The 144179-nt window shown below is 34.2% G+C and overlaps 2 protein-coding genes and 1 non-coding gene across 4 annotated transcripts; 2 read left to right on the forward strand and 1 right to left on the reverse strand.

Annotated features, from left to right (window-relative positions):
* The first annotated feature begins 5268 nt into the window (after positions 1-5268).
* On the forward strand, positions 5269-35507 carry LOC127871285 (actin-related protein 10-like). Of its 2 annotated transcripts, none has more exons than XM_052414053.1 (12): positions 5269-5420; positions 13859-13931; positions 14400-14479; positions 17267-17375; positions 17795-17902; positions 20546-20613; positions 22418-22494; positions 23886-23921; positions 26678-26757; positions 30032-30187; positions 32581-32782; positions 34547-35507. In XM_052414053.1, the coding sequence occupies exons 1-12, from the start codon at positions 5347-5349 to the stop codon at positions 34672-34674; spliced, it is 1191 nt and encodes a 396-aa protein (XP_052270013.1). In that variant the 5' UTR covers positions 5269-5346; the 3' UTR covers positions 34675-35507. The 2 variants fall into 2 exon arrangements, with proteins under 2 accessions (XP_052270013.1, XP_052270012.1); XM_052414052.1 differs by lacking the exon at positions 5269-5420 and adding an exon at positions 12598-13029.
* A 2395-nt stretch (positions 35508-37902) lies between these two features.
* LOC127871286 (alpha-mannosidase 2x-like) lies at positions 37903-72605 on the reverse strand. Its single transcript, XM_052414054.1, has 2 exons — positions 71925-72605; positions 37903-44761 (listed from the first exon to the last, which is right to left on the reverse strand). The coding sequence occupies exon 2, from the start codon at positions 44711-44713 to the stop codon at positions 41492-41494; it is 3222 nt and encodes a 1073-aa protein (XP_052270014.1). The 5' UTR covers positions 44714-44761; positions 71925-72605; the 3' UTR covers positions 37903-41491.
* Positions 72606-89244: 16639 nt separating this feature from the next.
* Positions 89245-89329, forward strand: Trnas-gga (transfer RNA serine (anticodon GGA)). The gene has a single exon. It is a non-coding gene; the product is annotated as a tRNA-Ser (tRNA).
* Positions 89330-144179: the final 54850 nt, after the last annotated feature.

Consider the following 144179-nt stretch of genomic DNA (forward strand, 5'->3'; position numbering starts at 1 on the left):
ATTTGCATAAAAAAACGAATCTTATTTACAAAAAAGCTAAGCACAAAATAGTGCCAATGCTATGCAAAAAGGTGCCAAAGCTATGTATGAAAACATACCAAATCTAAGCATAAAAAGTATCAAACCTACGCACAAATAGTACCAAACCTTATAATAAAACAGTAAAAAACCTTTGCCAAAGCCTAATAATGAACAAGTACCAAACATATCCACAAAAAGTATCAAACCTAAGCATAAAAAGGTACTAAACTGACAATACAAAAAGTACTAAACCTAAGCCTGAAATAGTACCAAACCTATGAACAAAAATACCAAACCTACGCATGAAACAGTAAAAAACATATGCTCAAAAACTGCAAAACCTAAGCATAAAAACTAAACGTATGACCAATGACCAAAAACAATCAAAATCTATGCGCAAAAAGTATCAAATTTAAGCATGAAAAAGTGCTCGACCTATGTACAAAAAATACCAAAGCTTATAAGAAGAAGTACCAAAGCTATGAACAAAAAGTATCAAGCATGTTAAACAAACCTATGTAAAAAACATATACTGAAAACATTTGCCGAAGTTGTGTAACAAATATATTCATCACATGTCTATCTTCCAATTTTATGCGCACATATGTATACAAATCTATGTATAAACATGTATTTTGGACCAATGTTGTGTGCATTAATGGAAATTTACCAAAGCTATGTATAAACATGCATTTTGTAATAATATCTAATTCTTTTCCGGAATCATGTCTCCAGATTTCAGCAGAGTAGTAAAGAACGGGCGTTCTTATTTATCAAACGATCGTTGGGAAAACGGTATAATTAAGTTAATTTAAACTATTCACGAATGTTTGCTAAATATTTGAATTATAACATTACTTACTACCTTAATTGCACCATTTATATGTCAAAAAGAGCGTGAATGGTCATTGTGTATTAAATGATTTATCATGTAATGTCATGTTTTCTCTAGTTGCTTGAAATTAGTCCAACTTGTTGACGCTCTCAAATATTAAGCTACTTTTTATATTGGTAATATTTGGAGCCAAAGAATTTAGCCCATATAAAAAATATCTCTAAATTCTTTGCGCGTCTTATAAATAAGACTACTTGAAATCAGTCGGTTACAAATATTTATCATATTTATTTCGCTCGGTTGCCACTGCTGCTGGCTACGAAACGTCGGCCGAAAAGTTTCAATTTTTAACAATTTGCATTAGGGTTTGCTTGTATTGAGTAAATAAAAACATAAAGCACATACAAACAACAAACTCAAAATAGTATTGATCTTAAAAAAACTTGCGTGATTTTAATTTAATGAGCTGAAGATGTTTGTTGTGACCGATCGGCTAAGATTCATTACAATAGATTGTTGAGGATAGGCCTCAAGGTAAGGATAGGCCTCCAGTTATTGCAGCTAACAGAGTGGCGGCACAACTAAACAAAACTGTTTTAATACTCTTCCCTTGGTTCGTCATCCACGACCAACATAGTAATGGTTAGTTTGTATCAGTCATTTACTCAATTCAAGGAAAAACACCGGGCAAGATTATGGTCGTAATTAGAGGAAATAATTGGCATAATAGCCTTAGATCTCTGTGGCGAAAATATTCGATTAAAATGGAAAATAGTTATTTGTTATTCTGCGCTTTCCGCTTGCCTGTGAAAGTATCGAACTAGGAGAACAACTATTTTCATTTCACACGCACGCTTCTTAATTACCGTCGAACAACTTATCATTTTGTTGTGATGTTATCGATGTTCAGAGACAGTTTTATCTTTAGAACTGTTCTCCCAAAAGGCAGCTTTATTGCTCATGTATTCCCACAATTTTTTTTCTAAATTATCTTTAAATAGTTTGCTCTCATTATGTTTTATTTGGTATTTAATATTGTGATTTGCGAGAAATAAATCGATAAATATTAAAAATGAAAAAAACATCATTAAATAATCACAAATAAAGATTCTTAGGCTGAAACGCGTGAGGCAAATCCGAGCAGGTTAGAGTTCACTGCATTTTTCGAAGAATAGGTTGTAAAGCGAAACATGTCATATCTTTATTTTATATTTTATCATTTACCACTTATACCGAATAAAAGTATTAAAAACCCATACATATTTCGGTTGAATTCTATTTTTCGAGAACCAAACACGAATTAGTATATAATCAGAATATAATATTAGGGCCAATACCGCCCGAGATCAAACGCAGTACATGGTTGAAGTAATCAGTGGTTTTGTTTACGGGAAATTATTAGAGTATTTGTGGAGCATATTTTAACCTTATATAGTCGGTAATGGTATATCGACATTAAATTATGGCGTATACATTTTCCATTATTTTGGCAACCAGTGTCCAAAATATGCAAAATTGACAATTGGTCGATCTATGAGAAAATGCGGGAAAATGCGCTTTTGAATATTACATTATTTTTGAAAACTGGATGGGTTGAGTGAAACTATAATAAAACATTATGTAGAGACTATTTTATAAAACATGTTTGATGAACTTGTTTATGTGTATATGTGTTTAATTCACATATATAATGAATTTCCCTTCGACGGAAAAGGCAATAACAAAGCTACTATTTGCCCTATCACCGCCCCATATCGAGCTCAGGATCATGTCCAAAGATAACCAGTTGCTGATGGTGCTGTTTCTTCTGTCGAAGGTGATGCTCTATTCCAAGATTCCCTTGTTAATCGCGATCTTTACCTCAAATTGCACAACACTAATGACTATGGAATCTTTCCTTTACCATTACAAAGGCCTTTTCAAGTTTTTGGTAAGTTTACAAAATAAAAAAAGTTTTAGATTCGCAATTTTTCGTTGTATTTATGCTATTTGTGAGGGAACAGTAATACTGAACATTAACCATGCTCTAAAATATCCATTATACGCATCTTTTGACAATTTAAAAAACTGAAAATTATCAAGCGTTGCAACGCGAAACGAATGTATAATTTGTAGAGTTTTGTTGTTGACGTTATATTTTGTCAACCACGAAAAATGCTTTTATAAAGTATAAAATTCATCTCTCTTTCTATGAGCGCGGATGGCCGAGTTGTCTAAGCGATAGACTTTTACTCCAGGGATCAGTGTTTCGAGCCCAGTTGAGGGTTACTTTTTTTCTTTCATTAATTGTATTTTTGTTTTTGACTCGAGCTTTTTAAATCCAATGTTTACATTAAAGCCTATAATGACAAACTCCAATACATGTACATGCCAAAATCTGTGTAAAGGCTCCTTTGATAGTATGATGCGTGATAAGAAGTTAGCTTTTGATCCAGAGAACCCTTTGGGCAAAATTCTTTCTGTTTTAAATTTGTGTTCTGGTTAAAGACTTGAACTTGTTAGTTTCTTGCTTAAGTCTGTAACTTAAGACATTTGATGGAGCGCTTCAAAAATCAAAGTTCGAACATATATTTGATTAAATCTCTTTAATTTCCCCCGACAATAATGTAACAATTTGTATTTTATAAACCGTGTTTTCTGTAGCGAAATATTATAAATAACAGATGAATGTATCGACGACAGACAAGCGATATGACCTTTGTGCAATGGAGATCAACCCATGCATTTTAACAAAACGCATTATTGAATAAGCGGTTTTGAAATAACGTAGTGCAAAACTTTGATGGTACTATGTAGTAGGATCCGTTTCCATTTATTGCTCATGGTTCATTTATTGGTCCATTTTGCTAAGTTATTGGTTAAGAATGTTTTGCTGTTAATTCCTCTTAGCTCATGCTAAAAATACTTATTGTTGTTGAATTTGCCTTGCTGCCTTGGATATTACGTGCAGGTGAAGCGATTCTTTCACTTCTCTCTTATTGCATGCCTTAGGGCGGGTTATTTTTTTGCCATGTCAATGGACATACCTGATTCTTGTTTTTGTTAGGGCATGCTTTCTCTTATCTCTTTACTATGTGTATGTTTTAGTTGATACTTAATGATGTTTATCATGAGTGCAATATTATATATATATATATATATATATATATATATATATATATATATATATATATATATATATAGTTTTTTTAAATATAAATTTACAAGGCTGCGTTTCACAAAGATTAATCCAACTGGCAATCGCGTTGACACCTTTTTTCAATGAGTTTCATAAATGTGCAGAATAGTTGTTGTTGCATTGAGTATATTAATACTTTGCGTTGTTAAACCTCTTTAACCTTATTTTTTTTATAATTGTATATGAATACGTACTGTATGGGTTGATGGAGCTTATTTAGTAAATCGGCAGGCTGTTGAAAGTTCTTAATTTGTTACATCTAAAATAAATTATATCTACAATTTTCTCTGTCCAAGATCAACGCCAAGTAGTTGATGTTGATACATGAGCACGTTTTTTTTTACTGTCCAGCCACTTTTGTTACATCCCTGATCTCTTAGTGTCCAATTTGTATTGAAAAATAAACATGCATAGATTTGTAAATTTCTACTTCAGTGTCAAGCTTGTGTTACTGTTCATTAAAGCCATTCTGTTTAGACTGGTCTGAAATGTTTCCAATCTACACAAGAAATGCATATTTTTCATGGAATTGCTATGTCTGGTTGTTAAAAATATTTATTTGAGTTTGTTATCCCTCACATATACATTCAGATCACTATCCAAATATTTATAAATCAAAATGCTTATATTGAACGTGCTCTCATGCAGACGCTTGCCTGTGTACCGAAATCCCAGAAGTTACTATTAGCGATAAATAACACTTCTTCAGTGGTATTTATAGATATTTTTATATTTATATTTATGAAAATATGAACACATTAGTTTTTCAGTTGGCTATGACACAATATAGCGATTTATAACTGGGATTTCGTTAAGTTTAACGCTCTTTCCAAAGCCGAGTGAGTACTAAAATCCCCCATGTCAATAAATAATTATTCATAAAGGTGATATTAATCATATTGCAAATATGACATGTATCAATAATCATACCACTATAGTCATTTTCTGAAATAAATGAACGTTCTATAACGTGGATTGCGGTAATTCTGCATATTAAAGCTTCCAATCGCAGACCCTCGCGCGGGTGCTGAAATCCTCAAGGTAATTTCGTGTAAAGCTGGTATTATTTATAAGTTACACATCTACAGTGGCAATTATTTGTTTATGGAAATATTAACACAACATTGTTACACTTGTTTCTGACAAAAAATAGCGATTTAAAACCATCCATTTCTAGTATGCGGAGCCAGTAAAATAACATTTTTGTTAGAGTGGAGTGTAGCCGTAAAAGTATTTTCCCCTGAAAAAAAGAACTCTTCATTTTTGTGGTTAACATATATTTTCATTAATTTGACGTTCCAACGGCAATAAAATGCCGCTGCACGAAACACTTTACTCCAGTGACAAGAATGTTGTCGTACTTGATATTGGGACAGCTTACACAAAGTAAGATCAGCATGCCCATTAAAAAACTTTTTAATTTGGTGGTGCACATATGTAATAGTACCCGGATTAGTTCTGGCTTCCATAACTTTAAATGTCGCTTTTTATGATTTTTGACTGGCGCGACTTTATAGTTATGGACCAACCCCATTAGGAAAGTCAACCAGAAATTCCCGAAAAGTTGACAGTTAACAAAGACCGGTCCAAAACAGCTTTTAAATGCAGTTGTTGGCCCAAATCAACCACTTGATTGGAAAGATTGACATTTTTCACATTTAACTGATATATTCTTTCACAAAAAACTATCTTAAACATTTAAAATGTATCTATTCTGCTCATACATATCGAGAAAAACAGCGATGTGACAGACTTTCTTGAAATGCGAATCTCCCGAGATTTCACGGTCATATGACGTTATTTCTATTTTTAGTAACAAACCATGTGCTCAAGTGTTTTCAAATTCAGAATGACATTTCCCGGTATTTTAATTATTCTGGCTTATTTTGTAAACAAATTGTAGTGTCAATACAAAGTCAAAGTAAATATTATATAAAACTACCTGATTCACAATGAAATCAGTCTTATAATCCACCAGACGTAAGTTGTTAATCACAAATAATAGATTTCAGAAAACGAAAGTAATGTTTACAATTTCAGCATAAAATGTCACGGTTTATCCGAAAGTATCCAAATGAAAACTCGTCACGTGACAAAGCAACAATGGCGTCAAAATTGTGAATTTCAGACTGATGAGAGTTATTTTCATCTAATGTAAGATGCATTTGAAACATCTGAACCTTAAAACATTCCTCGATGCAGTAATTTATATTCATTCACTAATATATGTAGAAATGTATCCAAGAAAATGAGCTTTCTTTGATTTATAGCGTGACATAAATATGTTACGACTCTGGTTGACTTTCGATACGGGGTTAGCTTCAGCGTACAGGTCTGTCAATACTATATAAACTGTACGCTGAAGTTTCTTTAGCTATACCCGGATATGTTTTTCTTCGTGTGAATTTTACAAGAAACGAGGTATATCGTATAGTATCGATTTAAATTCTGAAACCAGGGATGAGAGGAAATATTATTATCTCGTGGTGCAGCCACGAGTGAAAATATTTATTTTGTATGATAGCTGGGTATTAAAACTCAATTATCTAAGAGCAACTTTTCCATTTTTTATAATAATTAATATTCAAAATGGTTTAAGTTTTCAATGTTGAAGGAATCACATTATGACATGAAAATAATGGCATAAAAGGTGTTTCAATTTGTCGAAAAAGTTGTCCCCAATAAAATGTTGCTGTAAATAGCTTGGACTAAGTTGTAAATAATATAAATTATATAATGACACATTTTCAGTTTTAACAAACATCAATGTCACCATGTAGAAGCAAAACTCCATTCTGGTGATTAAAATCTAAGATAACTATTGTTAACTTATAAGCATAGGATACATTTATTATACAATAACTTCATTTCTACTCATTAACTATTGTAAACATTGTTGACAGTTCTAGTTGGGTTGTACAAATGTATGACATTATAAAAAAAAAACTTAACTTGCAGAGTGCGAAATCTTCCTTCCGAACAAGATCTTCATTTGTTGAAAAAAGCAACTCTCTGTCCCTATTCATTGAAAAATTCATCTCTAATTGAGGACAGACAGTGTTTTAAAGTTCAGAAATCAAATCAGGAATAGTTAGAAGTTTCTGTGCTGTAATTCAGCCTCGTTTTGAAATAAATGGTACCCACATTTAGATATAACAAAAGATGCATTATTTTAAAATTTTCATCAACCTTTTAAATTAAAAATCAATATATTGAAAACAAAATCATTACCATATTATTTAGAAAAATTGAAAAACCCAGCAATATCACTGATTTTAATTCTAATGAGTTTGTGCCTAACCAAACGTGAAGCAGATGCTGTGATGTCAGAGATAATCGTAAACAAAAGGCTGATTAGTGATCTGAAAATGCTTGAACATGCTCCATGTATGGTCCATGTGCATTGTGTGGAACATTGTCTAACTCTGGCCTGCTCTGATGCAGCTAAAGATGTACCATATCTACATGTAACGCACTACAAAAACACACTTAAAAACTTGTATGTGCATGTCAATGGATCAGATGTAAGGCAATTCAAACTAGAAGCTTTACAGGAAATAATGAACGAGCCAACACTCCGGTTGAAAGACCCAATCAGCATCAGATGGCTGTCAATGGAGGGTGCTGTGAAGACAATCCAGCAGTGTTATGGAAGCATTGTTGCTTATCTGCAGTCCAATGAAGGCAGATATACTGTTGGGGATGATATTGCAGAAGGACTGTTGAAAGAGGTCACACACTTCAAATTTTCAGTGTTTACTGCCATCTTATCTGACATTCTAAGTGTAATTCAACTTCAGTCTGACTTGTTGGACTGAAGCCAGTTGATGCCGTTGAAAGAAGCAGCCATTGGAAAACTGAAATAACAACGTCAGGCAGCAAACATTTCTACACAGGTGTATAACTATCTCATTCTATTGAAAAGAACCAGAATGCATGGTTGAAGTCTGCATACATTGATTGTGTGGTTGACAACCTACAGAAACGTCTGTCATGTGATAAGACACCAACATTGAATGCCTTCAAGTTGTTTGAGCCCAAGAACGTCGACTTGGTAACTAAAGAAGAAGAGGATACCAGCATTCAGGTGCTGGTTTAACATTTTAATGTTGATGCAGATACTCTACGACTGGAATATGCTGGCACGAAATTGTTACTGAAGGGATCCTATAACAAGCTGACATTTCAGCAACTTATAAAGGTCCTCATCAACCTTCACAATATGGACTCTGTGCAAAACTTTGTAAAATAGGAATGTGCATTCCAGTGAGTAGTGTTGTCTGTGAGAGAGGATTTAGTCTGCATGTGTATTCCAGTGAGTAGTGTTGTCTGTGAGAGAGGATTTAGTCTGCATGTGTATTCCAGTGAGTAGTGTTGTCTGTGAGAGAGGATTTAGTCTGCATGTGTATTCCAGTGAGTAGTGTTGTCTGTGAGAGAGGATTTAGTCTGCATGTGTATTCCAGTGAGTAGTGTTGTCTGTGAGAGAGGATTTAGTCTGCATGTGTATTCCAGTGAGTAGTGTTGTCTGTGAGAGAGGATTTAGTCTGCATGTGTATTCCAGTGAGTAGTGTTGTCTGTGAGAGAGGATTTAGTCTGCATGTGTATTCCAGTGAGTAGTGTTGTCTGTGAGAGAGGATTAAGTCTGCATGTGTATTCCAGTGAGTAGTGTTGTCTGTGAGAGAGGATTTAGTCTGCATGTGTATTCCAGTGAGTAGTGTTGTCTGTGAGAGAGGATTTAGTCTGCATGTGTATTCCAGTGAGTAGTGTTGTCTGTGAGAGAGGATTTAGTCTGCATGTGTATTCCAGTGAGTAGTGTTGTCTGTGAGAGAGGATTAAGTCTGCATGTGTATTCCAGTGAGTAGTGTTGTCTGTGAGAGAGGATTTAGTCTGCATGTGTATTCCAGTGAGTAGTGTTGTCTGTGAGAGAGGATTTAGTCTGCATGTGTATTCCAGTGAGTAGTGTTGTCTGTGAGAGAGGATTTAGTCTGCATGTGTATTCCAGTGAGTAGTGTTGTCTGTGAGAGAGGATTAAGTCTGCATGTGTATTCCAGTGAGTAGTGTTGTCTGTGAGAGAGGATTTAGTCTGCATGTGTATTCCAGTGAGTAGTGTTGTCTGTGAGAGAGGATTTAGTCTGCATGTGTATTCCAGTGAGTAGTGTTGTCTGTGAGAGAGGATTTAGTCTGCATGTGTATTCCAGTGAGTAGTGTTGTCTGTGAGAGGGGATTAAGTCTGCATGTGTATTCCAGTGAGTAGTGTTGCCTGCGAGAGAGGAATAAGTCTGCATGTGTATTCCAGTGAGTAGTGTTGTCTGCAAGAGAGGAATAAGTCTGCATGTGTATTCCAGTGAGTAGTGTTGTCTGTGAGAGAGGATTAAGTCTGCATGTGTATTCCAGTGAGTAGTGTTGTCTGCAAGAGAGGATTTAGTCTGCATGTGTATTCCAGTGAGTAGTGTTGTCTGTGAGAGAGGATTTAGTCTGCATGTGTATTCCAGTGAGTAGTGTTGTCTGTGATAGAGGAATAAGTCTGCATGTGTATTCCAGTGAGTAGTGTTGTCTGTGAGAGAGGATTAAGTTTGCATGTGTATTCCAGTGAGTAGTGTTGTCTGTGAGAGAGGAATAAGTCTGCATGTGTATTCCAGTGAGTAGTGTTGTCTGTGAGAGAGGTATAAGTCTGCATGTGTATTCCAGTGAGTAGTGTTGTCTGTGAGAGAGAAATAAGTCTGCATGTGTATTCCAGTGAGTAGTGTTGTCTGTGAGAGAGGAATAAGTCTGCATGTGTATTCCAGTGAGTAGTGTTGTCTGTGAGAGAGGAATAAGTCTGCATGTGTATTCCAGTGAGTAGTGTTGTCTGCAAGAGAGGAATAAGTCTGCATGTGTATTCCAGTGAGTAGTGTTGTCTGTGAGAGAGGATTAAGTCTGCATGTGTATTCCAGTGAGTAGTGTTGTCTGCAAGAGAGGATTTAGTCTGCATGTGTATTCCAGTGAGTAGTGTTGTCTGTGAGAGAGGATTTAGTCTGCATGTGTATTCCAGTGAGTAGTGTTGTCTGTGAGAGAGGAATAAGTCTGCATGTGTATTCCAGTGAGTAGTGTTGTCTGTGAGAGAGGATTAAGTCTGCATGTGTATTCCAGTGAGTAGTGTTGTCTGTGAGAGAGGAATAAGTCTGCATGTGTATTCCAGTGAGTAGTGTTGTCTGTGAGAGAGGAATAAGTCTGCATGTGTATTCCAGTGAGTAGTGTTGTCTGTGAGAGAGGAATAAGTCTGCATGTGTATTCCAGTGAGTAGTGTTGTCTGTGAGAGAGGAATAAGTCTGCATGTGTATTCCAGTGAGTAGTCTTGTCTGTGAGAGAGGAATAAGTCTGCATGTGTATTCCAGTGAGTAGTGTTGTCTGTGAGAGAGGAATAAGTCTGCATGTGTATTCCAGTGAGTAGTGTTGCCTGCGAGAGAGGAATAAGTCTGCATGTGCATTCCAGTGAGTAGTGTTGCCTGCGAGAGAGGAATAAGTCTGCATGTGTATTCCAGTGAGTAGTGTTGTCTGTGAGAGCGGATTAAGTCTGCATGTGTATTCCAGTGAGTAGTGTTGCCTGCGAGAGAGGAATAAGTCTGCATGTGTATTCCAGTGAGTAGTGTTGTCTGCAAGAGAGGAATAAGTCTGCATGTGTATTCCAGTGAGTAGTGTTGTCTGTGAGAGAGGATTAAGTCTGCATGTGTATTCCAGTGAGTAGTGTTGTCTGCAAGAGAGGATTTAGTCTGCATGTGTATTCCAGTGAGTAGTGTTGTCTGTGAGAGAGGATTAAGTCTGCATGTGTATTCCAGTGAGTAGTGTTGTCTGTGAGAGAGGATTTAGTCTGCATGTGTATTCCAGTGAGTAGTGTTGTCTGTGAGAGAGGATTAAGTCTGTATGTGTATTCCAGTGAGTAGTGTTGTCTGTGAGAGAGGAATAAGTCTGCATGTGTATTCCAGTGAGTAGTGTTGTCTGTGAGAGAGGAATAAGTCTGCATGTGTATTCCAGTGAGTAGTGTTGTCTGTGAGAGAGGATTTAGTCTGCATGTGCATTCCAGTGAGTAGTGTTGTCTGTGAGAGAGGAATAAGTCTGCATGAGTATTCCAGTGAGTAGTGTTGTCTGTGAGAGAGGATTAAGTCTGCATGTGTATTCCAGTGAGTAGTGTTGTCTGTGAGAGAGGAATAAGTCTGCATGTGCATTCCAGTGAGTAGTGTTGTCTGTGAGAGAGGAATAAGTCTGCATGTGTATTCCAGTGAGTAGTGTTGCCTGCAAGAGAGGATTAAGTCTGCATGTGCATTCCAGTGAGTAGTGTTGTCTGTGAGAGAGGAATAAGTCTGCATGTGTATTCCAGTGAGTAGTGTTGTCTGTGAGAGAGGAATAAGTCTGCATGAGTATTCCAGTGAGTAGTGTTGTCTGTGAGAGAGGAATAAGTCTGCATGTGCATTCCAGTGAGTAGTGTTGTCTGTGAGAGAGGAATAAGTCTGCATGTGTATTCCAGTGAGTAGTGTTGTCTGTGAGAGAGGAATAAGTCTGCATGTGTATTCCAGTGAGTAGTGTTGTCTGTGAGAGAGGAATAAGTCTGCATGTGCATTCCAGTGAGTAGTGTTGTCTGTGAGAGAGGAATAAGTCTGCATGTGTATTCCAGTGAGTAGTGTTGTCTGTGAGAGAGGAATAAGTCTGCATGTGTATTCCAGTGAGTAGTGTTGCCTGTGAGAGAGGAATAAGTCTGCATGTGTATTCCAGTGAGTAGTGTTGTCTGTGAGAGAGGAATAAGTCTGCATGTGCATTCCAGTGAGTAATGTTGTCTGTGAGAGAGGAATAAGTCTGCATGTGTATTCCAGTGAGTAGTGTTGTCTGTGAGAGAGGAATAAGTCTGCATGTGTATTCCAGTGAGTAGTGTTGCCTGTGAGAGAGGAATAAGTCTGCATGTGTATTCCAGTGAGTAGTGTTGTCTGTGAGAGAGGAATAAGTCTGCATGTGCATTCCAGTGAGTAGTGTTGTCTGTGAGAGAGGATTTAGTCTGCATGTGTATTCCAGTGAGTAGTGTTGTCTGTGAGAGAGGATTTAGTCTGCATGTGTATTCCAGTGAGTAGTGTTGCCTGCAAGAGAGGATTTAGTCTGCATGTGTATTCCAGTGAGTAGTGTTGCCTGCAAGAGAGGATTTAGTCTGCATGTGTATTCCAGTGAGTAGTGTTGCCTGCAAGAGAGGATTAAGTCTGCATGTGTATTCCAGTGAGTAGTGTTGTCTGTGAGAGAGGAATAAGTCTGCATGTGTATTCCAGTGAGTAGTGTTGTCTGTGAGAGAGGAATAAGTCTGCATGTGTATTCCAGTGAGTAGTGTTGTCTGTGAGAGAGGAATAAGTCTGCATGTGTATTCCAGTGAGTAGTGTTGCCTGTGAGAGAGGAATAAGTCTGCATGTGTATTCCAGTGAGTAGTGTTGTCTGTGAGAGAGGAATAAGTCTGCATGTGCATTCCAGTGAGTAGTGTTGTCTGTGAGAGAGGATTTAGTCTGCATGTGTATTCCAGTGAGTAGTGTTGTCTGTGAGAGAGGATTTAGTCTGCATGTGTATTCCAGTGAGTAGTGTTGCCTGCAAGAGAGGATTTAGTCTGCATGTGTATTCCAGTGAGTAGTGTTGCCTGCAAGAGAGGATTTAGTCTGCATGTGTATTCCAGTGAGTAGTGTTGCCTGCAAGAGAGGATTTAGTCTGCATGTGTATTCCAGTGAGTAGTGTTGCCTGCGAGAGAGGAATAAGTCTGCATGTGTATTCCAGTGAGTAGTGTTGCCTGCAAGAGAGGATTTAGTCTGCAGAACAGGATTAAAGTGAAATCACGCACATCTCTAAACCTTGAAAACCTTCAAAACCTGATGAAAATTTCTACTGAACCTGACCTTGATAGCTTTCCCTACAATCGCGCCATCAAGCACTGGAGAACACAGAAGAAGAGGAGACTTGCCCGTCTGTACCAGCACACTGACTCAAAGGACAATAAGTAAAATGTTTAGAAGAGACTCAAAGCGTAATGTATTATTCTTTATGCTTGTTCTAGCAACAATCCAGTGACTGTAATGATGTTTCTACTAATTTGAAGAACAACGACTTGTTTTGCTGTTTGAAATATAATTTTATTAATGGTGATACAATTTGAAATGTCTGTTAAATATTATTAACTTAAGCTATTAACTTTGATATAATTGTATCAAACAGTCTACATGTATGTCTGTATTATTATGCATTGTGCGATTCATTTTGACTTTTTGTTGTTGACTATTTTAATTGCTTGTGAATAAAGAAAAAGAAAATATGAAAGTTACAATTTATGAATGTATTTTATTCTATCGAGTTAACTTATATCAGATCTACATTTGTGTGCTGAATATATCCCTTTGAGAAAATTATATAAGACAGAAAGAATAGTGTATTTGATGTGTTTAAAGTAAATACAACACATACATCATTTAGACAAAAGATCAACTAGAATATTTAAGAAATGAATATGTATCAGTGAAAATGTCACATGGATAAGGATAATACATAGTGACCATGTAATGTCAGACATAGTTTAATTATTACGACAATCATTACATTATTCTCTTCATATTTTCTTTGCGAAAACAAAAATTAATGTATACTACATATATAAAGTATGTTATCGGTTTTTAAAAGCAATTTAAACCAAAAGTAGCTCGTTTTCTGAACAATATTTTGTTTGAGCTCTTATAGAGTTTGATAAACTTGCACATATTTGGGCAATGTCTATGAAACTTTGGGATTTATGTATGCCTCAAATCAGCATAATAACGGCTTATTATGACTTTTAGATGCGGCATTGCGGGTGAGATGTGTCCACGATGCATTGTACCCTCGCATTTGAAAAATGAGAAAACAGGAAAGGTAATAGCTTTGAACTGTAATGGGAAATTGGGTAAAAGTGCATAAAGTGTCGTCTTATATCAGCATTTCTCTGAGGCTAATCTGGGACATTTTATGAAAATGCATTAAGAACCTTTTTTCCAAAGCGAGGCTAAATTATCCCCCCCCCCCTCCATTTAAAGGAACCCGTTTTTCAAATTATTGCCATAGATTCAAAAAAGTAAATGGTTAATTTTTAGATTCAGCAAAATAACACCTGGAACATGAAATATAGTTTAAAACAGACTTGTAAATGAGCTATCATCAGTTAAATTCCAGAGAAATAACTATGCTTGTAAATGCAACACAATTGTACAATATGGAAAGACATTTTTGATTTGATTGTTTAAAAATATAGAAATTGCACCAAGTGTTTACATAAACTGAAAACTGCTGTCCCAGAATTGCCAAGCGGTTATTATGTTGCATGTTTCTGCTGCTGGGTTGCAGGTTCAGAAGCTATGGGACTTCAAGACTGAGACCGAGCTCTATGAGAATCTCAAGGACTTCCTCTTCAATCTGTACTTCAGGTAAGATGTGCAAATAAAGTAAGGTGGCTTACATTAACGAAGCCTCTTTTTAAGGAAACTGGGCTTAATGCATGTGCGTAAAGTGTAGACTGCACAGGCTTATCAGGGATGACAGTTTTCGCCTACACTGAAATTTTGTTTAGATGAGACCTACTTTAAAAGAAAAATTCCATAAAAGTGAAAAGTGTTGTCCCTGAAAAGGCCTATCTGGGAGGATATTTTACGCACATGCATTAAAACCCCTTTTCCCAGAACTCAGCTAAACGTATCTTAAGATAAGATTACTCCCTGTTTTGGTAAACTATCAAAGAATTTCAAAAATACAGTCATAGAGGTTTCATGTCAGACAAGTTTGAAGAAAAACTAAGTGAACTTTCTTAAGGAATACATGTTTCCCTGAATAAAATAGCTTATAAGCACTTATTTGTATAGTATCTTAAACAAGCCTTACATTTCAGAACTCAACATTAACTTTAAATGCACTGGTCCGATATGGACAAGTGCATTAAAATTTCACATATACCAACCAAATAGGTCCTTGTACTGAAATTTGAATGTAACTTAAATTATAAATATAATATTAGTTTTCATTAATTGTACAAGGTAAGTCTCAAGTAATATTTTATGAGAAGTTTTATTTTAAAAAACATTTGTAAATATACCAATACTAGAAATTTGTCACCGTATGTTGTTCCTAAGCATTTCAATATAATTAACACAAACCATTGTTGAAATGACTGACATTGTAAACTTAATAATTATTTAGCTCAAAATAATGATACCAACTCTGCCGTATATAAGCAGTAATAATTTAACATTGATTAATATTGTTTGTGCAGACAAACACATTAGTGTATTTACAAAAGGAAATGAATAGAATTTCGGAAATAGTATCAAATGTGAATAATTAATTTATTTAAAACAACAACAACTGACATACATATAGCGCATGGGAGAATAAAATGTGTCATAAAATAGGAGGGAAGTAACCACACTGGGGAATTGAATGAATTATATGATTTATCTCCCTTGTGAACAGTATGTTATAATGATTTGTTTAAGTATCAGAATACCTTGCGCTTTATAGTTCAATTGTCAAAATTATGTCTTGAAAGGAAATTTCAGCCAAATTGCTGGATTTTTGTAAAGCTGGGTTCCCACTGCCGATCAGATCAACTCGATCAAGCCCGACCATTGGTCGGGCTTCCTACCCGATATTTTTGACATGTCAAAAAATATCGAGTAGCAGTCGAGTAGGAAATGGATCGAGAGGCGCTCGGGAAGTGGTCGTGTATTAGTCGCGTAGAAGATCGTGAAGCAATCGTGTGTCTATCGGATTGACATCTTTTACACGATCTGTACCCGATCCGCTCGACCTCTACCCGAATTAATTTAGATCGCAACACGATCCATTCGATCTCTATTTGATTTGATGTACAGATTTACTAGACTGCTACCCGACGGCTACTCGACCGTACAAGATCACTTCCTGATTGCTATTCGACCATACACGAGCTCTGTATCCGCTCCGCTTGACCTCTACCCAAGTTATTTTAGATCGCTTTTAACAACTGTAGTACTACCATCAAGATCTGGTGGTGTGAAGATCTGGTGGCGATCGAGCTGAGGTCCACTTGGTCGAGCTGAGATCGTAAAGGGCTTGGTATAGGTCGAGATGATCGAGCGGAAATCGGAAAGATGGTTGAGTGAACGTCGTGAATGAGTCGTGGGTTATTGACAAGAGGTCGAGAAGAAGTCGTTTATACCCTTTTTAGTCGAGCTTGGTCGGGTTTGGTCAGGAAATTTCGGTGATCGGGATGATCGAGTTGATCGGATCGGCAGTGGGAACCCACCTTTACTGATTAAATTGCTAATGCATTTTGGAGGAAAAAATATCTTCAATTTTGTTCTCTTGTCTCATTGGAGCGGCAGATTCATTTATTACTTGTCTGGACCTATATTTTGGTTCTCTCGGAGAATCAGACTACTGTTAATGTTGAACCATGAATTAATAATACTGTATTTCAAATTTTTGTTGAAGTTACTACTTTTGTCATATAATTTCATAAATGTACAATTTTATGAGCAAAACTTTCAAAATCCGTGGCTTAGAAGTTCAGGCCTGCAGCTTTCAAAAGTGAGTCTGACTCTTGGAGAACGGAGCTAAATGCATAAAGTATCCTCCCTATTAGCCTTTGAAGTCCGCACAGGCTAATCTGGGATGACACTATGCACATTCATTAAGCCCCATTTTCCCAGAGGTGGGCAAGTTCATGCAAGGCCTGAGGTAATAGGGGCATGAAGAGTTTAAGGGGACTCTTTCAAATAAGAAACATCATCTCTCTTTGAAAGAAAGATCTTTCACACTATGTATTATTTTTTAATTATGCATAAAATACTCTTATTCATTGATAATTATGTCAAAAACTGGACACAGATTACAAATCATTAAAAATGAAAATGTCTAATTTGAATCACTTTGTATCAATGACAAAATGCTCTTCCCTAAAATTGATAGCTTATAAATTAAATTTTCCTTTAAATCAAATTTAACTTTTAGTCAATCATTGCCGTTAATTTATCTGTTTTCTGGTAATTATATCATATGTATCTTCTCAAACGTTTGCTCCAAACAATTGAATATGAGCACAAAAAGATCATACCACCTTTCAGATGTTTTGATCTAAACAAGTTTTCACCCGTTTACTAATACTGCCTTTCAGACATTTGCTTATGATGTTTTGTACCCAAACAAATTATAAGCACTAAAATGATTCTATGTTTCAGACATTTGTTGATGAACCCTAAAGACCGCCGTATGGTGGTGTGTGAGTCCCTGCTCTGTCCTGCTGCGTTCAGGGAGACACTGGCAAGGGTCCTCTTCAAACACTTTGAGGTATGGAATTGGACTCATTTAGAACATGGAAGAGCTTGTTTGAACACTAAGAGATCCTCGTTCTGGGAAATCTGGGCCTAATTCATGTGCGTAAAGTGTTGTCCCAGACTAGACTGTGAAGTCTGCACATGCTTATCAGGGATGACACTTTCCTCTTTGGGATTTTGTTAATGAGGCATAGCGCAGCACCCTGCTCTTTTCCTTGCAGCAATATGGAAGATATTGCCTTCATAACCCCATAAACAAAAAATAAGGGTGAATATTTAGCCAGTCTGCCTGATTTGTGTATCTGTTTATTTGTTGAGGTTGGCTTGATAAATAAAATAATTTTTGGTACATGTGTGGTCAACAATGTTCTATTTATTTTCCATATTTGCAGGTGGGGTCAGTGATGTTCTATTTATTTTCCATGTTCACAGGTGGGGTCTGTGATGTTCTCTCCAGGTCACCTCACTACCCTTCTCACACTGGGCACGTACACAGCTCTTGTTATGGACGTGGGATACACTGAGACCCTCGTTGTACCTGTATCCTTCATATGTACATTATTACACAGTTTTCCATGTTCATGTAATTGGTGCAGCGTGTTGCATCTGTGTTGATGCAAATTGTTTTAAAAAAGAAAGCAACAAGTAATTTTCCAAATTGTTCATGCAACAACAAAATGAAGAAAAACACAATTCAATTAACAGAATTGACATGTTTTCTTAAGACAAGGAATAATTACGTGTAGCTATGATGGTTAAACCACCCAATGGGCTGCACAAAAAGTAGTCCTGATCTTAAGTGCAGTTTATTGAAATAAAGATCTGATTCCAGTAGCAAAACATGTTAGCCTCCGTCTGGGAAATGGCGCATAATGCAATAGTCCGGGCTAATCAGGGACAAAACTGTCTGCTTTTATGGTATTTTTTTACAGGAAGTCTTTTCTTACACAGGGGTGTCAAAGTTCAGGGTTATTCCTTATATCAGGATTTTGGCCCTGAAGGACAAATTTTGATATTGATATAAATCAGAGGATTTCTTGGAATTTTAAGATTATTATCAAAAAATGTCAGCTTAAACACAAATTATTTTACTTAAACATAACGTTTACAAAGTTATAACCAATTAGTTAACAAAGGTAAATGAATTATTAACCCTTTTTTTGCTCTGGTCCCCAAACGATAAGTTTATTTTCAGGATTTTAGATTTTGGCCAATTGACACCCCTGTTACAGTAGTAAACCATGTTAAGGCAGAAAGTGTCGTCCCAGATTATTCTGGGCAGACTGTTAAGGCTTATCTGGGACAACACTTTACACACATGCATTAAACCCCATTTTCCCAGAGTGTGTTTCACATGTTTTCAGTGTTATCATGATTTATTTCCCAGTACTTATTTTTCCATAAATTTCAAATACTGCTGCAATATGTATTTTTAAATATTTGAGAAATAAACAAAAGCTTGTACTTGAATGAACTCTTTATCTTAAAGAATTCCATGCATTCGCAGGATAATGAAGGATATAAAATGCCAGTCTGTTTGATGGATGTTAAAAATGCTTGCACCTTTGCAGCTCTGTTAACATCTAGGGCCTGTAATCACCCTGAACATACGTGGCATTTGTAATTTGTCTTGTAACAGTTTATTTGTTGATGCATATTTTGTGGGAATGTTTATACATTCAACCAGTGTTTAGAAAGCAAATATAGAAGGATATCAGTAGTGAGTAACCTACGCTGGCTTCAAATATCATAGACCCAGTTTTGCAAGGTGCATATAATATTTAAGTATAAATTATTGTCAGTTTTCACCCAGCTGTTTCTGTCTTATGAAACACTTTAGTGTGCAAATTTTTTACTCCAGTCTGAAATCCTATCCTAATTCAAAAGGCTTACGGTTACTCTGCAATATAACTATTAGGTCGACGACTGGCTGTGTCATATCGAACCCTGTGTGTCTTTAACCTTCTATCCCTGCAATGGAGGCCAATGCACCAAGTGTTAGGTCATATAGTAATTAATTTGCTCACCAAATGTATCTGAGCGTTTTTGTAAAGGAATACAAAACAATTCTGGTTGAAAAAACTATAGCATAATAAATAATAAAATTTCAGCTGTTATTTTGTGATTATAATAAGATAGTTATCAATTATTTTATATTCTTGTTCAGTAATGAATTCCTGACCTTGAGTGAAAATGATTAAACAAATATATTGCTCATGGAGCTTGTTTAAATTGCAGGAATATTTGTGAGATTGTGCAATATATTTTCATGCCACCCCATAGAAAAAGTATTGCTTTGCACCTGTTTGTTGGTTGGTTAGACAGTATATAGCTCTGTCAGATGTAGACCATTCTTTAGAAGCATTGACCTTCAATCATGCACATTGGTATTTTGGTTAACTTAACAATTTGTAAGGATAGATAGAAGCACTTAGATTTTGATGTCCACATGTCAATGTTTACGGTCACAGGGGCAAGTCACAGTTAATTATTTACCGCACTATATTTTGATAATGCTTTAACTTATTATAATGCAAAATGGTATACTGGTTTCTTTGGAGAGCGGTAAGACACCTATTAAATTTGAGGTCACTAGGTTATAGTGTCAAGGTTAAATTGGCTTGTATCATGATATTAGTTTCCTAGAGAAATTGGTCAACTGGTTACTTGGGAAGAAAAAATGCATTTTGTTTTTTGTGTCACCAGGTTAAAGCTCAAAATCACATGGGAGCAAAGAAAGATGCCTATTGATCTGGAGGGCAAGGGGTCAATAATTAAGGTCACATGGGGTTGTTTTACATACATTGTTTCCATACAATATCTAGATAATTCTTAGTCATGAAGAAAGATGTCCCTATTGATTGATACGACTGATATAAGTATATAGGGAACCGCTTTGGCTTATTGCAACAAATCGACGGAATGCATACCTGCAATATTCATGTTAGTGCATACAAATGATCCAATCTTTTCAAATGTAATAATGAAAGCAGAACTATTTTAAGTTTAGTATGTTTTGATGGTAATTGGAAAACTCATGGTCTAATAATAGATTTTCACATCCATGACTTTATACTAACCCTTTATCAGAATCAGCAGTTTTGTTATTGCCTTAAAGACTGTGATAAATCAGATATTATTTTCATAATCATTCTGTCCATTAGAGTCCTTGACATTGGCCAGGTGTATGAAGGTATCCCAGTTCTGAAGGCAGTACAAGCCCTACCTCTGGCTGGACAGGCAGTACACAGGTATGCGGGACATTCATTGCCTTTCAAATTTCTTACATTGATTGTGTATGTTTTTATGCCCCTGGTAGGGTGGCAAATAGCAGTTGAACTGTCTGTCAGTCCGTCTGTCAGTCAGTCTGTCTGTCCGTCCGAAAACGTTAACATTTCCCATAAATTTTGCAATATTGAAGATAGCAACTTGATATTTGGCATGCATGTGTATCTCATGGAGCTGCACATTTTGAGTGGTGGAAGTTGAAGGTCAAGGTCATCCTTCAAGGTCAAAGGTCAAATACATGGCTTCAAAGTGGCGCAGAAGGGGGCTTTGTGTTTCTGACAAACACATCTCTTGTTCTCTACTGAAGTGATTTTTCTCAAAAACATAACTAAATGATTAATCGATATTGAGCACTCAATATTGACCACTTATCCTTACATTTTTGTTTTAATGGTTACTGTTGCTGACACAAGTTTTCAAATTTTGTTTAATTTCAGTTGTAATATAATCAATATTTTAAACAGTATTGCTTATTTGGTTGAAATATGTACATTTGGATATAAGATTCAGCAGTTAAAGTTTAAACTTTTCCAAGGGAAAGACCCTCAATAGTGTTGTAGAACTTAAGGTCTAACCCTTTTTGCATTATGTATTTATGGACCAAATGTATAAATTTGCATAAATGTCATGCTTTTGGAAATAAAATATGTTTAAAGTTAATAAGACTCAGCACAGGTCTTCATTAATTTTATTATGAAACCCACACAGCAACACGGACTGTATTCTCCAACCCATTCTGAGACTTTAAAGAGACCTTTTCACAGATTTTGTCATGTATTGAAGTTTGTCATTAAATGCTTTATATTGATCAATGTTAACATTTGATATAAAAAGCTCCAGTAAAAAAACTAGAATAAAATTAAAGAAAGAAAACATAGGAACCCTTAACTGGGCTCGTACCACTGACCCCTTTAGTAAAAGTCTATCGCTTAGACCACTCAGCCATCCGTGCTTAAACAATTAACATTGTATTTTAAACTCTATATAAGCAATCCTCGTAGTATTACAAATATTACAACAACAACAGAACTCTCCAAATTATTCAATCGTTTTGCGTTGCAATGCTTTATAATTTTCAGGTTTTTAAATCGACAAATGATGCATATAAAAGATAATTAAGAGCATGGTAAATGTTCAGTATTACTGTTTCCTCACAAATAACATAACTGCAATGAACATTTGTGAATCTGATTTAAAAAAAATAATTTTGCCAATTTACTAAAATGTGAAAAGGCCCCTTTTAGAATTAAAAACAAACATACTTAGACTCAAGAAAAGTGCTACAGGGTTTACAGAAATGCAGGCTCCCACAGGTGTGCGTATGCCATTATTAAAGTAATCTAAATGAAGTACAAGGTGAACAGAAGTGGTTAAGAACAAGTCAGACTCAAAACTAAAGCAATTCTATTTAATTAAATTCTAAAGAAAAGTCTTTATTCTTAGTCTTAAGTCTAAGAATAGATTATAGTTCAGTGAATATGGGTACTGGCAAGCTGGCTCAGTTGGTTGAGCCCTGGACTATGAGTAAATGAATCGCAGGTTTGATTCCTGACTTGGTCATTATGAACTGAGTCTCGTTCTGATAAAACTGGGCTCTAAAGTGCATGAGTGTAAAGTGCCCTCCAGATTAATATGAATTTTAGTTGAAAATTGCAAAAAATGAGAAAAATTAAATTAACGAACAAAAATGAAAAATACTATTTTCAAAAACAAAACTTCTTATTGTAAGTATGGTGATGTTTAACTTCCTGCCATGTCACGCTGCAGGCGTATCCGTGAGATGTTGGTGGCAGACGGCAAGGTGAAGTGTGGACAGCAGGAGATGCCTGTCTCCCTGAAGCTTGGTATGTGCAAGTAGCGAAGTGGGTAGGGTGTCTGCCTAGCGTTGTGAAAGTCTTGGGTTCGATTCCCACTCTGGGACCGTTTTCTGTATCTTTTAGCACTGCATGTTTTGGTTTTAATTATCTTGGAAATGGACTTGATAATGCCTTAATAAGCCTTAAGGCTTTCAATCAAATAAAGCTTAAATACATAGGTTTAAACTAAACTCATTTAAAATTGAACACTGAGAAAGGGTTGGAGGTGAATATTTTTTTTATCTGAATTATCTCTTAAATCACAACCCTGGCACTTATTACATTTTCAATTGAAATCTTATTTTAAGACTTTTTTATAGTAATAGTACAGGAATTTAAGCTCGCTTGGTGAAGATGCTAATCTTGGTGACAGAGGAAAATATAATTTGAGCCGGAAAGGTTACTTTACGGTAAAGGTGAAACAAATATTCTACCAACGTATGCATTGTCATAATTTTAATGATATGTGTACTACACAGATTTAAGCAGTAAATATTGTGATTGTTTTCAAGTAACCCGCCTGCATTTCTGTGAAAACATGCACATTTACAACAAAATCAAAAGTATCTAGTTAAGAATATATGTAATAAATTACACAATATCTACCTGCTGTGCACATTAACCCTTTATCACTTAGATAGGTATTTAACCCTTTACTACTTAGTTACGTATTTAACCCTTTACCACTTAGATACATATTTAACCCTTTACCACTTAGATACATATTTAACCCTTTACCACTTAGATACGTATTTAACCCTTTACCACTTAGATATGTATTTAACCCTTTACCACTTATATATGTATTTAACCCTTTACCACTTAGATACGTATTTAACCCTTTACCACTTAGATACGTATTTAACCCTTTACCACTTAGATACGTATTTAACCCTTTACCACTTAGATACGTAATTAACCCTTTACCACTTAGATACGTATTTTGACTCATTTGTAGTCCCTTAGAAATGTAAATTTAATTAAAGAGCGTTTTTACTAGATTCAAGTTTTAAAGGCTTCATTTCCAACCCTTAGATACTGGTAAGCAGCAAACAGCATTAAACAAGAACAGACTGCGAGTTACTCACGGGCTGTTCTGGTTTAATGCTGTTTGCACAATGCCTTTTTCACTTTGGTTCTGAGTGGGAAAGGGTAAATACATAACTGCATTACATCACTAGTCCAATCTCACGCACACTCTGTTTACTAACTATAAATACTTCTACAAGATGTTACATTTAAATACAAAGTTTCCCATGGTTGTTTAAGCAGGATTTAAGTTTTTTTAATTGGATTTCAACACATTTGATTGATTTTCAGTGCAAACTTGTTACAAACAAAATTCCTCAACGAGTTATTTTAATGCTAATGTATTTCAGAATTTCTCACAGATGAAGTCATTGAAGATATAAAAGGTGAGCAGAAAAATTTACTATATTTACCTATATTTATATTTATATACTTTTTACAGTATACTGCACCTGAATTACACAAAAAAGTAAAAAGTTTTGTTTGTATTTGAGAGTACTATAACAGTTTTGGATAGCAAAACATAAATGTAAAATATGTGTATGCTGTTGCTTATACGTAATAATAGTTTTAAATTTGGAGTCATTTCTGCTTTTTAGCTCATTGAGCCCAAAGTGCCCTGCATCGGGTGTGGTCCGTTGTGTGTCTTCCACTTCAGCTCGTTACCATTCTAGATACCTCATTTATGACTCAATCTTGATAAAACTTGGTCGGAATGTTTATCTCAACAATATCTAGACCAAGAGAATATATGCGTCATGTGCATCCAAAAACTAGGTCACCAGGTCAAAGCTGATGAAACCTTGTTGTATGTGTAGAGGTCACATTAATGACTCAATCTTGATGAAACTTGTACAGAATGATCATCTTGCCAAATCTAGAGGCAGTGTGATTCTGGATCATGTGTGTTTAAACACATTCACCAGGTCAAAATCTTATAAAACAAGAGATGTGTTCGTCAGAAACACAATGCCCCCTATTGCGCCGCTTTGAAACAATTTTTTTTTTGACCTTTGACCTTGAAGGATGACCTTGACCTTGAACTTCCACCACTCACAATGTGCAGCTTCATTTTTTTTTTACCTTTGACCTTCAAGGATGACCTTGACTTTGAACTTCCACCACTCAAAATGTGTAGCTTCATGAGATACACATGCATGCCAAATATCAAGTTGATATCTTCAATATTGAAAAAGTTATGGCCAATGTTAAAGTTTTCGAACGGACAGATGCCATATATTTTACATTTGACCTTGAAGAATGACCTTGACCTTCACCTTTTACCACTCAAAATGTGCAGCTCCGTGAGATGCACATGCATGCCAAATATCAAGTTTCTATCTTCAATAATGCAAAAGTTATGGCCAACATTAAAGTTTTCTTTCGGACGGCTGGACAGACTGACATACATACATACTGACATACACACATACTGACATACTGACTGACGGACAGTTCAACTGCTATATGCCACCCTACCGGGGGCATAAAAAACATGTTTCCACACTGGAGGCCATGTAAATGACTCATCTTGGTCAAAATGTATATCTTTACATTATCTTGGACAAGTTCAAAGCTGGATCGCGTGCATCATTAAACTAGGTTACCAAGTCAAATCTTAGAAACACCTTGTTACCATTCCAGAGAATCTTGATGAAACTTCGTTAAAATGTTGAATGTGCCAATATCTAGGCTTGTATGAATCTGGGTCCTGTTGATCAAAAATCTAGGTCTGCAGGTTAATAAAAAAAAAACAAAATATTATTGTTATCACACTAGAAGCCATATCTATGACTCAACCTTCGTCAGAATGTTTATCTAAACAAAGTCTACGCAAAATATGAATCTGGGTCAATAAGGGTCAAACGCTATGTCACCAGGTCAAGTCTTTGGCAATCCGTGTACCATAAACTCAGGTTAGTGCTTTGGGGCCATCATTACCCTCTTGTTTATTGCTTACAGTGCAAGTTGATATTAATCAAGTTAGAGCCAAAACAGTGAGGTTTTGTTTTTGCACTGAGTATTTTCAGTGAGGTGCTGTTTTGCTATGTGTATTTTCAGTGAGGTGCTGTTTTTGCTCTGTGTATTTTCAGTGAGGTTTTGTTTTTGCACTGAGTATTTTCAGTGAGGTGCTGTTTTGCTCTGAGTATTTTCAGTGAGGTGCTGTTTTGCTCTGTGTATTTTCAGTGAGGTGCGGTTGTTGCTCTGTGTATTTACAGTGAGGTGCTGTTTTTGCACTGAGTATTTTCAGTGAGGGGCTGTTTTTGCTCTGTGTATTTTCAGTGAGGTGCAGTGTTTGCGCTGTGTATTTTCAGTGAGGTTTTTTTTTTGCAGTGCAAGTTGATATTAATCAAATTAGAGCCAAAATAGTATGATTGCTCTGTGTATTTTCAGTAAGGTTTTGTTTTTGCACTGAGTATTTTCAGTGAGGTGCTGTTTTGCTCTGTGTATTTTCAGTGAGGTGCTATTTTTGCTCTGTGTATTTTCAGTGAGGTTTTGTTTTTGCAATGAGTATTTTCAGTGAGGTGCTGTTTTGCTCTGAGTATTTTCAGTGAGGTGCTGTTTTGCTCTGTGTATTTTCAGTGAGGTGCTGTTTTTGCTCTGTGTATTTACAGTGAGGTGCTGTTTTTGCACTGTGTATTTTCAGTGAGGTGCTGTTTTTGCTCTGTGTATTTTCAGTGAGGTGCAGTGTTTGCTCTGTGTATTTTCAGTGAGGTTTTGTTTTTTGCAATGCAAATTGATATTAATCAAATGAGAGCCAAAATAGTATGATTGCTCTGTGTATTTTCAGGGAGGTTTTGTTTTTGATCTAAGTATTTTCAGTGAGGTGCTGTTTTTCTCTGAGTATTTTCAGTGAGGTGCTGTTTTTGCTCTGTGTATTTTCAATGAGGTTTTGTTTTTGCACTGAGTATTTTCAGTGAGGTGCTGTTTTGCTCTGTGTATTTTCAGTGAGGTGCTGTTTTTTGCTCTGTGTATTTACAGTGAGGTGCTGTTTTTGCAATGAGTATTTTCAGTGAGGTGCTGGTTTTGCACTGAGTATTTTCATTGAGGTGCTGTTTTTGCTCTGTGTATTTTTAGTGAGGTGCAGTTTTTGCTCTGTGTATTTTCAGTGAGGTGCAGTTTTTGCTCTGTGTATTTTCAGTGAGATGCTGTTTTACTACGAAACTTGAAAGGGCTGAAAAAATCCATGCAGTGAACATAAAAGGGGAAGATCCTAGTAATGTAAGTTGGTTCTTTGTTCCAATAACATTTTGCATTATAATTGTAATTAAATTGTATTGAATGTGTAAAATTTAATACATGTAATAACTTTTATCTTTTCTGATAGAATAACATGGTACTGAGTTTTCCTGAAACTTTTAATTACACAATTGGTGTAATCATTTGTGATCATTTCTTACCAAACGATAATACCTATCTTTGAAGTGCATTGAAGAACTGGAAATTTATTACAAAAACATTGTATCTTTAAATGTAATTTTCATTTCACATTTTTATAGTATTAAGCAATTAAATTAACAAATGTTTTTATACCCCCTTCTTCAAAGAAGAGGGGGTATATTGTTTTTGGCCTGTCTGTCATCGTGTGTGTCTGTCCAAAACTTTAACCTTGGTGATAACTTTTGCAATATTGAAGATAGCAACTTGATATTTGGCATGCATGTGTATCTCATGGAGCTGCACATTTTGAGCGGTGAAAGGTCAAGGTCATCCTTTAAGGCTAAAGGTCAAGTATATGGGTCAAAATCACTCAAAAGGGGGCATAGTGTTTCTCAAACACATCACTTGTTTGAATTAAAAAAAACACACCATACAATACATGTTTTGTTGGAAACAGGTGAAAATAAACTTTCTTGTTATTGATGTTAATTATGGGTGTGGAAATAAAGTAATTGTTTACATGTCCAAGGACAAGGGAAACTGATTATCAACTTTTCTGCATTAAAAACTCACTTATTCAAAACAAAAATGAGAATTCTGTCTTCAACATTTAAGAAACAACATTATTAATATCAAGGTTATTTGTTTATTTACTTCTTTTTTGAATACCACTTCTTATAAGGAATTGTCCATTTTGAAAAACCCAGAGTTCTGACATCTAGATGAAGTCACAGAGAAGGATAACAGTTATAACATCCCTGAGTTAAAGCAGCCATGTAAAAAAATGGCTTACACAGTACCCAAGTGGACAAAACATCCTTTCTTCATTAATTATATTTTGACAAGTGTTTTAACTGAATTTAAGACATGTTTAACCAGGTTTTCGGAAGGAAAATACTGTTTATTAGATTGGCGAATGTCGGCAGGCGGGCGGGCGTTCAAATGGTGGGCTGGCGGACGGACGGGTGGAACAAGCTTGTCTGGCCCATAACTATGTTGTCCATTGTGAGATTTTAAAATCATTTGGCACATTTGTTCAGCATCATTGGACGGTGTGTCACGCGAAAAAATTACATCAATATCTCCAAGGCCAAGGTCACACTTTGAGTTCAAAGGTAAAAAATGGCCATAAATGAGCTTGTCCCGGCCATAACTCTGTCAATCATTGTAGGATTTTATAATCATTTGGCATGTTTGTTCACCATCATTTGACGGTGTTGCACGAAAGAATTACGTCAATATATCCAATGTCAAGGTCACAATTTGAGTTGAAAACCTGGTTTTGTGACAATTTTGTCCCTTGTTTTTCTTGTTTCTCATAAAATCAATCATGGCAAATTATATTTTTAGAAGGATTATATTTCATTATTACCTAGGTATCTATGGGGGAGATCTAAGGAACGCTCCCTCAGTGGATATTTAACCTGAGAACCCCCGGTTGCAAGGCGGAAACCATATCCACTACAATTTGTCTGATAATATATTAATATTGGAATATAACCTAAATTTCGATCAAATGTAATGCCTTGATTGCACCCATTTACTGACATGCTTGGTTTCAGCATGGACTCGATGTACCCTTCTTCTGGCTTTGATTGGTTGTTTTAAATGATTTCTTCCCTGAATGTAGTAAATGTAACCATATTTCGATATCTACTGTTTACGTGTTCCAGTGTTGTATGTTTGCCGTACAAATTAAAATATAGGTTGTATTATAAGTAAAATAGACAATTTTTATCAGGGTTCACAATGATATTAAATGCAAATGTTCCAATATAAAAAATTAACATATCCAAATTATTTTTTTTTGCAATTTAAATACCTGTTCCTTAATTTGTTTTAAAATATGTGTTTAAAATATAGTAATGGTAACTATATTAATCCATAATAAACAACTCTCATGTCTCAAATGGATCTCAAAAACACAGGATATGTGTAAAATTTATCATAGCACCCTATTTTTTCTGTTGATGACTGTTTGCTGTAACTGTTAATCCCATAGTGTCAGTTCTTTTATCAGGCAAAATATTTTACAACTAAGCTGAATTAAAACATGAATACAATCATTAATAATCACCAATTTGGAAACTTTGAAACTGTTAACAGATCAACACTTGTTCTTGAATCCCTGTTAGACTTGGGCATCAAAAGGCTGCTATTCGTTTATATATGCATGATCCATGTTACCTGGGAAGAACTTGAGATCTGTATGCATGAAATTTAATTGAAGAAATATTAGTCTGTGTGTATATCATCTTAGCTCTGACCTATATGTACATGTACTTGTATATCTTTGATGTATTTAAATACATTATATTGTATGTATGTGTCTTTTTATATTAGATTAAGAACATTTTTAATAACCTAGTGCAATGCGGGAGGGGGCATTACAAGAATGCCCATCATCCATTACTCAGTCTAAGCAGCAGTCAGTCTGTCCGTTAAATACCCTTTGTCTGTCTATACCCTTTGCTACATTTATATATCTCCTATACCCTTTGATTTTCACGAAACTTGATTCACATGTTGTGGGCATTGAGATGATGCACAGAAGGTATCAAGGTCATACTGCAAGGTCACAGGTTTTAGCTTCCATTTTAAATTCATCTCCATATCTCCTATACTTTTTAAAGGTTTTTCATGCGACTTTCCCAAATATTATGGCATGGAAAAGATGTGCAGAAAGCATGAGTCAGTCATGTCTGCTTTATGTCAAGGTCAAACTTCAAGGTAAACAAATGTAGCCTCTATCCGCAGAAAGCTTTCAGGGACGATACTTTCCGGCTTGACTGGATTTTCTTCGAGAAGACACTTCCTTTAAACGAAAAATTCCATAAAAGTGGAATATCTGGGATGATACTTGACGTTCATGAATTAACCCTTTGCATGCTGGGAAATTTGTCGTTTGCGAAAATGTAGTCTGCTGAATTTATAAAATTCGCATTTTCTTCGATTTTTTTCAAAGAATACTATCAGAATAGCAAACAGTTTGGATCCTGATGAGACGCCACGTTCTGTGGCGTCTCATCTGGATCCAAACTGTTTGCAAAGGCCTTTAAAATTCGGTTCCCGCATTGTAAGGGTTAAGTCCAGTGCTCTTTATTGCATGTTTCAGTACCCATTCCCACCCCCTGACGTGGAGTATCCCCTGGACGGGGGTAGCCTGCTGTACGTGGGGGGTAAGGTGAGGGAACACGCCTGTGAGGTCATGTTTGAACAGGACAATGAGCTGCAGTCAGTTGCCACCTTAATACTGGATGCCATCTTGCAGGTTGATGATAAAGTAGACAAACATTAACCCTTTCCCACTCAGAAGCAATGGTAAAATGGCTATGTTAAAACAGCATAAAGCATGAACATCCTGGGAGTAACTTGCAGTCTGTTCATGTTTTATGCTGTTAGCTGCTCATCAGTATCTAAGGGTAGGAAATAAGCCTTTATAACTTTAATCTAGTGAGAAAGGTCTTCAAGTAAATTTAACTTTTTAAGGGACTACAATTGCATTCAAACATGTATCTTAGCGGTTAAGGGTTGATTTAAAGGCTAATATAATAATGTTGCGTTAGGATACTTATTTAAGGTATAGCTAAACAGCAATATTATCTTAAGGGGTTAAGCAACTGGGCTCAGGTGTTTTTTATACCCCCATTACTGGTAATGGGGGCTATATAGGAGTCACTTTGTCGATCTGTCTGTCTGTCCGTCTGTCTGTCTGTCGGTCTGTCCCGGAATTTCATCCGATCTTCACCAAACTTGGTCACAAGTTGTATCTAGATGATGTATAGGTCAAGTTTTAATATGGGTCATGCGGTGTAAAAAACTAGGTCACGGGGTCACTTAGTGTGTTATAAACCGAAAGTTTGTCCGGACCATAACTATGTCATTTATCGTTAGATTTTAAAATAACTTGGTACATTTGTTCACCATCATGGGGCGGTGTGTCGTGTGAAAGAAGTACATCAATATCTCAAAGGTCAAGGTCACACTTGGAGTTCAAAGGTCAAATGCATGTCCAGGCCATAACTTTATCATTTATTATGAGATTTAAAAATTATTTGGCAAATTTGTTCACCATCATTGGACGGTGTGTCGCGCAAAAGAATTTCGTCGATATTTTCAAGGTCAAGGTCACACTCTGAGTTTAAAGAAAGGTCAAATGCATGTCCGGGCCATAATTTTATCATTTATTGTGAGATTTTAAAATCATTTGGCAAATTTTCCCCATCATTGGACGGTATGTCACGCGAAAGAATTACCTCGATATCTCCAAGGTCAAGGTCACACTTTGAGTTCAAAGATCAAAAATGGCCATAAATGAGCTTGTCTGGTCAATAACTATGTCATTCATTGCGAGATTTTAAAATCATTTGGCACATTTACTCACCATCATTGGAGAGTGTGTCGCGTGAAAGAATTACATTGATATCTCCAAAGTCAAGGTCACACTTAAAGTTCAAAGGTCAAAAATGACCATAAATGAGCTTGTCCGGGCCATAACTATGTTGTTTATTGTAAAATTTTAAAATCATTAGGCACATTTGTTCACCATCATTGGCCGGTGTGTCTCAGGAAAGAGTTACGTTGATATCTCCAAGGTCAAGGTCAAACTTTGAGTTCAAAGGTCAAAAATGGCCATAAATGAGCTTGTCCAGGCCATTACTATGTCATTCATTGTGAGATTTTAAAAGCATTTGGCACATTTGTTCACCAATATTGGATGGTGTGTCGCGCGAAAGAATTACGTCGATATCTCCAAGGTCAAGGTCACTATGTCAGTTCAAAGGTCAAAAATGGCCATAACTATGTCATTCATTGTGAGATTTTAAAATTACTTGGTACATTTGTTCACAATCATAGAACAATGTGTCTTGCGAAAGAATTACGTTGATATCTTCAAGGTCAAGGTCGCACTTGGAGTTCAAAAGTGAAAAATGGCCATAAATGAGCTTGTCTGGGCCATAACTATGTCATTCATTGTGAGATTTTAAAATGACTCTGTACATTAATTTTGTTCACAGTCATTGGACAGCGTGTCATGCGAAAGAATTAAAGAATTCAAAGGTCAAAATGGCCATAAATTATAATGGCATAATGATTCTTAAAAATCACCATTTAGATTCTCTTGTTTTGTGAAGACAACATGCAAAATAGTCTGTGTCAATGCGGCATGTGGGGGTATACGTCACGTCTGTGACAAAGCTCTAGATAATCTGGGGGTTGATTTGTTGTTCCCTTCTTCTGATTTTGTCTTCTTCTGATTTTGTCTTTTCAATTCAAAATTTGCTTAACAAATAGTTGTTAATTGTCTGTGATTTATTTTAAAGTGGAGTGTTTGGTGAAGCCTTAAAATGGGGTATGGTTAATTCTTACCCCGAGTTGTTTCTGAAATCACATCCTTGAGACCCAGAAAAATGACTGAGTGTCTTAATTAGACTTGGGATTTTCGATGCAGTACTGCTAAGATAAATATGTCTAAACTAAACTGATGAAAAGGCATTTTGGGCACAAAAATCTGACCCAGGGATCAGAGGTTTTAGTCAAAATTAAGAGTTTGTTTGTGCAACATTTGCTATTTGTTATAGTGCCCTATAGACATATGGGTTATATTGATATTTGTTGAGAACATCTTAATGGAGCAATACTTGATACTTCTCTCTATTTTAGTGTCCAATAGACATGCGGGTGATTCTATCAGAGAACATCGTGATCACCGGTGGGACTAGTATGTTGCCTGGTTTCCTGCACAGGGTTCAGGTGGAGCTTCAAAAGCTGGTACGGGAACCGAGATACACCAATGTGCTTGCGATGAAGAAGTTCAAATTCCATGTGACACCTTGCAAGGCGAACTATGCTGCTTGGTTGGGAGGTGAGAATAAACACTTTTTCTTTTACTTTTTTTCGAGTTCTCTATGATATCTTTCTGAATCGTGTCAAGTTTGTGTGGATATGTTTCTGTGTAATATTCATGTCATCTGTGATATCTTAATGTGTAATATTCAGGTTGTCTGTAATATCTTAATGTGTAATATTCATGTTGTCTGTGATATCTAAATGTGTAATATTCAGGTTGTCTGTGATATCTTAATGTGTAATACACAAGTTGTCTGTGATTTCTTAATGTGTAATATTCAGATTGTCTGTGATATCTTAATGCGTAATATTCAGGTTGTCTGTGATATCTTAATGTGTAATATTCGTGTTGTCTGTGATATCTAAATGTGTTATATTCAGGTTGTCTGTGATATCTTAATGTGTAATGCACAAGTTGTCTGTGATTTCTTAATGTGTAATACACAAGTTGACAGTGATATCTTAATGTGTAATACACAAGTTGTCAGTAATATCTTAATGTGTAATATTCAGGTTGTCAGTGATATCTTAATGTGTAATATTCAGGTTGTCTGTGATATCTTAATGTGTCATACACAAGTTGTCAGTGATATCTTAATGTGTAATATTGAGGTCTGTGATATCTTAATGTGTAATACTCAAGTTGTCAGTGATATCTTAATGTGTAATACACAAGTTGTCAGTGATATCTTTATGTGTAATATTCAGGTTGTCTGTGATATCTGAATGTGTAATATTCAGGTTGTCTGTGATATCTTAATGTGTAATATTCAGGTTGTTTGTGATATCTTAATGTGTTATATTATGGTTGTCTGTGATATCCATCTTTGATGTATTTTTGCATGTTTGTTTTCCTTGAGATTGCCTGATTGACATGTTAATTGTTTCCCATGCAATGGCCCCACATTATTATCCAGTAAGTGTTATTGTCTCTACAGTTTATGGTGCATATGTTCCTGGTCACTTTTCTTATCTGCCTGTATTGTTGTGTTACAGTATTATGATTGGTTCTACTGTAGACTCCCTAATATCTGTTTTTCAAATTGATGTGATTTTTAAGTTCAATTATCCTATGCTGCTGTCCAACAGGCCTTTTACATCTGTGTATCCCAAACATAAATTAAGCACACTTTAATAACTGCCAATAATGTATTTTGGGTCCATGTTTGGTCTATTCAGGCTGCCCATTTCCCACGCGACTGTGAGTTCACCATGCAATTGTCTCGTGAATTTTTCTCATGGGCCTTTGTACCAATGTTAGTTAACCCATTTATGCCTAGCGTCCAGAAAAAAGGCCTTGGCAAACAGCGTAGACCCAGATGAGACGCTGCAAAATGCGGCGTCTTATCAGGGTCTGCGTTGTTTGCTCAAAGGAATTTCTGTAAGAAATATTCTAAATATAGAAATAAATATACTAGACATCCCTAATTTGGAAATAAATTGATCCAATTTAGAAGGATGAGAGAGTCCACTAGGCATAAATGGGTAAAGCATGCATTTGTGCCAAGCTCTGAGGAAATGGGGCTATATGTATATGCATAAAGACTCTTCCAAGATTAGCCTGTGCAGTCCACATAGGCTTATCGGGGACAATATTTTGCACCTTAACTGGATTTTTGCTAAAAAGAGACTTCCTTCAAACGAAAAAATACATTTAAAGCAGAAAGTGTCATCCCTGATTAGCCTGTGGGGACTGTACAGGCTAATCTGGGACCACACATGCATTAAGCTCAGCTTTCCCAGAACGAGGCTTATTAATAACTACCTCTGAAATATTCAGGTTCCATGTTTGGTTCCCTGGAGACCCTGCCTGGTAAAAGCGTAACTAGGGACCAGTATGTGGAGACAGGAGCCATCCCAGACTGGTGCTCTATGGCCAGCAACACAAATAGTGAGAAACCAGTCTAGACACTTGTAGACAGCAACAGTAGGAACCAGTCTGGACACTTGTCACGCCAAAACTGAGAAACCAGTTTAGAAACTTGCATCAGACGATTTATGTTTAGAAAACCAGTCTTGACTTTAAAAATAGCTTATACTTGTGGACAAGGAAACTAAACAAAGGCTAGAGTTTTTTCATAATTCCATGATTCCAATTTTGGAAGAAGTGAAGCAAAACTTTTGTGTTAAATACTTCCAAACTTACGCTTATGCAAGCCATGCAGTTATGTGTTTACACTTTACACTAAGTCTAAAGCGAATTGACCTTAATAAGTATTTAAAATAAGACTTTGAAGTATTTTTTTGGAATCAAGCCATATATTCAAAACATAAAGAAAATCTTGAGTTGTGGTGATATTAAATATTTAAATTTATGCTCCGGTTTGATATATTGTATTATTGGAAGAATCCAGTTACATATACCAGAAAATGACATTTTTAATGAAAAATAAATTTTGATTGAATTAGTAAAAAGTTTAATATTCTAAGAAATGATTTTTAGAAGCTTTTTTAAAGAAAGCCTATTATTTCAATAATATGTAGTCAACAATTTAGAGTTAATTTGCTTAAATGTTGAAGATACTGAATGACTTAGCTCTGTTAAGTAGACCACATGAAAATTAACTACTGAGTTATCTTTGTTGAGAAGAAAATATGAAGGAAAATGATGCTTTAAAGTGTGATGGGTTACTTTTTTGCTTTGACTTGACATTGTGTATTATGGTATTATTTTGTGCTTTTGAACATTACATGTACTGTGCAATATTGTCTTATTTAATGAATTAAACTGATTTAAGTCATGTTGATGTTCATGCTTTCTTTACGCAATACAAGAAAATGATGCCTTGTTCACATTAACCTTGTCAACACTTTGGAGGTCACATTCAGTGCCCAAATTTAATGAAACTTAGTTAGAATATTAAATTTTGTCGTTATGATATATCTCAACAGAGTACGAAACTGTGTCAGGAGAAGAAAAAAATGTAGGTATAAATAAAGAAAGAGCTTGTAAATAATCTAGATGTCAGAATGTTTGCTCCGATCAGTATGACACTTTCTCAGAACATATGTACATATTACAATGATATCTCAGTCAAGTAGCAAACATGATTCAGGTACCCTGAAAAACATGGCAGCCTGTGTGTTGGCCAGTTTTCCTTACATGTCATAGTGAAACCTTGTGAACACTCTTGAAGTCACATCTTTTTGCCTTTTATGGCTTTAGAGAAACCTTTTGGGCAATCTAGAAGAAATATTTTTGCCGGATCTTCATGGAACTTGCTCAGACCATTTGTTAATGTTCTTCGCAGAGTGCAAAAGATGGTTCAGGTCTGTCAAAAGAATTGGCTGCCAAATGGGTGGGACAGTTATTTCCTATGTCTATTAACAAACCTGTAGAAGTCAAATTGTTTTTAAAATCGTCCCCAAACTTTGCAAGAACATTATTATCCCCCGCCAGAGGAGGAGGGATATTGTTTTGGTGTTGTCCGTCCGTCCGGCTGTCCGTCCATCCATCCGTCCGTCCGGCACTTTTGTGTCCGGAGCCATATATTGGAAGCGCTTTGGAGGATTTCATTGAAACTTCGTATGAGTATATATATATGCATAAGAGGATGATGCACGCCAAATGGCATTGTACACCATCTGTTAAAAACAGAGTTATGGCCCTTTGTATCTTGAAAAATGCTTTTGACTATAGGCACTTTTGTGTCCGGAGCCATATCTTGGAAGAGCTTTGGTGGATTTCATTGAAACTTTGTATGAGTATATATATGCATAAGAGGATGATGCACGCCAAATGGCATTGTACACCATCTGTTAAAAACAGAGTTCTGGCCCTTTGTATCTTGAAAAAATGCTTTTTACTATAGGATCTTTTGTGTCCGGAGCCATATCTTGGAAGTACTTTGGCGGATTTCATTGAAACTTGGTATGAGTATATATATGCATAAGAGGATGATGCACGCCAAATGGCATTGTATACCATCTGTTAAAAACAGAGTTATGGCCCTTTGTATCTTGAAAAAGTGCTTTTTACTATAGGCACTTTTGTGTCCGGAGCCATATCTTGGAAGTGCTTTGGCGGATTTCATTGAAACTTGGTATGAGTATATATATGGATAAGAGGATGATGCACGCCAAATGACATTGTACACCATCTGTTAATTACAGAGTTATGGCCCTTTGTATCTTGAAAAAATGCTTTTTTCAGTGTCAAATATAACCCTTTTGTGTCAAGAAGCATATGGGCGGGGGATATCAATTCAACGAATTTGCTTGTTTTCAATGATATCTTAACCAAATTCAAAAATGGTTCTGGTCAGTTAACAAACATAGCCTCCAGGGGTGATGCAGTTTGCCTTACATGGCTTTAGTGAGACTTTGTCAACATCTAGAAGTAATTTTTTTTGCACGATCATCATGAAACTTGCTCTTAAGTTTTCATTTTATAGCTCAAGAGATTGAGCACTGGTTAAATGTCAGTAAAAGAAATAGGTATATGGTCTCTATCTGGCTATCTTGAAGTCTCAGGTTTGATCACCATTAACCCTTTACCACTTAGATACGTATTTTGATGCATTTGTAGTTCCTTAGAAAGATTCATTAAATTAAAGACCTTTCTTTCTAGATTAAAGTTTTAAAGGCTTCATTTCGGACCCTTAGATACCAATGACCAGCAAACAGCATAAAACCTGAACAGACTGCCGAGTTTCTCGCAGGACTGTTTTGGTTTTATGCTGTTTGCACATAGCCATTTTCACTTTGCTTCTGAGTGGGAAAGCTTTAATGATTGTTCTTAGGATTTTTCAAGGACACCATTTTATTCCTTTCTCAATGGAAACTTTCTCAAGTGCATCTATATATACCCAAGGTCCAAGCTAACAAAAAATGTTTCATATGGCAAAATGCATGTTTTTTTCTGCGAGGTAAAAAATAGAACATACAATGTATATGACAAGTTTTCAATATTTATTTGTCATGAAATACCACACAATAATACAACATATCATCTGAAGAAGAAACACAGTGAACAATATAAAAACTCAAATGTATTGAAGCGGGTGATATCATTCAACATACCGTGTCATTAATAATAAATTAAAAAAAAAAATATAACAAAAACATTAAAATGTGTTTTCAAGAAATTATTAAATAGGGGGCTTACTTATTTCCCATATGATACGATGTAATTCATTTGACTTTGGTAATCCCTTAAGTAACAACAAACATGTCTTTGAAATGTAAGCTTCAAATTTAATTTACCTAAGTATTCAGTTTCAAAAATACCGTATAAGAAATTTGTGCTAAAGATGGTTAACAGACCTGATGGAGCCAAAGACTATATATATCTGACAAATTTAAGTAATAACTAAATTATGAAGTGTAAAATAAAGGTAGGCGCCTATGCTTGGTATGTTCCTGAAAAATACATGAAAGCAAATAAATAAAATTAGTGAAATTAAGTAATCATAGATGAAAGAGCGTAATTATATGCTTCAAAGAACATTATAGTCAAAATGGGTACATCTAGTACCATGTTTCATAAGAGGGTGTGTAAGTGGTAAATATTGAAGATAACCCAATATAATTATGTTCGTAATCTATGTTTTTAAACCTTTTAAGTATTTTAAAATCTGCTTAAGCTGATCAGTTCATACATATTCATAAATTAGGAAGATTCCCTTTATGTAAACATCAAATATTGAAGACCCTTAACAGCAAGGTCTCGAACCCCAGACCATGTGGATCTCAACTGACCACAGGGACTCAAACCCCAGACCATGTGGATCTCAACTGACCATGCAGTGTCTGTCTACCAATTGACCATCCAAACACACAGGCTAGTGTATCATTCTATGTGTAATAGCTTTATAAAGCACAAATATAAGTCCCATTGTGGGAAAACTGGGTTTAATGCATGTGCATAAAGTGTCGTCCAAAATTAATCAAGGATGACACTTTCAGCCTAAACTGGATTTTCTTTTCAAAGAAACTTGTATTGATATTGGATTATTTTCCCTGATATTAAAACCATGTACAGGCTTATAACTCGAAGTACAATAATGATAAAAACTTTAGTTTACTAGAACTGGGTAAATAATATTCTAGAATATCCCTTTAACATAATAGTATATCAGTCGCTGTCGTTCTCAAACCTCCTAGCTACAAAATGCCAAGTTTTCAGGAGAGAGAAAAAACGTCTCATTTTTTTATAACGATGTTTTAGAAATTGAAATTCTGTAAAAATACCAAACAAATGAAGCTGCAAAATACGGTATAAGCCGTAGACGCGTAAGTCATACTGATAAGTCACACTGATGTTCAAAAATGGTAGCTACGATATTTTGTCACCACAGTTTTGTCATTTGTATGAGGTACAACAATTCGTCTTGATAGGAAACCTCGTAGCTGCAAATATAAAAACGTTCTTGTCAAATTTGTCCAAACAAAATGACGTACCTATAGGTGGACATCGCTTCGACTTTTCGCCAGAAAAAAAGCCAACAATCAAGCTACAACATTTCGTCACGTGCATTTTTCAAGGGCTCTGATTGGGGTAGAGCTACGAGATATAGCACAAAACACGCGCCAGACTTCATATATTCGTAAAAGACGAAAAAAAATGAAAATTTTGGGGCTACGAGGTTCGAGAACGACATCGACGATATGTAATTGCAAATATGATATTTATGTGAATTGTACAGGAAAAACATATTCGAGTGCACACAGTGTCCTTTCTTATTAGCCAGTGCAGTCAGCACAGGCTACTCAGGGACAACACGTACCCCCTAAACAGGATTTTCACTAAAGACTTCCTTGAAACAAAAAATTCATCAAAGCTGAAAATGTTGTCTCTGACAAGCCTGTGCAGACTACACTGGCTAATCTGGGACAACACTTTATGCACAAGCATAAGCACCATTCCTCAGAGCAAGGCTAATAAATATTATTCATACAATCTTAATTTACTTATTGATCTATGACAACAATCCAGAAAATAAGCAATTTGACCATCCGTGAACATTACCTGTTAAAAAACTTACAAACATCAAAAGCACAAAGAAAGTTTTATAAGTTATATACACATGAACATGAATACGAGCCAATATGTTCTGTGAATAGGGCTTTAATGCATGTGCCTAAAGTGTCATCCCAGATTAGCCTGTGCAGTCCGCACAGGCTAATCAAGGACGATATTTTTTATGATATATTTTTCGTTTAAAGGAAGTTTCTTCTTAACAAAAATCTAGTTAAGGTGGAAGTGTCGTTCCTGATTAGCCTGTGCATTTTGCACAGGCTAATCTGGGACAACACTTTAGGCACATGCATTTAACCCCCTTGTCACAGAGCACGGCCCATATGTATTTATAGTTGATATTAATAACCAACATTATATCATAATACATTGCTGCTCAGTGCTAAACAGAACATATATGGAATGATAAATATTTACAGGGATAAACACAGAAAGCAACATGTTGACAACAATTCTTTACAAACCTAATAACATAGAGAACATTCAGAGGAAGTAACTTTAAACAGTTTGCAATTTCTGCACCATTCAGTTTGCTATAAAATAAATATTTATGAATAGCTAAAAACAAAAATTACTAACAAAATTATTAGGGTGTAGTTTATATGCGAAAAACATGATGTGGACTTGTAAACCTTTTTCTTTAACAAGCATGTTCAGTATTTTATGAAACATCAAAGGGAAAACATAATATTAATTAAAAATATTTGTTTATAAACAACTTACACAGTGATCAAAAGCTTAAATAAATAGCAAGAAAAACGTTGTAGCTCAAAATATCAAATATATCTGTACAGTCACACCCACAAAACAATATCAAATATATCTGTACAGTCACACCCACAAAACAATATCAAATATATCTGTACAGTCACACCCACAAAACAAAGCTTATATTCTTCAGAGTTATATTCAATACTAAAAGTTTTAAACAAATCAACGCAATTATTTCACTTTTGTTCACACTAAAATTGGCGTCATGGATATTTATAAAAATAGATATGCATTCACACGTTCAATGAGAAATTGTCAAAAAGCAGCTAGATCATTAATGACTTTATAATCACACATATTTTAATATGTCATTTATGCACTCCCTACATTCTTTCTTAATATACAAAAAAATCAAATCAAATCATTTGTTCATGACACTTAAATGAAAAAGATGTTTTAATATTTCAAGATTAATTTATAATAATTATTATCAAGTGCGCAAAATATGAAAAAAATCTTATGCAATCGGTTTTATCAAGTGTGTATGCTCTGGCAGACGCAGATGTAATTTATCATATGACACCAAATTAGATTGGGTAATGAAACCACTGAAGGGTGTAGTTCTTAATATAATGTGAACTGCAGACATCTTAATGTCTTCCCGTAGAGGTTATCACTCAAACTAACGCATTTTTAATTGGAAACAGTGAGTGAAAATGTCTGGTTTCAATGATGAGCATGCCTTAAAGTGTGGAGTGCTGATTCAGTACAGATGAAACATACAAATCATTATAAATAATTAAATAGATAGGTTCTGATTTAAGTAAAATAATGTTTTTAAAATATTTAAAATTGTGAATGTTTAAAAATAGCAGAAAAGAGTCACAAATAAAATGCACACATACATTTTAATGACATAACACTTATGTTTACTAATTAACTGTAGCACAAAGAAAATGATTATGCTGTTTTACATACAATAAATATAACAAATATCTTAAATAACATCAAAGTAATGATACAGGTAAGTCACTGTCACAAAGTTACAACAAAAGATTTTATTTCCATGGGCTGAAGTCTTATGGATGAATTCAAAGGGAGTGAACTCCTGACATGAAGATGAGTAAGAGTGGTTTCCCTTATATCAGTCATTGGAATATCTGGAAACAGGGTGTGAAAACTGACAGTCTCTAAATCTGTTGGACACTGAATGCCTCTCAGTGGAAAATCACAGCTATAACCTTTTCTGTGCAGGATAATGCTTGATCCATTGTTGACGAGGTTCGATGTGACCAGAGTCTTTAATGAAACCACCGAGTGGTCACATGGCAGTGAGTGACGCATGGGACGGAAACTGAACTGGAAAGCATTATTTCTAATTGTTGTGAACAGTTTTTGGACTGGTTGCTGCAAGTGGTCGTTTATTATATGACTGGTTAAAGATGGATAAGTGAACTTCTGCTGGTACTGAGAGGTACCCTGTCTGTGTTCTATCTGGAGGATGAAATGACTCGCAGTGGGTCTATTGTCGGTAACCCCTTCTCCCAGACCGCGATTATCATCCCGGTCAACATTGCGGTCAAGCATGAACTCCAACCAGCCTCCTTTAAGACTGGCCACACCATGACTTTGTCTGGTATGCACTGTCAATCGCAATGCACTGTCTTCTATCAAGGCCATAGTCGTGACTGGATAATAATTAGTCTCCACGCGTGTATTCGGACGAGTTTTTCTTTGAATGAGCTGATATCCATTTTCGTCCGTGTAAAATTCACCGTGTTCATTTTTAACCTCACTAGTGACCCTCATTATGACCTCCTGATTGGTTAAGTCTGCAGACAACATATTGAGTTCGTTATACACGTGCAAGCCCTGACCTTGGGCAGTGGGCGTGTCGAAAAGGCTCAAAGAATGAGATAAATGTTTATAAACAACTTCAATCTGCTCCAAGAATGGGCCTTTAATGAGACGCACATGTGGGCGAGTACTTTCATGAATCGGTTTTGCCTCACCTGATGGGTAAAACAAGTAAGCACCACTGGCTTGTGAAGTGTAGGAGAGGAACTCAACACCAATATCAATACTTTTACTCCTCACCCGATCAAACAGACCTGTTAACATTCCATTCTCTTCAAATCTTGCCTCAAAATTTTCATTCTCTATCTTGTAGGAAGATTTAAAAGTCAAAGAATTTTTTAACTGAAAATTCAAATTTTTAGGGATCTGAAAATTTTCAATTCCGTATGTTTCTATTGAAGACCAATAGCACAAAACAGGTGCTTCAACTTTGTACAAAGTGTATGTCTCAATAGAAAAGGGTGACATATCTATTAGAAACACTACCTCAAATTCAGACGTTTGAATTTTCGTTGTAGACTTAAAGACTGGGTTAATCTGGAATGGAATGTTCAAGTCCTGGGAATTTCTGATATCAAGATTAGCACTGTCTACTCTAAGTCTAATAAATTCACTTCTTTCTTGAGCAACAGGGTTTACAAATATGACTTTTGTGCCAGATTTTGTTACAATAGTTGTAAACTGTGTGGGTGGGGTATGTGCATCTCGACGCACATTATGAGCACTGATAATCACTGGACTGTCATTATTACACATTGTTAGAAGGTTCTGCGTTGCCTGAGCAATCACACTTTGAGAAACGTTGAAGGCATGCAACAGTTTATTTTCATAGTCTTGGACCACTTCTGGCTTAGCGGTTCCCGTTATAGCGTCGTGGTGCAGAAACAAGCCAAGGCTTCGTCGTACTTCCAGTAACTGCGACATGGTCTCCAAATAACTCTCAAACTCCAAATTGTAACGTTTGCACTGGTGGATTGCGAGTGTGCTGAGAATGTCACCAGCCCTTAGACTGGCTTCCAAATCACGCGACAATTGCTTCTGAAATGGTCTTGTGGAATAGTAACCAGTCCAATATTCAGAATCAAGATCCGAATATGGGAAAAAGTCACCTTTCAGAACTGGAAATTCTGCTGTTTCATTCATCAAAACTCGCTGCATTTCATTATTTCTAACCAAATCGAAGTAAGTGCTTAAAGTTCCAAACTGAACGTTCATGTTCCATTCAGGTTTGCTATTAATGTAATCCATGATTTTCATATAATTTTCATAATGAAGGTCCCACTCTTCTGATGTATCAAACCTGAAATCATCCCCAAGAGGCACCAACACTGTGCCATACTCAAATAACCCAGCTTTCATTCTATACTGGTCATACAAATACTTTGCCTGTTTCTCAATATTTTCATCAGTCACAAGTCGTCCTGTAGACTGCTCAAAAATAGACTTTGGCTGTCCATAATCGTACATGGCACACACCTGGTTATTAGGTCCACAAGTGTGTTGAATTCCATAGTAAATATATGGCATGACATGGCACAGAATGTCCGTTTTCCCTTCCATGTCCCACATTTGCCTCCACTGAAATTCCAGGGCCGTCTGAGCCGCCAATGTTGCTTTGATAGCCTGATGGACCCTTTGGATCACCATATTTTCCATTCCTGCCTGTTTCCATAGATACGGCATAGTTGCCGAGTGACCAAAGGGGTCAATGGCCCAGCTGTTGACAGGCTTGGTGTGCAGGTTTTCAATGACCCACTGATGTCCTTCCATCAGCTGATCAATGACTGATACATAGTGCGTTGAAGCCTCGTCAGACATCACCCAACCTCCAAGCGCTATTTCCAGCTGACCACGTTCTATCAACCGACGTACTTTATGTTTCACATCGTCATCCAGGTTATTCCACCACATTGATAGAAATACAGTCTCTGCCCATACAAATTTCATTTCCTTGTATTTTGTAAGTTTCACGACCATGTTGTTCAATATACCTTTGACATGGTACATGTAGTATTCCTCCACTGTCCTTAGCCAGCCCGCATCTACGTGCGAATGTGGAACAATTATCACATTCAGTTTTGAATCGCTAACATTTCCCACTTTCGGGTGTGGTAAACTATACTGTTTATTACTGTACACATTGTAATTTGTTATAGCAGGCAGATCTATAGTGAAAATAGTCCCATTGTCAGCCATTTTGTTTAAATTATTCCCATTATCTTTGCACAACTTAGGCACGTTTTTTTCCGCGTCTTGTTCGCTCAGGAAGGTGTGTCGACGAAGACGTAGACTCGGGTGGCCATTTGGGGCGTGCACCGAGCCCTGACTGTAGACGAGTAGCACATAAAGCACAGACAAGATGGTGGCTGATGACAACATTGTGATGCGTTGTGGGAACATTATGGGGGCATGATGCTGATGAGATCTTGTAGTTGTCACGTCTTCACCCTGAAAAATACAAAAAATATCTATAGAATAATTCCTTTTTCCTGATTTTAACACGTTAAAATTATCTTCATCATTATTAATGTTATTATAATTGTTAGTAGCAGTAGTAGTGGTAGGAGAAGTAAGTAGTAGAAGTATAGAAGTAGAAGTAGTAGTAGTTGCAGTAGTATTAGTTGTAGTTGTTGTTTTGTTGTTGTTGTTAGACACAATAATATGGTGTATAAAGTGCACTTCCCTATGACAACACTGCAAATAATTTACAAATTGCGTATCTACCAGTGGCTTTACATATCAAAATAACGATCAAGAGTTCATAAAACATGGTACTACGTAAGGAAATCATTTAATTATTTTGAATTTAACGATAACGTTTAAATTATTCCAACGAAGAAGACTCTCCATACTGTATATTTGTTTGTTTCCTGGTTCAAAAGTTGTTGATGTAAAAAAAAGGCACATTTTCTATCAAGGTAAATTACAATAAACCAAGGCCTCAACTAAATAGATGGTTTGTTTCTGGTAACCCAAAAGACCTTACCGGTATATTATAATGGCTGAGTCAAGAGTTTTTGTCAGAAAATTGGTATCCAAATTTTCTTGACTGAATTAGTGCGTTATTGTAACATTTTCAAATCAACATTTTTTGGGGCAACAGACAGAATTTAGTTGTATATATTTTAACTCTAACTCACTTACTCACTCAGCATTTAAGTCATGTCATTTGTGTTGAAAACATGGGTGTATAAGTTGCTAAACAAAAAACTTTTTAAGTGCTGAAATTTCGATTTAAAGAAGCGTACCTCATTTAAATATAATGTTGTCATAAATTATTTAGAATTTTCATTTTCCCTATATCAAAGAAAAGATTAAGACAGGCCTTATCTTAAGCACTATGTTTGTTCAGATCGATCAGTATTGATCGATCTGTGCCTTGTATTGTATAAAGCTCCAAATGGACTTAATGTAATTTGGCTGCATGTATTAATAAGAATTGAATTGACGGGCAGCTTCATGCCCTAAGAAAACGTGGCTTAACTCTTTCAGTGCGGGAACCGAATTTTGAAGGCCTGTGCAAACAGTTTGGATCCAGATGAGACGCCACAGAATGTGATCTCATCTGGATCCAAACTGTTTGCTATTCTGATAGTATTCTTTGAAAAAAATCGAAGAAAATGCTATTTTTTTTAATTTAGCAGACAACATTTTAGCAGACGACAAATTTCCCAGCATGCAAAGGGTTAATGCATATGGGTAAGGTCACAGTCACCCAAGAGAAGCCTTACAGTCCACACAGGCTAATTAGCGACAACATTTTCTGCATAAACTCTTTGCTGGACTTTTGCTTAGAGGAGACCTCCTTTAATCCTTTGCATGCTGGGAAATTTGTCGTCTGCTTAAATGTCGTCTGCTGAATTTGTAAAATAAGCATTTTCTTCATTTTTTTTTTCAAAGAATACTATCAGAATAGCAAACAATTTGGATCCTGATGAGATGCCACGTTCTGTGGCATCTCATCTGGATCCAAACTGTTTGCAAAGGCCTTCAAAATTCGGTACCCACACTGAAAGGGTTAAACGAAAAAGTTCCATTAAAGCGGAAAGTTTTGTCCCTGATTAGCCTGTTTGGAATGCACAAGTTCATTTAGGACGACACTTTAGGCACATGCATTAAACCCCATTTTCGCAGAGCAAGGCTGTAATGGAATGGAGGGAGAGGACAGACATTTTCAAGGATTGCACACGGGATGTAAGCCAGTCCTGATTGGTGAGTCCAGTTTTTTTCACACTACACAAGTGTGATTGTGATGTATAATGACGGCACCAAAATCAGCACGAAACAGGATTTAAATACAAACCTCAGATAGTTGAAAAAAATTAAGCGTGTGAAAAAACATGATCCATAGCAGGTTTGTGGTCATGATATAGGACATTCATAATTCGTGAAATAATGGATTGCGTTACAGCAGATCTGCAGTGTAGTAATATTAAATTTGACATTAATGATATCCAACAATTGGGACATACAATAATACAAATTATTTTATTACATGTACTATATAAAATTCATGTGTTTTCTTAAAGTAAAATAAAGTAAAAGAAAAAACGTAACAACCGACATTTACATGGTTTGAAGCCTGTTACCTGAGAAACAAACTCATTTGCTTGTTTAAAGGCCCAATCACAAAGCAATTTCATTTTACCAGCCATCAATCATAAATCTTTTTAGCTGCAGACAGACATTTTAATGAGCTTACCTGTAAGTGCTTATTAACTGGACATTTGTATTATTCCTGCTATAAGTGTATAGAAGTCAGTGGCCTCACCCAAACATAGAATAGTCACAGTGCTACTAAGTAGTGATTAAGTTAAAATAATAATTTGGCCGTGCGCTGTGAAAAAGGGGTTTAATGCATGTTTGTAAAGAGTCGTCCCAGTTAAGCCTGTGCAGTCTGCACAGACTAATCAGGGATGACACTTTCCATCTAAACTGGATTTTTGCTAAGAAGAGACATTCTGTAAACAAAAAATACCATAAAAGCAGAAAGTATTGTCCCTGATAAGCCTGTTGTCCCTGATAAGCCTTTGCAGACTGCACAGGCTAATCTGGGACAACACTTTACGCACATGCATTAAACCCCTTTTTCACAGATCATGGCCCATATATAACAACTACAACAGCTTTGTTTAAAGTCTATTAATTTTAGTATGTTATGAAATAAAAGATCCATTCAAAATAATTATTATGAATAGTGATCAGTAATTGAAATTGCCTATCAAATGAGCAATCTTATACTGTTGTTTATTTTGTTTTAATAATGCTTAATTACTTAAAATCTTAAGCAAATTTATTTTAAATAATCATTCATTCCAAATTTCTTACTATAAACACCTTAAACTACCAGCAACATTTATTACCCCCCTCCCCCAAAAAACACAAAGTATTGAAAATACTGTACAATAATTATTGATGTCTTAGAAAATTATGCCACAACTTGCAAACTCGGTGTCTTAAATCCATGCAGACATCTGGTACATACATACAGACATTTCATATTCCCCAAGAGTATTGGCCCACAGATATAGTCTCACCAGGCTTGTGATTAAGAATCACAAAGCATGAAATCACATAATTATATTACATTTCAATGTTTAACCTTCTTCAAGCTGAACATAATTGTATCAATAATCACGTTAATTCACTTATGTTTGGAAATGTCTAGAATCCACATCTAGGAAATACATATCTTTTGCAATCAAGTTTATAATAAAGGAAAAAAAGGAGAGAGTAGCATGTTTTTGTTGATGATACAATTACTATACAGTTATTTTTGCTTCCGCAATCCCTCCTTAAAGTTATGAACATTCATATGATATTTTATAAAAAGTCGTTTATTGGTTATATAGCTCAGTAATACATAAGTTTTTGTGATTTTATGTTGTTTCAATAGTATAAATTCTTGTATTAACTAAAATAATGAACAATTTTATGTAATCAACATTAACTGAAAATACATTTTATAATAAAGCTTATGCCTTATGTTCATTTTGTATAAAAGACATGATCCTTTGTAAAAATAATATAGTATTCACACTTTTTATTCCTTAAATACTTATATATATTCATTTCCACTATGAATACAATTTACACACAATAAACATAGAATAAATAAGTAATTGCTTACATCTCAAGCATCCTAGAAGATGAAAGCCATATTGAAACCATCCACCTCCTAGACAGTCCATCAAACTGACCCAATGGTCAAGCAATAACCCAAAATACATAGCTGATATACAAGCCTAATATACAGGCCGCTAATTACAATGGTATACTTCAGTAATGAGTGATTGTTTTCCAGATTGGGTCATTAGCCGCTGACAGCTGGCCCGTGGTCATCCAGGTATTTCAGACGCTCAGTTACCTGGCAACCAAGCAGGAGCCTGTAGCTGGGACACTTTACAGGGGCCTGATACTCATTATGTGCCATTATCAGGCGATCTACATGCATAATTGATGTTTTCTCCGCACCTCAGCGATCTACACCAAATGCCTATCAGCTAATGGAGGGCATGAATTGTTGAATAATTGATTGCACCATGCCATCAGTCCTGGATTAATACACTGTCCTGGGGAAAATTAAATAGCACTCTGAAGAATTCAAATTGTAAAATGCTGATCTGCCAAAAACTGAACTAGATTTTCAGATTTTGTAGGTATACAATTTTACCTTTCTGGAGATTTGATGCAAGCAGTCTCAACATTATACAGCTCAGACATGACATTATTCACATTTGAGTCGTGTTCTGAGAAAAATGGGCATAATGCATGTGCGTAAAGTGTCATCCCAGATTAGCCTGTGCAGTCCGCACAGGCTAATCTGGGATGACACTTTATGCAAATGCATTATTCCCAGTTTTCTCAGAACACGACACATTTATAAACACTTTTGGCAATCAATCAAATGTAAGGTATACAAGATATATGTATTTTGATGCATTTGTAGTCCTTCAGCAAGTTTAAATTTAATTAAAGACCTCTCTTACTAGATTCAAATTTTAAAGGCTTCATTTCCAACCTATATACTGATGAACAGCAAACAGCCAAAACCTGAACAGACTGTGAGTTACTTGCAAGCTGTTCTGGTTTTATGCTTGTTTGCACATAGCCATTTTCACTTTGCTTCCGAGTGGGAAATGGTTAAAAGATTGATAACAGTTTTTTATGCGGGATTGTACTTTGCATATATACTGGTGTACCTTTTACTCTGGTATGAATCTGTGTTTTTTATCAAACAGCGCCATGTGTTAATATTTACATTCTTCTTATGATTCAAGTGCTTTAACATGTAAATGTTTGTCCCCACACTATTCTACCTCACGCATGGCACAATTTATCCATCTAACTGTCAGCCAGAACATTAAAAATAATCACTCACCATGAACTCTTCTTTGATGACATTAACAATATTGACCAACTACTTTGATACAACATCAATAATCATAATAATGATGACAAATTATCTAAATGTCTATTATATGGCACAGCATTATCTGCCTCAATATGAGGAACTAAAACAACAAATTGGCATAATGCATGTGAGTAAAGTGTCGTCCCTGATAAGCCTGTGCAGTTCGCACAGGCTAATCAGGGACGACACTTTCCGCTTTTATGAATTTTTTTGTTTAAATGAAGTCTCTTCTTAGCAAAAATCCTATTTAGGTGGAAAGTGTCGTCCCTAATTAGTGTGTGGACTACACAGGCTAATCTGGGACGACACTTTACGCACATGCATTATGCCCAGTTTTCTCAGAACATGACTCAATTGCTTAGGTTAAAAAAAGTGGTTTGTTTCACCTGACCTGACCGATGCAAACTCTTCAAGCTGACCCTAATTTCTTTTGTAATTCAGAGTTTTCAATAATGTTTGCCTTAGATTTGATCATATTCGCTAAACGAATGTTAACAAACAAAAAGTAGATTTAGTAAATTAAAAAAATCCATATAAAAGTGGGAAATAGTAAGTGCATAGTAAAAGGAGTAAATGAAACAAGGATATCAGTAAAACTGATGGATGCTCCACAATAATGCTTTGTCAATACAGTCCAACCTGCCCGAGCGACCGCCTGTTAATAGCGACCAACAGTCAATAACGACCACACCGATTTCCTCCCAAACAATTTCACTATATATTAAACCTGCGAATAAAGCCCACCTGTGAACAAAGACCAACGACCACCCTTTTACATTCCCAAATCTCCATTTTGATAGCTTACAATGACCATTGCAATCATAAAAATCAACGATTTCACAACTTTCAAAAAACAAAATGGCCGCCAGGACGCTGCGTAGTCACGTGATACACATCTTATCAGTGGATTCGTCGGTCGCTATGGAGATATTGGCAAGTGACAGTTAATTGCACTCGATAGCAGTTGTTTGTTTATTAAACATGCATTGCTAATTGGTAGTCGCCTGCTTCTTTTATGCATTTGACAGTTTGTCAAAAGTGTAAACATTTGCCTTGGTATTTAAGTGACTCGCGATTAATGTACTAATTGCCGAAAAAATGTCAAAGACAAATTTGGGGCTTTCATAAACTCATTAAGGAAATTAACGGTTTTATATCATTTACGATGCCTATTAAAGATAAACATTTTGATAGTCATTCTCTTCTTAAATTTCTCTGTAATAAGACGTTCATAGATTAAAGAAAAGTAAATTGTCAGTTCAAGTTTACCATCATGGCTTCCAAGCGTAAGTTCTTGACGTTGGAATAACGCGTTAAGGTCATTAAGTTCTAGGAGAACTTAAACTGTGAAAGTACGTTGAGTATCTTTCTGGAATCTTATTCTTGGATGTTTTCAGTCTTATATAAATATCAGATGTCTTTTATTGTCCATTATTGTCAACTTTACTGGTTGTGTAGTAGTGATTCATGTATCTCATGTATAAATGTTTGCTATATTATGTGTATTTTGTACTTTGTTCTTTGTATAATAACAGGCAATGTACGTATACATGTATGTCAATAGTTATTTATACAGTATATGATAAATTAAATAAATAATAAAATCATCAGGGAATAGAAATACAACATGTAATAAATATAAATAATGTAAAACAAAACTGTGTTTTCAATCCTTTATTTCATTATACATGCATAAGTATTCAAACATTTAAACAATAGAGCACATACATAGATAAGGTACCTGTTAAAAAACTACTAGCATATTTTGCAAAGTTTCGATCGACCCTGCGAATAAAGACCACCTGTGAACAAAGACCACAACGACCAAATCCCTTGAGTGGTCTTTATTGACAGGTTGGACTGTATATGGGTTAATTGTGTGTAAGAAAAAAGTGTGACCTTGAGAAAATCTATTATTAGTCTCAGTGACCTTGACCCCAGTTCCCTTAAACCTCATCAAAAGGTAGAGGTCCATGCAAGGTGCCTACATGCCAAATATATAAGAGATCGGTAAAATATTGAAGGCGCTATGAGAAACTGTAACCAAAGTGTTACCTTGAGAAAATCTATTAATAGCCTTGGTGACCTTGACCCCAGTGACCTCAAACCTCATTATAGGGTAGAGGTCCATGCAAGTTACCTACATGCCAAACATGGACGAGATCGGTAAAATATTGAAAGCGCTATGAGAAACTGTAAAAAAAAGTGTGACGGAAAATCTATTATTAGCCTTGGTGACCTTGACCCCAGTGATGTCAAACCTCACCAAAAGGTCGAGGTCCATGCAAGTTACCTACATGCCAAATATGTAAGAGATCGGTAAAATATTGAAGGCGCTATGAGAAACTGTAACAAAAATGTGACGGAAAAATCTATTATAAGCCTTGGTGACCTTGACCTTGACCCCAGTGACCTTAAACCTCATCAAAAGGTAGAGGTCCATGCAAGGTACCTACATGCCAAATATGTAAGAGATCGGTAAAATATAAAGCGCGCTATGAGAAGCTGTAACGTGTGACGGAAGGAAGTATGGAAGTATGGAGTACAAACTGGCAACTATATGCTCCCCATACATATATATATATATATATATATATATATATATATATATATATATATATATATATATATATATATATATATGGGGAGCATAAAAAAGATTGACTGTGGAAACAGACAACTTTGTTGATGGCCTTAATGACAAGAAAACATAAACACATTTTTTTATTGAGACTGTTATCTGATTAATACAGTCAGAGCTCTTTCATCATTTAACATAGTAAAACATTTTGGGTGTTCTCAGGTGATTAGAAATTAGCATATAATTGACACTGCAAATGTTGCGCTCAGACCTATTTTTTCCAGTTCCTGTGGTCAAACTTACTCAAGCACCATTTCAAAATTTTCAATAAAAAAGTACACAGTTTATTGACTGTTTTGACATGTCTGTATTTCAAATTGTTCCGTCTTTTAATCCAAACATTCTAATATGGTTTCTTACAGGTTGTGAACTGTTAAAAGTCATAGGTACCTAATGTGTTGCTGTGAAAAATTGCTTCTGCTCAAAAGAAATGAACAAGATAACGATTGATGCAAAGCATCAAAGGGCGTCGGGAATTTCAGTGTAAAAGGCAGTCAATGAAGTTACATGGAACGATTTTTGTTCTACTGTAAATATTAATATATTGGCCGATTATTTTAAACAAAATATAACCATTATCTATGATTTTGTGTTATAACCCCCAAATAACCATTATCTATGATGTTGTGTTACAACCCCCAAATAACCATTATCTATGATTTTGTGTTGTAACCCCCAAATATTTTATAGTTCATTTTATTTACATTGGTTTCCTTTTTTTTTACTGGCATCCGTGTGCAGTTTTCATTAATGGAAAAACTGTGTAGGTTTTAAAAAATCTGCTTCATCTTGAAAGCGTATTTTCATATTTTTCTCAACTTCAAGGGGAGATGATTCTGAACTTATTCTTACGTTGCTCATTTACGATAGGGGTTGAGTACTCATTGATATGAAAAACTGTAAAAGTTTTAACGTGTTTACGAACTCCCCCACCCTCTCACACATATATTTCATGGGAAAAATAAAAACAAAAAATGGTTACAATAAAACAGCATATTTATTTAAACTAAAATGTCTACATCAAAACAAAAAGTTAACATAGAACACAAATAAAATAATTTGATTCTACTATGGCTCGATACTTGGGCCCCTCACATGTGAAGCGAGCATGTAACCACTACACTAGGGAACCGCTTAAAAAATCCCCTTCTAACTAAGATATTAATAAGCTATTAATAGTCGGTTTAAATGTAAACCCGGAAGTTTAAACGCTGGATAGTGAGTGGGGTTAAAGGTCCATACCAAAGGGTCCATACCACTGGCAAGATACGGGTCAGGCCTGCGGCCTTCTATATGTGGTTCTTAAAAAAAAAACCTGTAGGAGGACTTGATAGTAATGAGACTGGGGTGCTGTGATGGTGTTCCTCATTGATAAGCGGCTGCTTCCTTTATCAAACAAGACTCATTATGACAATTAATAGATAGATAGATAGATAGATAGATAGATAGATAGATAGATAGATAGATAGATAGATAGATAGATAGATAGATAGATAGATAGATAGGTAGATAGGTAGATAGATAGATAGATAGATAGATAGATAGATAGATAGATAGATAGATAGATAGATAGATAGATAGATAGATAGATAGATAGATAGATAGATAGATAGATAGATAGATTTATTTCGGCAAGGAATGCATACATGGGCATTAACAACATGAACAAAATATAAAAATATCACATACATGAAGATAAATATACCATGACATACACACTAACACCAAGGATAACATAAACATGAGTAAACCCATATTTCCATTGTGGTCCTTTGTCCTGGTGACAGGACATAGAGTGGCACTTATAAAAATGGAAAATGCATAACATTTATGGAAGATAGGATCAAAGTTGATAAAAATTGATGACTAGAAATGATTCTTTAATCCAAAAAAACAAACAATACACATAAAAAGTTACAGATTTTCTAATAAATGAGTTTTTAAAGACGACTTAAAAACAAACAATTTATTAATCTGTGTTATACTGGAGGGTAAATTGTTCCATAATGAGCATCCCGTGTAACAAAAGGACTTTGACCCGTAACCTTTGACTTTGGGGACAGCAAATGAACCTTTTTGAGTTGACCTGGTCCTGTATGAATGAATAGAGGCCTGCGGAATAAAATGTTCTCCCATATAGTCAGGGGCCAAACCATTTTTAATAATACGTGTCACGCTCTATAGCGCCTTTATTAGTAACTAGGTGGTTGCTAGGATAGTGGAACAAAGAAGTTTTGTTTTTGCAAGATATTCTTACAACAAAAATATACACATTGATCCGTAAAATAACTTCTCCTCCCATAAGCGAAAAAAAACGTATTACATACTAGTCGCTTCACTTCAGTGTGACGCCAATCACAAATAAAAATATAGAAAATATGTTAACAAATAAATATGTTTTTAAATCTTTGTCATATTCTATTAATTCAAACCAGTAATTTTGCTGTTTGTCTTAACTTTTCAATATTTTATTTTTAATACATCATCCTCATTATTTGGGTCTAATTTATAGTTATATGATATTGCCCTTTATTATATATCAGATAAACTAGCACAATGAAATTTTAATCAAGCTGCTAAAATATTCTTTAAATAATATATATAATATCAGATCAAAAAGTATGCCTAAATACCTTTGAGATCTGTACAAATATCTCAGCATACTTTTTTGATGTATAGTTTCTACCAGAAGGTTAATACTTTTAATTTCATTAAAGTGCAGACTGGTTCAATCATTTTACACACTAATGTCCAGACTGGGACCAGTTTATCAGTAGGCTGTGCCATTATCAGGCACACTTCTCAGGGGACCTGATAATTGTGGGTAATATATGGAAATGAAAAGGCCCAAATGTAGTGCCAGAGAGCTGGTAACATTTGCTAAGCCATTTACCATGCCTCATCAAGGAATCTCCCTCTAGTGAAAATGCGATGAAAACGTGATAAGCTTGTTACAAGTTAATACTTATTGTCATATAAATATGTCTATTTAATAGAATATCATATTCACTTGATAGCATCTATACCTGCAGAGACTTCCTATCATTCAATGGAGGATGCACATTCATTGTGCTTGAATGTCAGAAAATAAAAGGTTATTGACGGCTGCCTGAAATATTTAGTAATTTCACATGAATTTCACATGAAACTTTATTACCAACAATTAAGCAATCAACCTTGAGTTTTAGCAGGCAAATACCTTCACAAATAGTTTGATAGTAAAAGAAAGGGTATTAAAGATAAGTGGAATAGTAAATGTAAGGTTCATGTCTATGAAGAAGGGCGTTGCCTCAAGGAACATCACTGGAACTCATACATGTGAGGCACGCTGTGGGAAAACAGGGCTTTATGTTATGCATTTTTGTCAAGTATCATCCCACATTAGCCTGTGCAGTCTGCACAGGCTTTTTAGAGATGATTTAACTTTCCGCTTTGATGGAATTGTCCATTTAAATGAAGTCTCTTCTTGAAGAAAATCCAGTCTAGGCAGAAAGTGTTCATCCCTTATTTGGGAGACACTTTATTTGAATGCATAAAGCTAGTATTCCATCTGTCCGTATCTGAATTCCCATATCCGCATCCGCAAAAAATAGAACTAGTAGAAATGCACTTCCATTCATACGCATCCGCATGCGCAATAGGCGTCCACAAAAGAACGCTCAAGTGAGCATTCTAACGCAGATGCGGACAAGATACAGACGGCATTTAGCACGATGAGGGAAGCTGTCATCTCAAAAATCAACTGAAAAACTAATCGAATTCGTGAAAAATTACCCGGAATTATACAACCAACGCAGTTCCGCATATCTGGACTCTTATTTCACTTCAAATGTTTGAAAAAGCATAGCCAAGACACTAGAAAAAAATCTTTCAGGTATTTACCATTTGTATTCTTCAACAGACAGAATGATGATTTGTACCTTATATCTACTTACATTCACGCTTGTCCTTCGTAATAATTATCTCAATTATAATTTTCAGTTTCATCCATATATTTTTTTTTTCCAAAAAAGAAAGATACTTTCAACGTATGCGGATAAATGGAATATAGCGTCTGTATTATGATTTTGCGGATATGGATGTGGAATACTAGCCTAAAGATCCATATTGTCAGAGCACTGCTCATTCTGAAAGCTGAAATCAGAAGTGCGGAAAGCTTTTTGAGGGACGTACATACAGCGTGGCAGCCATTGCTATTGGCCCATGTAGGTCACAGCCTACATTTTTTTATAAACAGTCAAAACATAAAATCAGAAGGGGAAATGGGTCAATGAGGCATTGCTTTTCATTACACAGATTGTTTTGTTTGAGCTAGTAAAAAAACTAGGCTCTTTTGCTTGCCCAGAGCCATGAACACTGAAAGACCTACGAGAAATCAACATGGGCAAGGTAGTTAATATTTGTACGTCAGAGCAAACAAGACTAATTTAATTTTGTTGCACAAGCGACACTGTCTAGAGAAAAAATTCTGTGTGGTAAATCGATTTTTAAGACGTTGCTATTATTACTACTTTTGTATGCATTTATGAAGGCTTGCCTTGAAGCAGAAACATATTTCCAAGGCAATAGCACTAGTAAATTGTATTTCCTGTTCCCCAATACTACACTTGCCATTAAACCCTCTTTGGACAATGAAGACGAAGGAAATTCTGGGATGCCAAGTCAAAAACGTTGGGCAAACATTTACACAGCATTACTTCACTTACTAGTATTCTTTAAACACGGTTTCATAACTAGAGAAGCAACTCATGGGTTTGCCAGACGCTGATTATTCCCTCTTAGTGCTATTGTACCTTTCATGCACCACTCTGTTGGCAACTAGGTTTACCCATTTATGCCTAGTGGACTCTCCCATCCTTCTAAATGGGATCAATTTATTTCCAAAATTAGGGGTGTCTAGTATATTTATTTCTATATTGAAAATATTTCTTACAGAAATTCCCTTAAGCAAACAGCGCAGACTCTGATGAGACGCATCATGCAGTGTCTCATCTGGGTCTACACTGTTTGCCAAGGCCTTTTTTCTAGATGCTAGGCATAAATGGGTTAATAATGAGTTCTTCCACATCTATGACAATAATGTGCAAACCCAGGGACAGTGTGGCCTATTGATGTCCACAGTTTGAAGGTCTGTCAAACTAACCATTGTTCCAGATAGGGATGCTTCTGTCTCACTGTCATGCTACTTTTATCTGTTCCAGTGATAAATAATAAACCATAAACAGTAAATACTGGCCAGAAATGTTTGAAAGCACTCTTGGGGAAAGGCAGCTTTGAAACTTTTGGAAGAAGCTCCTAAATCAAGTACATATGTTTAAAATAGTAACAATGAAGGACAAAGGAGAGAACATTTTGTCTTGTTATAATATCTCTAGGAACTGCTTTAGCTTAATATCTTGCCACATACTTGTTTTTTGAGTTTATTAATTTGTTATGACATTTTAATGCCTTTATATTAAGTGGGTCATTAGTTCAAGAAACGCTGGGTTGGTCTGATTAAGCTCCAGGAATTTTTTCTACACTTATGTATACACATTTCATCTATTAGTTTATTTGTCTAGGGTTCAGTCTGATGTAAACCATTTCTCAACTGATTTTAGCAATAGTGAGATAACAAGATAAGAATTTGATATAATCCTACTTCAAATGTAGGGTAACTTGTTTTGGGGAAATAATACACCCAACCCTACAGAATGTATACAAACATGGTAGGGTGAAGGATCTGTGGAGACTAGAAAGTAGCCCTGATCAAATGATTGGTATATTTCCTTCTGTCAGAGCAAACAGTTCACAGGAAGCCTGCTGAGATATCAGATTATCATGTTAATGTTAACATGATCTGGCTGAGTGATAACTGTTTGCTTATGTTGTTCTAATTGTGGAGTAATTGCATTTGATGAAAGTGAGAATTAGGGCAATTAACACCAGGTACATGTTCTTTCAGGGCTGAAAGGTTACTTGCAGATGAAAGGGAATTTTAAATGTAATGTTCCTACTTCTAAGTTGCGGTCAACTATAATCATGGCCGACACTTTCCTTTTTGTGGAATTTTTCGTTTAAAGGATTCACTCTTTTTTTAAAAAACAAAAATCAAGTCCAGGTGGAAAGTGTTGTCCCTGTTTAGCCTGCACGCACATACATTTAGCCTGCGCGCACATTCCAAGTTCCAAGAGTGTGGCTCACATGACATTTATTGGTAGACAATTTCCTCTCTCTTGTTTAATCTTACCTTAGATACATGTATAGTTACATTTGCTTGGCAAGTTTTCTGGTCACTTTCTTAAAAAAGAACAAAATGATGACCACTGTATATATGGCAGGAAGTAACACATATTATTAAAATATGGTGAATTAAATGTTAGATAGACCAAATCTCATCAGTCTAATTAAATGAAAAAAAGCATGTGGAATGTTTGCTTGCACCTAATAGCAAATCCTTAAACGGACCTTTTCACATTTAGGTAAATTGCCAAAATTGAAAAAATAGTTAAGATTCGCAAATTTTTGTTGTAGATTATATTTGCAGGAAAAGTTAAATATTGAACATTAACCATGCTCTAAAATATCCATTATATGGATCTTTTGACGATTTAAAAACGTGAAAATTATGAAAATCATGCGTTACACATTGACACAATTGATTAATTTGGAGAGTTCTGTTGTTATAGTTATATTTTGAGACACTGTGTGGATTGCTTACCGGTATATAAAGTATAAAATACACCACTCCCTGTATGAGAACAAATGGCCGAGTGGTTTATAGTGCTAGCCTTTAACTCCATGGGTCAGTGGTTCGAGCCAGGTAATGGATTACTTTTGATATTTCTTTAATTTTATTCTTGATTTTTTACTGGAGCTATTTAGTTCTAAATTGTTACGTTTATCAATTTAAAGCATTTAATGACAAACTTCCATACATGCCAAAATCTTGAAAAGGTCCCTTTAAAATTCAGAAATATGAGATATTTTATCACCTTACAACAGAATCGCTCACATCTGCAGCCTGCCATGCATATGTCTTTAGAGTGTGACTGGAAACATAAACATCAGTTCATAGTGTGACTGGAAACATAAACATCAGTTCATAAATATCTGGGTAACCATCAGGGGAAAATGGTGTGGTGAAACCTTTTCAAGAATATTATAGCCTTGCATATGCAAGAATAATGTAGAATCAGTCATATAGAGAATTCTTGATGCCATGTAAAAAGTGCAATAAAACTAGGTGAGTCAAAGATAGGCAAAACTAATGATAATTTATACCTTCAAAAATGGCATATAAATGCCATGTCTTGTGACATACCCTGAATGTCATAAAATGATTGGTCCATGTAGCGTATTTGTTTAAACTTCAGATAATAAAATTAATGATGTATGTAAGATTTGATTTTCTATAAGGTGAAAATGTAGCAAAAGCAATGAGCAGTGCTCTGATAAAACAGGGCTAAATGCATGTGTGTCAAGTGTTGTCCTTGATTAGCCTGTGCATTTCACACAGGCTTAATAGGGACACCACTTTCTGCCTCGACTGGATTTGTGCTAAGATGAGATTTTCATTTAACAAAAAATACCACAAAAGCGGAAAGAGTCGCCTCTGATTAGCCTGTGCAAACTGTACAGGCTAATCTGGGACAATACTTTATGCACATGCATTTAGCCCCGTCCCCTCAGAGCACAGCTCAATTAATGTAACCCGTCCATTGCCACAACCAATCCTGCATATCAGTACTCACCCGCCCGGTGCCATAATTTTAGGAAAAAAAATCTTCACTTTTTTCCTGTCATGTTTACAGAGTATCTGTTGTCATGTTTAATGGCTTTACAGTCAGTTTACATTTGATTAATTCAGTATAATTGCTATCGACCAAGAATCTACATAACTCTGATAAAACTTCTTGAAATTGTAAGAGCCATACAGTTAGAATATTCTTCAAACCGCTATGAAATTGCATGATAAGGCTTAATGTTTTATTTTTTTGCTCAATGTTTATCCCTCGTTTCCAGCTGTAACATGTTGAATATAACTAGACTGGTAATCAGTTTGGGATCTAATGGCCGCTTTCTTATCTCCAGGAATCCAGCATCCAGTCAATAAACAATCTCTAAGCTATGATATGCCACACTCTTCCTATGTAAATTATGTAATTTAATTAAAATGAGTAAACTTCTGCACTAAATGAAGATTTATGCTATTTTGTTGAGAGTTTTATTTAAGGTCTTGCCAATTTTGGAATATTAATGAGTATCTGAATACACACTGATTACTGATCCAACTTCCTGGGAATTAATTTAATTTCAAATTTAAGCCTCTCTAAGAATAACAACAGCATTATATTCAAATTTGTGAGACATTTCATTTGGCTAAACATAGTGTGGAATAAATATGTTTGCAAAACACTTTAGGTTAGAGTGTTTTCTACAGATACAGATACTCATGAAATTAAAAAAAAACCTTTGAAATAATTCTGATTTTTTTTTAATGGGCTAAAAATAGTAATTTTGTCAATGATCATGCCCTATAAAAAAAAACACAGTTTCTGGAATGCTTTCTGGAGGTATAAACTGATTCATTCAAATCTGACTGTTTTCAATACATAACTGTATACATTAAATAAATTAATTTCGAAATATGAAAAAGACAATTTGATAACCAAGAAATAAGTAACTTTAATATCTTATGCGGTAACAGAATGTCCTAGAGCTTGTATAGACAGGATTCTTGGCTTACAAGTATTTTACTCCCACCTCACAGAAATCTGTTTTATATTGTATACATACAAATTTCGATGACTTTGAGGAAGTTAGTGCATGAGTGTTCATAGAGCCAAAATTAGCACATATTAAATAAGGTTCTTTTACAGAAGTAAAGTACTATACGTAGATTATGTGTACAGTAAAAAATGTATGTATAGTTAGATGTATGTAATTAAAATATTGTATTTCTTTATGTAATAATAATGCATCAAATATGAACTTCAGCATTTTCTTTATTTTATAAGTATATGAAGCTTAAAATGCAAGCTATAATTAATATATTTATACATGAATGTTTCTCTTTAAATACATAAGAAAAACTACCAAACTTTTGTTTACCATTCTGAAGTAACTTAGTTAAACAAGTAACAGAATATTTTAGAAAATCACATAGTGCATTACAACTTTTGCCTAGTTTAAGTACACAAAGTAACACAAACATTGCAGTTTTCTTTTTAAATAGAAAATGTAATTACAAGTCTTTCCAACATCACTAAATGCTCATCTTTTTTTTTTTCAAAATATGTTTTCTTAAAGAATATTTACCACAGAAATACATATGTGTACTCAATTAAAGGATGAGTGGCAAATTTTGGGTTTTTCAAATAGCCTGCATATTATCAAATGAATTTTTAAGACCACACCCAAAAGTATCAATATACAGCTCAGAATTATGAACAGTGCAAAAGGAACCAGCGCTAAAAAATCATGCTTTTTAGCCATGATATTCTTCAGAAACTGCAAAATTCCTCCGAAACCTGAAACCCTCGCAGGCACCAAATGCCATGAAATACCTGGGCAGGTAAAGTCCATGAGTACACACATATGGCTTGCCACTGAGATACCATTGTTGATTAATGCGAAAAAAAGACAGCAAGCATTTGCAATGATGCGGAAACTATTACATCTATCATACACGTGCATGACACACGTCCGCATGTCTGGCATACAGACATACCAGTCTGTCCCTTCTGGAAGGAGGTTCCCTGAGCCACTTAGCAATCCTGGCATCCCTTGCCATGTCATAATAACATTTTTCTGAGAATATTTTTCCCATTCACATATGCACTTTATTGCAATATTTTAGTGATTTATTCGCTCATATATGTCAGGGCTTCTCGCTTCAAAAGTATTTCCTCGTTGCTATGACATTTCAATCAGGATAAAAATGAAAAGCTGACTTATGGCAGGATTGTAATTTAATTAACAATTCTTTCATTGTGTGAAACTTAACAAGGTCACAGCTTAATTGCCCTAATCAGAGTATTAGATTGCCATACAGAAGTTGAGGTTTTGAAGTCTGATTTATGTTAAGTAAAATTACTTTTCTAGGAATGAGAATTTTATCCTATTACTATCGTGTATGGCAACGCAATAATTACCGTCATGCATCATAAAAAATGTAATAGAAGCTTTGATGTTCATCTATATACATTTGCTATTTTCTTTTAAAGGGGCCTTTTCACAGATTTTGGCATTTTTTTAACTTATTCATTAAATGCTTTACATTGATAAATGTAAACATTGGATCGTAAAAGCTCCAGTAAAAAATCAAGAAAAAAATTAAAAAAAGGAAAAGAACATTGCCCGGAGCAGGTTTCGAACCAGTGACCCCTGGAGTCCTGCCAGAGTCCTGAAGTAAAAACGCTTTAGCCTACTGAGCTATTCCGCCGAGTACATATTCTTGACGTATTTTATACCTTATATAAGCAATCTTCGTAGTTTCACAAAATTTAACGACAAAAACAGAACTCTCCAAATTATTCAATCGTTTCGCGTTGCAACGCTTTATAATTTTTAGGTTTTAAAATCGTCAAAAGATGCATATAATGGCTATATTAGAGCATGGTTAATGTTCAGTATTACTGTTTCCTCACAAATATCATAACTAAAACGAAAACTTACGAATCTGAAACAACTTTTTTCAATTTTGTCAATTTACCAAAGCGTGAAAAGATCCCTTTAATTTATCCTGATGCTGATGGGCCATTGACACAAAGACCTTAACAATTCTGCAAAAGGAATTATGTAAAAAAAATATTAATAGACAGTGCAAAATCTTCTTTCTGAATGCTTCTCAGAACCAGCATTTCTATTTGCACCAAGCCTGCAGACTCAGTGTGTGTTTATTATGAATAATTTATCAGAAAATGTCAGATAATATCATGGACAGTTTGTCACCTTTAAGAAATGTCTTGTCATGAAAATTCTTGAGGTGCCATACTGATGTTCTATTCACAACCTTTGGTCTGTGCTTAGAAAATGCTGAAGGCCCAAACTAATTCAGCAATGCTCTGTGAAAACTGGGCTTAATGAATATGCATAAACTATCGTTCCAGATTAGCCTGTGTAGTCTGCCAGGCTTATCGGGGAGGACACTTTTCCCTTTTATGGAATATTTCTTTTAAAGAAAGATGACAATGACAGCTTTGAAAAGTAATTTTTTCACTTCATATTTATTTGCCCCAGGGAAGGAGAGTAAATGAGGCCATCTATCAACATTAATAAAAATTTATTATTCCCTACACAATTTCAACAATGGGACCAGATGTAGTTAACAAATTTTTATAATCAAATAAGGTTTCCATGGTAACCCTAAATATAATTATTATGGAAATTGTCAAACAAAATGAATGATTACATATATTTTTTATTACAGTTTTTGTAGGCTTCTTCTTCGTATTTATGATTGAATTTGATCAAATATTTATTATTCATCAATTATTTACTATATTGATGAAATTTACAATGGAAAACTTCACAATAACTTAATAAGTAAAATACTACTATTTGCATTGTGGCTCAAGGGATTGAACAAATTAAATATTGAGATGAAATGTATTAATATTGCTATCATTTAATTTAAAATGAGCAAATTCTACAAATAAGTCTTTTTATTAAAACTGTTTATGACATTTTTTATAAGGTTTTGTTAAATAATTTCTTTGATAGCCATGCATTACCAAAACACATAAGTACCGAACACATTTGATATTTCCCATCAAGTCTTCATGAGAATTTTCAAGCAAAGCATATGGATAAACATAAAGATCCCTTGTTAAGCCTTATCAAGTGGTAATTCACATAATTGTATATAGTGGGCAAACAAATAGATACTGGTATGTTGATGGATAATTTAAAAAATAGTTTGCTTTTCAAGTAAACGACTTCATCACCTCATGGAATGTGGCCTGTACTCCATTAAAATACTATAAAAGACATGTAAATCTGCCAAAGCAAGTGACATTGCTTGACATTGAACTCTTCACTGGATTGCCTCCTCTTAAGACCACATGACGCCTCTAAAGAATACTAATTCTATACAACTTAAGATGTCATTCACAAGTGGCGCCTTGATGAAGTGGGGAAAGAAAATGGCATCTTTTTCCTGACTGAATACTAATTTATATCATATCAGATGCTCATAAAAGTAATGAGAGTTCACAAGTTTGAATATGATGTATGGAGAAAGGTAAGGCATGGCATTAATTTGGAAACAACTGCCATGGTAATTTATAAAATATTGAAAGTTGTAAAAAATTCAAACAATGTATGGTATACTATTTTGTAAATTAGGACTAAGGAAAAACTTGTCAGCTTAATACAAATTTGATATTGAAGTGTCTATATTACTTTAAGAGTACCTACAATAAAAATGCCAGTAATTTCTCATTCTGAAAATATATAATAATTCTGCCAAAAACTTGTTCTGACATTTCTCATTAATACACATATTAAAGGCCAGTTTTTTGCTTATAGATATTTTTTATTTTAATATAGATTTACATGGATTGTCTGCCAACATTGCTTTCGCTCCAGGAAAGCATCATAATTCAATTAGTCAACTGAGAAAAACACACTTCATTCGTTAAGAACTTGAAGTATTCTTATTCAGAGCTGCTAAAGTCAACGGCAACAATAATTGCTTTAAACCATCATCTTGCATCATGCTGTCTGTTAATTAATATGAGCTTTGCTCTGGGAAAACAGGGTTAAATGCATAAGTGTAGCGTCCGAGATCAGCATAAGTGTAGCATCTGAGATCAGCATAAGTGTAGCGTCTGCAATCAGCATAAGTGTAGCGTCCGAGATCAGCATAAGTGTAACGTCCGAGATCAGCATAAGTGTAGGGACCGAGATCAGCCTAAGTGTATTGTCCGAGATCAGCATAAGTGTAGCGTCCGAGATCAGCATAAGTGTAGCGTCTGAGATCAGCATAAGAGTAGCGTCCAAGATCGGCATAAGTGTAGCATCCGAGATCAGCATAAGTGTAATGTCGGAGATCAGCATAAGTGTAGCGTCCAAGATCAGCATAAGTGTAGCGTTGGAGATCAGCATAAGTGTAGCGTCTGAGATCAGCATAAGTGTAACGTCCGAGATCAGCATAAGTGTAGCGTCTGAGATCAGCATAAGTGTATTGTCCGAGATCAGCATAAGTGTAGCGTCCGAGATCAGCATAAGTGTAGCGTCTGAGATCAGCATAAGTGTAGCGTCTGAGATCAGCATAAGTGTTGCGTCCGAGATCAGCATAAGTGTAGCGTCTGAGATCAGCATAAGTGTAGCGTCTGAGATCAGCATAAGTGTAGTGTCCGAGATCAGCATAAGTGTAGCGTCCCAGATCAGCATAAGTGTAGCGTCCGAGATCAGCATAAGTGTAGCATCCGAGATCAGCATAAGTGTAGCATCCAAGATCAGCATAATCATCATAATTCAATTAGTCAACTGAGAAATAACACACTTCATTTGTTATGAACTTGAAGTATTCTTATTCAGAGCTGCTGAAGTCAACGGCAACAATAATTGCTTTAAACCATCATCTTGCATCATGCTGTCTGTTAATAAATATGAGCCTTGCTCTGGGAAAACAGGGTTAAATGCATAAGTGTAACTTCCGAGATCAGCATAAGTGTAGCGTCTGAGATCAGCATAAGTGTAGCGTCTGAGATCAGCATAAGTGTAGCGTCTGAGATCAGCATAAGTGTAGCATCCGATATCAGCATAAGTGTAGCGTCCGAGATCAGCATAAGTGTAGGGTCTGAGATCAGCATAAGTGTAGGGTCCGAGATCAGCATAAGTGTAGGGTCCGAGATCAGCATAAGTGTAGGGTCTGAGATCAGCATAAGTGTAGCGTCCGAGATCAGCATAAGTGTAGGGTCCGATATCAGCATAAGTGTAGCGTCCGAGATCAGCATAAGTGTAGTGTCCGAGATCAGCATAAGTGTAGGGTCCGAGATCAGCATAAGTGTAGCGTCCGAGATCAGCATAAGTGTAGCGTCCGAGATCAGCATAAGTGTAGGGTCCGAGATCAGCATAAGTGTAGCGTCCGAGATCAGCATAAGTGTAGCGTCCGAGATCAGCATAAGTGTAGGGTCCGAGATTAGCATAAGTGTAAGGTCCGAGATCAGCATTAGTGTAGCATCCGAGATCAGCATATGTGTAGCGTCAGAGATCAGCATAAGTGTAGGGTCTGAGATCAGCATAAGTGTAGGGTCTGAGATCAGCATAAGTGTAGGGTCTGAGATCAGCATAAGTGTAGCGTCCGAGATCAGCATAAGTGTAGTGTCCGAGATCAGCATAAGTGTAGGGTCTGAGATCAGCATAAGTGTAGGGTCTGAGATCAGCATAAGTGAAGGGTCCGAGATCAGCATAAGTGTAGCATCCAAGATCAGCATAAGCAGTCCGCACAGGTCAATCAGCACATGGCACTTTCTGCCTACACTGGATTTTCATTTAGAAGAGACTTCCTTTCAACAAAATAATCATAAAAGCGGAATGTGTCCTCCCTGGTTAGCCTGTGCTGACTTGCATTTAGCTCCAATTTTTCCAGAGAAAAGCTATTATATTGTTCTTAAAACATGTGTAAAACTTGAGTGTTAATAAGGTTTTACTATAACACTTTAAGGAACAAGACTTTATAATTGCCAAGCAATATAAGTCCTCTACCGGTGAAACTCAACCATTTTCAGCAATATTTCTAGTCTATTTGTTGCCATAAGCTACCAGAATTCATGATGTAGGAACAAAAAGAAATGACGTGCATAATCTCCATATTGCCATCAATCCATATTTCAAGTTTCATGAAAAAATATGAATAATTTTAAAGTTATCGCAGGATCCACTATTTTCAGCAATGTATCTAGTCTATTTGTTAATATTTGTTGCCATAGCAACCAGAATTCTTGATTTAGGAATAAAATAAAATGACATGCATAATCTGCATATTGCCATCTATCCATTTTTCAAGTTTAATGAAAAAATATTTAGGAACTTAAAGTTATCGCATCCAGAAAAGTGTGACGGACTGACTCACAGAGCGAAAACCAGAAGTCCCTTCCGGTTTTACTGGTAGGGGACAAAACTGCTCTGCCCCAGGCAGTCATGTTTTTCAACACACCAGTTCCATTTTCAATCTTGTCCAAGATGTCATTGGGATATATCTTCTGACCAATTTTCATGAAGATTGGAACATAAATGTGGCCTCAAGAGTGTAAAAAGGGTTTTACTTTAGCCATATTAAAATGCCGTGCCTGGTAGTCATGTTTTTCAACCAACTTGAGCCATTTTGAAACTCGTCCAAGATATTTTTAGGACACATCTTCTGACCAAGTTTCATGAAGATTAGACAATAAAATTAATGTGGCCTCAAGAGTTTAAATAAGGCAAATCTTGACTGCGCACGACAGACAAATCACAAAAGGTGATGACACAAAAGCTCACCAATAAACATTGTGCTCAGGTGAGCTAATAACATATACATTTAAACACAAAAGATAACATACTAACATCACCTAACAATTTATCCAGCAGTGCAATTTTTTGCCTCTATTTGCAAGCCTTTTCACCTTAAAATCACCAACTAATTTCATTTCCTCTGTCCCCTGAATAAATATACATGCTTTGCCTCCCGATTCGGGAAGGACTGTCCTGATTTTAGCATGATTGTCCCTCTGTTCATACATAATAATTGTTCTGACATTCAAACAAAGCTTGTTTCATTAGTTGACTATAAAAGTTGCAAATGACCAATTGATAGGTTACTTGATTACAAACCCTTTTTCAAGTAACTTAAACATCATTTTAATTTCACTGTTACATTAACAACCACAATGTCCATGATCGAGGCTTTCACAGCAACCAGAAGAATAAGTTCTTTGAATGATATTAGTTCTTAACTTCAAAAAGATATCATTCAGTATTAATCACACAGCTTCATTTAATCATGTTCTGTAATCAATTGCATGCCCAGAGACATCTTCGAAAGGAAAATTCATTTCTACCTTTTCATAAAAAGTTGGCTGTCATGCAATATTTACATAAATCTACCATTGCCGATTTTATTAGACACTTCTGAACAGACCTGGAAGGCAATACCAACATCAAAAACAAATCAAAGACCTTGTCATTAGCTCCATGAGTGGACTTGCAGCAATGATTACTGAAAATTATTTGAATAAAAAGTTGTTAATGCTTGTTGTGGCGGCTGTGAGTTGACATTATGTAGGAGAGGAATACCAAGGTAGATATAAACTGCCATGATGATCAAAGCCAAGTTATCAGGAAATATGAGGAATTGAGTTGATTAGATGAAGGGAATAAAACATTTCAAATGGCCAGACCTTTGCTATAGTTGAAATGGTCATTATTTATTCAATTGCAATAAAACAAAATAAGATAAGTTGCGTACATTGATGCCTCTACAACAAATGTTTGGAAACAGACAATTCTTTCTTTATAAATAGAGTGACATGAGAACACACAGATTTGAATCATATACTTAAAACTTGTAAAAAAGTACAGAATGTAATATCTTTGCTGAAACATAAACAGTCAAAATTCCTTTCTTAATGATTATTCCAACATTTAGATCATCAGCTGCAAAAGCTTAAGCAGTCTCAATCTTCCAAGCAATTAAGGTCGAGTTGAACACACAACATTTTGGGACTATATTTATTATATTCTATCAAGGTACAACTCAAAAAGGCCATAAATGTGCCAAAGCTGGTCACAGACATAATTCCTTTCTTCACCATCATCTAAACACTAAGTCCCCGGTAATGTAAACGTTGAATCATCAGGGCCCTCGTTTTTCACTTTTTACCGCCGAATATCGGCAGCTTCCCCCATGAAAAAAGTATACCATTTCCCCTTTTTCAGCTAAAAATTCCCCCTCTAAAAAAAGAAAACAATTTTTTTTTTTATTTAAATTTTATATCTATGTTGCCAGCTGGTATCGTACTACTAACCTTTGATTAAATGTATATTTATGTAAATCACATTAAAATATAGCAATTTTAGGTGTTGAATGGTTGGTGAAAAGATCTTCTAAAATTCCCCTTTTCGCCCAAAACGACGCGAAATTCCCTCCCATGAGGGACGTGGGTGGCTTCGAACTTGAACCTGAGCTAACAAAGTTTGAGCAAAATCTACTCAACAGTTTACTATGAGTTGAAAACACTACACACAATAATTGAATTCAGATCAACTAAGTTTTATATAAAAAAATAAAGTGTTTTGTTTTGTTTTCATTGAATAACTAACTCTTCACTTGGTGTATTCTTATTTAAAGGAATGGGATTTCCTTTCTTATTTATTTACTATTTTTTACTTTTTCACGACCCTGCAAGAAATGGAAACTGTGCCGAACATTAAAGCTACAGTGAAATATGTATGTACATAAAACATCAGATGCAAACAATTTTAGGCCATCTAATCAAACATTAGCTGGCTTCAGTCATTAGGAATAAATGAGCCCAACATTTGAAATTGATACAGAATCAACACTTGCATTCTAAAATTATTGTGGAGCAATAACTATTCTGTTGATACTGTAATGTGAGATTCATTGCCTATACATGTCACCCAAATATAAACAAGAAATATCTTTAAAAAAGATATACGGCGTTGATAGTTCAATGAATGAGATCAAGGATAGCGAATGTCTTTTTTCTGTGCAGTTCTTAGCTGCATCACACGCAGTACGGGATGTTACGTGGAGTTTTCGCGGCTTATTTTACATTTTTACATATTGCTGGTCATAAACCTATAGATACAAAACAGAAAACCAAAAGAAGAATGGAAGTGAAATTAAAACCGGCCACACGAGAAGTATCCGTATTTATAGGCGCGTTCTTCGAACAAACCTGTTTTAGTGGTTTGATTCGATTATTAACAGTATCGATAATCATCGCGCTCATGCTTAATACATTGGTCAATATGGTGGAATAATTATTGTTAAATTAATCAAAAATAATATTTATCATTGTTTTGTTGAAAACACATTAAGAATCTACATATTTCTGGTCTAAAGAAAATTCCAGGTCACCTAGTTCACGGATAGCGTATTTATTATATAACTATTATTTTACTGGCCGCGAACTCCGGAGATGACCTGTATATAAACTCTGACATTCATACACTGGCCGCGAATTGACCCGGGTTGAAATGCAATGTATTAAAGTGAGGCCTCGCTTCCACTGCTCTTTATACTTTTACATGTTAACATGTTGACAAGAATATGGAAGTAAGTACTAAATATGAGAACATAGCCTTTAAATATAAACGCGTTGCGCTGGTAATTCTCTGAAAATAAAAGGTGTACGCACAAACTGTATTTATGTCGAGAATTGAGTGTAAAACTGTTCTATCTATTAAGCCTTTTCATTAGAAATAAAATTGTTTCATGCAGTAAAACAGTGTTACAAAGACGCGGATATGTTTCCAATGTTCTGGTGGAATACTCAAATCAGCCAATGGAATAAATGAAGTGTATTCATTCGTACCTAGCCGCGGGAAATTTTATTTGAATTTTATTGGACACTTACAAAGGTCAGGAGAGGTGAAAAGCTGGCTTAATTCAGCTTACGCCGAAAAATGCAAAATGATTTATGGATTCACATGTTTTATATTTATGCAATAAAGGGATAACAGACTACCGTAACAAACTGATTTCTTTCAGTAGAAAATTAATAAGTTCAAATAAATGTATGGTCCTTATGTGAATCTGAAATAAGCAAATTTATTCCTATTTATCAGACATGCTAAAAACTTAAGTTTTTTTTTTAAACTCTGACTTCAATGGCATTGAATACTTCAAATATTGTAATTTGTTTATAACTTTGACCTAGAACCAAATTGAAATACTTTAACTATTATGAGCTGTTTATAACTTTGACCTAGCAATGTCAGTACTTCAACTATAATGATCTGTTGATTACTTAAACCTGGCAATGAAAACTTCAAAATTATGAGTTGTTTATAACTTTGATATAACACTTTTTTATTTCAAACAGTAGAAAATCATACAGCCAAGTACGCTTAAAAGTAAATACCAATCTGTGATGCAATATAAGTTCACATTACCAACGTAAAATCACAAAATGTGCATACCAACTGAACAGAAAATACAACAACCCAATGGCATTTACACGTAAAACAAAACATATGATATTATTAATCCCCTGGCTCTATATAATGTAATATACAGTACCTGCATATGTTACATTTTATTTGTCATATGAGATCTCTTTGGAATAATCATGTAAATTAACTGCATTCAAAGGCAATAATCACAAGCTGTATGGATTCCAAGCATGCTCACCTGAACACTAATTCAATTATTGTAAGTGTTGTAGAGGCCATATGAAAACAATATATCCATTAAGATAGCAGTTTTCATTATCATCAATGTGTTTGAGGTTTATTAATGACAGTACTGAAGATAAACATTCAAATGTAAGAAGTTCCATGGTATTTGTAAGTGTATTATTATGGTTATTTGTCATAAGTTAGAGCAAACTATTTACCTCTTTGCTGGAGCTTCAATTTCGTGCAGCTTCAATCTTGTGTAGTTTTAATTGCATGTAGCTTCAATCATGTTCAGCTTAAATCATGCAGTTTCAATCATGTATAGTTTCAATTGAGTGTAGCTTTAATAATGTGCAGCTTAAATCATGTGCAGTTTCAATCGCATGTAGCTTCAATCATGTGCAGCTTAAATCATGTGCAGTTTCAATCATGTGTTTTTTTCAATCATGTTTGGCTTCAATCACGTGCAGTTTCAATTACATAGTTCTTCAATCATGCAGCTACAATTATGTGTAGCTCAAAACATGTATTGCTAGCAATACTTTTCAGATGCTCAGGGTTGTTCCTGTATTGTTGTATGATTATGATGTCCAATTTTCATCTGAAACAATTGATAGCTTCACTCATACAAATGTTTGTATAAAATGAACCATGTGCAGCTTTGACAATATTTTCAAAGTATCTGGATTCAACCATGTCCATATTGAATGATTAGTAAATTCAATCATCAGTAAATTCAATGATCACTGAATTCAGTCTTGTCAAACTTTGTAAACTTCTTGCATCCAATGTTGTGTGTATTCAATCACTTGCATTTTCAATCAGTCATAGGTTCAATCAAGTGTCAAGTACAATTATGACTTCAATGGTGCAAGTGTGGACAACTCAGAGATCTTCTTTTATAGTAGAACATTTCTGAAAATAAACAATATTTATTCATTACATTGAAGGGAATACCTATTTGTAAAAGGTGTCCAATATCCACTTCTGTCTGCATTCAAAGTTTAAAAAAACTTCTATATTTAACATTATTTTGCTCATATTTAATCATTAAATATTACTTGACACAAAGAAAATGATCTTTTTTCTTCTTTTTTTGTATTTGACGACACTAAGAAAGTGTTAAAAGACATTATAATTCAAATAAAGTATGCATACCATCACAAATTTCAATGAACATTGCATTGAGTCATATATGCCTTGTTGTTCCACTGAATTTCACATCATTATCAAAGACATTTCTATTCATGATAAATCTGCTATGTCAAAATTTGTATGAAAAAGCAAAAAAACAATTATTCAGCCTTGCTTCAATATAAAGGCTCTGTATATCATCTCTTGATTAATTAAAATGTTTCTTGTAACAACCAACATTTTTTACAAGTACATTATTAACAGGTTTTGGGCCTGGAACCGGTCTGTCTAGAAAACATTTTGGACCTGTTACCCAAAGATAAGGAGGAACCACTCTCTTATCATGCCATAATATTTCAACCACGTACAAACCAACACAGAACCAGTAAATTTTAAAATACATGTTAGAGTAATCAGGACAAGTCAGTTAACACCATCCAGGAAAAACTCTCCTGAAGGAATCTGTCAACACTCCATTTTTCAATTTAAGATTAATGAGAGATGTGCTATGAGTAACCCAGCTGGAGAATCAAAGGTGATGTGATATAAGAAATGTATGCCTCAATGTAACCCTGAGGTTTGTTTCTTAGGTCATATGATTTCATGAGAAACAAACCTTGCCATAATCTTCATATTATCATGGAAGCAATCATCATCATGATACATCTCACAACCAACAGGTCAACCACCGCAGTATTTGTCTTTGTTAATGTTTATTTTTTCTGCAATAACCCTTCATATCAACTATAAATATATTAATGTCATAGCTTTTATAAGAACTTGTTCAATGGATTTAGTATTTAAAGGAAATCATTTAATGAAGCTAGAAACAAAGCCCTGATATTTGGAAAGTTTCTAATAGTTATAACAACAAGAAAAGAGTGCCTGCCCTAGACTCAAACTTGGGACCTCCAGATGAAAAACCTATGGTGCTTGCACTACACCATGCCGTCTTTTGAATTAAAAAGGTATTTAAAAATGCTATATTGGTAATACTCATTTTTGCTTGGAGGGATTACCTATGCCATTAAAAAGGGCACCAATAGGAAATTTGGTTAAATCTGAACTTAACATTGGCATATAAAATTGGATAAAACTGGCTATATTCAACGAGAAGAATGTTCACACATTCCAAAGTAAATCTCATTTCATAAAATGGGGCCTGTTTATAAGAAAATTTGTATTGTTGCATATTGATATATAAGTGTTAATGTTGTATATTAAAGTAAGCTGCAGAGCTATATATTAACCAAGCATCATGATAATGCAATTCGTTAAAGCAATGTCATACTCTACTGTTATTTTTTGTATTGTTGCTGAGCCACGAGTTTGAAACCACTTGACTTTTATTTTCTTATGACGACTCGCATATTTATTTCAATCAAATTTAGCACTTTGTACATGTATTACATTATATTATTTTAACTTAATTAATATGTTTAAATTATGAGCATTTATGTAAAATAAAATAATTTACTATTTAGTTCAATTCCAGTAATTGTTGTTCTGTGCCATGCTGCCTTAAATATTGATGAAAAGCATTACAAAGCATTACTTGATTATCAATAAATGAAAAATTGCAAAAATTGAACAAAAGAGAAACATGTAAAACTATTTTACCATCTTAACCAATATGTCAAACAAACAAAGTAGTTCTTTTGATTTGCATACCTTTAATGTTGCTTTTGATAGGTCTATATAGTCTAACCTTAAACATGAAAACCTGTTGGACTTTAAGTTTCTTTCGTTCACTGACCAGACAGATTCAACAATCTTTAATAGTAAATGAATCACAAACATTTTCTGAAAAATTATTACAGGCACTAATTTCCTGAATAACACCCCAGATGATTATTTTCAAATTTTCTTCCCAAGAAAAGGAATGCCCAGAGGCATCAAAGGTGTTCAGGCTCACGCTTTATCTTAATAAGTTTGACTCTTAGCTGAGGAAAGGCTCAGATTGTTCACTGGCAGCTAGCAGTGAGGTCAGGCAAGGCTGTGAGGTCAGGCAAGGCTGTGGAAACAATCAGTAATCAATCAGGGCAGCACCCAGTAAATCTTGTTTTCTAAATTTACTAGTGAGTTCAACATCTTTTATGATATCTAGAGTAAAACTTGTGACCAAGACATTATGTATGATTTGATAGTAATTTGTGATGATTATTATTATTATTCTGCATTAAAGGTTCACATGAAGCCATTATTTGGACTATTTTAATAAAATCAATATTATCTTTAATTATAATGGAAAACTTTGTTTACTAATTGTCTTAATTATTATCAACATAAAATACATGTAGACATGTAAGAATATTCACAAGAAGTGTTAAATTAATGAGTAACTGTTAAATAAATCTGATTTTGATTAGGTCATAATTTTATTAAACATCTTGCATCATTCTGTCACATGATTGGCCAAAATAATAGTTGGAAGATGTTTGCAATTAAAAATCTAAAACAAAACACATGTTATCATGTTGATTCTTTATGCAAATAATTAAAGTTCTATCTGTGGAAGATCTTTGAGGTTTCCTCTCTATTCAGACCTGGAATATTTCATTCTTTGTAAGAGAGATATTAATGATTAATTAGTGTGTGTAATGCTCTCTTCCTTCATTGAGAATGGAAATAAAAAGACACTAATTGTGGAGGAAATAAATCCTGTATAGTGTCAGTAATGGTAAATTTAATTTCACATGTTTGAACCTTTCTAGTAAATCAATTGTTCGTGATGTTGCATTTCCTTACATGCCAAGCATTTCAAGATGGAAAGGTTTTTGTACCTGAAAAGCCAAATAAAATGTGTCATTGACAGATTGCTTTGCTAACTTATAATTAATATTTTTTTCTAAGTAACCTTTCCTGCTAAAAATATAAATGTATTTTTTTGGCACAAATTTAGCAATAAAAAATCTGCTGTTGATTTTTGATTTACCCAAATATGAACAGTGATTCATGCAAATTTGTACCAAAAAAGGGATACACTCTTGATGAAATCAAATCAAAATAACTGAAATAATTATTAACATTTGATAACTTTCCCACCTATTTTATTTTGTATTTAATGACATTTTTCACACATATGAAAGACATAATAATTTTCAGTACAGTTGTAGATAACTTTCCCATCTACTATATATTTTATGTACTAGGTAAAGACATTTTTCAAACATAGAAACTCTGTGAATAAGTCCCATGTTCAAGCAGATCATTGTGGGTGTTTTTCTTGTAATGTGCTGCCACAGGGTGGTGCCAATCATTGCTGGCAATGGGGAGTCCTTTCTAAGAAAGTTCCCTGTAAAAGAACCCAGCAATATTAACTGCCCAGAAAGATTAGATACCTTGTTCCTGGGGGGGAACACTGGGATGCCTGTTGCTCTTTTAAGCAAAGACATATGTATCAATTTTCTCCAGTAATGTGTAAAACAAGACCAGAACTTCTCAATATAATTTTGCTTTCCCTATAGACATTTGGAAACATAATTTAATTAAGAAAAGCAACTTGCGAGCCGACTTCATTACTGTTATATGTGTATATGTTGTGGGGCTAAGATTAGAAACAAACATGCTGAGAATGTAATCAAATGTTCTTATCCTTTTCTTGAAATAAAAGACTAGGTTGTGTGTCAATAACTTCTCAATTTTGGAGGGAAAACTGTTTTTTCTAGACACAACCATTAACAGAGTGTTGAGAAATTGCCCCATGAAAACAATGAAACACTCTCCAGAAGTCAACAGCAGGAAATAAAAAAAATGTTGACACAATTAACAATCTTGATACAATACAATTTCTTCCAGAAGTTAGTAATTTGGAGGCAAGATTGAAGTAAACAATGTGAAATGAAAATGCTAAAACAAAATCCCATAAAATAAGTTTTTTTTTGTTATAAAAATTTCTGACTGTTTAACACTAATGGTTCGAATTGTTTAAGACATGGATAATATTTTTTAAGACATTGCTATGATAATTTTATGCAATTTATATTGAAATAGATTTTATAGTAGCTTAAAATTTTTACTGGGATAAATGGTTTTACTGGATATATTACAACAACAGCAGAATGTTAGCCATGGCTCTGAGAGTGCAAATTGAACAGGGAACCTTTTTTTAGATGAAATAACTCATTTTAACCTATTGTTTCCTTTTTATTGGGATATCCATAAATCCAACCATATGATAACACATTGTAGTACCAGTATTAATATAATTACACATTATAGGTACCAGTACATTACAATTGTTTAGTTTTTGATCAAACCAAAAGCATTTGAAGAAGCTATAATTCTATCCAGGTCTACACTTGACAGACAAAATGTCAGTTGAGACAAAAACAAATTGAACAAGGCTATTGCCAAGCAATATTGTCCCCTACTGGCTCCACTATTGTCAGAAATTCCACCATTTTCAGATGATTTTTTTGGTTGTCATAGCAACCAGAATTTTTGACGTAGGAACAAAATGAAATGACGTGCATAATGTCCATATTGCCATCTAGCCATGTTGCAAGTTTCATGAAAAAATATTAAGAACTTTTAAAATTATCGCAGGATCCAGAAAACCACCATTTTCAGCAGTATGTCTAGTCTATTTGTTGCCTTAGCAACAAGAATTTTTGACGTAGTAACAAAATGAAATGATGTGCATAATGTCCATATTGCCATCTATCCATGTTTCAAGTTTCATGAAAAAATATGAAGAACTTTTAAAGTTATCGCAGGATCCAGAAAAGTGTGACAGACAGACTGACAGACAGACAGACAGACAGACAGACAGACAGACAGACAGACAGACAGACAGACAGACAGACAGACAGACAGACAGACAGACAGAATCACAGACGCACAGAGCGCAAACCAAAGGTCCCCTCCGGTGAAACCGGTAGGGGACAAAAATAATCAAGTTAAGGTAAACCAAATTGTTTCTTGCTTATGTTTTTTGCACCTTAATTTAGAAGTACACACTTATTGCTATAATTAAGAGACCTCAAGGTAGCTAAAGACCTTATCTTGGAAACACTGGCTTGATTAATTCCAACTGTTTGTAGTAATAGTGCATCAATGTAATATTTTAATTAACCATGTTTTTTCAATGAATGTCATTATCATTCAACATAATCAGAATGCCATATTGGAATATTCTATTGAGTTAATAAGACATTTATTTTGATATATATACCTGTATTTAAAAACATATTTATCTAATAGTTTGATTTTAATAGCATTTACTTCACACTGTAAACGTATATAAGCTGTATATTTTGAGCATTTATATAGTTTTAGACTCCTATAATGTTGACCATAACAAAAATAAAAAATAAATAATGAAATATTAATAAAAAAAACAAACTATCTTTCAATGGGTTTGGTTATAAAACTTGGATTAAAATCCTGATTATCTTTATAACAAAGTTGAATTAAAATTTTGTCTTAATGAGTCACTTTTCATGAACTTCACAAACTTCCATAATATTTCCAAGACGATCTATCAAAGTTGGATACCTTATCATTCCATGTGTACCCTTTGATAAAATCGGTGCATTCAGAGTTACTAAGTACATGTTCCCATTTTGTACATGGTGTACTCTCCAAGAATTTAATGTTCAATCCTTTTTCCTTAGAAAAAAACCCTTAAAAGCATTCCAATGATTTGTTTAAGGCAAGTTAAAAGCAGTGTTCAATACATTATGCTGTTTTTGTTTCCCCGGTTAATAAAGATTTCGATATTGGAAAAGCGTTTCATGATGGTTCAACAATGACATTGATGACATTGATTGCGTGAAAGACCCTTTCAGTTTAATTGCTAATAGAAAAAGTACTTGAAATACGGTCGGAGGTCAGGACAAAACAAAGTAAGAATTTATGCTTGTGGACCAAGAAATGTGTCAATATTTTGCTTTTTTAAAAATCTATTTTACATTGAATGTTTTTTTCGGTCTGTTTGAATCTGGCTGTTATTCTAGAAGCCCTGTAATGAATCAACATAAGTTGTAAATTTAGTACTTGAGGAAGTTCAAAGCACTAAAATGGTGATCGAGTAAGAAAGTAATTCGAACTTTTAGACGAACATTAGCAATTCAAGAGAATTCAACTTATGTATCACAAGAGGTTTGTATTGGAGCATAAAACAGTTTTTTCCTACAAAGTGGAGGTCCGAATTACAACCATTTCCAGATTTTGGTAATGACTGTAAGTATGAAGTTTCAACCTTATTATATAAAATGAAACACAGCTCTGGTTTTGATGATTGCTGCATACTGTTTGGTTGAGAATTAAAGACTTCAATATATTCTGTAACAATTCTTGTTAATAGCTTATGAACAATATTGGCAAACAACTTCTGTGTATTTTATAAAATAAAGAACCCGAATTTTCTTGATTGGTAATGAGACATACATTCATCAGGCTTTTTACTGTCTAATTGCATTAAGAGACGAGTAAGTGTAATGCGAGTTAGTGCACTTCTGCAGCAATCAATGTAAACCCCGACAGGATTTACTTTTTCACATAATATTATTAATAGGACCCAGTCTGGTTTTAGAGACAAATATGTTAACAGAATTATGAGGGAGTGATAAGCAAGGTTCTTTTTTAGTCTCAGACTTTAATATCTTGAATGCTAGTCTGAATCGGGAGTGAGTTATATATATTCTGGCATGATAGATTGTCTATAAAGATTGTGCAGTTATGCGCTGATTAATCATTCCAATTGAAGTACCTTAAAAATGGGAATCAATTTAGAGCTCTTACTTCTGTCATCACAATTACCCTTTGTATCCAGCATTTTCAGCACCAGCAGATTAACTTGGAATCAAAGTGATAAATAGAATACAAAACAAGGAAAGGATTCATTAATAATCATCTTCCAACAGGTTGTCTCAAATTATGTCAGAAATGTTTAAGCATCACATTATTGTCATACTTCTGTTTGTATTTGCCTCACATGGTCTTATTTAACAGACATTTTACATGTTTGTTAGAATTCTTATATTTTGAAATACTATATAAACACATCTGAACTACATATATTTTTTGGTAACTACCAGTCAATTCTAACCTTTCTTATCATTCAGTTTGTGCAACATAGGCAATAGGGATATTTCTACAGTTCAAAAATATTTTTTAAAGAATTAAATTTAGCAGTTTTTATCCTTTACTAAATTAGCCCTTCAATTCACAATAGTGAAACTGCTAATGTGTTTTTGAACTAAACACAAACAAATGTTATGCACCAAAATAACCTTTAAACAGCTAAATAAATCCCGTAAATCATTTTGAACAGATTTCCCAATCTTGAGAAAAGCCAGACAAGTTGGAATGGCTTCAATACTTCCAGAATCTTGTATTTGTGAGTAATTGTGTCTGTTGTGGATTTTTAATTGTGTTTAAAATTTTACTGATTAGAAAACAACAATGACATTTCATATATAAACTGCTATTGCAAGGTCATATATACTTATTACCAAATTGCTATCTCACAAATCTAGCAAATGTATTTTTATCTTAACATTTTATGTAAAAGGCTATTTATTTGTTTGCATTATTAAAATATGAAAAGAGGTATTATTATTTGTAAATAATACTATGAAATTAAAAAACACAGGAAAATCTATCAAACTTATTTCCAGTTTCTGTTTGAATTCAATAAACTATGTCATTTACAAAATGATTCTTCAGACTAATAAAACACTGTTTATTTCCAACGCCTGTTTAAAAAAAAAGCAGGTGAGCTATTTAATGTTTTTTAATTGCACTATACACTACAATACCAATTAAAAGTAAACCCGTTTATTATGATTGTAAAACATATTTTTTTAAATGTTAAATGATGATTATTTTGTGGATAATATTTAAAATAAACTTATTAGCTGTATTATTTGTCAGCCTTGTATGTTATGTTATTATTTCTATATAACAGCCCATTAGTCCATCAGAAATTCCTCAGCTAAATATAAGCATTATTATCATTGTCTGTTTTCAAAATATAATTCCACAGAAGGCTGGCATTCACTGGTCTTGAAATGGATCCTTGATATCCTATGTTAAGACAAAACCTCTTATCAGACGAAAGTAAGCAGAAAATTAGATTATCAGTATTTTATGTGTAGGATTTAGATTTTATTATCAATATGATTTTGGCAAAACGAAGGTCTGTCAAACTAATGATGCTTAGAGTTTGAAAGTTCTGCATCTGTTTTTGCAGTAAATTATCAAAATGCTATCTGTACAGTGGTGTGTGAACAAAAGTTTTGGCTTTGCATTGCCGTGTTTAAGCCTTCTATATCAAAACAGCTAAATTTGCCAGCCAGTCATGTTCTATTTCAATTCATTGTAATTCATTATTTTTAATACTACCAATGATGCAATTGTTATGTCGTTAATTTGTATGAACACTTGTATGTAAGTGATTACTTCTGGGCTATATATTAGTTTCCCTTCTTGTGATTTTTCTGGAGTCTTTTGTCATTATATGTTCATTATTTATTTATAATTATGTGCAATTAATTGCTTTTAAAAACTTTGCAGACAAGTAAAATGTCCAAACACTTCATAGCAAGTTACTAGTAATTGAGTTACTCACCAGTAACAAACAAACATTATGCTTCGATATTCCATTTCCAAGGAGAATGAAAGATCCATCAATTTTATGTCTTAATTGTATAACAATTTCTTTCAAAATGTTTTCCCCCAAAAGTCACTTTTATGCACAAAATTATTTCAAGTCCATGTAAGAAAACACTTGGTATGCGAATAAATGAACTCTAATTGAAAGTTCCATTTAGTTGGGAAATTGTTCCTTTTTGCTTTATCCTCTCATATGAAATATAGAGATAAACTCAATTTTACCTTGGCCATGTCAAATACCCAGCAAGACTCACTATCAGTGCTATGCAGCCGTGCTACTATAGGGCACGTTCTTGCAACTCGCCAGCCTATCAGATGCCGCGATATTCAGCGATATTTATGGCGGCTTGCCTCTCAGATACCTAGCTCGTCTTCGGTCTCCTCAGTCTCCAATAAACTGAGCCAGTAGACTGATGTTGCCGCAGTAGTTGGGTAATTCAGCGTGAAATGCTCGATTACGATACCTTGTAATTTTGATTTCACGGTGATTTCTCTTTGTGTTACGATCTATCACGCCTTTTTTTGCACGTGTACGGTTGTTTGGAATTGACGTGTATGTTTGACACTCGTATCGAATAATTTGTTGTGAAATAATTTTAAATACGAGTATGGATATTTAACTATTCGAATTACATTGTAGTACAATTAGTAGAATAAATGCTGTTTTTTCCCCATAAATTTGAGTTATTTATACCGTAATGTATATGACGGCGTCTTGTTGATATGTTGGATATACATAACTGAAAATGCAGATGTTATTTGTTCAGATGTCTTTAAGCTCACGGAACGCCCTAAATAGTACATACACTGTAATTGTTTCTGTATTGAATTTGGTTCCGTCCAGAAAGGCATGTTTTGTTGACTCTGTTAAGTAATTTATACGAAAATAGTTACCGTAAAAAATACGTCATCTGTTAAAAGATTAATATACGGACAAGCGTTTGCATAGAATGGCCTTAATAAGACCATGATTTTCTTAAAGCACAGTTTTAATTTTATGTGTCCTATTTTAGTTTCAAAAACATAACTTGACGCCTTAAACAATCACATGCAAGCACATTATGACATGTATACCGGTTATCTTTGTAAATTCGAAAACAATGGCACCTCACATTTGGAAATGGAGGCAAAATAGGAATCTTATCTGGACATTCAGGACCAATATCACCCATGAGCTTCAATGCCCCGGGAAAGGCCTGCATATTTAATTGAATCCGTGCCATATGTTTTTGATGAAATTTCAGAAGACTTGTTTTGATAGCATTGCAATTCTCATTTCAGCAATTACTTTTTGGAGATAAGAATTCTTCTAAATATACCGGTACGTGTAACCTTAAGAATTGTTGCACATTTAAACGTATATGTACGTTAGTAGTTACATAACAGTGAAGATCTTCACTCAAACAGAATTGGATCACTTAAAGGAATCTACATGTCCCATGGCCAAGGACGGGATTAAAATGTTACGCGGCGAAAATCAATATTGTCTTTGTAATGTATGAAATGAAATGACTTTTATTTGAGTACTTTATAATCCTATAGCATGTTGGAGTTAATTCTCCTGGGTCTTTTTGTTGCCGGTACATGTAGCTGTTAGGAAAAAATGTTAAGCATGAATTAAAACATATATATCCACTTTAATACGCTATGCATCTTTGCTATTGATCGAACGTGCTAGATTCCGTATTCGCGAGGAGACATCTGTTCAGTGTACGATTCTGCACGGACATCCAACCAATGAAACTACACATTATTTAACAGTGCATGTACTATTAAGTTACTGATCTTTTTGCATTATTAACATTTATCCGTTCGAATAGTGTCAGATCAAATGGTCATTTCTATCCAGACTTCATTCGAATGGTATTTCAAAATGAAAGTTCATTTGTCTTTCGCTTGCTCATAAATATGTATGAAAACTCGATTTGTTAAGTCTTTCTCCTACAGTATGTTATCTAGTGGCAACGGACTATACACCGTTGGGTTCGACAATAGATTCATCCAATGGTAAAATGGTAAAAAAACAAATCTACATATACATTTAAGCAACGGCAACACCATCAAAAAGGTAGTGCTTACATTTTTACGTTTTTGGGGAAACCAGTTTATTTCAATTTAATGTAGTATAGTGTTTGGAATGATGCGAATTAACATAAACCGTTTCTCATGAAGATGACATAATTGACAGTTTAAGCAATACGACTATTTAAGAAGATTTCAGAACTTATAACTTTTAATAAGATATTTTTTTGTTTATTTTTTATTTTCTGCTAGTGTTGTAAAAAAATTGTTAACACATGATTGATTGCTTGCCTATGAGATATAACTTAAATTACTTTCTAGATTCCTCAACAATACACAGCCTCCCCAAACAATTCACTGTGCTGTACGCCAGGTGTTATTAAGTCACCACACCTGTATAGCAATTCGTCGTTTATCTTTCACACTTACTTTTTTTTCTTGAAGATAAATCAAAACATCCGCCATTTTAGTGCCATGAAAGTGAAAGGTAATACCCGACTAGTGCACAGTATGCACTCTTGTTTCATTCCAGAAAAGTTCAAAGAACACGTTTAACTCCCTAAATTTTATGTGAGCTCGTGTCGGTGATACCTCCTATTTTCTTCAACGGTCTGCACCATTCTTCAGTCTACAGACGATAGGAAAACTTGTTGATACATGTTTCGTTCTTACGTTTGTTCATTTAAATTATTTGTTAATATGTCACGTTTATTGTAGTAATCAAATCTCATTGTACCTTTCTGTTACCTAGTGTAATAAATATAATTATGTTTTTCGCTCACCTGATTGCTCAGGTGAGCTTTTCTGACCGGTCTTTGTCCGTTGTACGGCCGTCCGTCCTTCCATTGACATTTGCTCGTAAACACTCTAGAGGCCACATTTCTTGTCCCATTTTCATGAAACTTGGTCAGAAGCTTTGCCCCAATAAAATCTCGGCCGAGTTCGAAACTGGGTTGTGCCGGGTCAAAAACTAGGTCACTAGGTAAAAAAAGAAAAACATTGTAAACACTGTAGAAGTCACATTTTATGTTCAATCTTCATGTAACTTTGTCAAAATGTTTGCCTTAATGATATCTTGATTGAGTTCAAAAGTGGTTCCGGTCTGTTAAAAAAGGGCCGCCAGTGGGCGGGGCAGTTTTCCTTATTTGGCTTTAGAGAAACCTTGGAAACATTAGAAGTCACAATTTTTGCCCAATCATCATGAAAGGTGGTCAAAACATTGATTTAATTGATATCTCGGACGAGTTCGAAAATGGTCGAGATCGGTGAAAAAACATGGCCGCCAGTGGGCGGGGCATTTTTCTCTATATGTATATAGTGGCAGTTTTCCCTATTTGGCTATAGAGAAACCTTGTAAACACTCTAGAAGTCACAATTTTTGTCCAATCATTATGGAAATTGGTCAAGACATTGGTTTTATTGATAACTTGGACGAGCTCGACAATGGTTCGGATCGGTGAAAAAACATGGCCGCCAGTGGGCGGGGCATTTTTCTCAATAGGTATATATAGTGAAAACGTTAACACTCTAGAAGTCACATTTTTGGCCCAATTTTCATGAAATTTGGTCAGAACATTTGTTTCTTTGATACAAGAGTTGAGTTCAAAAATGGTTTCGGTCAAACCTTGTGATCGAACACTATGGAAGTCACAATATTTTGCCCCCCTTCGAAGAAGAGGGGGTATATTGTGTTGCTCATGCCGGTCGTGTGTCTGTCCACCAGATGGTTTCCGAATGATAAGTCAAGAACGCTTAGGCCTAGGATCATGAAACTTCATAGGTACATTGATCATGACTCGAAGATGACCCCTATTGATTTTGAGGGCACCAGGTAAAAGGTCAAGGTCACGGTGACCCGAAATAGTAAAATGGTTGCCGGATGATAACTCAAGAAAGCTTACGCCTAGGATCATGAAACTTCATAGGTACATTGATCATGATTCGCAGATGACCCCTATTGATTTTGAGGTCACTAGGTCAAAGGTCAAGGTCGAGGTGACCCGAAATAGTAAAATGGTTTCTGGATGATAACTCAAAAACGCTTATGCCTAGGATCATGAAACTTCATAGGTACATTGATCGTGACTCACAGATGACCCCTATTGATTTTCAGGTCACTAGATTAAAGGTCAAGGTCACGGTGACCCGAAACAGTAAAATGGTTTCCGGATGAAAGCTAAAGAACGCTTATGCCTAAGATCATGAAAGTTCATAGGTACATTGATCATGACTTGCAGATGACCCCGATTGATTTTCAGGTCACTAGGTCAAAGGTCAAGGTCACCCGAAATAGTAAAATGTTTTCCGGATGATAACTCAAGAACGCTTATGCTTAGGATCATGAAACTTCATAGGTACATTGATCATGACTTGCAGATGACCCCAATTGATTTTCAGGTCACTAGGTCAAAGGTCAAGGTCACGGTAACTCAACTTAAAAAAATGGTTTCCGGATAATAACTCAAGAACGCTTACGCCTAGGATCATTAAACTTCATAGGTACATTGAAGTGACCCAAAATAGTAAAATTGTTTGACTCAAGAACGCTTATGCCTAGGATGATGAAACTTCATAGGTACATTGATCATGACTCCCAGATGACCCCTATTGATTTTCAGGTCACTAGGTCAAAGGTCAAGGTCACGGTGTTTCAACTTAAAAAAATGGTTTCCAGATGATAACTCAAGAAGGCCTATGCCTAGGATCATGAAACTTCATAGGTACATTGATCATAATTTGCAGATGACCCGTATTGACTTTCAGGTCACTAGGTCAAGGTCACGGTTACTTGACACAGTAAAATGGTTTTTGGATGATAAGTCAAGAAAGCTTACGCCTAGGATCATGAAACAATATAATGGTCAAGTTAATAGAATTTTTTTATTAAATCAATCAAAAATGGAATTTATCATGTAGATGTTTTTATCATCTTATAACCTTTTTATCCATCTGACATGTGTGCATTATAATCATTGAATCTTTTTTAAGATGTTTGTGGTTTAAAGTTTTTTGTTTTGGTAATTAAACACAAAGCACTAAATTGACAATTTCCAGACAGACTAACAGTGGGCTGACCTTGAAACGATGAAAGATTGAATGTAATTCATTTGTTTGTTTTGTAATTTAAAATCTTAACATGTCAACTATGAAAACACTATACAATTATTATTTTGTTATCAGACTAGGACACTACAGTTCATATGTGCTCTTAAATCTACAAGTACACAAGAACAAACACACACAACTCAATTTGATATTAACCCATTGATGCCTAACATTGATTATGAAAGAGAGGAAGGAATGAGTCATGCTGAAGGATACACACATTGATTGTTTATGAAGTTACTGTATGGGATCAGGAATAACATTTTGCTGTAATTTGTTTGTGTGTGAGCTCTGGTCAACAGGCTGTGTTTAAAGAAGACATTAACAATGGATATATGCTACTGCTGATAAAGGGTTCTAAAATATACAGTTACATGTACCAAATTTAGGTTTGGAATGTAAATTGCTAACTGTTGGCTACATTGATCATGATTTACCAATGACCCCTATTGATCTTCTCGTCACTAGGTCAAAGGTGACAGTCACTGTGATTCAAAATACAAAAAATGGTTTTCAAATGATAACTCAAAAACACTTTCACCTAGGATAAAGACTTCATAGGTACATTGATCATGATTATAAAAATACCCCTTTTGTATTTCAAATCACTACATCAAAGATCAACATCACAGTGACTCAAAACAATAAAATTGTTTCTTGATATTTACTGACAATGCTTACGCCTAGATTCATGATCTTCACAGCTACACTGATCATGACTGGCAGATGACCAACATAATGTTCAAGTCACTAGGTCAAACGACTTAATAACAATGACTCAACACTGTAAAATGGTGTCCAGATGACAACTCAAGAAACCAAGGTCAAAAGTCAAAGTCACAATGACTAATATATTCATATTCACACAACGGCTGCCATTACAACTGACAGCCCATATGCAGGCATGCATGTTTTACAAACAGCCCAATACATTTGGTAAAAATTCAATGAACACACTCTTTTCAGGTGAGCGAACTAGGGCCATCTTGGCCCTCTTGTTTATTTGAAGAAGTAATTAATACGAAACAGTTAGAAAACTACGATTCGATCATTGTAAAAGGGTATCACTAACAGCGTAATTCAGCCCTACAAGTATTATTGCTTTGACCATTCTAAAGCGTTAATCGCACTATTAGCCATGTTTGGTGCATTTATGTCATTTAAATATCTTTTTGTTTACCTGTGTGTACCCTTTAAATAAATATTGTAAGGCTATGTGTGAAGTTCAGCATGCCTTTAAACTGGTTAACCCGGATTTTGCAATTAAGGCGGCGGCTCCAGTTATTGTCATGTTTGCATAGGCAAAGTCATTATAATAAAATAGAAGAATAGAATAGAAGACGACATAAGGTTAATTATACTAATCTTAAGAGCTTTATACAGCTTCGTGTTCCTAAATTTTTATATTGAATACTACGAGTATAATAAGACGTTGACAGTAGCGCCCCAGATTTTTTTTTTTTTAAATCGGAATCAATAATACAGGCAATTACGATTCAGGATTTATGTTTTCGTTTCATTGCACATTCAGATCGGACTACTTAGCGTTTGTTTTGACAAATTACCTCAAGAATTCCATTAAGATCGAGATAAATAGACCAATATATCACGATCAAATTTGCGATAGCAACTACTACATAAGGCGCCTTATCAGTTTCAATTTTCGATGTTCACAAAATTGCCTTTGATATCACAGAAGGCATGTTACACTGCTAACTGTCTGTTAATTTGCTAACTCTAGAATGATATTTTAAATATATACACACGAATGCCTATGTTATTAATTGAAATTACGTCGCAAAAAGCAAAAGTTTGAAATAATAAAACTGAATTCAATGTCTTTCTTGTAGATTCGAAATTATTTTTCACTCATTTTGAACCAAACAAGTTTCCGATATATATCTTTTATGCAATGTTTACTAGTATATAGTATCGGTTCAAAGCGTCTGTATTGGTATTAATTTCGACAATGTTTCAGGACAGTCACAACATGTCTATTTAGTGAATTTATTTTTAATTTACACCAAATGCGATGAATACTTGTCACTATGCATGGGTCACGAATTCTATCCCCCCACACACATAATGGTTATATTTTAAATAGTGGTAATTCCAAATCATAGGGAATGGTATGATTTGCCATGAATTGAAAATCAGCCTTAGCCAATCTGTCGAATGCATTCCTTGCTTCTATTAACATAATAATGTCTATAATGAAAGTTTTGCATGTGTTAATCAGAATAATATTTTTTCAACAGTTTAACTATTCCAAATTGTAACGAAACACCGTTAAGTTTGCTTTTGTTGTTGGACGGCGGTCGTATTTTTATGAAATAAATATCACACAGTATAGTTTTGTTGAATGTATTCAATGCAGATTAAGGTAGCGCACCTCTAATGATTTCCCGCGATTTATTTTACGATCATTGCCGATCTTAAATGATCGGTTATTTCCGAGAGATGCATTTTATTTTTTTCAAACTTCGAAATTTGATATGTGTTTACCTAATTCATTTAGAATACATTATTTTCACTATAAATATTGACTTTGATCCAATTATCATCTGAAAAATACGATTTCGCGATTTCTTCAAAGATCGATGAGCCTTTTTACCTGTTTACTTATCAATATCTAATTTAAGGTGGAACTGATGTGAAATTGTCGTGGCCGAGTGGTTAAGGCGATGGACTGGAAATCTTTTGGGATCTTCCAGCGCAGGTTCGAATCCTGCCGACTTCGCATACTTTTTGCGACGCGTATTATTTCTTTTCTAACGTTATTGGATTTAATATAGCATATAAGCTATGTTTATTGTTAAATATGTTTAAAATTGTTAGAACATCCTTCAATTTTTAAAATTAAAACAACGTTATGGCTAAATTGGGTAAATTATGAATGATGCATGTTGCACTTTTATTTTTATTTCAAAAAGTGAACGGTAAATCTGTCTATTTCTTGGTATTTCTGCTGTATATAGTGTTTCTATAAAAAAAATAAGTTTAAAATATAATTTAAATGATACTATTTTGAATTTTATGACACTTTGTATTTAACCGACCCAATTTTTACTTGGCTAAAATCACTTACATTTCATGGCGCTATTCCATAGATAAAAAATTGTAAAAAATAAATGTCTGTAAAAAAATACTTATTCTTCTTGTTTAAACGTTAAACACCTTTACTGCATCTGTACACACCAACTGCATGCCCATATTTGGAAATCTGAATGAATTATGGAACTTTTATATACCCCAGGGGTGAAAATAAACTGGACAAAAGCCGAGCGTGAGGGTGGTTTTGAAAAAATCGGCATATTTTTTTAAAAAGCATGGAAAGCCTACCTACAAATTTGCATGTAGTTCAGTGAAATAATGCTGATTAGGAAAATAATTAATTAAATTATATTTGGATATGTGCCCATTAGAGGTGCGCTACCTTAAACAAGATATGTGTTTGTCAGAAACACTATGTCCCCTTCTGCGCCGCTTTGGTATTTGGTATTTTGACCTTGAAGGATTGCCTTTCACCACTCAAAATGTGCAGCTTCATGAGATACACATGCATGCCAAATATGAAGTTGCTATCTTCAATATTGCAAAAGTTATGGCAAAATGTTAAAGTTGGAGCAAACAAACACACAAACCAACCAACCAACAGACAGGGCAAAAACAATATGTCCACCACTATAGTGGTGGGGGACATGAAAATTATAAATGAAGTAACACAACCCTTCCTGTACAGCACTGTCCTCTTGAGATCGAGGCTGGACTGGTTTCATTCAGATGTCATGTCAACGTTGCTTCCTAAACCATTAGTTAGTAACATTATACAACGCCAATTTTTGTATAGCATGGGATTTGAAAAAATATTTTTATATTTAATTGGTGCAATAGGAAAATTGATTTCCGACAGAAGAATTCACTTAATTTTTAAATACTGTTTGGAAAACTATCCAGACCCAAGATATGGGTTCAATTTAATGCTTAAGAATGTATACTGACACGCACAGCACGTGCTTGATTATTGAATTGCTGGTTGCGGTAATTGGAAGAATACACCGCATTTGTGCTTGCAGTATGTATCAATATTGCACTATAACAGACCATGTCGAACGCACCATTTCCCGCATTACCTGTACGCAAATCGATCTGGCGGTATGGTTTTACATTTTATGACGTATTGAGTGAACAAATGTAATTCTCATGTCGAATTGATATGGATTCATACAGCTGATGATGGTTTCTTCATTTCAAAGTGAATCGACACGGTAAATAGTATGTATGGTATTCGCAACATAGTTTCATAGTTGATACACCTAATCTTCGCTGGCTTAGTTATTAAGGCCCCCCACTTCATCAGGGTCAGAAGGGTATATTGAATTACCGTTATCCGTCCGTTGTCCTTCCCGACCCGTCGCCCGTCCACAGGCCCGACATTTATTTACCGCGCGTAACTCAACGAGCGCTGCAAGGATGGCACTTTGCAAAAATATCAACGAGCATGTAAAGGTAAACAGTAACATATTTTGCTGAGTGCATTTTTGACATAAATACATTTCAAATTTACTCGTGTTAACAAAACGCATTGCTCACACGGCATAAAACTTAACAAACATTTTGATCAGCGTGTGAGCTATATTTTTCCGTGACAAATGGCTTTCTCAGACAAGAGCTTGGGGCATCGTTGTTCTACGGGTAATAACCACATGTTTGTCGGTGAGAGTTTTATTTTAAAACGGTTCCGTATTCTGATGCTCGGTCAGTGTGAATTTGTTACATCCATCTTCTTAAATAAATGAATTTCCCTTTAAAACGACTACTTATTATTTGTTCTTATAACTTCGTAATTATTTTATTACTAATGCTACCGATGTTACATAGAGAATAATAGGTTAGTGTTGATTAAAGATCAGGTTTATCATGTGAGGCTTAGAAAACAAAAAGCACGAGCCTTGGCGAGTGCTTTTTCGTTTTCGTGCCGACTATGACAAACCTGATCTATAATCAACACTAATCTATTATTCTATTTATACCACTTTTTATTTTGTAAACCTTTTTGTTTAAACAATAGAGTTTGACTGGATAATTTCGCTGGATTTATGACGTCATTTCGTCAAAATATTGACGTCATTTCCTGCCGTTGATTATAGATGATATTTAATCAACGGGGCTTTAATCAACCGAATTCGCTGTAAAAGTGGGATAAAAAGGCATTTGTAATGTATCTGTTATGGCATTTGTTCCGTAAATTGTATCTTTGTTGATTATATATAAAAAAAAATTGGAGCAATTATTTTAAATTATCATCCGCATAGGATTAAACGTCGCAAAATGAAAAGCCCTTTATACGCTTATTTCTATTTTTGTTTGTCTGGCAATAAATTTCTTGACATACACTTAATTATGTTAAATTGTATCAGATAATAAATGAAACCTTTAAATGTTCATTATCTACATCAAACGATTGCACGTGCGCATCTAGTTTTAACCAAGCGCGCTAGGTAATAATTGCGCACAATTAGGCATATGAAGATAATAACGAATATGAGGTAATTTCACTTTTATCGTTTATCTTACATATGGGAGATAAACTTCCTGTCTTTACCTATGATACGCATGTTTTTGGGAAGAAGCATCAGAAAACAAAGAACATATTAATGATTTCTTTGCAATAGGTAATAGCTCTATGATTTGGGTTACAGATTGAAATATTGTTTGTCTTGTATTTACCTTATAGCATTTTGGTACTGTTTGCAAAAGCGTTAATGTGTATTACATGCCAAATACAAATCGATTACTTTTTGTTACAAACATGTTGCTCGAAACCCCACATTCATTTGTCACAGTAACCTAAGTTTAAAATCAAATGAGACATAAAACCTGTATGAAAATGAGGTAAGGTGATGAGACCATGATATTCTCAGCTGCTAGAGCGCTGGCCGGAAAATCTGTGGATCGCGGTTCAGATCCCGACCCGGCCTCAGAACTTGTGTGTTGATCGGTCATGAAGTCTTTATGTACGGCCATTCTTCATCTACGTCTGATTCAAGTAGGACAAATGCTAGTTAATTGCATAAGTATGTGAGCATAGTACTAGAAACCCCAGAAAAAGTGGGAGTGGGTTAATTGGTGAAATTTTTGCATTATAGTTGAAAGTAGCGAAAAACAAAACAACCACAAATCAACAACAAACATACATTTTTTTGTCACTTATTGATATTATATTCTGCTTTAATCTATTCTGCCTACTGATCTACAGGCTACCTTCTATGCCTTATCCCAATTGAATCGAAACACCGTATAGTTTCTTGTTGTCGTTAAACAGCGGCCGTATTCGAATGAAATTACTACCGCACACTATATTTTTGCTTATTAATTATCATTGCAAATACGCTTTTGTGCTCTATTTTTGTGTATCAATACATACATGTAGTACCACTACTCGTTCTTTACAGCACTATCCTCTTGCGAGCATAGTTTGAATGTTTGCATTCAGATGCCATCTCAAACTTGTATCCAATGCCATTACAGTCTATAAAAGTTAACTGGTCCTTTTTGTGTTTAACATGGGACTATTATAAAAGATATGTCAATTGCTTCCACGAGAAATTTGCTATCCAACATATAAACCCTATTTATTAAATTATTTTTCGGAAACCTTTCCAGACACAAGATCTGGGTTCAAATTGATATTTAAGAATGTATACCGACATGCACAGCAAACGTTCGATTATGGAATTGCTGGTGGAAGTAATAAGGTGGATACACCGCATTTGTGCTTGCAAGATATATCAATGAAGCATTATGATAGAACACGTCGAACGCACCATTTCCCGCATTACCTGAACGCAAATCGATCTTGCGGTATGGTTTTACATTTTATGACGTGTTGTGCACATTGAGGGAACAAATGTACTTCTCATGTCGAATTGATTTGAATTCATACATCTGAAGATGGTTTTCGCTTTTAGCTCGAAACGCATTGCTTATAAAGGGCTAAGCTTTTTCTGGTAAAGATACTTCATAATTCTATAATAACTTATGATACATTCGTTGTAAAGACATTTGTTATTTTTCAGGCATATCATGTGTTCCTGAAAATTAAGTATCATTGTTGATTATAAATAAATGCTATTGGAGTTAACAAGTTTTAAAATCATACGGATTGAATAAAACGCCGCAATATAAATGGCCTCGTATATATGTTTATTTATGTCTGTCTGTCAATTAATTTCTTCACATAAACTTAATTATTTCCAGTTTATCATATAATATCTGTAATCATTATATGGTTGTATTAATATAGCTTAAACGAGTGCACGCGTGCATCCAGTCTGAACCAAGCACGCGGGGTAATAATTGCGCACAGTTAGGCATATGAAGAAAATAACAGCTATTAGGACTTCAACTTTTATCGCATATCTTTCATATGGGAGATACACTTGCTGTCTTTACCTATGATACGTGTGGGTTTTTGTAGGAAGGAACAGGAAACAAAGTAAAATGCGTAACATATTTATGATTTATATCAATAAGTAATAACGACGTGTGGTGAGTTACACATTGATCTATAGTTTGTCTGGTATTTATTCTATGCTTTTTGTACTGTTTGAAAACGCGATAATGTTTATAACATGTAAACTTGACCGTTTTTACAAATCGGTTACTTTTTGTTAAACATGTTGCTCCAAACCCAACTTTCGTTTTGTCCCATGACCTAAGTTTAAAATAAAATTAAACATACAACCTGTATGCAACTGAGGTAAGGTGATGAGACCATGTTATTCTGCTAAGTATGCAAATTTATCTTTATTGATCAGCTCAGTTGCTAGATCGCTGGCCTACACGTCTGTGGATCGCGGTTTCGAGCCCGGCCCGGCCATAGAACTTTTGTGTTGATCGGTCATGAAGCCTTTATGTACGGCCATTCTCCTTCTAGCTATGATTCAAGAAGGAACTGCAATCTCCGCGCAGAGTTGTCGCTCCATGTTATCGCGTACAATATCTGCAAACGAATGAAAATCATCCCAGATTTGGCAGAATTAAATTTTGTTAGTAGTATATTATGTAAAGAAATATCATTTTCTTTTATATTTTGAAAATAATGTTCACATTTAGGTTCATTATGAAAAAATAAAAAATGTAACGTAACGAATATTAAAGGGTATTATTGAATAAATATAATATTCGAAAATTTTATCAAAGTAATAACCAACATTTCATACAATCTTCAAAAGGAAGTCGCGCATAGACCATCATTTCATTGCCTCGGGTATAAAACGTCAATAAGTGTCTGACACTCCGTGTTTTTATCATACTTGTTTATTAAAGTATCATAATAAGCGTCAAAACATCGGTCAATATCGTATGTATTCGTTAGGTGTCCGTTGCATACGTCATTTTTACGTTGCAATTGGTAGACACTTTGAACACGGTCCTTTAGAATTTGCACACGTTACAATTGACTGTTTTATTTTTTATATCTGTGTTTTGACTTGTGTTTCTGGACAGTACCACGCACACAACTGGGCATAGCGGACACACACTTTTGTGTGTGCTTTTATCTTGTATTTCACAAACATTTATTTTTAAACGTCGTGTTGAGTTAAATAAGCAAAAATAAAACGCAAAGAAAACTTAAATTGAGTTGTGTACGTTTATTATGTTTCAGATGTTAGGTAATGGCATAAGTATTGGATGTTAAAACTGGTAACCCCAGGAAAATCGGGAGTTAGTTAATGGGCCGCCGTGAAATAAATCCAAATCTGTGAATATATCAGACATCAGAAAAACAATAATGTCAATCGACCATCAGTATTTAAACTCCTAAGTCTTATGAAAACATGTATTAAAAAGACGTTTTTGTGTAAGAACTCTTTTAATAAAGTCCTTATTGAATATTGTAAATAATACGAATACGACCAGCTGAATTTTTCATGTTTCGCGAGATCGCTTGCTTGATTATTTATGTGTTTTTTTGTTTTTGTTTCTGTATATAATCCAAACAATCCGATTGCTATTAGTTACCTACTATCACTTTAAAAATAATGAACCATATGGTATTTGTTATATGTTACATTGCCAACATCTGTTTTATACAAATATGAATTATTTTTTTATATATACGTATAACCAGACGTGCCCGATTGTATAATGTGCAGTCATACGGGATCTATGTAATATATGCAAAATATGTATGATATTTCTTACTAATACTATTGTTATTATTATTATTAAATAATCAATTTTCCATTTTGGTATATTTCCAGAAATATAACAACACGATAGCCACGCTGCCGAATAAATATTTTGTAAAAATGCGATTCTCTTTTTTCTTAAAATACGGCCATGTATTACGTTAGATTGCATGTACACTACTTATTACTGCATGATCACTTCATATTCACATGACATGTTGATATGCATATTATTACATGATAAAAACTGACGATGTACTATGTACAAGTCGTAATAAATTTATGTTCTGTTCTGTTGAAACAGCGACAGAAAAAACAAGCACAAACACAACAAAAAACGCTTCTCTGTCAATAATTGATAGTGTATGCCACTTTTTATATACACTGCATACTGACATGCGGGTTGCAATTATTGAACGACCTCGTCTAGTGTACTTGAAAAAAATAATCAGCAAGTAATGATACTTCATTATTGTCTGCTTGTGTCTCACTTCAACGACATGTTGTAATTAGAAATAAAATCACAGTACATGTTTTAATCGGATAACGAAGGTTGTGTGAGATGTTAATTAAATGCAGCTTAGCGGGTAGTCAGAGCCGCAATCAAAACACTGCAGGAAGGAAGGAATGAATTGTACTGTTTTCAATTATGCAAATATACAATAGGATTGCTTTACGTACGTTTTTCAAAAGTGTCAACTAGTTATACATTCATAGTATACACATCGGGTCATACCGGCCTGTGTAATTTATCGCTAAGCATTATGGGAACTGCTACAAAACATTATCAACAAACGTTTACTTTCTGTTTGAAGCATGTGACATAAACATGTTGCACACTACTTTTGTTATGGACTCAATCAATATGACAAGAAAACATTTTAAAAAAAACACATATGAACGTAACCAGCCCTTGTATAAATAAACCTGGATTAATTACTGATGTATTTGAGTCGAGAATATGAGTGATGTGTTATGCGTCTATGTTTATAGTTGCCAATCTTCATGGTCTATGTATAGAATGGTCACACGTTATTAATAACAATGATACTGCGTAGTAAAATGTCGTAAGGCGTAACATATCCCTTTTAATGTTCACATTACCGTTTGCCGGAGGAATGCGAATAAGAACAGACGATATAGAAGAATCACATGGAATCTCCTGGCAATTAAACATATCTTTTTTAAAGTACATTTTGTTGCCCATACATCTTTAAATTTCTCTTTGTTATTGCACCTGCGTATCCATTCGGATATCTATCCGAATGTTAGAGATGAACCCTGTTTCATCTTATACACTTTTTCGATTTCGATTCTGACAGCACATTTATTGCATCGAACCAGGCGCATCTTCCGGATATGCCTCGTGTCAAAATCCTATTTCAATAATCCAGACGCGAGCTTTGATATAATTAAATTAATTATTGAAGCGGCAGCCGCGTCTGTCGCGTTATGGTCCGTGAACCTTTTCTGATTAACCAGACTTACACGTTTGCAAAAAGTTAAACAATTGATATCTGACACGCAGTATACCCTGTCGACCAGATTCGTGCAGGAGAACCAAAACAAAATATACGCTTTTTTGAAGTTAAGGATTACAAGATTACAATTGATGTCATCCTGTTTTGTATGACGTGTCTTTATTGGTATAATCCTCTACACAGATCACAATATTAAAAATAAACGTTTGCAATTTGTGTTATCAATGTTTATATACAATTTCTGTGAATACTTTGTCTTTGTTTTAATATAATGGAGGGTATCTACCGTTTGCATTTAATTTATTGCTATTTGGAAACCTTCGGAAAGATCAAGGGTGACCTCTTATGGCTTCCAAGCGTATCTCTTTCACCTCGATGTCCTTCGTGAGGGAAAATATGGTTTTGTATTATCCTGGTATTAAACACAGTATGCGTGATTAGGGTTTATCTCATTAATTTGGCATGCTGCCCTTAAGCGATACCACCACAATTTTCTTTTCACATTGTGATTCAACAAAAATTGCTTAAAATCATAAAATATGAGAATTATGAAATTCACAAAAAATTATCTGTAATAACGACATTAAAAATTAAAGAACAATAAAAGATTTCAAAACTCACACTCAGCCCAGCAGTTATCAATCAGAAAGGGAAGCACACAATTGCTCATTCAGTGGCATCCAGCTTGGAACGGTCAATGCAAATCACAACAGGGACTTACTTCGGTTGAAGTGCATGCCGAAACATACGCTTAGTCCAGAAATAATCAAAAAACATGTTTTTACTTTGATATTTATTTTTAGCAAATATGTGATTTGTCATGATATTTTACGCCCAAAATTGACAATCTTTGTGAATGAAATATTAGGAATTATAGTAAGCAAATAATTTTATTCCGTCCAATTATCACCTGGCCATACTTTGCACAGCGTCTGGTGTGATTCTACTGTATTGTACTTTAATTTGCGAACTTCAATCATAAAAACTAATAAAAAGCCTTATTCAATCTATATGAAAATCTATCTGTTTGACTTGCATTTCATCTTAAGATTGGCAATTTATTTTGCAGGGTAGCGGTGAAAATGATTTTACGCATGCAATGTCGCATTATGAAATATTTTCAGCTGTTGAGTCATTCTTCTTTTTACAGGACAATTCTCATTAATAACATTTCAATTTGCTCGATATGTAAAGTGCAATCTTTAATAAAAACAAGTGAAATAGTCGCCAAAATACGGTGAAAATAATAAACTGTACGTGACAAAACTTCTAAACAATGGCGATTTGTTGCACACATTAAACAATACAAGTATTTGTGTGCAAACAAAGTTGACGTTAAAAGAATCCTTTCTAAATCATATACCGCATCGACCAAATATGTTTTGAACAAACTATCATTGGTGGAAAATAATATGACAGCGTTGTTAATTTTGTACCTAATGATTATGTGTTTTAACTCCACTGAGAAATATTGGTTATGGTGAGCTTAAATGGAACAATGTTGTCCGTCGTCCGTAAGTCCATTGGTCCTTCTGTGCTTCCAATTAACCTTTCTCCAACGACTTCAAGACTTGTCATGACTTATGTAGACTTGTTCTTTGAAACCGCAAGGGTCATGTGTTTAGTACTTATGTACTGTTCCTCTTTAGTTTATTCGAACAATAACCAATATGTTTCATACAGAGTAATTATCTTGATAAAAGTCACAGTTTTAACACACACATGATACTATCTGCACAATCTGCGCCTAACAAGTGTTAAGATGTCTAATGTGAGTTACCTAAGGCCTTCGGACCCTCTTTTTCCACAGTTGTGAGATCCTGATGATGCCTGTTTTGTGGGTATCGGTATTGGGAGCGTGTCTCCACTTATCAGGATGGTTGAGTTTTATCTAATTATGTAATGATTCACCTCATTTAAACTTAGCATAAACAACCGTTTACATTGGCATCAAATACTTGTTCACTTGAATACAACCTTACCTTTCTATTCTATTTTACCGTGTTCATAATTTTAATGATAAATTGATAATTGCATGTCGTTTTACTGTGCATTTATTTGTTTCCATATGCAACATGTAAGACGTTTTCTAGACACGTTTCAGTGTGCATGACTTCAACATATAACTTTGCTAGTTTCTTATATTTTACTTTAAGAAATGGGATCGACATTAAAATTTGCAAATATTATTGTATAATATAATTTCTGCATTTGGTTGAAACTGATATTTCAATCGAAACGAAATCCAAGGTAAGTCACCTGCATTGAACTCAACCAAATCAATGACTCACCTATGTTTATAATCCATACATTATTAATTGGATAATTCAATTAGAAACATCGGAGCCAAAGATTTAGCATCTCAGGTGTATATCGCAAAATAATGCTTCCCGGAAGCCATTAGAAATGTAACTTAAATCAAATAATGATTATTAAATTATGATACGTTATTTGATGCGAATTAAACATTGTTGTTTTTCTTTTGAGATATATTCTAGGATGTCTATTACGGGTATTTTATCATTTCTTTTATTTATGTATAACATTCGGACAAAGGAAGCCTTAACAAACAAATAACGAAACTTAAGCATCTTGATCTCATGCGATGACGTATAGTTAGCATTTAATTTTTTTGAAATCATAAAACATATGAGTTGATGAATGACTTATTGAAAACCTTTTTAAACGGGTGTTGAAAACGTGCAAATATAAATAGATTCAGACGTTGTTTAGACTCTTTGCATAAACTTGTAACGCCGATTCCAGTTAACCACAACGGCAATCAAGGATACGAATAAAAGTCGCCGAGTTATAAATAGATTGTAAAACAGATTGTAAAAAGTCATGTAAATATTTTGAGCAATCATGATTTATGTTTTCTGTATGAAACATGGTCAAATAGTAATAGCGATATAAATTTAAGTGGATATTTAACTTTTAACTTTTTTAGAAAATTCCAACATAAAAAAGCTCTAAGAAATAGTGGTGGCATTGTTTTGTATATTAAATCTGAATTATCTGATGGTATTGAAATTGTAAAAAACCACTATGATACAATTATTTGGCTTAAACTTTACCAAACTTTTTTTAATATCCCAAATGATATGTATATATGTGCAACCTATTTATGGGGGCAGGATTCTCCAGTTTACAATACAGTTAACGTTGATCTCTTTGAAATTTGAGAAAATGATATTACTTAATATTCTGAACTTGGTCAAATTTTTGTTGTAGGCGACCTAAATAGTAGAGTTGGAAATAAATATGATTATATTGTTCAAGACATAATTAACACTGTATATGATGATGATGATTATTGACAAGATAACACCTTAGTTAGGGCCTCAGTAGATACTTTAGTAAATAGTCATGGTGTAAAACTATTAGATTTATGTAAAGCTACAGGTTTACGCATTGTTAATGGCAGAGTTGGCAATAGCTGCAAGCATACTTTTTATTCTCATAACGGTACGTCTGTCATTGATTATTTGTTGACAAAAGAAATCACCTTTTCAACTATATCGGATGCACGACTTCAACGAATTTAGTGACCACGCACCGCTACATTTCTCTTTGTTTTGTAATAATGTCCCATCAGAGTTGAAGTCATACACTGATGTCAATTATAAATGGGACGATGTTTTACGCGAGCAATTTCGCTCAGGGATTATTTCATTGTTACCTACATTTAATAATATTGTGCAACATATAGATTTTTCAAGTCGATCATCAATTTACGACGTTTTGAATAGTTTTACTGATACCATTCGCAGTGTTGCGGACCCGTTATTTTCCAAAAGCCGTGTGTATAGTACAAACCCTAGTTTCAATGTAAATACCTGTATAAAGCATGCGGAATGGTTTGATCATGAGTGCGTTATTGCACGAAATTTGTACCACGCCGCTTTACGTGTTTTTAACTCTTGTAAAACAGATACAAATAGAGATTGTTTATGTTCAAGTAAGAGATACTATAAATATTTAATTCGTTAGAAGAAAGCCTCTTGTTATAGACAAAAATGTGGAATATTGAAAATTTAAGGAAACACAAACCAAGGGACTTTTGACGATTTTTTTAATCGAAACATAGCGTTATAAATAACAAAATATCTTTAGAAGAATTTACAAGGTTTTTTAACAATCTTAGTAACAATATGTCTGATTTCAGTAATACTGAAGCAGAAGATTTCTGTTTAAATAATGATTTTAACCTAGAAAATTCAACATTTCCTGAACTTGATGTACCTATATCTGTTGAAGAAGTTAAGTATGCAATTAAACATTTAAAACGTAATAAATAATCTGGCAGTGATTGTATTTTGAATGAATATTTTATTGAATGTGCTGATATTTCATCTGCCCATTTGTTTGACTTATTTAACGGTATCTTTGTATCGGGTTTCTTTCCCGATAAGTGGACAGAAGGGGTTATAATCCCTTTGCATAAAAAAGGTTTTGTAAACGATGTCAACAACTATAGAGGGATTACTCTAGTAAGTTGTTTTTCAAAATTATTTTCCACGATTTTAAATAAGCGCATCGAAATTTTTTGAAATGAAAATACTATTATTTCGGATGCGCAGTTCGGATTTCGGAAAGGATATTCGACTGTTGATGCTATTTTTATACTGATGTCAATTGTTCAAAATTATTTAAATGAAAATAAACGTTTGTATGTAATTTACGTCGACATGTTAAAATATTTAAAATAGTATATACCGTAATGCATTATGGCTGAAAATTTTTAAGTCTGGTATTCAAGGCAAATTGCTTAGAATAGTTAAGGATATGTATTCAAATGTCAAGTCTCGTGTTAAATCATGTTCATCTTACTCAGATTATTTTAGTTATGCTGTTGACCTGAGACAAGGGTAGGTAATGTCACCGATTTTGTTTTCTTTAGTTGTTGAAGACCTTAAACTCTACCTACAAGATGGCATTAACTCTGGCTTGAATATAGAAGATATTGTGTTAATTTTATTATTACTTGCGGATGACATGGCTATTTTAGGCAAGTCATCCGCTGAAGTGCAAACTCATTTAGATAACTTATACTTATATTGGCATTCTTGGGGGTTAAATGTAAACACTGCGAAAACAACAATAATGTTTTTTTCGGAAGAGGGGCGGACTAAAAGATAACGAAAAATGGACATACAATGGTAATGTCATTGAAGTGGTTGACAACTTTAATTATTAAGGCACAGTGTTAAATTATACCGGAAGTTTTAAACTTACTCAGGAGCATTTGGTTGGTAAAGCCCTTAAAGCCATGAATACTTTATTGTTTAAATGCAATGAATTTGACATAAAACCAAAAATATTTTGTCAGTTGTTTGACTCATGTGTGGGTTCTATATTAAATTATGCTTCAGAAGTATGGGGCTTCACCAAGTCAGATGATATTGAACGTATACATTTGAAATTTTGTAAACGATTGCTGCAGGTGAAAATAAATACATGTAATGTTGCTGTTTATGGGCAATTAGGTAGATTCCCATTTTATGTAAACAGATTTGTTAAAATTGTTAAATATTGGTTTAAGGTTCTCCACAATGAGAATATCATAATTCAAACTGTATACAAACAAGCCTTGAATGATTGTAATAAAGGTTGTACAAACTGGGTCTCAAATGTAAAGAATTTGTTAAATAATTTTGGATTTAGTTATGTTTTTGAAAATCCAAACGTTGTGCAAGTTAATAGTTTTATTAGCGAATTCAAATGTAGACTTGTTGATAATTTTAAACAAGAGTGGTACGGTAAATTGAATAATAGTTCTGTTTTAGTGATGTACAAAGTAATTAAAAGCTGTTTAGATTATGAAGCATATTTAGACTTAGTTCCTAGACTTTTGCGATTATTTTTTGTAAGATTAAGATTCTCTGCGCATCCGTTGAGAATCCAAACGGGCAGATACGCCCAAAATAACATACCACGAAATGAACGTTATTGTTTATGTTGTAATGACTTGGATTTAGTGGATGAATACCATTTTATATGTATATGCCGTTGTTACACGGATTTAAGAAAAAAATATTTAAACTGTATATTTTATATAAACCCATTAGTATATTATTTCCAAAAGTTGTTAATTTTCTGTGATAAATCAGTTATTTACAATGTATGTAAATATATAAAAGAAGCTCTTGTTATTAGAAATACGATTTTAAATAATACTGTTCAATACATTTCATTACCGCCTTGATAGTTTATTAGTATTTACGTGACAGAAAAAAATGTATATACTTTAGTATGAAGACGATGTACTTGTGTATAAGTCGGAATAAACTGTCTGTCTGTCTGTCTGTCTGTCTGTCTGTCTGTCTGTCTGTCTATAAATAAACTCGTCAAAATATTTCGTTTTATAATTACAATGAACTCTTCCTCAAATGTATCCATTGTTTGTGACATTATATTTGGGATATTTTACAAGTAGTATCGAGCAATATACTTACATATAATTTGTATTACTTATTGTATAACACAAAAACACTGTACAAAAATTATTGCACTATTTTAATTTTAATCATCAGTGTCTTTGATACCAAACTCTTTCACCAAATTAATAGGATGTATGTTGTTGCAGAGTTTTGGGGGATCCATTGAAATGTTTTGTTTATATGTACATGATGTGATTCAGATTGTTTGCTTGTTGAGGTCCTCATGGTTTGACTTTCAAAGATACAAAACCGCGGCTAAATGTATTTTCCATGTCATTCGTTTGGCCAGTGAACATGTGTTGACAGTTGCTATTAACATAGTGATTAACGGTTCGTGAATATCCGACATTCAATACTTCTCCTCAATTGATCTGTATAACACATGTAGCCGATCTTTCGAAGTTTTAGACTGGGTGGCCTTTTTTTATCAGGAGTCGATGTACAGAAATACTTATTTTTTATTAATATGAATGTAACATATAATATGCATATTGTGAATGTATCTACAGCATACAGTTTACATCACTTATTGGACGCAAAAGTAACCAAAATGTCGTTGTATACAAGTTTTACATTTTGTTGCTTGCTAATCGATTGACCTATAGGCATAATGGAATTTTCGAATCACTATCAATACAGATATGCCTGTTTTATTCGCTGTTTAAACGATCATGATTCATGTTCATAGATGAAACAAGACCCATAAACAACGTTAATTTGATTGGATTGAAAGAAACTCCATTATGTCGTTCAAGCGGTGGGATAGTCAGAAAATCGAAACACTTGTCAATGTTTTGTTGCCGTGAACCTTAATCAGGAACGTCTCCTGAATATGAAAACTGCACCCGCCGAAACGCATGGGGATATACGGTTGCCTGTTGGCGTGGTTTTGTGCATGCGTGGTTGCCTGCTTCCGTCCTATACAATCTTTTGTACACAACTACTCTCACATTTTGCATGCGAATTTTGTCAAACTGTCAAGTTCCCGCCATATAGCTCCTTAAAGGGGTTAGTTCCCTTTAAATTACATATAAACGCTTGTGTACGCACCTGTGTACGAGCATGCGTTTACTGTCAACTTATAAAGAATGTGCTACAGCGAATATTGTCAAGATTTCGCGTTCACGTGATTTTATGGAGATTAGGTCTTTTGTTCTATCACATATACAAACGTCCGTGCGAAACTTCTCTTACGTTTTGAGTGCGATTTTCGCCAAGATTTGACATTTTAATTATCTTGAGGTGCTACAGCGCACGTTGTCATGTTTCAGAATTGTTTTTATATCTTATTGCCCATTGTTGAAAATTACCCATGAAAGCTTATGTGCGTATCTCCAATATTTTGCGTTCTATATTGGTCAAACAGTAACAGAATTGTTATATGCAAGTGCTTCAGTGTATATTAGAAACGTTTCGAAATTGCGTGTTTTATAAAGGAGTTATTGCCCTTTGTTTAGAATTACATATAACAGATCGAGTACGCAACTCCTCCTACATGTTCGTGCGATTTTCGTCACACTTGTACAGAGTCATTATCTGCAAGAACTACCGCGCATATTGTCAAGGTTATATAATTTCTATAGATTCTTAAGGAGTAATTTTCCATAATTGTCGTTTTCTTGAAAATGCAAATGCAATATTCTGTGGTGTGAGAAAACTGCATTTTAAGAGCGATCTTCGTCTAATTTTAATTTTGCATGTTTTTTTGCCAAACATTCGCATAATAAATATATGCATGTCCTAGAGCGCATATTGTTTATGTTCAATGATAACGTGTATGCCAATGAGTTATTGCCTTTTCTTTAAAATTACATGTAAAAGATAATGTGCGCAATGCCACCATTATTTTGTATGATAGTTTTTATAAATTGCATTAAGGTTTGACTTTAATGACACAATATCGCGTGCACATGTTTAATTGTTCTCCGTCTTGTTGTAAGTGAATGGATATATGTATTCTTTTGCATATGCTTTAAGACACACACGCTATGTGCATTTTCTCAGTTTTAGATGACAACAATAATTTTTCTGTTCACTTTTACATGTCTTTATATTTATCCCCCAAATATATCCCCACTTATGGCGCGACTAGTGGGACGCGGAGAATAGTCTGACGTTCTCTTGAAGAAAGACACTTTGATCGTATCTCCCACCATGTGTTCGACCAATGCAAATACGTTTATTTATAGGATATAGAAAATACATTTTATTTAATAACTGTTGAGAAGATGTCATTGGAAACGATTCATAAACGCAATGAAATGAACCCGAAATAGTGATGCCCATTATACGCTCTAGCCTATTAAAACCTTCCAAATTGCATTTCTTGGTACTATTTATTGTTTTCCATTTGCATGGAACACCTGATAAATTGACTTTGATAATTTTTAACAACAGTCAAATGATAAAATATTAACACTTAATATATTTTTTAATATCTTTCTTTTGCAGGCGTAATGTTGAAAAAAAGTTGAATTGTAACTGTGATTTATACAGTTTATATATACACGTGTATCTCTAATCTTAGTCAGCAAGCGTGTCTCTGGAGAACTTCGTTGGAATGTCGCCAATCAGATGTCATTTCACATTTAATGCCCAAACCATCAAAATGAATAAACTTAAATATTGGCAAATTTTTGTTTAGCATGAAATTATTACTGTATATATTTCAAGTGCTGCTTTAGGAAAATCGCTTTCCGGCAAAAGAAACCACACAATATTTAATTACTTTACATATACTAATCCGTACACAAGATATGGGCTCGATTTCATAGTTTTGAATTAATCCTTGATCGCACAGCACGTGCTCGATTATTGAATTGATGGTTGTGGTAATTGGAAGGAAACTCAGCATTTGCGCTTGCAAGATATATCAATGTAGCATTTCGACATCCTGGTGTCAAACGCACCATTTCCCGCATTACCTGTACGCAAATCGATCTGGAGATTACGGTGTTACATTTTATGACGCATTGTGCACATTGAGTGTTCTAATGTATTTCCCATGTCGAATTGATTTGGATTCATACAGCTGGGGATAGGGTCTTCATGTTGTTTTTTATTAACTGACGTGGTAAATTGTTTGTATTATATCAGAAATATAGTTTGGATAGTGGATGCGAATATCTTCAATGGCGTTGTAGTGTTTTGAACAGAAAATAAATTACTGTGATTTATTATTAACAATACTTGATTACTGGACTATAACCATCGGTTTGAAGTTCCGATTTCTATTATCGTCAACATGCATAGGAAATCAAAACACGCGATTACCAAAGAAACATTAAGTAAAACTTCAGCTGCAACATTAAGATAGAAAACCTCAATTATATAACGCGGTCCATTATTATGGTAAGGGACCAATTATCAAACAGTGAAACACTCGTTCAGGACAAACGCACAGACATGAAAACAACTATTGCTATATATTATGTATTCAGATTAATACAAACTAACATTAACAAACATGTGCTAAACTATTTAAGTGCTAAGTATATAATTGAATATTTGATGGAACATGGTTTTATTGCCAAAAGTGTTTGAACATGTACGGAAATAGCAAATTTTATAACGTTGATCATAAAAAACCTGTTTAATAATATTGTAATTAATATAAGTTAAACTCATGGAAAGCATTAAATTGTATCGATCGCATTTGTTTTTAAACACACACACATGATCTACATACAATTACACCAAGACATTGTATTATAATTTTTTAATGAAATTATCGAATCTCGAGAGGGGGAGGGGTTTAGTGCATTAAGGTCATTTTCAACAGCCTTGCTGTTGACATAGCTCTTTATAATTTAATACAGATTTGTTATAAGGAAATAAATGCACTGTCATTAAAGAACAAAATAAGCATTTATTTTTTAATGTCAGCGCATTATATCCTTCAGAATAGACAGCATATACGAAATTAATAAGTATTTGTTTTGTTTCCACTCTTACATATTCACAATTGTTTCGATCTCGATTATAACAGCAGATTAATTGCATCAGACCATGCGCAACGTCCGGTGGTGCTTCGTGTCAAAATTGTTTTATAACAAGCCAGACACGAACTTTAATATAATTTAATGCATTGGCATGAGTGCTTGTCTCCTGACGGACTGTGAAGCTGTTCAACTTTGTAGTTTCAGAGAGTTTCATGCATTCATTCGTTAGTCCATGTCCTGCTAAAACATATACAGTATTGATTTGTGGTAATCGAGTGTGTTTGAATGATATAATATAGCGAAAATACACACTCTTCTTTCATGTACATTTAAAGCATGTTTTTTCTCATTATAACTTAACTTGGCATAGAATGACACAAAATAAAATAAAATATTTTGTATTAAGACTCGTTATGTATCAAAGTTAAACATTTACATATTAGCTTAGAGTAACTTTATTATATAGTTTTTATATTAATTTTGTTTAGATGTCCAGTTTATTCTGCTAGATAGCAAGGGTGTTATTTTTAAGTTTCTCATTTGTACATATGAATGAATTCATGAACATACACGTTCGATCATTAGCTTTAAATTACGAGATCGGTGTATTAAGCAGGCATATTGATTTCGTTTGACCCCCGAATGCCCCGATTTATCGTTTTGGAGCGGTGGCCCCATAGGTTATAGGGGCCTTTTCACGTTTTGGTAAATTGACAAAATTCAAAAAAGTTTCAGATTCGCAACTTTTCGTTAGAGTAATCATATGTGTGAGGAAATAGTAATACTGAATATTTACCATGCTCTTAAATATCCATTAAATGCATCTTTTGACGATTTGAAAACCTGAAAATTATAAAGCGTTGCAACGCGAAACGATTGAATAATTTTGAAAGTTCTGTTGTTGTCTTTATATTTTGGGAAACTAGGGGGATTGCTTATATAGGTAAAAAATACATCCACTTGTAGCATGAGCACGGATGGTCGAGTGGTTTAAGCGGGAGACATTTTACTCCAGGATTCCTGGTGTCAGTGGCTCGAGCCCTGTTGTGGGTTACTTTTTTCATTTGTTTAATTGTATTCTTTTTCTTGACTGGAGATTTTTCAGGTCAAATTTTTAAAATTATCAATCTAAAGCATTTAATGACAAGCTTCAATACATGCCAAAATCTGTGAAAAGGCCCCTTTTAGTGGTGTGTTGACTTGCATTCTACAGGCAATTTGCCATTTGTCCTATACACACGAAAAGCTGACGTGAATTTCTCTCCTGATTGTGTTTCTGGAGTTAAATAATCATATCTGTTAATCGTGTGCTTTTTTAAATGCATGTTTTTTTTCATCAGGCATGTTTTGTCCGACTAATCTTATTTTGATATAATTTAATTCTCTTTTTCAAAACACAATATCCGAAATGCACTTTTATACGCGATGTAATACATTTTTATTGAACTGTATTTGAATTTTAGAGACATACTCTTGTTTCTTTAAAATATATGTGTCTGCCTCTTCCAGTTAATTGATTGCAATTTGGCCTACCTTCCGGAAATGCTTCGAATCGGTGTCTTCTAACGTATTCCAGACTGACACTTGGAAAGAATTTAATTATCCGGATGGCGTCCGTGAGTTTGATTACGATCTTTCATGTATCTGGTATAAGCAGAGTTGTGAAGTGCTGAACACCATTACGGTTAATCTTATTCATTAGCATGCACAAATTGGGTGGTACCATCTATATCGATGTGTGTTAAAACTAGACCAATGTAGGTCGCTGCGCTCTGTGAAAAGGGGGTTTAATGCATGTGTGTAAAGTGTTGTCCCTGATTAGCCTGTACAGTCCGCACAGGCTAATCAGGTACGACACTTTACGCCTTTATGATAGTTTTCGTTTCAAGAAAGTCTCTTCTTAGCAAAAAACAAGTTTAGGCGAAAGTGGCTTCCCTAATTAGCATGTGCGGACTGCACAGGCTAATCTGGAACGTCACTTTACCCACATGCATTCAACCCGCATTTACAGAGCACGGCTCATATTAATGAACGCATTCTCTCTATATACGATGTGTCCCCTTTTCACGTTGTTAAATGTGAAGCAGTGATAGTTAAAGTACACATACTTGATTTTATTAATCACATTTGAGCCGTGCTCTGTGAAAAGGGGAATAATGCATGTGTGTAAAGTGTTGTCCCTGATTGGCATGCACAGTCGACACAGGCTAATCAAGGATGACAATTTCCGCCCAAACTGCTTATAAGAGACTTTCTTTAAAAGACAAATATCATAAAAGCGGAAATTGTCGTCCCTGATAAGCCTGTGCGGACTGCACAGGCTTATCTGGGATGACACTTTACACACATGCATTAAACCCTCTTTACACAGAGCACGGCCTATTTGTTGAAGCCTTGTCTTGTTACAATAGGTTCAGGGCGTTCTTGTACGTTCTTGTACGTTCATATTCGTTATGTGATCTTACAAATATACATTATAATTAAATATTTATTTATACAATATGTCTTATTTGAAGTAAGTATTTATGGTTTTCAAAACAATAATGGTGCAGCCGTGGACGAGGCTAGTTTGAACCCATTCATCTGTATCGCTTTCATTGTATTTCTTGAATGCAGGGCTAGGAGCGTGTCTAGAAGAAGGGTTGAGTTTTATGTAGTAATGTTATGATTCACTTTATTTAAGCTATGCATTAATTAACATACGTTTACATTCGCATCATCCAGTGTTTTATTCTTACAATATATGGAAGTTTCCTGATGTTTTGTAAAAGGCTAAATGCTTTAAATGCTTTATTGAAAACATCATGCAGTTTTTTAATCATTGACAAGTTCTATTTGCTGAGATTAAACATGACACATAATTCGTTGATTATGATTTTGATTCACATTACTTTTGCATGACTCCAACCGAAACTATGCTATTGAATATTTTGTTGAGAGTGCATAACTCGTTCAAAATCAATTGAAATGATTTCAATAATCTACTGTAGTACAATAATGCCATTTTTACATTAAGTAAAATTGGTATTTCAATCGTATACACTAATCCAGGATCACTCACATACATCTAACTCAGTCAATCCTTTACCAAGTGTTTGTAATCCGTACAACTGTTAATAGGCGAATGCACTGAGACACACTGGAGCCAAGGGTTTAGCATCCCCTGTGCATCTAGCAAGCAAGTTCTCTCCGGAAGCCAGTTGAGGCTTAAATATGATAAATTACCACTGAGAAACAGTTGGAGGCGATGCTTACACAGGGTTTCGTTGCCTCATTATTATAAACTTATAATCCGATATATTTCGCTTGCGTTTGAATATTCCTTTACATTGTATAATTACCCATTTTTGGAATTAAGCATAGTATAAGATGTGCAGTACAATAACATTTATCCTGTTTCTGTTGCAAACTGTGATTTAATTAAGCTGTGACTTAATAAACTAGTTGATATTGATCAGAAGATCACGTGACCATGATATGCCGTCAGTACGTATTCCTACGCGCCGATTAACATGTTCGAATATTTGACTTTTAAAATTTATTGAATTGCGACACCAGAAGGGTTTTGCGATGGATATCAAATTATTTAAAAAGCGATTCTATCTGTGCATTTGATGATAACCTTTGTTCTCGAAGATATTTTAATATGCATGACATTATATAAATGTGTGCTATTTTTATGCGTTCGACCAAGCTCTGTCGTGTGTTATCCATTGCCGGATTAGCAACGTGGAGGCCCATAGTCAGTAAAACTTTTGGGGCACATGCCCCATGCCCCAATCGACCTAGTGTTTACTAGGTCGTCCATGCCCAGTCTATTGCTCCCGTTTAAATTAGTATGACCTTGTTGTCTAGTAATAAAATGCCATGATACACTATTGCCAATACGAAATAATAACAAGCCCCGCCTTTAATCGGGACATACACTTGATATTAAATAATTGGCTTGGTCAAGTTATAAGATTGGGCTCAGTAAGTTAGTAAAATACTTTATTTCGTCACGGTCTCATGGGGCCCCTACAAGTCGCGGGGCCAAAAGGAAGTTTCCTTCTCTGCCAAATAGCTAAACCGGCAATGTATATATCATCTTATGTTTTTCCTTTTCCACTTAAATTAATTTAAAGCCGGCTTTCTGTAGTTTTATTTGTTATTTAATTGGTTATGCATTATATGATGTTTCAAGTATGACGTAAATTCTGTCACTAAACCCACCCGATTCATTTAGACTCTATGGATTTTAATGACGATAAGTCGGCCGTGGTATCTTATTTAACACTTAAATATTTTTAAAGCATTGAACGGAGCCATACCGTATTTCGGATTGTGTGTGTGTGTGTTTCATGCATAATTGTAAACTTTCATGGAAATAAAATTACTCCCTGCGAAAGGATTACGGTTTCGTAAATCGTGTGTTGAGTCTGAATGGCTACCATCTGATACAAACGTAATAAAAAGAGTTGATTAAAATCAATTTTGATTAAATGATGGAAGATTAGAAAATGGAATTGCATATGGTTAATAATCATAGGATTAAAGTAGTCATTTAGGTAAGAGTGGCTTTTATACTTAATTCAGTTTTTATTACTCCTCTTAAAGCTGAACTAGTGTCATTAATTTTTTTAAATCCATGACTGAACGAAGCATTTTATTTAAAGAGGTAGGTCGAATGCAGCGTGTATTACTTTTTTTTGCAGGTGGTCGAATACAACATTTTGAATATATATCATCATGCTTCACGTGTTTTGTATGTCAAGGTTTTGTACGATGGTTTGAGTTTCCAACATTACAAATCTCGGGTAAATGCATTTTCCATGTACTAATTCGTTTGGCACGTCAACATGTTTTGACAGTTGCTATTATCGTAGAGATTTACAGCTCGTAAATATCGGACATACAATACTTTACCACACTTTATGTGTCTAACAAATGTACCAGTACTTTCACATTTTTCCAACTCGGTAACCTCTGCCTCAAACGGGTTTTATGTCAGTGGTATGCTTCGTGCATTAAAGTATCATTATCACGTAACATACATTATTTTTCTTCAACACACTTAAAACACCATTACATAGATGCACACATCGACCAATTCATTGACTTATTCTAAAGATTTTTGTGTGCGTGTGTACACATACTGATACATGCCATTAAAGTTGATATATAATAGTTTCTATTGATATAATATGTATTTCATCATAAACTTTTTACGCGCTTATTTCACCATGCATGCAATTTATTTTATTTATGTATTTTCACTTGTTATAATTGGCCTTTTTTGATCCTGTTGTTGCATTTGTTATATAGCAACGTTGTATATTCCCCCTCTTTGTGAGTTGGTCAAGGTTTAAGAACAAATACAATTTGCTAATATGAATTCAGTTTGGTCGGAAACAAAGTCCAGAAACATGTGCAAGCGGTTAAGATAATTCAATGGGAACCACTGTATTCACAGGCATCACTAATAAACAAAAACGATCATAATGAAAACCACTGCGTTCCTATTATCTGTTATCAATTGAAACGATGTAGTTTCATAAATATTTGATGAAATTCGATTATCTCCCGCTACCATGCTCCTGTTTTCCATGGTTATGCATCGGACAATTATTTCGTTCAAATCAATGATCTCCTGACAGCATGGTATACACAAACAACAATACAATCTTTCGTTTACATTTACACGCCTTTTGAAATAGCACTTCTTAATATTAGAATCGTGTACACTTAAAACTCTTGGTGGTTTCGCTCGAATACCGTTCGAGCATGGTATTAATCGTTTTCTTTTTTATTATTTAGCATAAAATTCTCCAGCCTATTTTGAACACGATGTTCTAGGGTAAAGGTTTTCTATTAGAATAATCCTCGCTTAAGAACACGTGTTCCTGGTTATTTAAATTTTTGCCGTTTTCAACTGTATTTTATTCATATTACGGCTGTCATTTCATTAACAATGTGCTCTATTAAAACGCAGTTGTCTTGTCCCTTATCATCGTTTAAGTCGATTCAAGTATTAATCACATATAAAACTCTATCAACACAGCCTCCATTCGCCCTAATGTATCAATGTCTGAATATAATTGTAAGATGGCGGGAGTGAACTGGTTGCATGTTGTCCTCTCGCTTTACGTCGCAGTCGTCCGAACAACTGGACATTGCATTTATTATCCGGAGTTCACCACAACCAGAACTCAGATTAAGGTGAGCTATTGGAAATGTCTACCGGACGGTATCGTGAGTGTGTTGTTTGCGTCGTTAACATTTCGCTTGTTACCACTCCACAAAATTATTCACAAGGTAAAATGTTAGAAAATATAAATTATGAATGGGGACTATCCGGCCAACTGTACGTGGTATCAACTCATTTCGGCATTTCATTATATATATATATATATATATATATATATATATATATATATATATATATATATATATATATATATATATATATATATGTTCAGAAGAGTAGCGAAGTAAAACACCTGCTTTCATAATGTAATTTCTCTTGTGAATGTTTATGCAGAAATTGTATCCAATGCATTGTTCAAATATTATATGAGGTTGTATGGCGAAACGTAATTTCATAGCTGTGAATCTTGGATTGTTATAAAACTAGTTCTTAATCCTGAACTGCCTTGCCCTTTTACAACAAAGCGGTGGTCTTCGAGTTATTTTAGGCTAAACTTTCATAGTTCTAGTTAAATGTAAATCATAAGAATGAACTTTGCTTTCATATCTGGTTCTTAGCTGCAGTTGAGCTTAGAAGGCCACCATGAGCTAATACTTTTAGATCATTTAATTTGATTCTACATGATTAATTTTCATTACTTATTTATTAGTTTATTTTAAAAGCGCTGCTAATAGTAGTATATTTAGAAGGCTATGCTGAAGCTTTAAAAGCTAAATTTTTATATGTACATTTCAAATGTTTATGTTTATATCAAACCATTGTTTTTAACAACTAATAATGCAGTTTTGTTTTCGATATGTATAATAGGCCATGTCCTAATAGGGATCTCCATGCAACCCCCTGGGATTAATATTCACCTATACCAAGTTGTTCAGTAACTCAAGTAAGTGAATGTTTTCACTTGTCCTCAAAGATAAACTCAATTGAAAGTGTTCATATCAACCAGTTTCCATGGCAACCGCCACTCAAAATTGGAAAACGGACCAGGGCGACTATATCACATCATTATTATATTATATGTTATCGTAATACAAACAAATTAGTGCTTAAACAAAAGCTACACAGTGTGCTTTATTTTAAAGACCAAATTATATATTTATCTCATTTGCATGTTCATGAATATTGATGAGAAACTAACAAAATCGGGAAAAATAGACAAATATCACTATATAGACTTTTTGAATGTCTGCAAGTAGTGGCTTATGCTGACATTCACATATTTACTAAAAACAATCTGCACTTAAAATAGTTCAGTCTATATAATGATATGTGTCTATTTTTTCTCGATTTTGTTAGTTTCTCATGCAAATGGGATAAATATATAATTTGGTCTTTAAAATAAAGCACAATGTGTAGCCTTTGTTTAAACACTAATTTGTTTGTACTATGATAACGTAAATATAATAATGATGTGATATAGTCGCCCTGGCCCGTTTTCCAATTTTGAGTGGCGGTTGCCATGGAAACTGGTTGATATGAACACTTTCAATTGAGTTTATCTTTGAGGACAAGTAAAAAAAAATACTTACTTGAGTTACTGAACATTTTGGTAAAGGTACAAAATTAATCCTAGGGGGATTGCATGGAGACCCCTATTAGGACATGGCCTATAACATAGGTATATTGCTTGTCTTATTATATAATATCCAATAATACATGTTTTATTTACTGTTATTATCATAGCTGATGTTATTCTTTATATCGATATCATTTTTGTGCCGCAGAGATCCCCAGAAACAAAGTTTTAAATAAAATGAATCCTACCTGCTGTATATGATAGGTAATGTAAAGGTAAACCATACATTTTTGTCTGTAGAGTTCTACGTTTTTAAATTTAATTCTGCCAATATGCTTTAATGCATAAATACTGAATCTGGTGTTGTCTCTTTTGATGGCATGTAGTCATTAGAAGTAAAATCCATGTCACTGATAAAGAAGAAAGAACGAGATACCGATTCAGTTTCAACCTGATATGTGTCTCCTTCTGTGAGGAATAATAAAACCGTGGTCATGCGTGTTAATATATGCTCTCCCTCGAGTATAGTAGTATACATATACTGTTCGCATTATAACAAAAGTTAAATAAAGACGCAAATTAAATCGTCAATGAACATAAAACATTGTTTATATTAAGCTTTACTTTCAATAACTCTCAGTTTAGATTGTTTGTTTGCTGTTGATGTATTTGCTGTCTATAAAAATACTATACTACTATTATCACATCAGGAAACCCGATACCTTGTGAGCAGTGTAATGTCATTGGAGCAGTGCTGGTTATTTTAGCATGAACTAACATAGGGTAAGTAAATTGGAAAAAATAAATTTTTCAACGTCCAATTTGAAACAACTGTGTATAAACATTGATAACAAAGGTATATGCCTTCATGTAGAAAAAATCCTGACAAATTTTCTTAAAAAATGAGAGAAATGTGGCTCCCTGAAGTAGAAGATCGGACAAAATGGACCATGCTCAGGCATTTAGGGGAGAAAAATTGCTTTAATTTGCAAGCCACTACAATAATTTAAGGATTTATACAAACTTACACATGTCTGCCATAACCTCTCAGCAGGGTTTCTCCAGAAAACTTTTTCTTGTGGACAAATTCGCGTTTTTAATGACCGTGTTGGGAAAACATGGATACCATCTGGAGAAGACTAGGAAACCTTATATGAGCAGTGACTTTATAATTCTTTTTGGTGACAAAAAACCTTATTTCCAGCCATTTTGTTGCAATTTCTTTGCTTTGTAGAGGCATAGAGTAAGTGTATGTGTGCATACAAATGTACTTTTAAATGCCTTATGTATTATCAATAGTGCCTTTTCAACATTCTCGTGTTTTATTTCTTTTTACCAACACTTTTTTGGAAAATTTTAAGAAAGACTTGACTGCTTTGTCATATAAATTAATTGGTTAGGTACATATAATGATGTCTTAATAAGTATATATGGGGATTATTGTCATTTTTGTTAATGTTGCATTTTTAAAGTTTATAAAATTACATATACACATATCTGATATCGTTCGTTTTAAATCAATGAAACAACGGGTTTCATTTGTATAAAATACGGTTTGTTGAAGATCAAGATACAGCAAATCAGTCGTACAAAGTACGTATTTATCGACACGTACTTGTTGTTATAACAAAAGTATTTTATGTCCACAGAAACAACAATTGAAATGATCGCGTAGTGTAAAACGAAGCAACTTCATCTCAATATATTATGCTCTCTGTTTTTGACGTCATCTGTATAGGTAACGCTTTTTTGAGTTGTAAACTTTATATGAATTTAATGTTTTCTGTTATTTTCGTTTCGACAACTGAGCAGTGTTATGAAAAATTGGAAAATGAGGCATATCCACATAGCTCATCAATGCCTCTGCATGCAGACACCCCGATGGGCAGTCATATTGTCCGCTAATTAGAGCACCAAGCAGTGCATGACTTTTTTACCGGGCTATGGAGCTCCTGACCAGAATGCGCGTTTGCTTGTATTAAACAGTAATTATGTAATAGTGTTTCTCTCATCAATTGAGAAGCGCTTTTTTGTGGTACCATGCGTTTGTAATTGGTGTTTTCTTTGTGAAAATAATACATGTTTTATTTATATCCAAATTCACATGTATTATTAGATTTTTCAACGCACAGTGAACTATTTAATATTGGTTGTGAAAGCATGTGGTAGCCGACATTAAAATTAGTTTAAACTCGGCAAAACTATTTTGCAGCACGTATTTTGATTCTTCCATATGTGACACGCGCTCTAACGGATTAATCGTTTTCAAGTTTTATATTGATATTCTTATTATTGGATTGCAGCTTATAAACAAGTCGGACGCCGATTGTCTGGGTTGACACATGAATCGGGTGCCGATTGTCCAGTTTATTTTTTGCCAATTGTCCTGGTCGACACATATACATTTTTCCGTTGACGCAACACTGAACTAATGGCAGGATCAATGCGGTCTACAGGGCACATCATAGAAATCTGATGAGGTTATAAAGTGAGTACCCATTAATTTACGGAACAGTCACAACCATCCCTAAATGCTAGCAGCTGTTGACCTGCTTCTTCCTACATTAACAGCGCTGAGGTCATCGACTAGGCTATCAAGAGCACAATAACAAACGAAATATCCGTTTGCTTTAAATATATCTTTGTATTTAAATCAAAGCGATTTAAAAGATATTATTTCAGAAATAATTTTCAAATTTTGTATATTTTAGAGAGGGGCTTCAGCACAATGGAAGGGTAACGTCTGAAAAGAGTTTTCGTCTGAAGTCTGCTGTCCCCAATTATCTGATGATTGTCAGCATATGAGGACCAGAAATTGAGGCATTTGCATTCGGAATAATGGTGGATGCCTGACACCATGAGAAGCCACGGGAACATATGTTTTAAGTTAATATTATATATTTGTATATTTTGATAATAAATGTAACTGTATTGTTGTTTATGTTTTTTTTTCCAACCATTTTTCCCTTCTGGTGCCTACTGTTATTTTGCTTGTTATTTAGTACTATAATATATTACCTAAATGAAGATGAAATGAAGTATTTTAATAGCTCCAAAGTAGTGTAGATTGTAATTAAGAACGTACAAAATATTTAAAGAATCGACTTGGCCCGCCCTGTTCCACGCTGTCTTGCCACTTTGCCTGACCATAATCCTATGTATATATTTAAGGGAGTTTTAATTTCGAAATTTTGTGAACAAGTACCTATAAGTTTGAGGTTCTGCAACGTTGAGATCAAAATTGTAGATACACGCTTGTCTTAAATAATGTAATTGTAGTAGAAATTAAAATATCATTATGAGGCTTTCCATAGTCGGCAATTTCGTTTATTTGAGAAATGAACTAATAATCATCTCGCATAGACCACTACCTTTAAAACATTAAATGTTTGTGTAAAACTAACATGCACTTGATACTCATATATTAGATAACACCATTTGCAGATTGTTGGTTGAATAACATATTATATAATTTTAGTATGAATAAGAACGATTTTCTTTGAACATACGATGTTCTTTTCTTAAACTAAGACAATTTGTTTTAACAAACATAATTATTATCTTATTTTAAAAATAAACATTTGGAGAAATATTACACATTATAAAATCATTTTATACATATTGTTAATTTAAAACCTTTTCATCTTCAGTGTAACGGTAATAATCAGACTATGTAGGCTCTATAATTCGCTTTTTAAGATTTTTTGCTTGTTTGGTACAAAAGGCGCTTGATTGAACTATACAAACGCAGAACCACTTCAGAAAGTAATTTAATTAAGTTTTAATTGTTGTTCGGGTCGTAAAACCAAATTCAGGATTAGTTGCAAGCTTCTCACACAATCCCGTCAATATTTAATCAAGTGGTTTTAATCCGCACACATGTTTTTAAAGGATTCACAAAGACAATGTGGCTCCAAGGCTTCAGCATCACGAGTTTTAATTGCGTAATAGTTAGCTTTGAAAGTCATCAAAAGCTTTACTATGGGCAAAATATACATCTGATAAGGATGTCTGCAGTTTGGATTGAACGCACCCTTTTTCATTAGTTTTTTTTATCTGTTTCTAAGCATATTTCTTATTAGGAAAAGCTTCTAACTTCTGCTGTACAATATAATTTATTTTCGTATTGATATTTATGACACTAAATAATATCTCATTTATAAAACTTTTTTTCTCAAATGTAAGACGCATAAGTCAATTCTATGCCATGGGCGGATCTATGAATAAAATAAGTATATTGTTTGGTAGCTGGAACCGATACCAATCAAAACATAAATGCACGAAACTCAATGATAAGTACGCTTTATTTGTTACGAACCAAAGTTTTATTAAATACAGTGCAACGTCTTTTGAAACAACTTAAATGCTTTACAAATAACGTGATTTTATGTGTTCTGCAAAGTAATCGATAACGGACCAGCCGTTCAAAAATGCAGCGTGCCGGTATCAAAATGTTAAACTGACTTGCATGCTTGTAATTAGTTACAACTGTATTAAATGTTGAATTATTCGCATTATTCGCATCCCGCCCTTAAAGTAAGTCTTTACTTCTATGCTTGAGTGTGTTTCAAAATTAGCAATTACATATGTACAGTATAAGCGCTTAGTCTAAATCTTGCTGGAGATTTGCTATTGATATCATTATTAACATATTCAATAGATTTATTTTACTGTATAATCCTTGTAAAATGTGACATAAAAACTAATCTACTTTGCGATTTTATCTTATCAGACAATGACTGGACGTATTCGTCTCGAAGTCGTTGCTTGAGTTTTTGATGATGGTCTGTTGTGTTAAAATGTGTATGTAAAAACATATCAAAGCCTTAATTGTCAAAATGGATTGAAGTAGTTTCTGTTCAGCATAGATAAACATAAGTGTTAGCAAACGTGTTGTATATCTATTTCTTATCGTACATACATAATATAGGTGATTTTGGTTAATTATTGATTTTGCACCAGAATCTAAGGGTCCTGTCTTTTGCAAATAACAGATAATTGGAAAAGTCCGAGTTCGCCTAAGACGGCTGCTTTGGGCTGACACTTAGTATACTTACACAATTGGAGATGTATTTGTTTCAAACTCGTTGTTTTTATAGATACCACACATCACAACCGTAATTTATTATAGGTACACCGAAAGTGTCAATAAGTAACAATTTCGTTTTTACATCGAGTTTATTCCACTTAATATAGTCAAAAGGTGATTATATGTCTTTAAGGCTTGCTCATTCAGTGTTTGTGACAGTATGATTGAGCGAACAATTATACTTGAATTAAATAACACGGATAGAACATGTGTCAACAAAATTTCAATTATGTAATCAATCAATGACCCTAAGTAATTAATATTTGTAGTTTCCCTTTTCTTTATATACTTAAGTCTGTAAACATTCGTTTTGGACTCCATTTTCAAGAGTAAATATATGTTTGATTCAACAAGGCTTGTAAGCTAGAAGGTTCTGCTGTAAACAGCGCTCAATCAAAACAAAACAAAACTTATCTATGGAAAGTTCATTTATATCTTGTCATATGAGCTTCTCAAAATCTAAACTCGGTTATATGATTTATTAACATTATAAATCAGAGAGGAGAGGCTCCTCTTGTTTGACCCCGTATGAAATATCATTTTATTATGATAAGGATTTTTATCGGTATCTTAAACACAGGGTTGGACTTTTGATAAATTGACTTTTGCATATTTAGTATCTTACAACCTACCGGTACACCCGATTTAACTTAGTTTACCCTCAAAACGTCATGAATAACCGTTTCAAATGCTTTACTTTGTTCATGCACAGGAGAGTGTCATTCGGCGTTTTGAATTTAGAGTGTATTATAAAATTCAATTTACCGTACCCAGGTTATCCCTGAATCACCGTTCACACACAGTATTTTACCACAGTGTAGATCTATGTACTACAAAGGTACATACTCAATTTTAGTTTACGTTTAGTTAGTTTGAAAATGGTCTATATGGAATAATATACATTTGTTGAAATTTATACATCAACACCTTGTGTAGCTAGTAATCACTTGATAATACGACATAACTGAAGAAATTAATTTATATGTCAGTTATTTCAGTCACCGCATTTGTTTCCACCATTACATCAATGACTTTACAAGTGTCCAATTCACTACGTCTATTTCAAGGCAAACATTTAGATATTGTACTGAGGCAAGAACGACCATATTAACTTTAATTCTATTTTCCTTTTTTCAGTTATCAGTCATAATTAATAACGAATGCACATACTTATTTCTTCCTCAGATTCCTTAATGAAAGTTTCCTACAATACAGCCTGTATAATCATTCTAAAGATTCTTCATAAAAGTATTAGAAGCGACTAGCGCAACCATAATAATAATAATGCAATTTTAAGGAAAAATGCATGTTCATAATTAATAACCAACAGGGTGCCAAAGAGACAAAGGTTTAAAGGCCCATTGAAGTGTAAAGAAAACTCCTACTAACACGTGTGTGGATTACACGCACATTAGGAGGCGCATTGCATAGATTTGGTAGCACGTGTTTAATCATTTATCGAGTGTAATGATATTTCTTGTTGTTTTATTAAGAAAGTCCTTTTTCATCGAATCGCATTTAAATCTAGTATAAGCACAGTTTATGTGTAATTGTGTACGTTTATTTTTATTTTCCGATTGTACCTTAAAACAAAATATGCATACAGCGAAGCTTTTCAATACCACGTTCGTTACATGTGTCGTTTTGCGCATCCGTAAGTATGAATGCCCCTCAAAATAAGCTCAAACTAGGTACTATGGTGAAACGAAACCTAATGCATGTGCATTAAATGTCGTTCCAGACTAGCACAATCAGTCTGCACTGGCTAATTAGGAAAAATACATTACGCTTTTATGGAATTTTTAGATTATAAGTATTTTTTGAACGTAAATCCAGATTAGGCGGAAATTGTCGACCCTAATTAGCCAGTGTGGACTGCAGCGGTTCATCTGGGACGAATCTGTATTCATCTAGATTAAGCCCCGTTCACCAAGATCCAGTGACGAATATAAACGTATATGTCGATGAGTATCATGTCCCGCGTTGATGTCATAAACGGATGAAATTTATAACATGGCATATAATATGGATGGCTAATCGCATGTTGGGTTTGTTTGCACAAACACTTTGTGGAATCATAGGTACCATTGAGCCATAATGACGGAACAAATATGACGGCAAAAATAATATAGATCTCACCTTGAAAACAAAAACAAGCAAGAAATGAACAACAATTTAAATAATAATTTATAAGTACCGACCGTTTGAAAAGGGTTCAAGGACTGCGTACTTACTGGCCTTATGATGGTATCTTAAAGGAAGACAAACAGATAGAATAATCAAATTGTTTCTTATTGCGTCAAACAATCACTTAAGTATATCAACTAAACATGTTCAAATCATTGAATTTTTTTCACACACCTCTCTTTAAGTTACGAGATGAAAATCATGTAACCTGTGTCCACTACTCTATCCGTGTAATAGATAAGTATTGCTGTGAATTCCCATTATAATTCCACGTTCATTTGACAATCATAAATGCAATGGTCTCTTTCATTTCTTTATAAGTAAAGCCCAAGGAATTTTAACATTATAACATGATAATTAGACCCCATGAACCAATTGAATAAAAGTATACACGTATATGTCAATCTGATAGCTGATAAGGTATATGGATGTTGTTACCGCCTTATATATTATTACTTATGGGTAGACATACACGGGAATTTTTTTTGTAAATCACGCGTTTGTTGCAGTGAAGCGCCGACTCCTGTTAATCATTATCAAAAACGTGTAATTGATTTATGAAACCTGCATGCTAGTGATCTTCGCAAATCATAGTTTATGACACTTAGGGCGGAAGAGTTGCTTCTGTGGTGGTACTGCTCAAATATACAATACCGGGACTAAAATGCAAGAAAAAAACATCGTAAAATAATGATCTCGGAAAACCCCCCATTTCCGTTGCATTCGGCGATAATTAAGTGTGTGTACTGTAAAAAATGTAATGTGTGTAACCACACACAAATTAACTTTAAAGGGACCGTCAACCGCGATTGACGAAAAAAGAAAAGTTCTAAAATACCGTATTTTTTTTACAATTAATAGTTAATATTGATTAAAATATCACGACTGGTATATTACATTACTTGAAAAAAATGTTAAGTTTTCATATTTTCAGTATATTCGGTAATAAATTTTACTTGGTACAAGAACCAGGTAACTACCAGTTGACATAAATAACGCAAGTAGATTGATCATCATCGTCACGTGGTGAACACAGGAATGCAAATTGTGCATGCGTAGTGAAATGTTTATATTTTATATATAAAATGATCAATTTACGTGCGTCATTTATAATGTGTATATCGTTATGTCACCTTTTTTCGCGATGTACTTTCAATTTCACATCGCAATTTTTTTTAACGAATATACTGAAAATATGAACTTTTTCAAGTAATGTAATATACCAGTTGTGATATTTTAATCCATATAAACTAATAATTGTAAAAATACGTTTTTTTTAGAACTTTTCGTTTTTTCGTCAATCGCGGTTGACGGCTTTAATCGCGGCTTTAAGCAGTTTAGCAAGTATCTTTCATATTGATGCTTAACTGTAACAAATGCGTTTTCTGTATGCATCTATCAGAAATGTATTTTTATTTATTCAAAATGCTTTCTTTATTGTTTATTGAAACACATATTTATAACAACGGCGTTACTATTGAAATATATTTACATTTATCTTTTTTTAATTGAAACAATATGGCTTTATGATAACGCATTGAAAGTCGAGTATCATGGTTTCTGATACGCCTGAAGTCGTGTAAAGAATACGCCCAATTATCTTATAATTATATTAAGTAAGTGTTCAAACGGAACAACAGCAAACAATGCGATTTTATTCTTGTGTCATACTTTGTAAATAACATTCGTTTGGGAACCTTGTAAAACAATTACACTGAATGTTTCGCTTGAGTACAGTTAAGAACGGACGATTGTATTCATTTTTATCGTCGGTTACATTCGCCGTTTACTCCACCCTGTTTTAAACACAATTCTAAATTCTTATCATACACAACAACCGCTAATAAAGTACTTTTGATGATTAAAACAAAGACGTTCGTTCTCAACTATCATTCTTGTGGATGCGCGTTTATCAAGATGAGAAATTAACTGGAATATAAATCTTTTAAAACAATGTCTAATTAAAGCAAAGCGATGCATGTTTTTGTATCATAATGAGAAGCATGATGTTTGGGTATGAAGTGTACCGTTACGTTTATCATTGAGAACATGTTTATGTGAGGCGGACACCGTTTTCCACCAAACAACAGTTTCACCATTGAAACACATTTCATTTTTTGTGTGTCATGCATCAAATCGTATTGTATACCATACACATCTTGATTGTATTCAGTAGCTCACAGTTATATAATATTTTCCTTTTTTTGCAGAATAAAGAATGATATGTATATGGAATTGTACCATTGTCACGTGATTGTTACGTTTTCTTGTATTTTGTTTAGACAATGCTATTATTTTTGAGTGACTCGAGTATTTTCGCATAAGTTTCACTACAAACCGTTGAGTTTACGTTAGCTATATCAATAAATCATATCATTTCGCAGAGTATTACAGGTTGGTTTATGTCCAAAAGCGTGCCATTTTAACATATAATGGCGTATTTATGACGAGAAGTCGTTTTAGGGAAGCTTGTTCAAGTTAAAATACATGTCTTCATAATGTTTAACAAATTGCACGTTTCGCTGTACATGCGATGCTCTCGCTTAGTTGCAATGTTGCGTTGACACAATAACTTATGGACCTACATTGCTTTAAGCAGTGTTGTTTTATTTCAGTTTGTGCTTGAAACGTTTAGTTCTCGTTATATATCTGAAGATATGTAAAACAAACAGACGTACACTTACACTGGGAAAACGTTATAATGCAACGCGGACTAAACAGTATGTTTATTCTAAATATGAAATGTCATATTACTGTATATATATCATCTTCAAAACCATGCACTTTTCAGGAAATATTACTGGCAATATCTGAATTTATTAATTTTGACAAGAAACACTTATTTTAAAATTTCAATTTTTTTATAAACCTTAACGTGCAAAAATATAGTATTGTATGAAATTATACGAACGTTAATATATTAAAGCACATGAGACTTTACAAATACGTCATTTATTTGTGTTTTATCTTTAAATTATCAAGAATGACTGCTAACATCGATGCTGAGGTAACAAGCCATCACCTAGGATATACGATCCAGAGGCGGCCATACAAATCAATACTGATATAATACAATAATCATGACTAACAGTTGCAATTACTATTGCATCACATTTTATAATTGATTAAACCTGCGAACAAATACATTGATGAATTTAACAACTTTTGATTTTTATCGTTTTCTTTAAAATGTGAATTTTAGGGTGATCGCACTTATATACATAGCATAATAATGTTTTGGTCAGTTATATCATGAAAAGTCATTGATTGTAAAGGTGAGTGATTTTCCTTTCGAAATGAAATATTGCGATATAATATTATGTTCATATCATACAATGTTAAACTGTTAAGGCAGTGGCGCGCTGTAACGTCTTTTACGTGTATTTTAATTTAAAAATAAAGCATAGGCAAAACAGCATCAGGAAAGGTACACATTTGTTTTATTGTCAACACAAAATGACTGGAATAAAATACAGGTCTCCGAATAAAATATGTCATGGTAAATGCATAATATTTATTTGATGAATTTCAATTAAAATACATTAATATTGGAAACGATCAGAGCATTATTATCAACAAATATTCAAGCTCGCGTCATACTCGTTTATAAAGTTGGTCGTTAAAATGGGTTTTCATTCATCTTTATTAATTTTAAAATCCTACCATGATCAAAGTGCCAGTTGTTTAGTACCATTTTAATTCAAAGTTTAACATGCTTTTTATATTATATATGGTACGAAATGAATTATTAATGTATATTGGTTTTGCCATTTCGTGATTTATTGTAATGCTATTTGAAAAGTTTTGCCCATAGCTAATTGCTTTCCCTTTGATTTGACATTTGGTCTGAACAAAATTGGCTATGAGAAGATACAAATAAACAGATACAAATAAACATGATCTTATTGTTTACGCCGAAAGCAATTTCAATAAAACTACAAAACCGCTATTTACTCCAGCCACTTAACATGTTAATGAAGACCGATATTAGATTTGATATTGCATACAACACAATTGCACAAATAATAATGATAAGAGATGTTTTTCAGTCGCAAAGACAAACTATGTTTTTAATTTACCAAACATATCGGAACATACAAACGAACTATCCATGTAAATATGATATACCGTTTGGAAATCTAATATGTTAATATACATGTTTAAAACCTATTTGATTTACCTTATTTAACGATCTTAAAAATTAAGTCAACGTAGAAGAAATCACGCATTACGCTAAAATTTCTTTGATTTCGAATAAAAATTAGCTGGACTATTTTTTATGACGTCATCAGATACGCATGTGAGAAAAAAAACAATATTAAGCTGAAGATAAAGTATGGCATTAATTGAAATGCAAACACCAGATAAAATCAATTTGAATGGCACCTACAATGTTTCCGAAATAAATGACCGTCATTTGACATTAAAAAAAATCTTCACTTACAGATTTCATCGCTGGAAGGTGTCGTGCACAAAAACCATTAGTCCTTATACAATGATCGCTTACTTTACTATATTCGCGTTTTGTTATCCTCGCAAAAATGCGTTAGGATATAGCAATGGAAGGCGTCGTTGCGCGCGTGTGTGTGCGTGGTTCAGACAGTCACACGCTTGTTCGCATCTCTTCCTAAATTTGGTAAGCAATTTTCCTCAAACTTTTCCAAATGATTATCTCCAAGTGTTAGCGCATTTGGTCAAGGTTTGCAATTGAGTTATTGTTTAAATATTTTGTCAAGGCTGAGTTGGTATTATTGCCTTTTGTTTAAAATTACATTTGAAAGCTTCTTGGCTCAAGTAATCCTGTATTTTGCATGCGATTTTCGTCAAACTATTTTCTCAAATTTCTTCAACGCATATTGTAAATGTTTGCCGATTTCGTTTTTACAAAGGGGTTATTGATATCTCTTTGTCTAAAATAAGATATACACACTTTTGTGCGCAACTCCTTCATTATGTATGCGTGTTTTGTTAGATCTTTATAACATTTATATCTTATTGTTTTCCGTACATGTAATACAGTTTAATTCATTTTCTTTGCTTATAATTAAATTGTTTTGTGCGCAAATCTCACATTTTTACGAGCTGGTTATCCTTACATTATTCCATTCTCCAATTCGCGAATCGATGCAGCATTTATTATACATTGGTAATGGGGGCAACTTTGTCAATGTGATTGTCTGTCGGTCGGTCTGTCTGTCCCGATAATTTCATTCCATCTTCACCAAACTTGGTCAGAAGGGTCACTTAGTGCATTTTGAACCGACAATTTGTCCGGACCATTTCTATGTCATTTATTGTTTGATTTTAAGCTAACTTGATACATTTGTTCACAATCATTGGCCAGTGTGTCATGCGAAAGAAGTACGTCGATTTCTCCAAGGTAAAGGTCACACTTGGAGTTTAAAGGTCAAAATGCACATATATGAGTTTGTCCGGGCCATACATTTGTCATTTATTATGAAACTTTAAAATCATTGGCACAATTGTTCACCATGATTGGACGGTGTGTCATGCGAAGGCGTTACGTCGATATCTCCGAGGTCAAGGTCAAACTTTGAGTTCAAAGGTCAAAAATGGCCATAAATGTGCTTGTCCGGTCCATAACTATGTCGTTCATTGTGAGATTTTAAAATTATTTGGCACATTTGTTCACCATCATTAGACGGTGTTTCATGAAAGAATTACACCGATATCTCCAATGCCAAGGTCACACTTGAAGTTCAAAGGTCAACAATGGCCGTAAATGAGCTTGTCGGGGCCATAACTATGTCGTTCATTGTGAAATGTTAAAATCATTTGGCACATTTGTTCACCATCATTTGACGGTGTTTCATATAAATGAATTAGGTCGATATCTCCAAGGTCTAACTTTAAGTTCAAATGTCAAAAATGGCCATTAATGAGCTTTTCCGGCCATAACTATGTCGGTCATTGTGATCTTTTAAAATCATTTGGCACATTAGTTCACCATCGTTCGACAGTGTGTCATGCGAAAGAATTACGTCGATATCTGCAACGTCAAGGTCACACCTTGAGTTCAAAGGTCAAACATGACCATACATGATCTTGTCCGGGCCATTACTATGTCATTCATTGTGAGATTTTAAAAATACTCTGTTCATTTTCTTACAATGATTGGACGGTTTGTCATGCGAAAGAATTACGGCGACTTCTCCAAGGTCAAGGTCACATTTTGAGTTCAAAGGTAACAAATGGCCGTAAATGATCTTGTACTTGCCATAACTAGGTCATTCATTTTGAGATTTTAAGATTACTCGGTACATTTGTTCACAATAATTGTACGGTTTGTCATGCGATTACCATTGGTAACTGGGGCTGTTTAGGAGTCACATTGCTGGTCGGTCTATAGGTCGGTCGGTCTGTCGGACGGTTGTCATTTATCGTTAGATTTTTAAATGACTTGGTACATTTGTTCACCATCATGGGACGATGTGTCATGCGAAAGAAGTACGTCGATATCTCCAATGTCAAGGTCACACTTTGAGTTCAAAGGTCAAAATGCCCATAAATGAGATTGTCCGGGCAATAACGTTGTCATTTATTGTGAGACTTTAAAATCATTTGGCACATTTGTTCAACATCATTGGACGGTTTGTCATGCGAAATAATTACGTCGATTTCTCCAAGTTCACACTTTGAGTTCAGAGGCCAAAAATGGCCATAAATGATCTTGTCCGGGCCATAACCTTGTCGTTCATTGTGAGATTTTAAAATCATTTGGCACATTTGTTTACTATCATTGGACGGTGTGTCAGGCGAAAGAATTACGTCGATATCTGCAACGGCAAGGTTACACTTTGAATTCAAAGGTCAAAGATGGTCATAAATAATCTTTTCCGGTCCATAACTATGTCATTCATTGTGAGATTTCAAATTTACTAGGTATGTTTGTTCACAATAATTGGACGGTGTGTAATGCGAAAGTATAACGTCGAAATCTCCAATGTCAAGGTCACGCTTTGAGTTCAAAGGTCAAAAATGGCCATAAATGATCTTGTCCCGGCCATAAGCTATGTCATTCATTGTGAGATTTTAAAATTACTCGGTACATTTGTTAAAAATCATTGGACGGTGTCATGCGAAAGAATTACGTCGATATCTCCAAGGTCAAGTTCACACTTGGAGTTCAAAAGTCAAAAATTGCCATTAATGAGCTTATCCGGGCCATAACTATGTCATTCATTGTGAGATTTGTAAACTCTGTACGTTAATTTTGTTCACAGTCATTGGGCGGCGTGTCATGCGACAGAATTCTAGAGTTCAAAGTTCAAAATGGCCATACATGATAATGGCATAATAATTCTTAAAAATTGCCATAAATTAGCTTCTCTTGTTTTGTGAAGACAGCATGCAAAATATTATGTGTCAATGCAGCATGTGGGGGTATACTACAAAGCTCTTGTTATAAATGATTTACACGATTTAGTTATTTTTAAGAAATTATTGCGTTTTGTTTCATATTACGTATAAAGCTTCGGTGCGCAACTATATTTTGTAAAGTTTTTTTTTGCAAAACTTGAACATATAATTTTTTCTGCAAGCGCTACAGCGCATATTGTCAAGGTTTAAAATTACATAATTCAATGACAATGTGATATCAGTATTTTTTATTTCCTGTAACTCAGAAGTTCACTTTTTCTGTACGCTTCCGACATCACTACATCCACGGCAAGGGATACACCGTCTTTGATAGGTTAACCTTCCATTGTACTCACAATATCATGGCATTAATTGCATCAGATCAAACACATCTTCCGGTAGTGTCTCCGGTTATTTTTAATAATTCAGACACGTGCATGGATGCAATAATTGAATGACTGCAGAGGTGGTATTCTTGTCGGTTGTGTTATGGTCTGTGAACATTTCTAACTTACACGATATGAACGTTTTTAACGGGAACGACTTTTGTTTGTAGATCTGTTATTTCATAACTTTAATCCTTACCTTAAACGTATGGTATTATTATGTGTTTTAAATAGCTGTTTATTTAACAGCGAATTTTATTCCGATATCATGCTACGAGAAGTACTCATGAAAGCAACGCTGACATATAACAATATTAAAAATACATAAGGTGACATGCATGCTCCGTAACATGTGCAATTAGACTGTTATTTAGTTAGCAGGTCCTGTAAATGTGTTTATATTGACCATCACTAATCATTTGCAATTGATTGTCCAATCGGCTATAGCTTTTTTTTAAATTTTAAGTTTGGAGTTATTGTTCAAATATTAGCTTCAAGGTAATATCAGGCTGAAAGAAATAGGTGATTATTATTACTGTTGTGGTAATTTGATTTGTTGGTATGATACGCTATGCTGTTCATCTTTGGAATATGAGGACACAGTTTTACAGCAATTAATTTCATTGTACATGCATCAGTTTCTATGAATGGCTTTGGTTTATGGTTTATTCAATATATAATATATATAAAATCCATGAGAATACATGTTCAATACATAGTAACATATATTAGGGAATGAACTGTGATCAGTGTTGAATTTTTCATAAGTTGTTAAATAAAGTATCACTACATGAAATTGTCAGCATTTAGCATTAAGAATCTTGTAAGAATGTTATAACAATACCATCAACAAACAACAAAGACGTTACAAGAATGCAAGAAGAGAAGTCAAGTTTGAGTAATACATTATACGCACTTAATCATAATAATACTTATACAGGTTTCTTAGACTAAACGCTGTATGTACAACATGGTTAAGTTTTTGATGATACTCGTATTATAAGATTGCACTATATTTAAAACTATATTGAAGTGTATTGTATATGGCGTATGATGACACAGTTCATATGGACTTCTTTACATATTTTGGTATTTGTATAGGTTCTTCATTAAATGCTGTCAATTTATGAATATCAACATCGAAAGTAAGGACTTGATGAAATAACAAGAAGAAAGCAAAAGTTTCAATCTTAGCAGTTCAGCGTATTGGAACTGACATGAAGCCTTCGGGAGCTTTATAGATTCAAAAGCCTAATTTGTTAATGCCAAGAATTTACATTAAGCCGGTCCCCAAAAATTACTTTTATACGATATGTGTAAAACACAAACCATAATGTAAGAAATATTCATAACGTGTGATAAATACATATTTTGCATGTAAATGATTCAACTTTCAATGTATTAGGTTTTCCGTGTTGATATGTTTGTCTTCCTCTTCCAGAATATATATTGCCATCTGGCCTTCTGTCGGAAATGAATCGTGTCTGAAGCTTCTTACGTATGCAAGACTTATGTTTGGAAACAATTTAATTATCCCGATGGCATTCGTGTGTTGAATTGCTGTATTGCATGATGCTGCTACTAACCATAATGCATAATTAGTGGTTTACTCATTAATTTGAATGCATTCTAGCTGTGTTACATCAATATCGCTATTTTGTTCCTTGATATGATGACCCGAACAGTCGTTCTTAAATAGTATGACCAGAGGAAGACTTTAATACAATGCGTGTCTTTTTCTTTGTGCAACCGTTATAAACGAAATCATATGACAAATCTTATGAATAAAACACCTTTTAACTAAACGTTACGGTTCGATGCAATGTCTTGCATTGTAATCTGTGTTTTTGTCATTGACTAAGAAAAACAATCTTGAATGGTAACACGGCATCACGGTAGGTTCATATTGCAACCTTTGTCGTTTGATTTTAATCCATTAATTTGCAATAATGAAATAGTAGGATTTAAAAAAAAAATGTTCAACATAAACAACGTAATACTAAATAACTGAATTATCCCTTCTATTTTCTGAATATCATGTTATTTGTATTATTCATTTTGTCTGTGTTCAAGACACCATACATATATCATTAGTCTTAGTTTAAGAAGTTCCATTCCTTATAAAGTCCCCGTAAACAACGAAAGAGCTTTTAGTAAATCCCTGTGTTCATGAACCCCGTATGGATGATCGTTTAATGTTTTTGAGCCTCGCTCTGGGAAACGGGGTTTAATGCATGTGCGGTAAGTTACATCCCATATCAGCCCGTGAAATCCGTAAAAGCTAACCTGGAATTACATTTTCTGCCTTTGACGTAAATGGATTTTCGCTTAGAACATACTTACTTGAGACGACAAATACAATAACAGCCTCCCCTTGCCTGTTCGGAATGCATATGCTAATCTAGAACGAATCTGTACGAGCAAGCATTACACACTGGTTTCCAAGACTGCTGCCCATCATGGGTTGCGAATGGTATGATTGAACCCATTACAAGGAATTGTCTATCTACATGCTTATCGGTGGATACGGAGTCGGGAGAGTGTTATAATTAAAATTGTGTATATTTATGTAGTAATATAGTGATGCACTTGATTGAAATTTAGCATCACAAACGGCCTTCATTTAGAAAAGTCACCACAAGGTTCGCAGTATATATCAATTTTATTGTTTTAATAAGTGTTAATATATTTATATTAAGTAGAATTCGGTAATCTTAGTTTAAATTCTTGTTTCTTATATTGATCAGAAATAAAGATAATATGTGAACGGGCATGTTAATTTCATTACTAAATGTTTAGATTTCTGGACGCTTGTTTTAATCAATGTTCTAACAATGTATATATTTACGTTTCCAATACCAATAATACTAATTTAGACAAACGCACGCATCATGTTTAACCTAAAAACTTACCTATGAGATAACCATTTCTGTCTGAAAAAGCTTATTTATGCATCGTTTCTTTTTTAAGATCGACTCACCAATGTATGATCAATGTAAACATAAAATAAACGTAATAATGGAAATATCCATAAAGTACGCCTTTAATACAATTTTTGAAAGTGGAATGCGGATGGATTTCGTAACACCAACACAGATAAAAATGATGAATCTTTCAGAAGTAATATGTCAATATCACGCTCGGGTATAAATATATCATAAATGTCTGCAAGCAAACACACAAAAGCGTTATGCGGAAGTATCCAAGGATTGCTTTTCTGTACTGAACTTGTTTGTATAAATCTGTTTTAAATTCGGGTGAAGAACATGTCCCAAACTCACGTTGATTTTTTTAATGAGCGGCAATTTAACATTTGAAAATTTCTACGTATAAAATTGTATTGCATCTCTACTTTATCTTACAAAATAATATTGCCAGAGAAAAATAACGCTTCCTACCTATGTGGTTATGAATCCGATGTATGATTAGCAATCTTGGAAATGTATTGCTTATTAAGTTTAAGTTTGACATCAGATACATACGTTTTAAAGTGCAATACAGGAGGCTAAGATGATGAATATGTAGCGCAAGAAGACGATAACGCTTAACCCAAGTATGCCTAGTGGACTCTCCCATCCTTCTAAATTGGATCAATTTATTTCCAAAATTAGGGATGTCTACGACCGACTTTCCCAGTTGTAATCTACATGCATAGGTCATTGGGTTTATAACGTTCCATTTTATTTATATTTTCTCTCTGATAGGCGTTTCTTGTTTGATTTAATTATTTTTATTTTTTTAGCAGTCACATTACAACCAAGCTATGTAATATGGAATTTTTACACCTATTATTGCTGCTTATTCCTGTATTTGCGCGATGATTATCTGAGATATTAACTCCATGATGCTACATTCTCAAATCTTTTTCTATAAAGAAGGAATGTAGTTGACAATTGTTAATAGTTTTATTTGATCGTTCGTCAAAAAGTTGTAACTCTGTTACTCTTGTATCTTCAATGCAATTGAGTAATTAAATAGTAATTAAATTGAATGCGTTTTAATTCCCTTTTATTATTGTTTAATTTGAGTTACAATGCTATGACGTTAAATTTTATTTACACTTAAATGTATTATGAATATTGCTGGGCCAAGTGTGAGGTTGAGCGCTCTATAACCAAGTTTAAACCCCCAATGCTTTGCATTGACCGTTCCAAGGCGGTGACCCCAGCTTTATTCATATTTTGTGTTTATGTTGGTTTGTATTGTGCTGTATTGTGCTGTTTTGCACTGTTTGGGCAATCGGTCACTTGCCTTAAATAAAGGACCAATTAATTGTTTTAATGAAAATTCAATACTGCTCCAGCAGCTGGATTTTCACTTCTTTATATTGTATATTTATTTCCATATTTAGAATATTGCTTACAGAAATTCCTTTAAGCAAACAGCGCAGACCCTGATGAGACGCCGCATCATGCCTTTTTTCTAGACGCTAGACATAAATGGGTTAAAATGATCGATGCATAACATGATTCACTGATTCAGTGTCCGTTTCAAATCGATTCAGCATTAATAACAATTAACTGATACATTCGGCGAGTTCAAGGTTAATATTTAATATTCAGGTCAAATGTAAACGTATATTATTTGTAAGTATTTATCGGTCACAATACTTTTTTCGAATTACTTTTGGTTCCAAATTTAGTTATATTATATTTACCGAGATCCGAACATACACCGTGTATTCATTAATTTATTTGGTCCAACAAAATAAATGGGTCGCAAGAACATATTCAACGTTATGGACACTCTGATACGTTATCCAATATATTACAATGCACATTCTGACTATGTTTATTTTGATTCAATTCGTCAGCAGCTTGCAGGAAATATATTCGCATATACTCTACATTAATAATCTATTAAATCAGATGGAATGCGCGAGTTGAAAAAACGTTTAGCAAGCACTATTAAAAGAAGGATCTACGAGACCAATTCAGATACAGTCAATTGTGTGTCAAACGCCTGATGAATATTGTTTCTGAATTGATAAATTGTCTATGTTATGTGGCATTACATAGTCAGATTTCGTAACATCTCATTAGATAATTAAATTTAGCTTGTTTTTAATTCGTACATAAAATATTGCAAATACACATGTAACTAGTAAGGACGTCAATATAGTAATTGCTTTAGATTTATACCTGTATTGTCGTATCGGATTAGTTTGAAAGTTGTCTGTCTCTCTGAATAATGCGAGTTATTTTTTTTTTCCGTCATTGTTTAAGGCAAAAGCTTAGCCGAACGATAGTATTTACGCAAAGTATACTTGATAACGACACCAACAACTGTAAAGCGAAAAAGAAATGTGAGTGAATCAGCTATTTAATTGAATCCAAATAAGTGAAATTTCATTTTGCGAAGTTATTGTTTGTAATGGATACAAACTTTAAATGTTTTAACACTTTTGACGTCTTTACACTCAAAATGTTTATATACTCCAAAAGTATTTACACTAAAAATGTATCATCATCGTGTTTAAAATTATATGTATGTCACGTGGGAAAATAAGCATATTTCAAACCATTGTAACGAAATTGTCCAAAAACAATTTGGAGCATATTGTATTTGGCACGTGCACACGATAATCAGGATGATCAAATTGTATCAAGTGAAGTAATGTTACACCTCATTTAAACCAAACCTTAACGTCAGTTTACATTCGCATCAACTCGTTATAGTTGTTCATTGCAAAAACATGTGTACAATAAATGGCATGTATGTGATATTGCAGATACAAAAGAACAAACTTTTATTGTTGTACCATATTAGTATATGTAAAATTGCCAACGTAATACAGTTAACATATCACTTCTATCGGTTGTAACGGCAAGCTGTCGGTTGTAACGGCAAGAGTGTGTTTCTTTTTTGATTTTTTTAAAAATGAAATCATAATTTCGGATGGAAATTGATAGTAAGAACAAAAACCTATCAACAGAGGTAATCTTTTCTTACATTCATCCCACATAATTATATAATTATATATATAATAGAAACAAATTCTAGTCACTTATTACAAAAAGTATTTCGAGAAGAGATTGACTTAATCATGTATGTACTTAATACGTATTTAATTACATTGTATCTGAACAATAATCATTATTTAATTTAAAAAAAATGCGATAATTATACCATGTTCAGTGCATGCAACACGTAGAACAAAATGTGTACCGGGAGATACTTATGCATCGTTCGTACTATACGCATTGCATCGGGGCAACCTCCTAGTAAACGTCCATAACCATCATTCACGGTGCCGTATACATAGTAAATGTTCAGACTATAGTCAACACAATAATAACTTTTATGTTTGTTTTTTCGAAACGTTTGCGACCGCATATGTACCATTTCAGGAAGTCCTTTCTACATTAATTTTGAATTAAAATCGTAAACTTCGAAGCCGGGATTAGTAATCAACATGTTAAACACTCCGGTCAATGACTTTCAATTACTGACACAGTGTTTTGTTCATTGTAAAACAACACTTAAATAAAATGATTACAGCAAAATCAAGAGGACCAATGCCTAGTGAAGATTGAATCTCGAATAGCTCACACTCTCAATAAAAGCTTTTATAACGACACACTCTTTAGAAACCATTTGTATGAACTATGTATTCTTTCTGTAATTAAACAAGTTTTCAAGTTTCTTTTTATTGGAACATCGACAAAATGCCTTTGCCATTCACATATTCAAATTAACAAAGTATAGTCGAAGTTTATTCTGTAATTTATTAATGATCTCCGAAACCACAATTACGCTATTGAGATGTCGAAACTTATACATAACACCACCTTTTCAGATAACCCGGAGAGAAAGGTGACATATTTTTTTATATAATAACAACTTAAATTCGTATAATATTGTGATTTTTTGTCATCATGGCCTAACACGCCAAAGTGTTATCCGCATGCGTTTGAAGAATTCCGATTCCCCAGAGTAATCATTATAGAAAGATCACATTGAATTGCCATGAAAACAAAGATCAGACGTTTCATAATATTTCCTTTTCTTCTATCACCATGATATTAATATCAAGTCGGTCTACGATTTCGTTGAACCAAAATTGCCACAACAATCATTGTTTTTGACAGTTATGGGCTAAGCGTTAACTTGTTATTCACTGAAATGTTCAATATGATAACAAAAGAATCTTTTATTATATTAAATGTTAAATACAACACTTGATGCTTTTTTCAATATCAGCACCAGTTATTTGTGCTCTTTATATAATAACCGGAACGCTAGAATTTTCAAAAAACCATCAATTATCTAACCTTAGTAATTTGGGATAAAAGACTCAATCATTTGGTATATCTACTATGAAAAAAAAACCGAATATGTTTCGTACCAAGTTCAACCTGAATGGGAATCAGCATGGTCATAACGATTTGGAAGTGAAGATAAAAAATTAGTGTTTACATTGAAATGAATTATGTGTAATGAAAAAGTAAAATAATTATTTTGAAAATATCATCAAAATACACTTATATACATGTTTTCCGTTTATAATTTAAATACATATATATTATAGGCTTAATGTCTTCTTGAATTAAATCTATTGTCGATTAGGAATGAGTTTTCTAATTTTCTCAATAATTTCTGTGTAACTTGTAAGCATTCAATCAATAACATTTATTTTGTTTCAAAATGTCGTTTTTTCCAAAGCACGGCATTTCGTGCGGGTCCCATTTATATTTATACTTATAATATGACAATTCATGTGGTTTATAGTATTTGAAATGATATTATGCATGTTCGATGTCATAACAAAGATAACGGTCGGAATTCTAATAAAATGGTTCTGTCATAATAAGTGCAAGGAATCCATAAGTGCCGAATAATATAGCGGACAACATCATTCATTTATTATAATATGCACATATAATTAAAGATATCGACCAAAGCTCTTTTTATAATCATGAGAATGATCTTTCTTGAAATATATCACATACATGTGTATGTATGTTTGCGTATTGTTATTATTGAAAGTTCTGTAATTCTGACTGGTGTATTTAAACGTGTTAATTATGAATTAGCCAGTTCCATCTTTAGGATTAATCGGCATATCTGTGTGTATTGATTAATTAGCCAATCTGTAATTAACGATTCATCCGTCAATCAATACTTTATAATTATAATTAGCACATCAATAGTGTCATGTGTGCCGGTTGTTTTTCTGGTTATTTTAGATTTAAAGAAGAATTATTATTCGCTTATTGTGTATGTGATTTACATTTATTAAAGGGGCCTTTTCACAGATTTTGGCATGTTTTGAAGTTTGTCATTAAATGCTTTATATTGATAAATGGTAACATTACATTTTAAAAGCTACAGTAAAAAAATCAAAAATAAAATTTAAAAAAGGAAAAAAAAAGTAGCCCTCATCAGGGCTCGAACCAGTGACCCCCGGAATCCTGAAGTAAAAACGCATTAGCCAACTGAGCTATTCTGCAAAGCATACATCGCAGGCGAATTGTATACCTTATATAAGCAATCTTCGTAGTTTCACAAATTTAAACAACAACAACAGAACTCTCCAAATTATTCAATCGTTTCGCGTTGCAACGCTTTATAATTTTTAGGTTTTTAAATCGTCAAAAGATGCATATAATGGCTATATTTAGACCATGGCAAATGTTCAGTAATACTGTTTCCTCACAAATATCATTACTCAACTGAAAATTTGCGAATCTGAAACAACTTTTTTAAAATTTGTCAATTTACCAAACCGTGAAAAGATCCCTTTAATTAAACTGTTTGAACGTCAACAAGTTTTGACATTTACTATTGTCGTAGTGATGTAAGGTTTTGTATTATGAACAAAACTTTTAAAATCGTGTTTTGAACAACAAATAAACCTTCGTATTTACTTAATGATTGACTTTTTCGTGAATACGTTATGAAATGGAAATAAAATAAACTATAAATCAACACTATGTAAATAATATTTTAACTAAAACATTTACTCAATCGTGATATATAAGCAAATGTTTACGTGCTATTTTGTCCATTGCAACGCCCTGTTGGATGTCAGAATCCAGTTCATTTGGTTAAATCATTTCCTTATTTAATAACAGTTTATCATCCAGGTATTACATATTGCTATTATATCAATATGAACACTATCAAATCCAACGGATATCACGTCTTGTAATCAACAATGGATATACCTAGAGTTCAAATGATTGCTGTTACATATGAACATTTAATTAATTTCTGGAAATCATATAATTTCAAAACTACAGGGTGCCAAATCATTATATATTTTTTAAAGACCTCATAAAGTCTATCGAAATCCCTGGCTAAGAATTTTGCGGCATTAATTGAAAGAGCAAAGACGCACTATTTACTGTTCAAACATGGACTAGCTTAGTCAAGGATCGAGTTAAATGATCAGATTTGAGGGTTTTCTTGCTAAGGTCCCATTACATTACATACAAAAATACACCTGCGTATAACCGTATGTTAAAACAAGAGCTTTGTGAAATACAAAAACAGCTATGCCCTTCCTGATTAATTCTGTCGAAAAATAACACACAGACCAACAACAATACAATTATACGCATATTCGTCATTTTGTCCTATATCCATATACAAAATTACATCAATCTAGATCGCGAAATTTGTTTAGTAGTGGTATGATCAATATTTTTTTTAAATTAATTTCATCATCATTAAAACCGCCGTTTGTAAAGCTATAGTCCCCTCTGGTTACACTATAAGGTGACTAATAAATGCATTATAGGAATAAAAAGAACCATTTGAACGTATTATCCAATAAACTATCTCGAATGTAAATTGCATTTCTATATGTATTTTGAATGGTACTTTAACATATTCCAAGTGGCCATGTCTGTACTTTTATAACTTATAGTCTGATATTTACTTATTTTGTTAAAACATTAAAGTCTGTAAAACGTTTTCGATGTTTGCAACACCCATGATAGCTAGGCAATCGTATTTGGTTTCCACTGTAAATTATTTATATTCAACATAATTGAAATGTTAAAACTGTACGTTAACCACATACATCGTCGCGACTGAGTACGACTCGTGGATAGTTTAATGTATGGATTATTTTGTCTTTTGTTAAGTTTACTTTGAATTTTTTGGTATATCGGGTTTAAGAGGATGGTTGCATATCTATATTTCAATGTAATTGGTTACGATATTAAATTTACCAGATCCAAATAGTTACAAAAATGCTATTTTTAAAAAATAAAGTACATGCATTTAATGTTTCCTGCTGTGTGTATCTTGTCAATAAGAATACTGTGAACCAGTTTAACGCGGAATGGTTAACCCAGCAACGAGTCTGTTCAAATGATAAAATCATTATCAAATGTGCCGCGGGAAACAATTATTTTCAATTCAGCTCACGGGTATAAGTATGCTACATGTCATAAGTGTCTGTCAACAAACACTCCACAATAGTGTGCAGAAATCATCGGGTATCTTGAATGTGTTTAACTTGTTCTCAGAGATTTTACATATGTTTTGCAGTAAGTGAATGCCAATTTGTTTTAGTGTGAATAGTTTATAGGACGTATGTGTTGAGAAATATGTATTAGTAAATGCTATTTATAAGGTTGAAATAGAAACAAGAATGAAAAATGTGTTTGGTTAAATATGAAAACAGTGAAATGTAAACCAAACGCAAATTCCGAACAACACATTTACTTCGCGCTGTATTTGGATGTCAACAGCATTATTAATTCACACTGTATGTTGATGTCAACAAGATACGCGTTTCGTTGCATACCCATTTTTTATTAGACCGTTGCTTGGCATAAATACAATGAAAAAATCTTAATAAAAAATCCAAGCACTAGTTTTTTGTGGAAAACGAACCAAGTTAATATCAGGTAATTTATATGACCTGAACACTCGTCGGCGTCCCCCAAAAAGACCATTAAATAGAAGCCCAATGCCATAATGGACAAAAGATGTTTAAAATAGCACATTCTGAAGCAATTTTGACCCGGATGGTTTAACGCCGGTAGTCCAAAAATGCAGGAATTCGCGACGTGTCATTCTTATACCGGAAAAACATATTGTAGACGATTAAACTGCACAACCAACAAGAGTAAATTAACTCTAATCCTGAAGATTACACAAAGCAGCCGGACTCGAATATACGTGTTTTAATTACTGTGCTTTAAACACAGGAAGCATATTAATATTTACAGTTCTATTAAAATTAACGGCGTCATTTATACCGAGAGTGCACGAAAACACCCGCAACTCTGTTTAATTGTGTAATGCACTACGAAATGGTCCCTAAGAGTTGGCAAACTTGCATTCTAACCAATATACGCTGGTGGGGTATTAAAACATGAATTTAAGTGCATACTCAAATAATACTTTTTTGTTTCATACACCACATTTGCCCTTTATGTGAGATAACATGGCGACTCCTCGCAAGCTGGTCGTGACTGTCTGCTCAGCTTATTGCCATTTGTCAGGATATATCAATGAATAATGCAAACTAACCATTAGACTGATATAATGCATGTTTTTCTCAAATGCGTGAATTAACATTCTTGTATTCCCAATTAATAGCAATATCGTGAAGATTCATTCTCAGAAGAATATATATTGCGTAGTTTGAATCCTTCAATTCGTATCATATAATGAGCTGACTTCGCGGACTTCGCTTTATTCATGTTTGAAATATAAGAAAGATCTTAAGCACTGGAATCGCAATTATCATTACCATAACGAAACGTGAAATACTTAACACACGTTTGCTAAAAATCTCGTTGGAATATTGCACATAAACAGTGCATTGTAAAATATCGCACTAACGTTGACGTTTATGAAAATACAAAGTATTGTTAAGTAATTCAAGTTTTTGTTTGTTTTAAATATGCCAATGGTGTAAGCAAATTATTGATCGAAAAGAAATGTGTTCATAAACTGTCTTCTTTTGTTTGAACTACTGATTTCGTGTCTACATTTGCATCTCTACATCCACCTGCTTTAGGAAGTCATAGTCCGTCAATTGATTATAGAAAAGCCATTTTTCATTGATCCGGAAAGTGACTCAAATTCTCCAATGATATTCATGACTCTTAACACCATATATCATTATAACATCTTGAAACGCTTTCGTTTGAATTAAATTGTCATTAACAAACCATGGCGTTTGACGTTTATGAGGAAGCCTATTAACATGATATCAATGGAATGCACTGGGATATAATTATATAATATATAAGATCGTTATCTGAACAGCATCGTGCAATAAAAGTTTCTTTTCAGCAGCATTAGTGATTTTTCTCCTCTATAATGTAAATGGCGCAAGATTTTTCCGACATAACAACACATATTTGCCGATAAATTTCCCATAAAAGAGACTTGTTTACAAGTTTTGTATTTACAAAAAAATGCCGTTTTATGAATTTACTAAGAAATCACATACATGGGGATTTTTTCAAAAGTACAGCGGTTATCGCCTATGTTAGCTGAGCATACTATTTTATTCTATTGTGTTTGTTAATATATAATTCTTTTTATAAGCCGCAAGAAGTAAAACTTTTATAGTTTTATAGTGAATATCGATGATGAGAGTGTAACTTTATATAACCCATATATGTAAATTATAAATGCCATTCCCACTCGACAGTAAACAATTGTTTTATGTATTCCTTGAAATTTAGACATTTGATAATTTCCACTAACAAGAAATGTTCATTATTTAAGATGTAGTTTATAAATAATACAAGTAAGCCACGCAAAAACTAACTTGTTTTAGTCTATGACGGTAAATCTCAATACGTATTATTTAATACGTTTACATTACGCACATTATAATGTGAAAATACGATAATTTTACATCAAGTTGAAAAACAATATGTGTAAGCAACACTATGGTTCATGTGGACCTCTTACATGAACACCAGTCCGAAAAACATTTTGCTAAACTACACATATATTTTGAACTTACATTTGGTCGTTATTGTTGCCAAAATAATGCTTTTAGAATAATTTATAGTTCAATTTTCAAAAAAATGATGTCTATCACATTTGTATCGTGTTATTGGTGTTCAGAAACACTTAATGCAAGCTTCACCTAGTTTGTACAGAATGTTAACCGTCATAACACACTTTCGTGACTTCTCGCCATTAATTTATCAAAACGTATGCTTTATCATATTTCGCATATTTATGATACATAAGCCCAACATTTCTTTATGATTAATCAACGCATCGCACATAAGAATCGGGGGTAAAGATGTAAATCTGTACAAGAGTATTATAAGTCAAAATTACTGGACCTTGTTCGCAAAGGCTTGCACTTTGGTAAACGAACACTTGAATTCAACTACGGTGTCAGCTTTTTGTGCTTTATGGAAAGTTTTCATAAGGAATTTCCGTGAAAAAACATGTATGCGATCTTACTGAAAACCTTGGCACGTCATTATGTTTAGAAATTCACTATTTTTGCGGTGTGTACCGCTCTTTACCGCTCTTGCTCTGAACAACACATCATCTTCGTTTTGCTAGGACCGTCCTAAGATAAAAACAACACCTTTGATCATTCATCTATAATTAATGTCGAACGTATGTATTGTATTGTATTGTATTCTATTGTATTGACAATAGCTAATTTTCCTTGTAAAAAATCAAGCTGACAATTATTTCACTCCTAATGATATTACTTGGGACTCATGTTTTCTTAATATATAACTAATATTGATATATTATTATTCCATAAAACCACCGGAAACCACGCCGTTTGGTGAATGGACTTGAACGCAGTTTATTCTGACAATCTTTC

The sequence above is a fragment of the Dreissena polymorpha genome, chromosome 3 (assembly GCF_020536995.1).
Source record: "Dreissena polymorpha isolate Duluth1 chromosome 3, UMN_Dpol_1.0, whole genome shotgun sequence".
NCBI classification, from domain to species: domain Eukaryota; kingdom Metazoa; phylum Mollusca; class Bivalvia; order Myida; family Dreissenidae; genus Dreissena; species Dreissena polymorpha.

What these genes read in the sequence shown, in the direction of transcription:
- LOC127871285 (XM_052414052.1), top strand. Translation starts at nt 12,797, where the DNA reads ATGTGTATTCCAGTGAGTAGTGTTGCCTGCAAGAGAGGATTTAGTCTG. An exon ending in TCCTCTTCAAACACTTTGAG is followed by an intron (nt 17,376 to 17,794) that starts GTATGGAATTGG and finishes CCATGTTCACAG; the next exon opens with GTGGGGTCTGTGATGTTCTC. An exon ending in AGTCATTGAAGATATAAAAG is followed by an intron (nt 23,922 to 26,677) that starts GTGAGCAGAAAA and finishes GTGTATTTTCAG; the next exon opens with TGAGATGCTGTTTTACTACG.
- LOC127871286 (XM_052414054.1), bottom strand. Translation starts at nt 44,713, where the DNA reads ATGTTCCCACAACGCATCACAATGTTGTCATCAGCCACCATCTTGTCT.